The following is a 144,179-nucleotide window of genomic DNA, read 5'->3' on the forward strand; positions in this document are numbered from 1 at the left end:
TTAACATCTCCAATGGTGGAGAATCACTATAGAGTTCATCATTATACAAAAGATTAACTCCACTTGATCATAATTTCTTTGGAAAACTAGAATCACTCCTGGAAAACTTGGTATCATCTTAAAAAGTGCTGTGGTCTTAGAAAGCACCAAGAAACAAGGCACTCAGTTCAACAGAAACCCCCATGAACAAATTTCAGATACTAGCAATTTAATATACATACTAGAAGATTCCATTGACTTTGAAATCTTCTGTTCTTTGCCAGAATGTTTAAACAATGTTACCCTCAGCAAGAGACAGAGTCACGGGTCCCATTTTTAGGAACTGGCAATGTCGGATACAGAATGGGCCTCTGGATGTGCAACTCTTAGTTTCTTTCTGAAATTTCAGTAGTAAGTCTTAAAAATAGATTTTATTTTACATCTCAAAAGTGAGAAACTCACAGATAGTTGAAGAGATAATAAAAATAAACAGGATCACATAAGAGAGCTTGGCATAAATCCTGCATAAACACCTACAAAAAAAATAATAAAACTTCAATGATTGGAATTGAAGCAAAACTAAAATCATTGGAATTTTCATCACTTAACAATTTGAGGGGGAGGATGTTTAGGTTTCTATTGTTTTGTTTTGTTTTCAAATCATCAGTGCAATTTTGGCTTAGCATAAATACATGTCCCACTAAACGGACTCCCCCCCCCCAACCCACCATGCTTACCCAAAATAGAAGTGAGCGTCCTTCTCACTGCAGAAAACTCCAGGAAATCCTGAGATCTTGGTGGAGCGTGTCCTCGTCAGACCATTTAAAGCATGTTGCAATCATGCATAATGAAAGAGAATTCTTCAACTGCCTATTGGTTTGAGAAGGTGACCTGCCAGTCCCTGGATATTTGGGTGGGAGACATTAATCAAACATTCCTTTGTCAGTGTTCGTTAAATATAGTTAAATGATCCTATCTGCCTGGGCTGTTTAGACCTGTCAGAAGTAATCTGCCCCTTCTTGAGGATTGCCAAACAGGTTTTCATCCCAAGTGACTCCGTCATTTACTCCTGTTTAAATACAAATCTTACTTACTCAGTAAGTCTAGGCTCACCCTTAAAAACGCCATATGTGCTGAACACACGATGCTGTACCAAGTGGCTGTGGTATCTTCTCATTTCTCTGACTACTACAAAGGATGCGGCCAAATTTTCCTCCAGGGAGTTGGGGAGAATAGAAAGTAAATTGAGGGCAAACCACAGAGACAGCAAATGGGGATTCTCAAGCCCAGACTTGGAAGGATGGACATGAATGACTTTATCCTTATTGACCCAGAACCCAGATCAGGAAAGCAAGCATTATCCAAGCCATGCACAAAGAATAGGTCAAAAAAGCATAGCTATACATTTTCTGGTTTCTACCATATGATGAAGATTTGCAATATGGAAGACAAAAATGAAACTCCTTTTCACAGGGCCAAGTATTTTCAACCTCAGAACAAAGAAGTGAGAGCTGTTCTCCTCAGTGCCACTGGGGGCGCTGATTTGCTTATTTAAGCCACCAAATTGGTTTGGTTGTGTCTTTGGTGCTGGAACGTTGGTAGTGGAGCAACACCGTGGTTCGAGACAACACCAATGTTTGAGCAGGAGGAATTGCCAATTTGCTTCTCAGAACTGGCTCTTGGATGGGAGAACCTTAGACCTTTTCACCCCATAATTTCTCTTTTAGGAATCTCTGCTAATGGACCGTTTGACAATACAGAGGAAGCCTTAATGTAAGAAAATGTTTGTCTTGCTTTTGTTTATAATCAAAAGAAAAATGAGATATAAAAGGACACACCTACCTAGCCAGCAAAAACTGGTTTAAATTAATGACTACTACACAGAAGAGGAATATTCTGTAGCCATCAACACTTGGGCATAAGAACTTTCAAAAACAAATTGGTTTTCATCTGTTCACAATATTTAACCTGTTCCAATATTTCTACAAAGATCATCATTTGTTCTGGTTATCAGGCACAGACAAAACACTAAAGATAACCCCGAGAGTACAGATGCATTACACAATAGACAATACTGAATAGGGCTTCTCTTTTTAAAATAGTTACATGAAAAGATTCATTATTTATTCTTAGACAACAAATGCTTAATCACTCAATTATCTTTTATATTTGGTTCTGTTTAAGAACCACCAACTGGTATTCTTCTGTCTGCTCTCTCTTAGGAAAAACTGACTGCTCATTTATATACCCACCTGGAAAAAATAACTTACAGGTAGTGCTTTCTCATAACTATTTGATAAACAAGTCCTTTATTTCCTGGCATACCCTGGAAGGGGCCTTCTTATTTTTTTGATAGTTATACAACAGGAAAACTTGCATTTATATACCCAAAAAAGTAGATGGAGTTGAGAATCATCCTTCAGATAAGTGTGCTCTTCTTTTAACTTTGTAGGTTTTCATGTCTTTATTAGATTCTTAGCTTGTCTTTGACTTGCTTATGTTGCCTAGCATGAGATTTAGAGTCGATACGTGAAAATGAATCCTGCTGAACAAGTAAATAAAGCCTCCTTATCAGGGAGTTTTCATGTTTTTAAAAATTTTTCTTTGCCTCAAAAAGCATTTTAAGTTTTATGATGAACCTCCAATATTCTCGGTAAGTCAAAGAAGAAGTTGTAGGTGGAGTAGTGCACACCTGTAATCCCGGCATTTGGGGAGGCTGAGGCAGGAGGATCCCAAGTTCAAAGCCAGCTTCAGCAATTTAGTGAGGGCCTACACAACTTAACTAGACCCTGTCTCAAAATTAAAAAAAATAATAATAAAAGGGGCTAAGGATGTGGCTCATGGTTAAGTGCACCAGGTTGAATTCCTGGTTTTAAAAAAAAAAAAAAAAGACAAAGTCTGATTGAAGTAGAGGTGGGGAAGGAACAAAGCTGAAGATGATCATTAATTTTTCAGCAAACTAGGATACTCTTGGAAGTGAAAGGAAACACTATTAGCAATTGCTTTGGGACAACTTATTTTACATTTCTGCTTTCAGAAGATCACATGCCCAGATTGTCCCAGGGAAATGACTGGGAATGGGCTACATAAAATGAAAACATACTATAACTGAAGTCCCCAAACAAACAACAAATGGGAGAAAAACTGTATTTGCAAAACACAAGCAGAGGGCTAACTTGGTCAAATTAGAAAGTGCTCAAACAGAACAATGAGGCAGAGAGGGATCTCCCCCAAGTCAGCAAAAGACAGCAGCGGAGGTAGTTCATGGGCTTGCAGGAGGTGGGGGTGGATGGGCCTCGGAATACAAATTACAACGGCAGATAAAAATACAAAAAGAAGCTCAGTCTTACTCATCATTAAAGACATGTAAATCAAAACAAGAAACCATTTTCATCTAGTAGCTGGGCAAATGTTTAAGTGTGATGATACCTGATATTAGTTAATCTGCAGGAAGACAATCATTTTTAACACTGAGGATACTGCATACCACCAGGTTCAAACTTTTAAAAAGGCCATTAGGCAAAAGCTACTAAAATAAAAACACATATTATCTCTGACCTAGTAATTACATAGCTAAAAATTGATTTGTTGGCTACATTGTAAAAACAATATAATAGAAACCATGGTCAATCACAAAAAAAGAACCCTGGAAATGACCTAAATGTCCACCAATTAGGGAAGGATTTCACTATTTTATGGACTAGAGAATATTCATAGGGTAGAATGTTGTACAGTTAACAAAAGAAAAATTGAGGAAGTTTTGTGCTTTCTGATCTGGAGAAAAAAAAATCTCAGATGTCAATAAGAAGAAACAAAAGCAGAGTCAGAACATTGTGTACGTTGTGGTTTTTATTCTGCACATTGCTAAGAAGCAACTTATAAGTATTATGTATGGGCTTTTTAAGATCCCAGCAGAGAGCATTACCAGGGGCTGTCTTTGTTAGAGGGATTCAGTGAAGGAGGAGGATACAGGGAGCCTTTATTCCACTTTGTACCTTTCCGCCTTGTTTGAATTTTCTAAATATGTTCACGTGCTCTCATCATAAATTTTTAAAATGTCAACAGAGGTTATCTCTGTGGTGGGATTATTGTAATAAATATTATAAAAGGTGGAGACAGTTATGTGTGGGGAAAACAAAATGAGAAGCCCAAGTCAAGAGACATTCCGAACTTTGAAATGGATGACTAGGAAAGAGTTTGGAAGAAATCGCTTGCTTTGCAAAGTGTTTTGTATTGAAGCCACCCATTCACACAAAAGTTTATCATAATATTAAAGTTGCAAGCATACCATTGCTTTCTAGAAAGAAAATGAGAAAAATAAGTATAAGGGGCATGGGAACAGAAAACATATCCGTGACAGATGTCAGCATGCTCAAAAGATTCCTCAGAACAGTCATCCCACCTCATCTTCATTCCTGGCCCTGGGTAACCAGGAGGGACACTGCTTCCATGGAGCCCTTCCCCAATATCATTCCCTTAAAATATAAAAGCCATGTGTTGATCTACCATACCCTTCTGAAAGGGTGGTAGTACTATGGTTGAACTTAGAGCTGGGAAGTAGAAGCCTCCTCCAACTGCACAGGGAGGGTCTTCTAGAAACCTCCTGGGAGGGCTATTCCCTCACAGAAGTCACCAGTGCAGAACACCAGCTTACTAGGCCTGTTCTGTCCTCAGGTCAAATCAAAAGCAGAAGTAAAGAAGAGTGAACGCAAGCCCTATCGCTTGATGCTGGGTTGGGAGTGGGAAGGAGACATCACAAGCACTAAAGGATGTAACTGAAGAACGGCTCCATTCATTCAAACATTCAGTTCTCCTTTCCCTGCCCCAGTAGATACATGGCTAATAAGGTTTTTGCATCCTTCAATATCCATTTTTCTAACCTACGATTTTTATCAGAAGCAAAATACCTGTATTTGTGATAATTTTCTCCATGTCTCCTTCTCAATCCAATATTTTTTTTTAACAAATAAAAAATATTTCTCAGCAGTCCAATGATGGACATTGGTATGCCATTAAGTGATTATCAATCATAATGGTCATTAGGCATCTTCTGTTTCTCAGGGTGGATGCATTAACACCAACCCACAGATCAGGCAACTCCAAACCCCTGACAGATGAGAAAACCGGGGCTCAGAATAGCTGAACCTTGTGCATAAGATCACACTGCGAATAAGTGCCTATGTGCCTAGTTCAGTGCCCTACAGATAACATAGAACATCTTTAAAGTTAAACTGAGTAAAGTCAAATTTGTCACTAGCTTGCCTTTCCCTAACATTAAACATACACAAAAGACAAAATGAAGCAAATATGAAAATCTAAAAAAACAGCTACAGGTTTATCCACCTTCTGCACTGATGGGGATGGTATGAATTTGTGCTGTCCAGGAGGTGGTCGTAAGCCATAGGTAGTTACTCAGCATTTAGTGTGAGGCTAGGGATACTAAAGAACTGAACTTTTTTTTTTTTTTTTAATGTGGTGCTGGGGATCCAACCCAATGCCTCACCCATGCTAGGCAAGTGCTCTGCCACTGAGCCACAACCTCAGCCCAGAACTGAACTTTTTATATGACATTATTTTACTTCATCTCCAGACACAGGGCTACCATATTGAATAGTGCAGTTCTAGCCAGCGTCATTCAAGAAGCAATTATTTTTAGTAAAATGCTATCAAAAAGAGAGGAAGTAGAGAGAGAAGTAACGATATAAAAATCACAAACCATTTAGAGCTGGAAAAAACCTTTCTGAGACCATCTCATTCGACCCACTCATTTTACTCATTTTACACAGATGAGTAAACTGAGACCCAGAAAGACGAAGCAATTCACTAAGCTCACACAGGCTAGCAGAGGGCCAGATGTGCATCCCATCTTCAAATAAATGTTCAGCTGTGGTGCTTAGCCATGGTGCTAAAACCATTGTACAGGACTGACTTAAACTAAAGAAAACAATATTCAGATTTCCCCCTTTACTCTTTAAATCTGTTTGAAATAAGGAACAAGAGACAGGAGCAGAATAGCTCTCCATGCCCCTAAACCAGTCTCTCAATATCACTAAAAAATAATTTAAGGTAAAAATCCCCACAAGGCAAAGAGGTATCCATGAGTATAAAACTCACCTACTAGTTAATTCCACAGTCTCCTATTAGGGAAACGCCAAGCACCTTAGAATTGTGTTTTGATGTCCCAATTCTATTATTAAAAAAAAAAAAATCGGACTTCATATTATAATATTCCCTGATCCATGCCCTCTTTCCCAGTTCCCACCCACAATCCGGTAGAGTCCTGTAAACCTCCCTCACGGAGAAGTTCTTCTATTTAATTAGGTTAATAGGTTACAGATAGGTTAATTGGGTTAAATCCTGGGCAGAGTGAAAGTGCTTTCTAATTGCTGCTGCCATCCCATTACCTGGAGCGGTGATGAATCTCCAGTACACACTCGTCTGTGGAACACTCAACAGAGGCCTATTTACACCCAGTACGTGGTGGGGACTCACACAGGCAGTATCACTTGCCTAAACTCTTTGGCAAAGGCATTTTGAAAAGAGTACTTTCTGCCTTATAAATGATTTCTTCCAGGTTTCCAGTGAAACAAGTCATTTAATTTTTTTTTTTTTTTTTGACAAATGAAAGGGGGGAAAAATGCCTTTTCAAATCCAGGGCACTTGAAAGTTTCATTTTCCTGTTTTAATTTGCTTCTGCGTTTCAAGGGAATAATAATAGTTTTTTAATGCCAAAGGTGGCTTTCATCACTCAAAACCCTCTAATTTCCTCCCATATTGCAAGTAATGTGTTAATAGTTCCAAAATGAAATATTACCTAAAACACAACTTGGTAATTTTCCTCACAGTTCAAAGTTATTTGAAAAAGAAGCATCACCTTTTACAAATATTTACTTTGCAACAACGGAAGACACTGCAAATTATCTGCAACAGCTTCTATTCTTTTTTTTGTGCCGTCTTTGAGCCTTCTGCAGGGTGGGGGTGGGGTGGGTACGAAATAAATGGGGAAAAAGAGAAGAAAAACCACCCTTTACCTTCTATGTTCTAACACCAGGCTGCACCTAAGGATCTGAATTCCACCTTTAAAATTAAAATAATGTTCATATGTATATATATAATACATAGAGAGAAAGAAAAGCTTGGTATTCATGGTCTCATTATAGAATACACACACCAAAGAAAGGATGTGCATAGAGGCCATAGAGAATTTAAAAGATTTATTTATGATGTATTACTGTAATTTTTAATTTAGACATGCAAATTTTTTAATTTGCACCGACTGCTTTGCCTTAATGGTTTTGATTAATACTTGGAGGTAGTGTTTGTGAAAGAGATTTATACTGTGATTCATCTGCAAAATAATCAAATCATTACCAGCTAATGACAAAGCTGTGAAAAATGATATAGATATTGTGTAACTTCCAGCTATGGCTGAGCACGTGGAGGTACCCAATCCTTCCAGCAAATGTGGACTTGTGTTAATAACTGCTGGGAAGTTCGCTCTAGGTCCACTCTAATTTGGCAACAAAAAACATTGATCTTAATAAAGCTGTCTGATAAAAGGAGCAGTGATTAACATCCTGAACCCTCCATTCTGCTACTCATGCCAAGGTCCCTCTTCTTCTTTTTTTTTTTTTCCAGGAATGAAATTCCACTGTACTTCCTGCTTATCGCTCCATCTCACCTCAGCCCTCTGTGGCTCACCAGATAAGGCTGCAGACAGCCCCAAGGAGGGGATGGGGAGCAGGGAGCACCCCAGGGAGCAGGGCTGGTGGCTGCAGGTGGCAGTTGCTGGGGAAGAAAAGCCCAGAGGCGGGACCTCTTCCAGAACCAACGCCCATCCCTTCTAATACTGGAGACGCCTCCTCTTCTTGTGGGTCCTGAAAGACTGCCTGACTCTTGTTCTCCTGCCTAATCCTGACCACATCAGCCAAGGTGGGGTGAAAGCTCCTGAGCAGGTCCACAGTCAGCAAAATGAACCCTCAAATGGTATCAGGAAGCAGTAGAGGGCAGGAAGCTGAAACCCACAGATAATCCCCAAATCTCACTACAGCCAATCCTTGTGACAAGTTCCTCCACCAAAGTCTCTTGCCTAAGCGGCTAACTTGGGCAAATGGGGAGACTTGAATTTTAATTTCTGCCTCCCTCACCACCACCAATGAATAAAATTAACATTTCTTGAGATTCCTTTTTTAAATTGGCAATTAACTGCTATATATATTTATCCTGTACAACGTGTTGTTTTGAACTGTGTACACGTGGTGGAGTGGTTCAGTTGAGCTAAACACCTTGAGGTCATTCGGCATGTCAGTCATTAAGACACTCCCTCTGTACCTACTCTTTCATTAATCCTCATCACATTAGGAAGTAGACATTGTTGTTATTTTTATTCCCATTATACAGAGAACTCTTCCAATGTTAATAAAAGAAAATTAGTTGGTAGTGGAGACCTTACTTTGCTTCTGACCCACTCAAGCGTGATACCCGCTGTTTCTCAAACCATGTCATTATCTGCCTGAAGTTTCTATTGAAGAATGAAAATACCCCAAATGAGGGCAGTCAGAAAAGAGATGGAATGAGGTTGAGAGAGAAGTTTAAAAAAAAAAAAAAGAAAAGAAAAAAAGCATGCATTCTCACACTTACTATTGATGCAATAATATTTTAACTTATTATTAAAGAAATTCAGCTACTTTAAAAAAAAAAAGTTCACTCCTCACCAAGGAAAAGCCTAGTGACTTGATCATCATTAATATTTCATTGAAGAACAATCCATATTTCCTATGATGGTGACATGGACATTCCACTTCATCAGGAAGCCATTTTACAAAATCAGAAAAGGCAAGGCACCATTCTGGAAAGCACGATTCGAGACTACTTATCATTATTATTTATTACTTATTGGGTGCCAACTGGGTTCCTACTGCAGAAAGGAAGTTATAAAAGCGTCATGCAGAGGCAGACGGTCCCTGTTCACTGGGTTCACAATCCAATTCTGATTTCATGACTACAATGGGCCTTGCGTCTTTAATTACTGGCAACCGAGACTGCTGCGGAACCACACAAGGAAGATCAGAACTTTCTATCACTTTTCTAGACATAAAGATAAATGGGAAGGGAAGCAATACGTGTAATTAATTTCAACTAGAGCTGGAGGAGGAAAACTTTCAGCTGTGGTACCACGCACAGCATTTATCAGGACAGCCTCTGTCTGTCAGAGCCCTGGTGGCACTGGTTTACAGACCTGAACTGGGATGTCCCAAAGATCCAGGAGGGGGAAGTAAAGGGAACATGGATTTCACAGCATTATTTCAGCGCCCGATGCCAGAAATAAGCATGAGAGTTAATTGTGCGTGCGGTCCAGGAAAAGCAAGAGGAGTTAGACCAAGAAGTTCAAAGTTGAGTTAAAATGCCATTCAGAGTGAGCCCACGTCAGAAGCCTTTGGCCAGATAAGCAATGTGTGCAACCCGAGCACAAGATGTAATGCAAGCAATGACGCTAAAGTGATGAAAGAAAGGGAAATAGACTCTCAGAGGTAAACTTGCAGTCAAGTCGTCCGGACTTAGCTAAATAATTCTCCCTAATGCTTAGGCAAATAATGCTGTTAGATTCTTGGGAATCAGACCATTTCTCCACCCCTCAGCTTCTGAGCTCTTCTAAAGGCTGGACTGAGCTAGCTATACAGACCATTAAACCCAAATATATTCTTCATGATGATTTCAGAAAAGGGAGGGATCTTCTGCCTGTCGATAATGTGAGGAAAGAGACAGAACCAGACTCGATTTGCCAAACCCAGAGGGCAACTCCACATATTTTTGAGGAAGACCAGAGACCAGTGCATTATCTTATTTAGGTTATACTAGCTGTGCTTCTGCTGCCAACTGACCACAAATACTTTGGAATCAGTCCCTAGGTCCCTCAGCCTTATTCCTCCAGTGCTATCAACAGTTACAGCCTTGGTCATTGCCAAGAATATTAGCTGTCTTTCACGTTGTCTGTTTTCAGCTTCTGCCAACTCTTATGCAAGAGCCTGTGAATCCTTGCATTCATCTAAAGTCCTGCTGTCCAGCAAGATTTTCCATGATGAATGTGCTATGTCTACACCATCCTATATGGTAGCTACATAGAGTTCATGCTGCTGAGGATAAGAATTTTTAATTCAATTTTTTTTGTTCTTCAAATGTATTTTTCATTTTAAAATTTTTTTGTTTTAGTTACACATGATAGTAGAATGCATTTATGCCCTTTGATATATCATACATAGATGGGATATAATTTCTCATATTTCTGAGTGTGCATGTTGCAGAATCATATTGATCATTTGGTCACATATATACATATAGTAATAATGTGTATTTCATCCTACTATTTTTCCTATCCCCATATACTCTACCCTACCCTCCCATCACTTCCCTGTACCTAATCTTAGGTAACACTATTCTTCCCTAGTGCCCCACCCCAGCCTTATTGTGAATTAGCATCCACATATTAGAGAAAATATTCAGTCTTTGGTTTTGAGGGATTGGCTTATTTCGCTCAGCATGATATTCTCCATCTCTAACTATTAACTGGCAAATGTCATAATTTCACTCTTCTTTAAAGCTGAGTAATATTCCATTGAGTATATATACCACATTTTCTTTATCCATTCATCTACTGAGGGACACCTAGGTTGGTTACCTATAGTATAGCTATTGTGAATTTTTTTTTCAGATGGGAGTCTTGTTATGTTGTCCAGGCTGGACTGGAACTCATGGGCTCAATTAATTCTCCTGCCTCAGTCTTCCAAGTAGTTGGGACCAAAGGCGTATTCCACCACAATTTCAGCAGGTTTAAATTTTTATAACTACATGTGGGAGTTGACTGTCCAACTGGAAGATGCTCTAAAGAGAACAATGCAGATTTTACTGAAGCTTAAATAGAGCATAAATGGAGGGAAGAGTTTACGCTGTACATACTGGACCTCTCATTCCCAGACTCTCTTGCAGCTAGATGCAATTTTGGCCAATAAGAGGAGAGCTGAGGGTCACTGAGCAAGGTGACCCTTCTTATATGGAATCCGGTTGCTTATTTGCCCGCTTTGCTTTCCTTCTGTCTGGGTGTACGATGACCAACTGCCCATGGAATAATCAACTTGAGAGCAAATGCCATGCATTAAGCTGCCAGGGCAGGGAGTTGGAAAGGGGCTGGGACTTCAAAACCTCCCTGAACCATTGCACTAATCGTAGGATGCTAACCTGTGGGGAGCTGCATCATGGGAATAAATAAAATCTTGATTCATTTGAACTGCTTTGCCTGTTTTTCTGTGCTTGTAAATAAATGCATGATTCCTAGTGGATATTACAAGGTCTCGGGGTGAAGGTTTGCCACATGATTCCATGCTATGTACAGAAGTGGTGTAAAGTCAGATTATAAAAGCTATGTCTAGCCACTGCACCTGTCAATCCCAGGGCATATTGTGAAGCAGTGGACTGGATTTTACCAAATTGCCCACCCTTCACTCAGCCTCCCTTTCCTGTGTTCCTTTCTCTCCTGTGTTCCTCTCCTTGTCTAATTCTTATATCTTCTATTTTTCTTCTTGGCAGTGCCCCTGCTATCATTCATTCATTATGGTGGTGCTACCTCTCTAAAATTGGGATGTAGAGGGAGAGGAAGGTAGGCTTTGACACAGACTAAAAGCATTTTAATTACAGGAGGGAAGGGAGAAGAAGGTATTTTGATATTAGAAGGGCTTCCTTTCTATTTAAAAGTATTTCCAGTTAGCAATTTTCTTCAATGTGCCTAGAAAAATCTTCTTGTTTAAAAGAAGCTTGAGATCCAGCAATGACAGAGGCTGGCCTTGCCTCTGAGATGGTTTACTCTTCTTTTTCCCCAAGAATGATTCTTAATTGGGCACCTAGCATGTGCACGTCAGCCCCTACTTGGATGTCGTTTCCTTTAATCCTCAGAATGTCTCCAGGAAGTGAAGCTCTGGAAGAACCTGGAGATGAGGGCTACCTTCCCAGGGTTTGTCAAATCTGCACAATCTACCTATTAATAGTCCTTCACTAAAGTTGTTGAAAATTCTTCCTGTGTGTGTCTGTCAATTGCATCTATTATTCCCATTTTGTAGATGAGGAAAACGAGGCTCAGAAAGCAGAAGTATATTGTCTGTAGTGAGTGACAGAGCCAGGCTTTGAACTTGGAAATTGTGGCTGCAAGTCTGAAGCTGTCTCTATGGAAAGAATAAGAGGCTTGGCATATTATCTCCCATGTGACCCTACCTGGTGCCAGCTGCTGAGGATGCAAGGACCAGCTTTCCTCTTCGAAGGAGTGCTGTTGGAGGGCAAGGGGAGCACCTGGAGCCTTGGGAGAGACTCTGAATGACAAGAGAAGTCAAAAAGACACTTCACCCCTATATCCTTCAGAATGTTCAGGTGTTGATACACTTCCTAACCTCACCGGGAAGTCGTGAGAATTAACTCTTATTTAAAAGAAGTTTGTGATCCAGCGATGACAGATACTCCCAGTATGTTTTTATGGTCACTCTCCTTACTCCTCCCTGAGTCCTGACTCATGAAAAATGGATGGGGCAATGAGCAAGGCGGAGCCAAAGATGACAACAGGCAGCTGACAGCAAGCTGAAAACGGAGGAGAAACAGAAAGTGTGGGTGGGTGACTCCCAAATCCATAGACCACAACCAGAAACCTGAGAGAGAGTCCCTCAGCCCCACCACTCCACCCCAGCCCAGTGAAGAAAATCCAGTATTAACTTGGCAAGTGTTTTTCAGGTTTGGTAAAGTCCTGCCATCTGCTTTTCTCTGCACTCTGACCCTTGGTAGTTCTTCCCCATGAAAATGAAAAAGGACAGACCATTCGGTCCTTGGCCATCTGGTCATTTGGGCTCAGATGTGTCTGTCCCCAAGGCTAAAATGCTTATTTTCAAAAAGTTGCAGCCTTCTCTCCAGGTCCCACTCCTTTTCTGTGTACCATGGAATAGGACTGTCTTTTTTTCTAATTCAAAAGAAAGAGGGTAGAAATACGAGGGTAAAAACCTTTCTCATGGTTCGCTCAACATGGCAGCATCCCCAAACCACCACGTCTAATGAAGGAATCTGAGAATGGAACTCCAAGGAGAGACTCTCTGGGGCAAAGGGAACCTCTGAAGGTTTTACAAATCCTCACCCTGTGTGCTTTTCCGTAGCGCTTCAGCAAATTTGCTGATTCACCTTCTAGCATTTATGTGAATTGCATTTCTATCCCCAGCAGAGAATTGTTCCCCCAAAGCCATAGGCAAGGCAACAAATATCTCCCCTCTCAGACATTACGGAGATGTGAACAGGGTGGAAGAAACAAAGAACCTCTTTCTCCCTACGACATGGCAAATGTCATTCCCGGGGCCTAAAGTGGATTGTATTCATTTTTATTGTGATCTTTCAATTCATCTGAAGAACATAAATATACAATCATTCAATAAATGTTTACTGAAGATCATCTCTATGCTGGCATAGAGGAGGTACCCAATAAATACACGTGGATTATGAGTCGAGGGACCAGGAAGACATATATTGTTCTGAGGATCAAGGTACTTATGGGTAGTTCGTGAAGAAGGAAAAAAAAAAAACAATTAGAGGCTAAAGCTTTATGAATGATCAGGAACCTGAAAGCAGAGACCTGATTCTCATTTGGGTAAGAAGGGGCACCCCAGGCCTGACTAGGGAACACTACATATTGTTGCTCAATCTGTGCACTGCAAAAAGGAACTAGCTAAATAGGCATAAGTACCAAGATCCTACTTACTCTGCTAGTCAAACTGAGAGCCCATGGGCTACATCTGCCCAGATTTGATGCCTATTCCTAACTCATACAATCTCATGGTGTATGTTGGTTTTCCTAACTAAAAGGAAAATGTCCCTGTTCCCCTTCCCTCTTTGTTTACAAAGTGATGATCATGTGAGGCCCAGAAGAAAAGAGAATCGCTGCAGTACAGCTCTCAATTGGTGGATTAAATGAAATGTTGTATCATTGATTTCTGAGCATTAAACTATCCAGAGATGTTGCCGGTGTCTATTTAATAGAACTGCCAAGAAACATTTAATTTTTTCATATAAAACACACCCAGAAAATTGAACAAATTTCATCAAAATGTTTAAGTGCCAGAAATGATTCCAATCTAATAAAGCATTAAGGCCTAGCGTTGTCTGTATTGCACATGTGGCCGACCTCCATAAACGACACGGTTGGAACCTGGTTTTTAATTCTTTTGCACAAAATCACCAATTTAGGTCCTGCTGGGAAACCTTTTGGAAGGGTCTCTTTGTAAATAAAGCAACCAATTTCTTAAAATAAAGTTGGGCATGAGCAGTTCCTTCGGGGTCTGGGAAGAATCTTTGCTGATCAAATGCTGAGGCGGGCCTGCAACTATCAGCTGTTGTAACAGAATCTGTTGGTATCTGCCGGCGCTCTGAGTGACAGCAGTGTGTAATCACAGAGACACACAGATACACATCAGACGGCGAGAACACAGAAATAAGCAGCGGAATGGGAGTATTTTGGAACCTAAATGGACCTTGGCACAAAACACTTTGGAACTGCCATTTTGCAGAGCCTGATCATTTTTGCACATCGCACTTGGAATCTAGAGTGGGGAGGGGAAGTAAGAAGGGAGGAGAGGGCTGATTTTTATGAACTACATCCTACACTCTGGGTGCAATAGGGTTCGGTTGTCCTGAGATCTAATACTGAGACTCACAATATGATGCTGATTGCATTATCCCCATGGACAGATGGGGAAACCAAATCTTCAGAGGTGAAAGAACCTGCCAAAGGCTGGACTGCTAAATAAATGAAGAAGTCAGAGCTCAAATCAAGATCTCCCAAGGTCCTTCCTCTCTCACTTCCTCTATTTCCACCTCAGGTGGACATCAGGGGGAAAATCCTTTCTTGCATCCCGATATTAGACAAGCTCTTCATGGGGTGGTTGCTAAATACTGAAGTGGAGCTGACTTTCAGCGAGTGCCCTTCACCTTGTCTGTCTCACTGTAAAGAGGAAAAGTCATCGTATTTAAAAAGTAGACTCCATTGAAGAGCTAGGCTAGCTTCCACTGGGCAAGGGTCAGACTGCTCACTCTCCTAATCAAGTTTGGTGGACAGTGAGGAAAGAAAGGAGTTCAAGGGTAGGTCCAGCTTCCTGGTATCTGTCCTGGCAGTTCTCTCAGGAGCATTTTCTCTACGTTCACACAAGATGAGAGGTGGAGAGAAGATTCTAGCATGCACAACACCTGGAGGCCCTAAAAGGGTCAATCAGGAATGAAAGCAGGTTGTCCCCTCTGAGCAAGAGAGAAGACTTACAAGAAAGCCAGTGATGTTCTCCGAGGGGAGTAAACCCACTGTATGTAAACCTGAAAGATCAGTTAGAGTTCCCAGAATTCACCCCCAGAGTGTGCCCCAGCAGTCACCAAGTGAGGGGACTGTGAGAAAGAGTGTGAATGGACTCAAAACAAAACAAGACTCACCTGATTACCAGTTTCATTATGAACCTGGGGGTTTTTAGAACTGATGACGTCACATTGCTTTGAAACGTTGGGAAGGGTGGGGGCTGGCTTCTTGCTCCATATTCAGGTGCACTTGGTGGGTGCTGCAGGCCTCCCCATTGACATCACTCAAAACCTTGTCCTCACTTGAGGCACCATTAGGTTTCCAGCCCATACATCTGCCCATCTCCCCCTTTGAGATGGTTAAAAACCAAGGGTGGTGTCTCAGTCTTTTTCTATGATGAATGACACAATAACACAGACCCAGCATGTTAAAAAGTAAAGAGGTTTAGTTTGGTTCACAGTATTGGCCCAGTGTCAAGAAGCCACATCTGGTGATGACCTTCTGGCTGTCCAAATCTCAGGATAACACAGGTCATTACATGGACAAAAATAAATAAATAAGAGAGAGAGAGAGAGAGAGAGAGAGAGAGAGAGAGAGAGAGAGAGAGAGAGAGACACCCAGCCACATTGGCTTTTACTAGCAGACCTATTTTTAATATTCTTAAGGCAACCCAGTAACACATAAATTCATTAATCCCATGAGTGGATTAATCCATCCATAAAGGAAGAGACCTGATCACCTCTTAAACATCCTACCTGGTCGTACCTCTTACCGTCTCCTAGTGGACATTAAATTTCAACATGAATTTTAAAGGAGGCAAATCATAGGCAGCAGGTATATTTTTCTTCTTTCAAGGGAGCTTCAGCTATCATTTGATGGCATGATCATTGTCAGTGGCTAGCCTGGCTGTCAGTGGTTATTAGAAAGCTCTGAGATTTAGGCCAACCTCCATCTCCAACGTGAAGTTTGAATTTGGGGGGCATAAGAGCTTTGCCCCTCAAAATGCGGTGCACAGATGAGAACAATTGACCTCCCCTGGAAGCCTGTAAAAAAAAAAAAATGTAGAATCCCAAGCCAGACCCAGTGGTTCATAATCTGCAGTTTTTACAAGGTTCTCACTTGATTCGAATGCACAGTCAAGTCTGAAAAGTGCTGAGATAGGCCAGTGCTTCTCAGAGTGTGTTTTCAGGACCAGCAACAACAGCATGACCAGCAAGTTTGTTCACAAATACAGAACCTCAGATGGGCTGAATCGAGAATTTTCATCTTAAATGAATCCCCAGGTGAGCTGCACCCACATTAAAGTTGGGGAAAGCACTGTCTTAGGTTGGGGCCGACCTGGCTTGCAGTCTTGGCCACCATCACTTAATAGGTGTATAATCTTAGACAAAAGTACACAACCTCAAGGAGTTTCAGTTTCTTTAATAGTAAAATAGGCTAATAGAACCTTCTCTCAGGAAATTCAGAGAGATTAAATTAGGTCATGTAGGTAAAGCTCTTAGCACAAGGCTAATGCATATTAAGCACTTCGTAAATAGTTGTTTTTAGCTTTTGTTGTTTGTTCCCTTTCCTCTTGTCTGTCATTCTATACCCTAGAGATATTTCCGTGAGGCCTTCCTGGGTCCTTTCCAGCTTTAACATGCTCTGATTTGAGAATTAGTTCATATTTTCTTATTACCAAACCCTGTAATTGCAATAGAAACAAAACCGGATTAAGGAGTATTTTCTCATCTATGTCCAACTTTGTCTTCTTGCAGAATTTGGCTTTGTCTTCAACAGCAGCAGCAGCAGGAGGACAGAGACCAGTGCACATCTGGGAAGCACTGGCCATCTTAAAAATCACAGCAAGGGAAACAAAGTCGTCATGGCCCCTGACCTTGTGGAGCATGCTTGTCTGATCAGGGAGACAGGCAAATAAATATACAATTGCAATTTCCATAAATGTGGTGAAATATTATGAATGAGGGTCCTATAAGTAAGACAATAAGAATAACACAATTTAGATGATAGAGGTAGGGTGGAGAGGGTGGAACGGGAGAGATGACTTCTTCGAGAGAATTATAGGTAAGCTGAGACTTGAAAAGGAAGAGCGAGAATTAATCAGGGGATAGAGAGTCCCGGGCAGAAACAACTACATACAGCAATTGATCTGAGGCAGAAGGTACTTTTAAAAGTCAAAGAGCCAACGAAAAGGCTAGTGTGACTGTAGCCAGTCAGTGAGGAACTGGGGTGGATGGAACCCAGTCTAGGCTTTTCACAACCAGCTGTTCTATAATTTAGGGATGACAAGGCAGGACACCCTAGCAGGAAACCCCTTAACATAGGTGGCTGATATGGTTTCATTGTGATTAGTCCCTTCCAAAACCCTTGTTGAAATTGATTCCCCATTTTGACATGAGAGATGAGATCAGGGTGGGACCTTTAAGAAGTAATTGGGATTCTGCCCTGGTGAACAGATTAATCCCCTTAGGCAGTTAATGGATTAATGGGTGAAAGGGCTATCTCAAGGGATAGGTTGGCTATTAGAGCCAGTTGGCAAATCTGTTGTAACTCCCTGCCTCTTGCCATGTGATGCCCTATGCTGCCTCAGGACTCTGGAGCAAGAAGGCCCTCACCAGATGCCAGCCATGAACCTCAGATCTCAACCATGGGCCAAATAAACCTCTTTTCTTTATAACTTGCTCAGGCTGTGGTGGTGTGTGATCGGCAACAGAAAACGGACTAAAACACCTGCTAAAGCAAATTTCACTACTAGATTCAGGCATGAGCTCATAGCACTTAGGAAGAGCTCAATAATATATGGGAAAAACACAAATGAATAAATGAAGAAGACCTTCAATTCAGAGGGACTGATGGTGCCACAGATAGGAAAGCTATCACCTAGGAAAAGTGCCTTAAGAAAGAACACAGGGCATTGCTCCTCCAAATGGCCCTGCTCTTTCCTGCATTTAAATTTCTTCTTGCTCGGCTGGATTTTTCAACTGCATACAAATTTGTCACCGTATCTGGCATCTTTGAAAATAACCTCCCATGCCTCCCACTGCCTGTTTCTCTGGTGTCCTTTACAGCAAAACATTTAGTTGTCAGTTCTTGTTTTCTCCACTTCTCCTCTTCCCACTTTCTCTCTTAGAAAAACGAAACATGGAAGCAAGACAAGACCCGATATACTAATATACAAAAGAGCCCATGCCCTGTATGGGTATGTCATACAGCTTGATGATGAAAGGGGACACTCCATGGCATCCCACTCAACTCCATTAAGTATCAGAGCCCTACCAATTCCACTGAATTGACCTGTATATTATTCTCCATCGCACCCCTGCCTCTACCCACAGAAGCAAAACAACCCTGAAGTTTGTGTTAATCATCCTTTTTATTTTATAATATAGTTTTGTCACAAATACTTACATCCACAGTGTATTTTTCATTTTATCTGACTTTTGTTACATTATCAAAATGGAAAATCAATCACACAAAATCAATTCTAACTGGGATCACCAATAGCAAAATATAAAAATGTTTGAAAGATAATAAAGAACATGATCTTCATGTCTTCCAGTCGGGAATGAAGGTTTGAAACAAGACCCAAGAAGCACTAGTATTTCTGGACATGGTAGTGCATGCCTGTAAGCCCAGTGGCTCGGGATTTTGAGGCAAGTTCAAAGCCAGCCTCAGCAATGTAACAAGACCCTAAACAACTTAGTGAGATTCTTTCTCAAAATAAGAAAAAATAAATAGAAAGGGCTGGGGATGTGGCTCAGTGGTTGAGCAATACTGGATTTAATCCCTAGTATTAAAAAAAAAAGCATCAGCATTTTAAAACGAATATAAAAACTCCTTCCCTCCACATGTATCAATAGCCCTTCTCCCTTTCCCTCCCAGATGTCACACCACCAAACCATTGAACCATTACAAACTGATCTTTTTGAGTTCATGGTAGCCCTAACACTAGGGGATTCCTTTGAAACACAACTCTCCTCCAGGGATTGATAACATATTCAGTCTCCCCTGTATGTTTAGTTCCCTGAGAAGCAGACTCTAAGACAATGTGTAGTAGCATACAGGATTTTCATAAGGAGAGCTTTTTGGATCAACAACCTCAAGGGAAGGAAAAGGAGCTGGATTGGACACGGAGTAGTTGGGCCATGGTACATTCTCAATGGAGGTCACAGCCAGTGCCACTAGGCGATCTGAGGCTGGGATGGCTCTTTAGGATGACTCCAAGCTGAACCATGAAGTACTTTATCCCCCATCCACCAGGCATTGGATGTAGTCGATCTTGGGCTAAAAGCTCTCTTTAGTCAAGGAATTTCACTTATGGGGCTGACAATTGTGGGATGTCTGCCAGCAGAACTTCAGCTGCTGGAGACATCCATTCTCATTCCTGAAGGGAAATCTTGGCGGTACAACCCAGCATCCATCAAAGACCTTCACTTCTTAGACCGAGTATGTTAAATGACTTCTTGAGCCCAGAGATCTAGTGGCAAGAGAACACTGGGGATGAGCTGGCTGATGAGGGAACACTAAAGTTAAAGAACAGTTCTGAAAGCAACTTGGTACAGAGAGAGTTGGGAAAAAGAACATTTTGGGGGTTGTTAGTATGAAATCAGTACCACACAGAACTACCACCTTCCTCTCCAGCTTCAAAATGTTTTTCAGGATCCACCTTGATCCTTACTTCTAATTAGTGCAGTAGCTACCAAACTAGCAGACCAACTGTGTTCTTAGAGAACCAGCCCTGCAGGAAAATCCATGGACACACACCCTAGGCACACACACCCTATATTCACACACCCACTAAAAAATTCGACTTTGATGCACTTACTCAGAATTGGGCAATCGGAAAATCTAGAAAGAGGCGATTTCCATTTCAACATTCATAAAATGTTGAATCATTGTGAAAAAATAAAGTTTTATAGTTTAAATTACCAGGTGGGAAAGTGGCACTGAGCCAAGGAGAGTAATCTAATCTTTCTAGTACTCTGACTCCTCCATCTCTTAATCAGAGCCATACTTAAAGGAAACCCTGAGCTGCAGGAAACAGGTAGGTAGAGCAGTTCAATAAGGTAGAAGTAGGATATCATAGAACTCAGAGCCACCTGAATGAACAGTAGAGCAATAATCAACCTCCCCAGAGTTTGCGATTTTTAGGAAGGTGAAAATATTTTCAGCAATATTTTAAAAATTCACCAAAAAGATATAGAGAGAGGTAAAACCATCAAGAAATAGCCAGTCCTAGCCAGGTGTGGTGGTGGTGCACTCCTGGAATCCCAGCAGCTCAGGAGGCTGAGATAAAAGGATCAGGAGTTCAAAGCCAGTCTCAGCAATGGCAAGGTGCTAAGCAACTTAGGGAGATCCTGTGTCTAAATAAAATATAAAATAGGACTGGGGATGTGGTTCAGTGGTTGAGTGACCCTGAGTTCAACCCCCAGTACCAAAAAAAAAAAGAAAGAAAGAACCAGTCTTCCTTCTTCCTTCTGTGCTGACTGAGTGTTGCTTCACTCTAGTTGATCAGGGGGAAACAATTACAAGTGACCATAAACATGAAGAGCATAAAATGTCTCATCTGGATTATTCTCCAGAATGACAGTGGTTGGGCATTTCTTCATGATATTTACAGGTTTCTTTCTTAAACCTGGAGGAAGATCTTGCAAATGTATTTAGGAAATCCGGCATCTCTCCCTTACGTAGTCACAGCACACACTAGCTTATTAAGACTTCTGAGAAGTCCTGTGGAAAATAAACCTTTTCAATTTTGTTGAACTGTGGAGTCCTCCAGAGTCAAGCCCCAAAAATATTTTCCCTCAGAACAACCTGCAAAACTGGTGTATGAGGAACACAGTTTGGAAAAATGCTGATCCAAATCTGTCTCTTCTATTTGTGGATGAGCATCCTGAGGATCAGGGGCCCTCCTGAGGTTACCATACTTGTTAGAGTCAGAGTCAAGAACACTGATTCCAAGGACTTCCAATGAAAGCTCTCTGTCCAATCCTCTAATCTAGTGGAGAAAAAAGCATTAGATTTACTATTTTGTAATCTAGCTGTTGAGTGAGGATTGATCTAACAGATAGCTGCTGCTGGATTAATCTTATATGGAACATTTTTACCTTTTTTTTTTCTTATTCATAGGGTTACTATGGGTTTTCTTATTTATTGAGTATTTCCAATTCTGGTTTGGGAGGGGGAGGTAGAGACAAAGAGGCTAAATGTATTAATGATAAGGCAAAAGGATATCTATCTGGGCCACTGAGGTGTGTGTGTGCCCTGTAAGGGACTTTAAGTTTTCCTTAGGAGGCTACATGACTTGGGGATGAAGAAGTTGGGACCTAAGACAAAGGAAGGAAGGAGAAAATGGAAACAAATAGTGAGACTTCAGTGAAGTGGCTGCTAAACAGACTCCAGAGAGAACCAACCCATTCCCTGTAACGGGCTCCAGGAAAGGAATACCGCTTCCTCGTTTAACGTGACCTCTCACCCTCAGTTGCAGTACCCCTCTCTGGTGTCCTTTCTCCGCCCTTCCCAATTCGCAAGGTCCTTCAGTCAAGGGTGATGAACTGCACAGATAAGCCCCAACCCTGGAATATGCTACAGACCCAGGCCTGCACCCACATTTGGGCATAGTACACCAAGAAGCATGAAGCTCCAGGGAGAAGGGACAGTTGGGAAGTCAGATGTCTCTAAGGGGTCACCTGGAGTAAGAGCTGGAAGCAAGAGGTCACAGGAGACTGCGACATCTCTGGGCATCTGCTTCCCTTCCAAGAATTCTCAGATACATTGGAAGACTGAACTTCTTTATTCAAACAAAGACAGAACTTCAAATTAATTTAGTTGGATATTTTAGGTAAAAACTGCACCTGAAAGCTAAAAGAGACATTTCAGGTACCCCGAGAGATGGACACAGGTAGAAATCACTCATCATGGCCCCTCCTCTCTTCCAGTTGGGTTGATCACTGTTGGCCTCCTATCACCTGCTACCCACAAAGCTCCTGGGTTCTTCTCTGTGCTTTGTTGTGTCCAGTGTGGACCCAGCCCACCCCACCTGGTCCGCTAAAGCAGCAAACCACAAGGTTGGTACTCAACAAATGCTAAGCCAGTCTCCTCCAGGATTAAATAACAAGACCAGTGGAAACAGGCCAAGAGAGGACAAAGAAAATGTATGCATTCCACCTTCAAGACTGAAATACTAAGGAGATTTCAAAATTAAAATATTAGGGAGTCAGTAACAGTCTTCCATGGTCCTGACACCCCATAATATTGGCAGAACAGTTCTAATATGTTTTAATTCCATGTGGTCCTAAAATACATTAAATCACTTTATCTTTCTCTGCTTTTCAGGGCTTTTTCTCTAATGACAACTCATAATGACCTGTTAAATTGGATGTTTTCTGGTGATGACTCACATTTGAAATCCTTCTTTTCACTGACAAGGTGGCCTTGGCTCACCTTGAGTAGAGCCCACTTCCTCCTCCCTGTCAGCATTCAGTATCTTTAAATGCAACCTCTTCAGCAGCCCAATCTTCAGATAAGGAGAAACACGAGAATTTGTTTTTTAATGGACCCCTCTTGTTTTATCAAGTGGTACATTGCCCTTCCCACAAGTAGCTTACCTTAGAGGAAGGAGCCAGTCTGTTGGAACCAAGGGTGGATGAGGTTTCAGAGTTGTGTGGTATGCACTCTACAGGTTTCAGAAGTCCTCCTGCTTGGGGTCACTCTGATGGTTATTCCAACAAGTCCTTTTCTAAGCAGCAAGACTTCTGCGAGACATTTGCCAAAGCCACTGCTCCTCCTGAAAGTGAGTCCAAGTGATACTTTCAAATATCAGTGCCCCGTGCATCCAACAGAGAGGAACATCTGCAAAGCTTTGTCCCCTGTACTCTTCCATAAACAGAACTGCCATAGAGGACCTGTCACAGAGTTAGCCAGAAACCCAGGTGCTTCTATCAGTATTATCTGTTTTAAGGGCTAATGGTTGTCCCCTACAAGAGAGGAAGGGGACTTTCTCAGATACTGACATTGCCATACTCAATCATCCTCTGGAAGAAATTCTACTTCTTTTAGAAAGAATTCTGAAACATCTCTCAGGATGTACATTTTAAGTGGGAAAGGTTAAAGCGGTTAAACAGATTATATTAAACTATGTATATAAACACTCTCAAGATTCTGAAACTAGTAAGCTGAAATGATTTAATTATCTTGTATTGTAAGTAAATGTGGGTGTGTGATTTATTTGATTGTTACTAAGGAAGGGATGCAAGAAGTTTCCAGCAGCATGGCTGAACAGTGTGTGTGTGTGTCTGTCAAGAAGTTTCATCATTTAGCCATGTTGAGTGACACCATCTTTTCTTCTCCCCAGCTAGAAAAGTAATGACAATATACAAAGCTAGAGGTCTGAAAGATAATCAGAGATTAAATGTTGAGAACAATGCAGAGGAAATGTAGAGCCTTCAGAAACCATTTTCCAACTTCCTGTAGTTGCAAAAAAGACTCTTTCACTTAAGAAGTGGGGAGAAATTTGCATTGGAAAATAATGGAAGCTCTAAAGACTAGCGCTTGGTCAACTTCTGTGGGAATTTTCTTTTCTTGTCTTAATTAACATTTTTTAGATGACTAAATCATGGCCAAAAAAAAAAAAAGGAGAAGGATTAGATAGTAAATATTTTAGACTTTGATGACCATGTGCCCTCTGTGGCAAGTGCTCAACCTCTACCAACTAGAATGGGGAAAAACTCACAGACAATAAAAAAAATGAATGTTCCACTAAAACTTTATTTACAAAGGCAGGCAAGAAATTGAATTTGTCCTACAGGCAACAGTTTGCTGACCTCTGTTCTAACTACAATTTTTATGAAGGGGGGGACCTGAAATCCCATGTACATTGTACATTGAAGGCACTTATTAAGTATGTGTGAATGACAAAAAAAATTTGAATATGACCTATCATTATGAGTACTATCATTATGAGATCTTGACTAACAATGTTTTATAGCCTCAGAATATTTGAAATATAAAATGGGAAAGTAATGTTTATCCTGCTTCTTTTCTGGGATATCTTATGAAAACATAAACCAACAGTTAAATCATCATCATTTACTGAGTTCTTGAAAAGTTCCATACAAAGCTAAGTGCTAAAGCTAACTGCCTTATCTACCCTTATCTAACCTTCATAATCCTATATGATCTCAATTTTGTCATATGAGGAAACCAAGCACCCAGTTTAAATAGCTTAGATCTCATAATCAATGACAGAAACAAGACTCAAAACTCCAGAACCTGCCCAGTTAAGTCTTTACACATTGCCTTGTTTTCCCTAAACCTTGGAAATTGAAATGAGTTATTACCATATTATTGCTTGCATTGTTAAAATAAGTCATGGAAAAGCTTGCTATGGATTACCAATTTGCACTTATCTGTGGAATCCTCTTGACCTCCTATGATTGTTCAGCCTCCATCATTGGGGAAAAGAAGGGCATGGTTGGTAATTCCCATGCCGCCCTTTGGGTAATAAGTAAAAGCTAATGAACTAATAATACAAAGTGTGGGGTGTCTCTTGTTAAAATACTAGATATATCATAGAACTAAGGAAGGAATGAGTAAGGCCTTGAGATGAAAGAAGACCCTTGCAAGAGAACCTTGATAATGGAACAATACCTCCCAAACACCTTTCCTCTCAGTATCTCAGCTCCTGTTTCAAATTTCCTGGAAAGAGAGTCTCTTTTACCCAGTAGTATCAGCCATTTCTGTCCTTATACTAGTCAGCTATGGTCAAGGAACAAAACTAGAGAAGATGTCGTACCATAGATGGATTGGAACCATCAAGCAGGAAGCATCAAAGGAGGACCTACAAGATCTACCATAGATGGGATGCCTGATTCCACCTGACACACATTGCCCTTCTGTGACATTTTGGCCCTAAAAACAAAAGAATCAGACATCAAGCATTTTTTTTTCTAATCCTCTATCATGGGCCCCCAACACAAAAACAAAGGCATTGTTAAGAGTTCCCAATGCATCTACCCTCCCAGAATCCATCTTCTACCCCTTTTGCCTGTCTTTTGCCACCCATTTGTCTCTTGTCCCTTATCTATAATCTTTGAGTCACATGATCTGTTGATGCCTATAATCTTTCACAGCCTTGCCTACCTCATCTATGATTGCACATAAACATGTTAATAGCCAAAGAATCCATCTTGTTGGTTGGTAGCTTCGCCATAGAGGAGCATTCGTCCTCATGATCCCAATTTTCTATGTAGCTCTGTGTTTTACAGTTGCTGTAGCTAAAAATATAGCCTTAGTGTCATGACTATATTTTTTAAAAATACCAAATGGAATCATTATTCTTATTAGTTTTGTTTGATTTTTTTTTTGTCTTACTTTATTCTTGATCTTATTTCCGCAATAATTTTTAGGGCCTGGGCACTAGTTTCTGGTCAGCATAGTAAGGAAGTGACCTTAAACGGATCCTCGTCGTTCTTGGGTGAAGTGTGGTTGCCATTTCTATCCCACTGGGAGTTAGAGCCTTTGGGAAAGTATTTGCATTAACATGAACCCGGAAGGTTGGAAACCTGTTTTAAGTGTCGTCATTCTTAATTTGAATTGTGTTTTGCCCCTCAGCCTTCCCCTCCTCAGTCTAGAACAACCGGTTCCTTTCTGCAAGCCAACATTATACCAGGAAACAGGGCCTGTGCTCCAGAGAGAGCACAGAGCTTTCTGCCACTGAGTATCTGGAAGGCATTTGAGAGGGTCTGGGGACATTTCAATCCATGGTGTTCTGTACAGTTCAGCTGTTGGTATTTTATTTTTTCCTTCAGACCTTCAAATTATTGTGCCAAGAATGAAAATATTCCTAGCTAATAATAATCACTTCAGTTTATGATCCTCAACTAATTTCCAGACACTTGGCTAAGTACTTTATAAGCATTTTTTTCATTTGATGTTTTACTAAAAGTCTATATCCATGTCGTAGATGAGGACACCAAGATTTACAGAGAGCTTAAGCAAATAACTTTGCCACATAGCTGATAAGAGGGAGCCCTGGGACTTGAACCCGGCTGGTCTGCCCCCAGTACCTGAGCTCTAAGTCCCTTGCAGGTTATTTAGTTTGTTTGTTTGTTTTGTTGTTGTTGCTTTACTTTTTCTGATTTTACAAGTTGATTTGATCATTCCTATTACAAAATAGTGGGGGTTTTAAAACAGAGATGATAGTTCACTGTTTTTTTTAGCATGAGATTATTAGGTTTGGTTCAATAGCCATCTACATCCAGCCAAAAAAAAAGATCAGTTCTCTAATTTCCTCATGGAAATCAACAGATAAATAGAATTCATTCTTTCACTCAATTCATGTTTTTCACTTCTTGTTATGTGCCTGGCACTGAACTAGAATTCAGGACAATCTGGGATTGAATGGTCCCATTTTTCCTGGAGTTAGGAGAGCAAGACACTACAAGACAGAGATGAGAGTAGAAAAGAGAAAGAGAGCAAGAGAGAAAAAAAAATTGGAAAAATAAAAACAAGTGAGCACTACTGTACAATAGGTAAAAATTAATCAAAATTTATTCAGCAGAAAAATTTTCAAGACTGATTTTAGTCTCTAAATTTGAGCCCATCAATATAAGAGATTCCTTACATGCCTATGATTTAGGTCTTTCCGAGACAGTGATATCTGCAGAGAAATGCGGAATTCTTTTCCATAAAATATTGTGGCTATATTCTAATTCATTCATTACTCTTAGCTGATTAAAAACTGCTTCATTGCTATATCCTTGAAAATCATGGTAGATAAAAGAATGGAACTGATTCATAAACAAAGCAAGTATAAAGAAAAGGAATTTTGTCTTCCTTTCTGGGCTTATATGTGGGAAATTACAGTAGTATTAATCTAAGAAAACAAATCATCTCCTTATTCTCAGAAACCTAGATTAATTTCATACTAATAGAAGGTCAAATTTCATTACAGCAAATACCACAGTAAAAATCTTCAGAATGACACTAAGACTTTGAATGTTTTTTCATTTTTCAACAATAATGATACAATGAAATTCTGCTAACAGAATCTAGAAGTCAGTCCTCTGTATTTTAACTAAGGAACAAAGGAACAAAGTGCTTAAGTACGAGAATAAGAAGACCTTACTTTTCCCCTTAGATTTCTTATTGGGCAAGATAATGATACAAAATGATACAGATTAAATCAAACTGAATTAAGCTTTCTCTCAACGATAATTTTTGGTAAAATGTTTTTTGGTTTTTTTTTTTTTTAGGTTCTGAATGTTTCCTTCCCCTCTTGTTGGCTTAATTTTCGTGTTGTTTTCTTTAAATTTATGTTCCCTATGCACATTCCACTTATGCCAGGTTTGGGAGGGGAAAGCTCTGATAATTCTGCAAGATGGTAGATTGCCATGTTTGGGTTGATTAGGACAAGGTTCCAATAAAGCATCCAAATGCGCTGGTCGCCTCTCAGTTAAACCTTCAAATCCTTAGAGGTGTTTCTCATCACTAAAACAACAGACCATAAAGTTTGCTTTATGCAAGTAGATTTATTTCTTTATTTGAACTCATACACAACCATAAAGGTTTATCTTCTGATCAGAGAAAGAAAATAAACAAAGCAACAAAGGTCTTCACAAAAGAGAATATATGAGCCAAATTAACAAGGTCTTTGTTCTTTCCAGGTTAACAAGAAATAGGAAGAAAGAAAGAAAAAAAAAAGTGGGAGTCGGACAGAATGCAGGCTCCATGCTTTTTATGTTAACTTTGATTCGTGATAAGCAAACTTCAATGTGTGTTTAAAATCTCGAGGATTTATATTATTAACCAAACAAGAATTTTTACAATCAGGGAACATTTGTCTGGTTTCCCCTCGCCTCCTCCCTCCCCACCCATCCCCCCAACCAGCACACACAATTTTTGTAGAATATTTTGTTGGCTATAATTAAACTATGTGTGTTAATTAGGATTAGATTTTAAATGCACTGCTTGGGAAGTTGAAAAATACAGGATCTGAATGAGCCCAAATTGAGATGACACTTGAATTTTCGCAGATGTTTCCATAATCCTAATTTCAAATTGATTGTACTTCCTGAACAGTGAGAAGCCATTTTCAGTTATTTATTCAGACGTGTGCACTACTTTTCCCTCTGCCAGTGGGTAGAAAATATCTAGCACTTTCGTTAACTCCTTCAAATAGACCCGTTTTCAGAGGCAGGTTTTAATGGGAGGGGAACCAAATAAGTCCCACCTGCTCCCAGGGTCACCCCAGAGCCCATGTGCAGGGCCAAGCAGAAATCTGGACTCCAGCAATTTCTCTCTTGCCTACCCCTCATGATGAGTTCAGCTGGCTTTTGACAACCATTGCTCAACAGGCCAGGGAAAAAGCAGAGAGAGGAGAAAAGAACTTCCCAAATTATTGGCCAGCAAAAGCCCATATAATATGTGACACTTGATTCAGCCGCAGAGATATGCAGTATACTATGCTACATAAGCCCAGGGTTTGGACCCAGAAGCACAGCCACCTGTAAAACACATTCCCAAATAAATGGCCTGTAAAAAAGATAAGCCCCCGCCAAATGGAAGTGCATGAGTACAGAACGGCATTTCAGCTCAAACTGCAAGTCCACCACCAGACTTGGAATGTGTCTGAAAAGAAAGTGGGATCTTTTACTTGCAGTTATCTGGGTTTCGCTCTACATTTTATTTTACACTCAACACAGAATCCAGAGAGTCTTCAGAAATCCTGTCTTGGAAGCAACCCCACTCCCCTGACAAGTCTTCTATTTGATTGTAATTCCTTGCAGCTTTCCTGCTAGGGAGGGGGGCTCTGTTGAATTAGCAGCATCGTGCCTTCTTCCACCTGTAACGATTTCCCACTCAACTGTAAGACAATGGCCATGATTGATCTAATGAGGGACTGGAAAAGCCAGCTGATTGCTATAAATAGTTGAAAGCAAAAACTTGTGCTTGGCTTCCCAAAGAATTTCTCATCAACTCTGGTACCCTAACCTAAATAGGTAAGCAACGCGTGGCAAATTAGGTGAGACGTTTAAGCAGTTTTTCCTGGTGGCAGTTTGTATAGAGGGCAATGCAGAATTCAAGCAGACAGGGATGACTGACGGGAATATTCATGTTTAAAGTAACAATCATGTGTGATTCTATATGTCCCAAGAAGACAGAATTCTTTTTTCCATTTTTCACAGAAAGCAGTTGAATAAAATATAAGTGTATGTAAGGCTAGAAAGCTAGATTTTTTTATATATATATATTGCTGTTTAGGTTTTTTTTTTTTTTTTAAATAATATTTGAAGTCCGGCAGAAATTGCTTCTGTGCCTTCATTTGTTAAAGAAAATAGCAAGCTGCAGAGGTACATAACAGTAATTCACATAATATCCCTGAAAATCAGATTATTTGTTTTCCTCATTGCATTTTTTTTTGCACTGCTTAACTCTGGCTGCACATTAGCATCACCTGATGCCCATACCATAGCCCTGATAATTAATTACATCAAAATAGCTCAGCTTGGAATCCAGGAATCACTATTTTTCAGCTCCCCTAGTGATTCCGATGAGCATCTGGGTTAAGACTAGGTATTGTACTAAGTAGTCCACAATAGGGTGGATAAACTGTTTTCTTCTGTCCTATATGCAAAAGAAAATCAGGCAAGCAACATGGTCCTTGACTCTCCATCTCTGCCCTAGCAGTGATCCCAGGACTAACATGGCATCACAAGCATGCCTAAACTTGTTCCCCACCACTGACAAGACTTATTTCCCCTGGGGATCACAGAAACCCCTTAGATACCACGGCACAGGCTGTTTAAGCCACTTGCCCAAGGCTACCAGCTGGCAAGTGGCAAGGTTAGATTTTAAAGCAAACCAGCATTGGCTCCAGAGTCCCTGCTCTTTACCATTACAAGGCAAAGCCTGCATGTTGTAGGCCTATGAACCAAACCCAGCCAAGGACCTATTTTGTTCGATTCACATAAAAGTATCAAAATGTTAAATCTGTGTGCCTATAGGCTGCATATCGAATCTCCAGTTCACCTTAATCCCAACCACTCTGTACCGTCTTCACATTGAGCACATTTCAATCATTTACGTCAATAGCTTGTCTTCTGCAGGCGCTTGGATTTGCATCTCTGTGCTAAGGTGGGAGGCATCCATAAAGTTATGGTGGAGTCACAAAGGTATGAATGCTGTCACATAGTTCCAACCCTTGCGTATAGACAAAAAGTAAAATTGCCCTTGCCTACTCATCTGATGGAAGCAATTCTCATACAAAGGGAGAGAGGATCCAAAGGTAGGAGAGACATTTAATCATTTATCAAGATGTGAGTCCCTGAACACAATTTATAATAAGCATGTTTATTAAAACTGATGTCCCTCCCTAATTTTATTCATTTAGTTTTTATTCATTCATTCATTTAGCTCGTATCTGCCAAATAGAAGACAAGTTTTAAATGAGACTCCAAAAGGACATTACCCTGCATGTTCCATTAAATGGCAGACATTGTTAGACATTTTTCAGATACTTTTTCACCTAACATTTTTAATACATTCAACAATCTACTTAATGCTACTAGTATGTATGTTTTGCTAAACTATAAATCTGAGATAATAAGGAGCTACCCTATTCTCGTTTGTTCACTTAATAACTATGACTGAGCAACTGCCATTTGCCAATGGCTGTTCTAGATATTGATGACCTAGGAGTTTGAACAAGCCTGAAAAGTTGTCCAACCTCCATCAGCAATGTTCTCTCATGACATATTAGCTTGTAGGAGCTGATTATTAAAATTTTAAGAATTTTGCAAGCCTGTTGTTAAATCACTGGTAACTTGAAATTAGTCAGCAGAAAGTCCAGATCAGTTATTAGGGTTTAAAATGTGATGTCCCCCAAATGCTCACATGTGAGAAAATGCAAGTAGGTTCAGAGAAGAAATGATTGGGTTACAAGAGCCTTAACCCAATTAGTGAATTAATCCTCTGATTGGGTTTAACTGAGTGGTAACTGAAGTGGGAGGGGGTGGCTAGAGGAGATGGGAATTGGGGCATGGCTTTGGGTTATATATTTGTATCTGGCAAGTGGAGACCTCTCTCTCTCTCTCTCTCTGCTTCCCGGTCATGGCGTGAGCTGCTTCCCTCTACCACACTCTTCCACCATGATGTTCAGCCTCACTTGATCTCCAAGAAACAGAACCAGCCTTCTATGGACTAAGACCTCTGAAACCATGAGCCCCCAAATAAACTTTTCCTCCTCTACAGTTGTTCTGGTCAGGTCTTTTAGTCACAGCAGTGAAAAAGCTGACTAAAACATCAGAGCTTCTGGTTTGGGGGGGTTTTGTTTGAGAACCAGTTTCCAGAACATCACTATTTATATGTGATGGCCACTTCTCTATAAAGCTACTTAGGAATTCAAGTTCAAACCTGTCTGCCTCTAAAACCAGAGCCATTCCTTCTCTAGCTGAATAAAACAGCCCCCAACCTCAAAGAGCATAAAACATATACAGAAAGAAACACATGGATCCTTAGAACATGGATTCTGATATAGGTGACCTGATTGAATTTCAACTCACCTGGAGAATGTAACTTTAATGTCCCTTTGCCTCAGTTTTCTCCTCTTTAAAGTGGAAGGATAATAACACTTCAGTGGATAGTTGTGAAGATTTAATAAATCAATAAAGGTAGAGGGATGAAGCACTGCCCCATCTGATACTTAGAACTGTATAAATGCTAGTTGTCATTGTTATTGAAAGAAACAAAGCAAGTTGAGCATCTGTCTATGTACAAATGTGTGTACCAAAGAGAGGAACAGAGAAGATTTTTGAGAGCATACACCAGACAATTATTTCTCTCTTTCTTTTCCATTTTGCTCAATTGAATAAAAGCTCTTCTAATTGTTCAATAGTTCTATAAACCAACTGAGCTGATTGTGACAATTTCCATCACAGTAGAAGAGAGAAAACTGTTTTAGCAAGCGGGAGATTCATTTGAATCTGAAAGAGGAATATCTAGTCTATGTCTCTATATCCCATCACAGGCTCACCAAGATTCCCCCAGGTTCAAAGGAACATAGGAGCTGTGCCCCCCACCATGCCCACTGGCCTGCTGGACCAGTCAGGGCATAGTTGGGCCATTTTTTTTGTTTTGTTTTTCTATCGTTCTTTGAAAACAAGTAGTTTGAGTGTTTAAAAAGTTTTAAATATGTGATCAATATAGTTTGTCATTATTTCTTTTTCTTCTTTTCAATGTTTTCTGTCTGTTTTTCTTTCCTTCCTTTTTCAGAGTGATTGTGCTGATTGGTTATGCCAGCACCTTCCCCCCCCCCAACAGGAGTCACGTCATTGCATTCCCCCTGACATAGGTAAGCGTTACTATTCACAGCTACTCATCTGTTGGGAACGATTCTCATATTAGGGGAGTTAAAAAGAATCAAAGGATACAAGGAGAAAGGAGAGACATTTAGTCATCTACCAAGATGTGAGTCCCTGAACACGATTTATAATAATGCATTTTATGTTTCAGTGAAAATTCAACATGAACTTTTTACTTTAGAAGTCACATATAGACAGTAGAATGTATTGAACCTAACTTTTCTATGTTCATGCAGGAATGCCTGATCAGTGTACCTCCACATCATGTAAAATTACAAGAATGGGAAGTTATATTACATGCATGTGTGATGTCAAAATACATTGTACTGTCATGTATAACTAAAAAGAGCAATTTTTTAAAAAAATAATCACATATGAGCATTGTAGTTGATAAGAATAAGGAAGATTTAAGCAGTCTTTTCTAGAAGTAGCCCTGCAATTTGTAAACTGAAGATTGGAAGTCATTTGGTTTTTAAGAAAGTCACTCTAAGATCCACAAAGATCAGCAAAAAAATGGCAACTTGGACTTTCCCGGAATTTAAATCTATAAGGGGTGAGTGTGTCAGATTTAGTGTTTCTTATTTCATTAGTTGTCAGATTAAGCAGTCATTAGTTCAGTCAAATTACTTAATATTATTACTTCATATAAAATGCTCCATAACTTCTGTATACATCAAAGTGTATAATTTATACCAAAATCATTACTTGCCAATATTTGGGGACCTTGGTAGGAAATCAAAATGCCATCTAGTCTAGCCTGCTAGGATGAAATGTCTTTTCTTCTTTCCCTGAGAACTGCCTTCCCTCAGTCTTTGTCATATACTTTGTCAAAATTTTAGACTAAATAGATGTAAAGTATAAATGGCAGAATAAATTACTCTGAATGCTGCCAGATCCCACTGTCCAACGACACTGAAACTTCCTGCCCAGACTCTCAATGTCATGGTTCAACTCAGTGTCCAAAAGAAAGGAGAAACATCCCCAAAACAAAAAACAAAATGGATTCAAACTCTAAAACTGGAGAAAGATTATAGAATGAAGTTTTGTTTCGTTTTGTTTCCATGCTGGGAATCAAAATCAGGGTTCCACGCAGGGTAGACAAGCACTTTACCATTCAGCTACACCACCAACCCCAAGTAGATTCTTGAAATGATGATGACTTCATGTTAACTTCCAAAAGAGCTAGGAGTTAGAAAAAGTTCTCCCTGCCCCTGCCCAGGGTCTCTCATATTTTCTTTTGTTATAAATTTTGAGGAGTATTGACATTTGACATTTCAGGATTTATTTTACTTATTATTTTTTTTTAACTTTAGGAATAGCCTCATGGCTAACAGAATTGGGTGTGGTCCATGCTCTTCCAGAAATATCAACTAAATTTAAGTCAGTGAACATTTATGGAATGCCTAAGCTCCATGGGATGTTTTAGGGTCTTAGGTCATGCCCTCCAGAATTATATTCTGACCAAGATAACTCCATGTACTAGAAATTGAGAAAGCATCATATATAGGAATCAGACACTAAAAAGTGTTGAAAATAACCTAATTGGCAACTTTGAAGAATGGCTACATTTGAAGAATGGCTACATATGAAGCATATATATATATATATATATATATATATATATATACATATATATATATATATACTTTAAACTTTAAATTCATTTCTCTGGTGATCGTTGATTATAACAATTTGGAAAATTCAGAAAAGCCCTCCAAAGACAAGAAGCATTCCCTAGATATCATCACTGTTCATCCACCTGAAAGACAAATGAAAATGAATAAGAGTAAGAACTGTGTTTAGGGTAGAGCTAATGAATTTTGGCGCCTGATCAAACGTGGTAAAACCTACCCGTAATTTTCAAGACTAAGCAACTTGGTGCACAGCAATACAATAAACTAGACAAGGAACATGACAATGAGCAGTTGACTTAGAGGATAAATTCAGACGTCAATTTAACTATTTGAGCTGGAGGTAATAACAGTAGAGCCACAAGGAAATTCTCTATGCCGATGGTTGAGCTGAGCTGTTACCACTGATAATAGTCCCAAGGTATCCATCTTTAAGTTGGCCATTTAAATTTATTTTTTATTGTGTTGAAATGCACACAATATACAATTAGCCATCTTAAACATTTTAAGTGTAGAGTTCAATGGTATTAAATCATGTATAACTTGCAGCCATCTCCAACCTCCATCTCCATAATTCTTTCCATGTTATAAAATTGGAACTCTCTATCCATTTAACTCTGACTCCCCATCTCCCTCTCCCTCCCTTTCCCGGCAATCACCCTTCTAAGGTCTGTCTCTGTGATTATGACTACAAAAGTGGAACCATGACACTACTTGTCTTTTTGTGACTTGTTTATTTCTCTTAACATAATGTCCTTGAGCTTTATCCACATTGTATTATGTCAGAATTTTCTTCCTTTACAAGGCTGAATAATATTTCATTGTATCTGTTTTCCACTGTGGGTCACCCATCTCTAATGAACACTTAGTTCCTTCCATATTTTTAGCAATTATGTATACATATATTCATTGAGTCCCTGCTTTCATTTCTTTGAGGGAATGTATCCACAAGTGAAATTTTCAGATCATATAATAACTATATCTTTATTGTTTTAGTTCAATCAAATTACTTAATATTATGACTTCATATAAAATACTCCATAACTCCAAGCAGTTTCCACAAAGGTTGTACCATTTGACAGTCCCATCAATATTGTACAAGAGTTCTGATTTCTTCATATCCTCACTAACCCTCATTATTTTGGGGGATTTGTTGTTGTTGTTGTTTGTTTGTTTATAAGTTAGCCTTCCTACAGGTTGTGAGGTAGTGTCTCATAGTTTTGATTTGCATTTCCATAATGACTAATGATGTATCCTTTCTTGTATTTATTAGCTATTTGTATATCTTCTTCAGAGAAATACCTTTTTAAGTCTGTTTCTTTTGAATCAGGTTGTTTGGATTTTTTTGTTGACGAGATTCAGGAGTTCCCTGTATATTCTGAAAATCAGTCCCTTATCAGATATATGATTTGCAAATATTTCTACTGTTCCATGAGGAGGCTTTTTAGTTTGTTGATTTGTCTTTGATGCACAATCTTTTTAATTTCACTTTATTTTTAAAAGATCATTTTATTTAGTTATTTTTACTAATTATTTATTTACTTATTTATTTTGATACCAGGGATTGAACCCAGGGGTGCTTAACCACTGAGCCACGTTCTCATTCCCAGTCCCTTTTTATTTATTTATTTATTAAAAATTTTTGCTAAGTTGCTGAGGCCTCTCTAGGTTGCTGAGGCTGGCCTCAAACTTGAGATCCTTCTGCCTTAGCTTCCCAAGCCACTGGGATTACAGGCATATACCACGATGCCTGTCAAAAGATTATTTTAAACTCTGCATCACAAAATCAGAATTGTGGTGAGAATTAAAGAGACTGAGCATATTTCCATCCTTAACATTAATTCACATAATATTTAATATGGAGAAGTATCAAAAAGATATGCATCAAATTCGGGAGATGATTCCACATTCACAAATGACTTGCATCAATGTTCACTGATAATTCTCAATCTCAAGCACCTGTGAAAGTAAAAATTTATGGGAACTCCAGAGGTATGGGCTTTGTTTTGTTCCAAAAATGGGATAACAATATCACTATGAATTAAATGGTTAATAACAGTAAAGAAAAGAAGAAGAAGAAGAAGAAGAAGAAGAAGAAGAAGCAGAAGCAGCAGCAGCAGAAGCAGCAGCAGCATAGGTAAAACTGAGAACAAGAAGCCTAGAGTCTTCACCACCTCCATCTTACTCGATGGCCACTGTAGCTGCCAGTCCAAACATGAGTGATAAGTAAGTCGCTTTATCTCTTTAACAGACTCTTAAGGGTCTTCCAGCAGACTCATTCAAATCCTGAGCAAAATAATAATAATAATAACAATAACAACAACAACAACAATAATGAAAACCATTGGTCATGTACCCAGTTTTCCTCTTCTCTTAGCCCTTGCTAGCAGATTTCCTATTGTGTTCAGGTAGACCATGACCTCAGACCTGAACAATTATCTCTGACTGGTCTTAGCCAACAGTGATACTTCTTTTGCTCCTTCCTAGTCATTGATATAGGAACGTAGATACAGTTATGGGTCCTAGAAAAATTTTGCCTCCTTAATGAAAGAAAGATTAGAAAGCCCTTTGTCCCCCACTTTCCTTCCATTCCCCTACCACATAATCTTTTGCTCTTCGGCAGCCATATCCAACCATACGAGACAACATTAAAAAAAAAAATGTTCAGGAGAGCAATACCACAAAAAGCAGAAAGTTGGGGATCTTTTATGACATCTCTGGAAGGCTATACACACCCTGGAATTCCCATCTCCAAACTATCAATTGTATGTAACCATTAATTGACTGTAAGTTACATTAACTGAAAGAGAAAAGCCATCCTAATACAGCTTGTAAAGTGCTTAGCAAACAACAGGCACTCAATACATGTTAATTAAAATAAAAGTCAAGGGAAGTCCAAAGATCACTAGGCTCAGAATTGCTCAGCATTTTGAACCTAGATTAGGTCTACCTAAAGCAGTTGCCAGGGGTGAGCATCCAGATCCAAAGTTCTGCTTGTCACTTATCACTGGCTTTACCCGGTATCCATGTCTGGGGGTCGATGTGGTTCCTCACATGTTGGATGCATGCCTTGAGACTATTCAGTTTGCTGAGTCCCTGCCAGGTGCTGTCCCCTCCCCCATACAGGGTCGGACATTCTCCATCAGACCCATTTTCTTTTCACTCCTGGGGCATTGCTGTGATCCACTGATCACCCTCTCTTCTTTTCCTACTTCTTTCTACACCCTTGAAAAAAAAGCCAGGTTAGAATGAAAGAACAATAGTCTGGCAGAGTAAGAGAAATGGAAAGGGAACAGAGAGGCTAGAATAATCCATCAGCTGGCTAATCCATCTCTGAATAATTCATAAACTGGCTAATCCAACCCTGTCGTCCTGTCTATACATCTAGGAAAACAGAAAGGACCTTCAGGCCACTAGCCTTTGAGCTTCTTCCAATGGGCTCTAATCTCTCAGGGCAAAGCCAAGAATTGTTCCTGCCACCATCACATCCACAGGGCTTGCCAGGGACGGCCGTTCCGTCACATGCTCTTCTCTGTGGTTTCTCTAGCACCACTGTAAAATACTTCAGGCAGAGAAAACACAACATCAAAGAATTCAAAGGAAATGAGGTCATCAGAATCAAGCCTCCAGTGTTCCCAGGAAGATAATCTTCATGGCTAGGCACAGGAAAATACCACGTTTAATATCTGATTCTAGATCTCCCTTCCTTCCCAAGAACAAGAGTAGATATTTCTCAGTTCCCTTTCCTGCACTCACAAAATAAATGCTTCCCAGGTCTTTCCGGAGAAAAGTAAGCCTGCACCTCTTCATTAACCTGGCTTGGATAAATGGGTGAATCCCGTGAGAGCTGTTATCAGTGTACTGTCTTTGATTCTTTGTAGTACCAGAGATCAAACCTGGGGGTGCTTTGCCACTGAGCCACATCCCTAGCCCTTTTTTTTATTTTTTTATTTTGAGATAAGGTCTCACTAAGCTGCTGAGGCTGGCCTCGAAGTTGCCATCCTCCCTACATCAGCCTCCTGATTTGCTGGGGTTGCAGGCATGTACCACCATACCCAGCAGGAAGTCTACATTTTAGCGGGGAAGTGGTGTAATTCACAGAAAATCCCCCAGCCATTGATAATGGGATATCAATATATTAGAGAGATTTTTTTAAAGTGCCAATATCCACATCTCTGCTTTGGTAAGGAAAAAAATAATTTATTGGGTTATAATAATCCAGACAGATCTATTCCACCTTTAGCAAGAGGAAAAACTACAAAGGAATGAAAGGAGATAAATGCCTTTAGCTTTGATAACAATACTCTCATTCTCCCACATCTTCACTCTTCTGCTGAGTGTGCACTCTCTAATGGGCACTATGCTAGTCGCAAGGACTCGTGGAAGAATCGGGCAAAGCCACTGATGGGGGTTCCCATGCTTGGGTAGACTCAGTCCTCTAGAAGTCTTGAATTAATCCTATTGGGTCCTCGCCTTGGCCTTCATATAAGCCACATAGAATTTCAGACTGTTGCAGTCAGAAGAAACTTTAAAGGGCTGTCAGTGGAGAAGAGGAGACAAATAACAAAAGGTTTAAAGGACCCACCAATTGGTTAATTCTTCCCTGAATAATTAAGAAACTGGCGACTTCAACGTGGCACCTCCAAACTAGCACTTGGTATGTAACACAGGTGCTCAATGACACGGGTAAATGGATAAAGGAATCCTTCTCCACACACAAATATATAAAAAGGCAAATCTGGCTCTGAGAGGTGACAGGGGTAAGGAAGTCTCCCAAGCTCTAGTACATTGCCTCGCCATGCAGCATGCCACACAAACGAAAATAAAACCTGTTATTATTGATCTAGACCTTCCTTTGTCATTCACCCTTGGAGGTTCTTGTCACCAGGCTTTGACCTGCTTCATAAATTTTAATAGATCATTTTTAAAGTAAATATTCTATTGACATATATCAATACAGGCAGAAAAGTGTACGAACTGTAAGGGTATTTTTACCATGTCATCGTTCTTGGTTAACCACTATCTGGATTAAGAAATAGAGATTACTAGCACCCAGAGGGCTTCCTGTGCCTCTGCCCTTGCCCCTTCCTTCAAAACACACACACACACAGGGTAACTGCTATTCTGACTTTAATCACTTCTGTACAGATTTGGAGGTCTATTTTTAAATTTTACTTAAGTCATTAGTTCTAACATTTTTGTGCATGGTTTCTCTCATTCAGCTTTTGATTGTGAGACTCTTGTGGTTGCATGTATTAATTACATATATGCTTGATCATGTGTACACTCATACTTGCACAGGCATACAACACATAATTCATAATTCATTCATTCATCCATTCTTACCGCTGAGGGACATTTGAGTTGCTCCCAGTTGGGAATATGACAACTGACTGCTATGGACATTCCAGGTTGATTTTTGGGGGTGGGGGTTTGGGGTTTTTGGTACAGATATATGCCCATTTTCTCCTGTTACATTTAACAAAAGGTGGAGTTTATGGGCATAGGTGTGTTAGATATTATTAAAAATTTTCAGTTGTCCAACGTGGTTTCACTAATTGACGTTTCCATTAGCAGTGTACGAGTCCCAACTTGTCCTTGCCAACCTTTACCCATTCTGGTGACTATGTGGTATCTCACGATGGTCTTATTAATTTGCTTTGTAAGATGAGTAATTATGATGAGCACCTTTGCACTTTTTCATATGAACATTGGGCCTTTAGATAAAGGTTCTTCAAATCTGTCTCTTTAAAATTGGGTTATCTTTCTTTTTTATCGATGTATAGAATTTGTTTTTATATTTGGAATGTGAAACTTCTGTCATATTTTTTCACTGAAAATTTGTATTACCTTTTGACTTTCTTTATGGGGTCTTTTAATTAGAAAATCTTTTATTTTAATGAAGCTCAATCTTACAGTCTTTTCCTTTATGGTTGGTCCTCTTTGTATCCTGTTTAAGAAACATTTCCCTACTGGCAGGTTGGTGAGGATACTGCATTTCATTATCTTCTGGAACTGTGCTGTCCAACCCTATGTGGCTATATACATTCAGATTAATGAAAATTAAATAAAATTATAAAATAGTTACATGAGCTGTATTTCAAGCAATCAACAACAGTATGTAGCTCATAGAGAGCAAATAGCAACATTTCCATTATTGTGGAAGATTTCTGATGGACAATGCTGGTTCTAGAAGCTTTGTTGCTAAGTTTCAGATTGTTGCCCACAATCCACCCAGGACTAATTTTTTTTTTTTTTTAATAATGTGAAGCAAGGGAAATCTTTTCTTAAGTACATGGATGGAATGTTTGACAATCAGAACATGTGCATAAGATTTTGTTATGAGCAAAATAAATAATAATAATAAACTTTGTATTACAACACTGAGATTTTGGTATTTGTTCATTTTGTTGCTTATTTAAATGAACAATCCTTTTAGACAAGTCTGACAAGTTGCTTAGGACATCACTAAGTTGCTGAGGTTGACTTTGAACTTGCAATCCTCCTGCCTTAGCCTCCCAAGCCACTGGAAGTACAGGCATGCAGATATGTGCCTGACTTAAATGAATGTCTTTAAAGTGACTAGTCTCTACCTGTTCTGTCCTTTCTTAACCATCAGTTTCATTGCATACTTTCTTTTGTGCTCATCCCTCTCCTACTTTTCCTTCCCTTTCAAGAGCGCAATTTTTGTATTATAGGCAAGGGCAAGCCTACCAACAGGGTGCAAAGCCAGAGGTGAGGAAGCACCTGAATTCAGAGCCAGCCAGTGATGAGGCCACACGGTTCAGCCTTCCTTTGCATTGGTTGATCCTACTGAGCATGACTGAAAGATCGAGGCCCTAAGCACAAAAATCAGAACAGAGGAATTCGATGGCTTCATCTGGCTGACTTTGTTAACATTATTACATAAATTTCCAAATGATTCCTCTTTTGAACTAGAGTTCTACAATCCGGTAACATCATTGCTTGTGTCCTTCATTCATTCCCTAATATTGTTACCATGGGTCAGATAACACTTGAAAAATAAAATGAACAAGGTGGGCATGGTCCCTGCTTCATGGACCTTGTCCTAAGTGACAGAGCTAGAAAGAGGCAAAGCCAGCATTCCGACCCATCCCAGACCCCATACCTGAGAATCCAGTTGCCCTCCCTGAAAGAAGCAGACATTCTAGTTGCCCATGACATTTATGGGAGTAATGGCTACATTTTCCTCTCTCCCTAAAAAGACTCATGATGGTGAGAGAAAATGATCAAATGAACTCAATTATGTTATTAGCGATTTTGAGAGAGGTGTTGCTTTTTCATTAAAACACAATTATAAAAACTGCACAAAAATTAAAAATCAAATTCAATTTTGGGGGGCTGAAAGCACAAAGCTTTTCTAAGGGAAAGACCATCCTTTCCCTTTTATAAACACCTTAACCAAGGTGTGGAGAGATTCAGTGATAGGTGTATAATTTTGCTGATCCTCTGGAAGCATTTAAAATGTGGAAAAAAACAGAGAAAGTTGGCTGAGACTAGATCCTCTGCCTTAGCTTCAGCAGCTTCAATGTGGTCATTTCAAGACAGATTTCCAAAGCTAATTGTGTTTTCCTGTAAAATGAAGCATTAATTGTCAGTGTAGAATATTAAAATGGAATATATAATACAGTACTCAGATGGTTTGTTGTGGATTTTTTTTTCCCCCAAATAAGGGTACTGCACATGATGTGCCTGTAATGGTATTAATTATTTATCACTCTATGTGGAGAAAATATCAATTATAATAAAGTGTAAAAGGGCTATTAGCTTTTCTGAACAATAAATAAAGTGGAAGTTGTGAGATCAATATGATGAATATATTAAGTTAAAATTCTCTTTTTGCCATAACAGTTGATAGGATTTTATGGACCAATCTCATGAAAGTGTTATAGACATTTAAAAAAGAAATATATTAAATAAAAATAAAATCTATTAAAGAAGGTAATTTTAAATATTTAATGATATAATTAAGTCTTATTAATGTAACAGTCTTTATTTTTCAGATTAAAAATTCACAGGACTGTCATCTCTTTCATCTTAATCAGACTCTGTGTTTGTTGTAATTATTTGTTATGTATTTTCATTAACATTTGATGAATATTAACTGTTTGAAATAAAACAGTATTTTTTTTTCTTTGGCTATGATGACTAACAGGGGCTATTTCTTAGATATCAGGAGAGCCGGGAATGGAATGGAGAGATGTTACCTGTAACTGCTCCACCAAGGGTACAGAGCAATATGAAGTTCTTATGGTCAACTTCCTGGTTTCAACTCTGTCATGCCTGAGAAAGCCCACCATCATAGGAACATCTGAGAAGCAACAAGGTTTAGAGTGATGTATAACAGGATTCAAATCCACCTTCTGATATTTTTTTTCCTTTAGTTTGGGGCAAGTTTTTAGACCTCTTGAGCCTTAGTTTCTTTATCTATAAAGTGGAATCAACATATTCCTTGCAGGGTAGCTATGGGTATGAGAAACAGAAAGTATTTACTATCTGGCACAGAGTAGACCTCAATAAGGAAGAAATAATAATTTGTAGCATCCCTTCAAGTAATTGAAATGATGGGAAAGAAAGTGAGAGACTGTTTTCTGATTCTGTTTAGCTACGGAAATAATGAAGTAATATTTATATCTGACGACATAATTTTTTTCCCCAAAGAGCATGCATTAAATGTAAGAGAGAATTCTTATGCTTCCAAAGGCATCATTAGAAAATTAAGACTGGAAGAACATGTTTTCAAATCATATCGCTGATAAAGTATTTGTATTCATAATATGTAAAGAACTCTTGCAATTCAATAAAACAAAATCCAGATTTAAAATGGGCAAATATTTGGAAAGTTTCAAGTAAGAAAATACACAAATAGTCAATATGCATTTGAAAGTATGCATATTATTAGGCCTTGGGTAAGTGCTAATTAAAAGCATAAGGAGTTTTTTACAACCCTTCCACTCAGCTACTAAACTGATTATAATCAAAAAGAAAGACAATACCAGGAGTCGGTAAGTATGTAGAAAAAATGGAAACTTCATATTGATGGAAGGAGTGGAATGTAAAATGGGACAGCCACTTTGGAAAACAATTTCTCGGTTTCTTTTTTTTTGTAATATTTATTTTTTAGTTTTTGGTGGACACAACATCTTTATTTTATTTTTATGTGGTGCTGAGGATTGAACCCAGCACCCCGAGCATGCTAAGCGAGTGCGCTACTGCTTGAGCCACATCCCCAGTCCCCAATTTCTTGGTTTCTTAAAAAATTAAACACATTCTTACCAAATGACCCAGCAATTCCACTCTTAGGAATCTACACAGGAGAATTCCTGTTACCTGTTATTCTACCTTTCATGTTTTTTTCACATCTGTTCACTTCTTTAGAAAGAAAGAGATTAAAGGAAAATGGGTTGATGTTCATGCTAATCATAAAAAAAGCAGACTTAAAAGTTAAGACTCAGTTTCACTTATCTGCTAAGTATTTATATTATATAATAAATGTATTTAGTGATTAAATGATGTAATTTCCCTCTTTTGCATCCAGGAGGCACAAGCAACGTCCCATACCCAAGAAAGTAATAGGAAGCTTACTTGACATATTTACAGAACACCATGATACCATCCAGAAATGAATGAGGCATGGCCCACACCCTCAGAGACAACCTAAAACTACAAGCCCTCCCTCTACCTAGCTGCATGTTTCTCTTTTGGCAAACTTCACATTTAATAATAATGATCTTGGTGTCTTCTACTTTCATAAGTGTTTAACTTTTATAATTTCTTAGCATCAAAAATTGTATAAACAATGTAGTATAATTGCTTGAGTTTCAGATTACACATTATGGAAAAACTGCCAGAAACTTCAGTGTTCAACCAAGTGGTCTTATTGGAAATTCTATGGGTTCTGTCAATGAGTTACTGTCTGCATTGTATATGAATGCAGTCTTCTTTGGAGAGGGAGAAGAAAAAGAAAGGTATAGTCTTAACAGCAACATCCTTGCATAGTACCTTTCTAAGAAACTTCACAATGTAACAAATGTACAGCACAGCCCCAAACAAAAGTTTGCTTCAAGGGACTTATAAGAGAATGAGAGAATGAGAGAATGAGTGAGCACCTAATAGTTCTGGTATCATTAATAATGGTGAATTGAGACAGTGCAGAAGGGGATAAATAATATTAAGTCCAAAAAAAAAAATAGAATGGTTAAGACTGCCTGCCTCCTTTTTGAATGTTGCAGTGGTATAATTCTCTATGTGTGAGCATGATTCTACGAATAGCCTCAGTATGGCGAGAAATATCCACCCCCCTTAAAGCTTCAAAAGACCTCATGAGAGGGAAGAATTAAAACGGGGTGAGGGAGAAAGAAGAACAATCGACTATGAAGGGAGGAGGCAAACCAACTACAATATTGTTTACACAAAACACAGTGGCATTGGATCATTTTTTAAAGACTCGGTTTTGTCTCCTTTTTAATTATGAAGGATAAAATAAAATTGAGTGACTGAGAGGAATAAATAGATAATGAAGTATCAAGGGTTTTTATATAGAAGCTCCTTATTAAAATGACTGTCTCCTTCAACTGTTTAATCTAATTTCTGCAAGGCAGGTTTCCACTTGTTCTGCTCATATAAACGCACAGGTATTAGAGGTATTATTAAGACACCGTGTAGTTCACACCCAGAGCTTGAATAACTACTTTAACCCCTTAAGTGCTCAGTGAAGTTACTCTCCACTAGTGGTCTTTTACCCTCTTTCTCTTTCCATTCCGTCTCCTCCATGCGAATTTAATATATCCGATAGATCTCTGGAATGTGATTTTAAACACCGTGCATCCAACTTATATGCAATATCTTGTACATGGTACATCGTTTCAATCAATAACAGATTTCCATTTATCACCACTAACCATGTATTTTTCTAGGTATTAGAGGATACAGGAGAGTGAACTCACAGTCAGTTTTCAGAAAGCCCAGAGCCTTAGATCCATGATGAGAAATCTTACCTCACCCAATTCCTTAGGGGGTCAAGTGACCATAGTTTACTGTCTATGAGAGTGAAAGAAGGTACCACAAATATCGCAAAGACAACAGGTATAAACTGAGAGTGTCTTGGGCACCCCCCCCCAAAAAAAATGAGTACATGGGTCATTAGAAAATGTAGAAAGTTAGAGGACATTGCTGATACTTGAGACCTTCCCATTTCCAGTCTCAGTGCCCTCATTATATATGATTGGTGAAGCATCAAATATTCAGGTGGAGTCTCCAATTCCACCATATAGATTGCAAGTGTGGTTATGTGTTTTATAGAGAACCATTGTGTGAGGCACCAGGTATGCAAGTCTAGTCCCTCTTTTTCTGCTAGCCCTCTTCCAGGTATGTCTAACCTTGATATTTTCTTCAAGTCCTAAAGTTCACACTCTGTCTTACACAAGCATCTACCTATTGGCTAGAATTAGCCTCTTCCTACATGATGCTGGATCTGTACCTCCATTTGATGGTTTCATCCATTTCCATCTTTGTGTACAGTTATTTACAAAAGGAGATATCACTCTCCCTAATCCTCTGGTTCTGTGATACAGTGGCCAGCCTCCAAGATGGCTCCAGTGATTCTCACTGGTATTCACACTTTTTGTGTAGTTCTCTCTTCCACCAGTTCCATTGGACACACACCAAATAAGGCTGAAGTGAATAGTCAATGAGGTATGCAAAAATGACAGTGTGACTTCTGAGGCTAAGTCATTAGAGGCATCCAGGCTTTCTTCCTGTTCCCTGTTGGATCATTGGCTCTGGGAGAAGTCTATTGCCATGTTATTGGCTGGTTATTGGTAGGAGACCATTAAGAATTCCTACACAAAAGCCATGTGGAACCGAAGTGAGGTCTCCTACCAATAACCAGCAGGAACTTATTAAGGGTACCAGTGAGCCATCTTCAAAGTGGATCTTCTAACCTCAGTTGAGCTTTTAGATGACTGCAACCACAGCAGACATTCTAATTAGAAGAACATAAGACCCTGAATCAGAAATACCACCAGCAAAGCTGTCCTGAATTTTTGACCCACAGACAATGAGATAATAAATATGTTTTTAAGCCACACATTGGTTTTGTGGAATAAGATAATTAATACAATGAATGGGAAAAGTTTAGACATTTTTCTAAGTACTTAGCATGGTATCCAGCACAGAATAAGCACTGATATGAGTAGAAGAGAATTAGGCTATAGGGCTGAGCATTGAGTTTATATAAGATGATGCCTCTTAGGAGAACAAGTACATTTCTGACCTGGAAAATCCTGAGTGAGCCTTCAAGAACAATCCATTCATGTACGAGTAGGTAACAGTAATTAACAGTAGCTGAATTTTTTTTAACAGTTGCTATATAAAGCATTGTGCTATAAAAGTATCAATCTCATTTCATCTGCACAAAATCTCTATGAGTTAGAAACCATTGTCCTCATTTGACAGATAAGGAAATTGGGGTATAACATTAGGCACCTTGTACATGACCACCCAGCCTTGCAAATAGCGGAACTGAGAACTGAGCTTGAACTTGATTCAAAGGATCATGGTTTCAATCGTTGCATCATCTTGCCTATCAGAAACAAACAAGTAAAAAATATGCCAGATCTCTGGAGTGTCAAAGTAACAATCTCAAAATAGTGTTTCTTTGTCTTTATTGGGAGTTGTCAATAAATGAAGCTCAAGATAAGTTGTTTTCAATGTGTGGACTCCAGAATACCAGCATTGGCATCATCATCTTGTGAGAAATGCAAGTTCTCAAGCCTACCTGGGCCTACTGAATCAGGAATGCTGGGGTGGAGCCCAGAAACCTGTGTTTAACAAGGCTTCCAGGCCATTCAGACTCAGACTAACATTTGAGAATTACTGCTCCAGATTCCTGTGTTTCCAGGGCTGCCTCACTAGTAATAGAAAGGGGAAAGACATGCAGGTGCTGACCTGGCTCTTTTTATTCTGACTTTGGCCTTTTCCCAACTAGGTACCAGCTCATTTAACCCTTAACAAGCTGAGTAGTTGCTCAACATGAGGCAACTCCAGCAAATTGGGGAGACACTACTGAGAAAGATACGCAAATAAGAGGTTGTGTAGTCTGTGATGGCACTTTCGATAGTCCCTATGAAATTAGTAAGGCTTTTGGGTGAGTAGGGGGCCTTCTCCAGGTCTGAGGATTCCCAGTGAGAGATAGGACATTTTCTACCTTGGAAAACTCAAATCTTCTTTTTCTTCTTCTTCTTCTTCTTTTTTAAATTTGTTCTGATACATGACAGTGGAATGCATTTTGACACATTGTACACAAATAAACAACTACTCATTCCTCTGACTGTACATGGTGCAGTAGTGGTATATAGGGAAATAATGCCAATCTCATTCCACCATCCTTCCCACCCTCACACCTCTCCTCTCCTCTCACTCCCCTCTGCCCAAAGTTCCCTCATTCTTCCCTGCTTGCCGTCCCACACACACACACTATAGATCAGCATCCACTAAATCAAAGAAAATATTTGGCCTTTGGTTTTTTGAGTTTGGCTTATTTTTCTTAGCATGATATTCTCCAGCTCCATTCATTTACTTGCAAATGCCATAATTTCATTCTTCTTTAAGGTAGAGTAATATCCCATTGTGTATATATACCACATTTTCTTTATCTATTCATCTGTTGAAGGGCATAAAGGTTGGTTCCATAGCTTAGCTATTGTTGAGTTGAGCTGCTATAAACATCCATGTGGCTGTGTTAACTGTAGTATGATGATTTTAAGTTTTTTGGATATAAACCAAGAAATGGGATGACTGGGTCTAATGGTGGTTCCATTCCAAATTTTCTTAGGAATCTCCATACTGCTTTCCATAGTGATTGCAACAATTTGAAGTCCCACCGGAAATGTACAAGTGTACCATTTCCCCCACATCTCGCTAACATTTATTATTGCTTATATTCTTGATAATTGCCATTCTGACTGGAGTAAGATGAAATCGTAGAGAACTTTTAATTTGGATTTCTCTATTGCTAGAAATGAGAAACATTTTTTTCATATGTTTGTTGATTGTTTGTATTTCTTCTTCTGTGAAGTGTCTGCTTAGTTCCTTAGCCCATTTGTTGATTGGGTGATGATGATGATGATGATGATGTGTGCGTTAAGTTTTTTTGACTGAAAGCTCAAATCTTAATAAGGCTAGTAGAGTTCCTGGAAGTCTATTCATGAATGATTGTTCTGAAGAAGATTCCATTTATAGATATGACATACATGTGTGCAGGCAGGCACACACACACAGAGAGACACGTATGCACATGCTTATACCTAAAACCAACACAATTAGCATTTTTAATAAACCTCTAACTCAATGGTGATATGGATCTTTTTATTTAAACAAAAATAGTAATATAATAATAAATATACTTAATGGATTGTCACCTGGAACTCCTGGTTTGAATTATGTGTATGACACGGAAAATGATGGCTTTTGATTAGTTAATAAAACCATGATTAAATTTAGATAAGCTTTGTATCTCTTCCCACACTTTCACTTACCTGTGGTTTTATGTTTTTCTTCTCCAGTTTAAAAAAAAAATAACAAACTCTCCTGCTTCATTCTTTATGTCTTGACTTTTTGCTTTTTTTTTAACATTTAAAAGGAAAAACAAAAAACACTTTCATGTGCAGTTTAAAAGTTGGAAACATAATGATACAAATTCTAGGAAATACAAGGTTTCGCCTACACTGCTTACACTTTATTCTTTTGTTGCTATTTAAATACTTAAAAGTACAGTATAAGACTAAAATAGTTCAAACATTTTGACAATGTTTTGGTAACAAACACCTTCTCAAGACTTTACTGACAAACCTCAGCAAAAAACCCAGAGTCATTTGTGTGGCTTTTATTTATATTAAGATCAGAGAAGGCCAAACAAGTCACTCTGGAAATTTGGTGAAAATTCATTGAGAAATGCAATCTCACCTAGGAGGGAGAGTGAGGTTCCTTCCACGGTGCCTCTGGAGACTCATGTGGACAGGAGATTCGGGAGTATACTCTAATGGGGGTGCTTCTAAACATTGAAAGTAGATAAGAATGGCTGGGCATCTTATCAATGTGCAAATCCTGGTTCAGTGTAGCTGGAGCAGGGCCTGAGACTTCATGTTGTTTACCACCTCCCAGATAATGTTGATGTTTCTAGTCCTTGGACACATTCAGAGTAGCAGGACTCTATTCCAGCTCTTCCTTAGCACTTCTGTCCCAGGACAAACTTGACAATGAGAATGACCCCCTGCTTCAATTACTCCCTCATTCTTACAAGCCAAGGTCAGAAGATTATTCCATTGTATTCACCATGAATATTAAAAAAGTCAATATAATGTCTATTTTTTCTAAGGAAAGACCCACAGGCAGTGTCCCAGAGCTTATTTTTTCTGTGTAACCTTGGATTACACAGATTCTTAACTGTTTGAGCTTCCCCCATTTGACTGATCCTGCATGAACTCCTACCAGGTGCCAGGCCCTAGATATGATGAAAAATGGTGGACTCACAACGTGGAGAAGACACAGATGACTTCAGAGCATGGCTATCAGATGTGATAGGGGCTATAACAGGGATATGATAGCAGGAGTCACAGGAGGCAGGAGGGAGGTGAACAGAAGAGCATAAGCCACACCTTGTGACTGGCTCGGACCAATAGGATATGAAGGAAATGTGGAAATTCTACAGCCACGACCCTAAAAACCTTGCAGTCTCCATTCTCACCTTCTTAGAAGTTAGTTTCCATGTATCAAGCTTGAGCTAGATGTCTGAATAACGAGAGACATCCCAGCTTTCTGGCCATCTTTACCAACACCCCAGCAATGTGAGTGAAGCCCTGTCGGCACCCCAGCTCCTACTGGCCCACCAGATGACTACAACCACCTGAGCTGCCCAAGCGAGACTGGCAGAAGAAACACCCAGCCAAACCACAGAAGCCTGAGAGACAAGGAACCCTTGCTATTTATTTTTAATATTTTTTAGTTGTCAATACACCTTTATTTTATTTATTTATATGTGGTGCTGAGAATTGAACCCAGGGCCTCACATGTGCTAGGCCAGCGCTCTACCACTGAGCCACAACCCCAGCAACCTCCCTTGCTATTTTGAGCCACTGGGTGATGGAGGGATCTGTTCCACAATAACAGATAACCAACACTAGGGGAGAAGAGAAGAAGAGGGGCCTATGAAAAAATTCAGGTAATTCAATACTTTTGTACATGATGGTGTGCAGGATCAAGTGTGTGAAAGACCTTATAGGAAGTTTGACTTTATTCTCATAATTCTAAATCATAGAAAGTTTCAAGTAGAAGAGGATGACAGCCTCAGATTTCTCACTTGTATAAGGGAATATTAGTGCTAGCTACTTACTCCGTACAGGAGTTTATAATCTAGTGAGAATTAAATTAGACAGAATAGACACAAATAACCGTTAAAAAAGGAACCATGACTTCCAGAGCTGGTAAAAAAAACATCCCTTTCATCTCTCTCTTTTTAAAATTTGTTTTAATTAGTTATACATGACAGTAGAATGCATTTATGCACTTTGCTATATCATACATAGATGAGATATAATTTCTCATTTTTTGGAATGTACATGTTGTAGAATCATATTGGCTCATTCATCTCTTTTTCCACTATTCTGTGCCCATTGCTAATGCTAGCTCCCACATCAGGCTACCAGACTTCCCTGGAGTGAGGGACATCTCTAGCAAGGAAGATCTGAAGATCCTTGTGATCACAAGAAAAATATTGAAGGCTGGGCGTGGTGGTGTACATCACAGCTCAGGAGGCTGAGGCAGGAGGATCGCAAGTTCAAAGCCAGACTCAGAGAAAGCAAGATGCTTGGCAATTCAGTGAGACCCTGTCTCTAAATAAATACAAAATAGGGCTGGGAATGTGGCTCAGTGGTCAAGTGCCCCTGAGTTCAATCCCCAGTACTCTCCCCGTCAAAAAATGAAAAATATTAAAGTGCCCAGGCAGTGGATCTTGAAGATCCTATCTCACAAGATTAATTTTTCTAGGAGTTTGTAAGCTGAAGGTTCCTTTAAACCTTGACCATTGGTGATAAATCCCAGGTTTACCTATTAATATATTTATATTTGAGAGCAGTGACTCACTCCTGGGAGCATTTAACTACCTCTTTGGAAAAGAATTTGTTCCCAGTTGGTTCTTCATTTACTAATGTCTGAGGAGGTGTTGTAAAATCCAAGACAGCTTGGGCAGCAGAGCTCTAGGAAGTGTGGAAATTGCCTTTTTTAAGAATCTTAGCATGGATACAAAATTATTTTTAGAATACTTTCCGGAGTTAGAGAAGGTATGGAGATAAGTGGAACCAAAAAAGCTAGATTTCTTTATCTGTGCACCACATGGTCCCACCCTTGATTTATTAGGGCTTAAGTCAGCTCCTATCGAAAGATGCAATGTTAAGACATATACTTGGCTTTTGATGATCACTACAATCCCATCATGGTCTATCTGAGGAATCTGACTTACTCTGGAGACATTCTTCTCCTGGGCACTGATACCTCCAAGATTTGCAGCTTTATCTCCCCAACATAGGTACTCACCTGGAAGATCCTCTTGCCTCAGCCTCCGGAGCTACTGGGATTACAGGCATGTGCCACTGAGCCCGGCTAGAGTCAAGGTCATTCTAAGAATTAAGGCTAGGTCCAATTAAATCTCAGGCTGGGATTAAAGACATCATAGGACACAACCAGGAAGACAGTGTATCATATGTCTAGGCCATTGCACTGTACAACATAGAAGGGTAGTGAAACTTCTGGTCCAGTTCTGATAGATGCCACCTCTCTTCTTTCAGGTCTCCACCATTAAGTGGGAATCAATTAATTATTCTCTTACTCTACAAATACTTAATTTATACCTACCATAATTCCTAAAGATGTCACTGTATCAGAAGTCCAATAGTTAGTACCAATAAAGACTGAGGGTGAACTTCTGTTCAACATAGTCCTCGAAACACTGGCCAGAGCAATTAGACAGAGGAAAGAAATTAAAGGCATAAAAATAGGAAAAGAAGAACTTAAATTATCACTATTTGCAGACGATATGATCCTATACCTAGCAGACCCAAAAGGGTCTACAAAGAAGCTATTAGAGCTAATAAATGAATTCAGCAAAGTGGCAGGATATAAGATCAACACGCATAAATCAAAGGCATTCCTGTATATCAGTGACAAATCCTCTGAAACGGAAATGAGGACAACTACTCCATTCACAATATCCCCCCAAAAAATAAAATACTTGGGAATCAACCTAACAAAAGAGGTGAAAGATTTATATAATGAAAATTATAGAACCCTAAAGAAAGATATAGAAGAAGACCTTAGAAGATGGAAAAATATACCCTGCTCATGGATAGGTAGAACTAACATCATCAAAATGGCGATATTACCAAAAGTTCTCTATAAGTTCAATGCAATGCCAATCAAAATCCCAATGGAATTTCTTGTAGAAATAGATAAAAGAATCATGATATTCATATGGAATAATAAAAGACCCAGAATAGCAAAAACAATGCTAAGCAGGAAGTGTGAATCAGGCGGTATAGCGATACCAGACTTCAAACTATACTACAGAGCAATAGTAACAAAAACAGCATGGTACTGGTACCAAAACAGGTGGGTGGACCAATGGTACAGAATAGAGGACACAGAAACCAATCCACAAAACTACAACTATCTTATATTTGATAAAGGGGCTAAAAGCATGCAATGGAGGAAGGATAGCATCTTCAACAAATGGTGCTGGGAAAACTGGAAATCCATTTGCATCAAAATGAATCTGAACCCCTATCTCTCGCCATGCACAAAAGTTAACTCAAAATGGATTAAGGAGCTTGATATAAAATCAGAGACACGGCATCTGATAGAAGACAAAGTTGGTTATGATCTACATACTGTGGGATCGGGCCCCAAATTCCTCAATAGGACACCCATAGCGCAAGAGTTAACAACTAGAATCAACAAATGGGACTTACTCAAACTAAAAAGTTTTTTCTCAGCAAAAGAAACAATAAGAGAGATAAACAGGGAGCCTACATCCTGGGAACAAATCTTTAATCCACACACTTCAGATAGAGCCCTAATAACCAGAATATACAAAGAACTCAAAAAATTAGACAATAAGATAACAAATAACCCAATCAATAAATGGGCCAAGGACCTGAACAGACAGTTCTCAGAGGAGGACATACAATCTATCAATAAATATATGAAAAAATGCTCACCATCGCTAGCAGTTAGAGAAATGCAAATCAAAACTACCCTAAGATACCACCTCACTCCAGTAAGATTGGCAGCCATTAGGAAGTCAAACAACAATAAGTGCTGGAGAGGATGCGGGGAAAAGGGCACTCTTGTTCATTGCTGGTGGGACTGCAAATTGGTACAGCCAATTTGGAAAGCAGTATGGAGATTTCTTGGAAAGCTGGGAATGGAACCACCATTTGACCCAGCTATTCCCCTTCTCGGTCTATTCCCTAAAGACCTAATAAGAGCATGTTACAGAGACACTGCTACAACGATGTTCATAGCAGCACAATTCACTATAGCAAGATTATGGAATCAGCCTAGATGCCCTTCAATAGATGAATGGATAAAAAAAATGTGGCATTTATACACAATGGAGTATTACTCTGCATTAAGGAACGACAAAATCATAGAATTTGGAGGGAAATGGATGGCATTAGAGCAGATTATGCTAAGTGAAGCTAGTCAATCGTTAAAAAACAAATACCAAATGACCCCTTTGATATAAGGGGAGTAAACAAGGACAGGGTAAGGACGAAGAGCTTGAGAAGAAGATTTACATTAAACAGGGATGAGAAAAGGGGAGGGGAGGGGAGGGGAGGGGAGGGGGGATAGTAGAGAATAGGACAGACAGCAGAATACATCAGACACTAGAAAGGCAATATGTCAATCAATGGAAGTGTAACTGATGTGAAACAGCAATCTGTATACGGGGTAAAGTTGGGAGTTCATAACCCACTTGAATCAAACTGTGAAAGATGATGTATTAAGAACTGTGTAATGTTTTGAACGACCAACAATAAAAAAAATAAAAATTTAAAAAAAAAAAAGACTGAGGGTGAGGCAGAGAAATGAATTAATAACGACAATAAGGATACACAGCTCTCAAACGTTTATTTCCCATATACACAACTATGCAAAGTTGGAGCTGAGTTGGTTCCAAGCTCCTTCCAGGTTGGGGCTCTGTTTCTTTAATATAAGGTCCTTCAGAAGGAGAAAGAGGAAGTGAACAAAGCTCCCCCATTCTTACCCTCATCATTGACCCACATTTCCATTTCCATTCTATTCTTAAGAATTAGTCACATTTTCACATCTAAATGAGAGAGAGGCTGGGAAGCAGATCCTGGCCACCAGAAACAATGCCATCCTCCAGATGAGAGGCAAAAATGGTTTTGAGCCTCTCTGCATCTCTGCCATCATGAAAAGTCACTGACTACTGATAAAGGTAACAAAGCGGAACAATCGTTTCTCCCACTCTCTGAGAGTCATAGGACCGTGCTGTGGTAAAAACCAATCAGATGACCCCAACTGAGTGTTTATATCTTGAACTGGCAGACCATGGCAGTGACAGCAACACACAGAACGTCAATGACAGCCAGGTCCATTGCTGTTGGTGTCAAAAGCAAGTGCCGTGGCACCCCATGCTCAGTTGTGCTTTTACAACGTTAGGTCATGGGATATATTTGTTCCTCTGAATGCATGGGTGCCTTTAGAATCTACCTGTTTTGAAAAGATTAATTATCCAGCTTTCCCAGAAATCCTTGGAGCCACCAAGTTTTCCATCAATAAATTCCTTTTCTACTTACATCACTTAAGAGTCATCAGTTTCTGTTGCTTGCAGCCAAAAATCCCGACTGGTATAATAATGAAAAATGCTAGTCCTAGTGGTAGTAGAGTAGGGAGATGATATTTTAAAATAATGATATGGGTTTTATTAGGCATCTCTTACGATGGTAGTGTCTGAAAAATCCAATTACAAAAAGCTCCAAAAACATTTCAAATTGGCAACATTATCAGAGCAAGCGCCAGGTCTTCCAAGGTGACTTTATTGAGGGAAATAATGTTACTTGGATAGATATGTAAAAGGAGGCACCTTGTGATAAAAATTCTTAAATTCTATGTGGTACATGATGATGGGGGATTTAGCATGTATACAAATGAAGCATCTTGGGTTAAAGGTTCAAGAAAGCTAAGCAATGTAGCCAGTAAACACTGTGTGTACAGATCGCTTAATCAGGTCTGCCTATTATTGCCCTTCCCTTTACTATATGTCTGGAATTTTGTAATTTAGAAATTCATCTGAGGCACAGGTGTTTTAATACCTTTCCTTTCCCTGTGAACTTGGACAAGTCATATATCCTTTAGCTCGTGATGCATTCTTATGACAATGAGGCAAAGTGTCTCTTCCATAGAACTTCTTTTTTTTTCTTTGCTATTTTTTCTAAGCCTACCATTAACAGTGAGATGGTTCAAACATGTTTTTAAAATACCTCTCTTCCCTTTCCCACTGTGACCTTGGGCAAGTCATTTATCCTTTCTGATTTCAGACAGAAAAAGTTGGTGGGGAGAGGAAAGAGTAAGATGTAAGTAATTATCAAGGTTTAGCTTTTGTTTTGTTTGATGTTGATGCAAGTACTATTTATATATCTGAAATAATTAACTAACTATAGAAGTAATTCAAACCGTGCTGTACAAGAACCAATTATAAGAATGCATCACGAGCTAAAGATTATGACTTGTCCAATTACATTACACCTGAGCCCTCAGATTCTAAAAATCAAAAAAAAATAAATAACAAACAATGAAAAATATTGTCAAGTAACCAAGTTAAATTGGTGACCTGTATTCTTGAAAATATTGCAGAATCACTTGCTTATAAAAGGAACCCAATAAAGTTTCCACTTTTCCTGTTCATAGTGATGTATAATAAAGAATCCAATTCCTACTCCAAATCTGAAGGGATCAACTGAGTGACTTCAAATTTGCCTACTCAGTTCAGAAATGCATCATTCATTGCAAAACAAACATTATTTAGAGGCTTCAATTTACTATTTGAAATAGAAACAGAATGGATGATGTTAATTGAAGTATCTGAGTTGTCATTTTATGAATATTTTACTTCCATTATAAATTACTCACTTGTTCACATTTGTCAGCTTTCTTGCCCCCTCTCCCGCCCTTCCATGCCCTAAAACCTCTCTGCTCTGGTAAATAATTAAAGGGTATCAGAAAAAAAAAAGTCAAAGAGAACTTGACATTAGGATATCTCCTGATGGATAGTGTTCAAGTTAGCCACCAATAACAAGTGTCTCTTAATTAGCCACAGCTAAAGGAATCATGGACTAGGCCCTATCAGTGAAGATTCAATCTCAGTCACCTCTCCACTTGTAACGTCACCTTACTGACAGTATATGATGACATCTCATAACTCTCAAGTAGCATAGGAGGATCCTGCAATAATTTGAACATGTTTCCTCTAAAGTTCAAAAGGTGCCAATGTGATGGTATTGAGAGGCGGGACCCTCAAGAGGCAATTAGACCACTAGGGCTTCTCACCTGTGCGTGGAATCAGGTCCCTTATAAAGGTGTGTGATGGAGGGAGTTGGCACTTTCTTGCCCTTGCACCTGCAGCAGATATGGCAATAAGAAAGCCCTTACCAGAGGCTGGCAACTTGATTTCAGACTTCCTAGCTATTAAAGATGTAAGAAATAAATTTCTGTTCTTTGTAAGTTACCCCATCTCAGGTATTCTGTTACAGGAGTACGAAACAAAGTCAGACCCAGTAAGCTTCAGTCAAAAGGCCACTTTCTTACCAGTGGCTCAGGAGGGTGAGGCAGGAGGATTATGAGTCAGTTCAAAGCCAATCTCAGCAACTTAGGGAGGCCCTAAGCAACTCAGTGAGACCCTGCCTCAAAATATTTAAAAGGACTGGGCATGAGGCTTAGTAGATAAGCGCCCCTGAGTTCAATCCCCTGTACCAATAAATAAATAAATGACTAAATAAATAAGTCTCAAAAGGGACCCCAAAAGGCTACCATTAATGAAAAGGTGAAGATATTAATCCTACCAACCCCAACTTGCCAGTATAGCCCTCTTGACCATCCAGGCCAAAACAAATAAGCAAAACACTAAATAAAGAATATTCCTAAAAAAGGAAAAAAACCAGAATATTCCTAGTATCCACAAAGATACCAAAGGGGAAAATTTAGCCCAATAGGAAAGAATGTTGAGTGAGAAATGAACTCTGATTGACAGTACTCAAAGGGAGGCTGTATTATGTTCACAACTCTGTTTTGCTATTAATCAAAACAAATGGATTAGAGAGAACACTGGGTCAATTCTACCAAATGGATGAGTTGAGTTATTTTGTTAAAAGATATTCTTCAAGAAAATAGCCACTGGCTTGTTTGCAGTGCTATTAAAAAAGTAACATAAGCAATAGTACATATATCTGATAGAATAAGCCTGTCATTTAGTTCACCAAATCATTTAATAGCAACATGTTCCCAGTGACTTGGAAGGCTGAGGCAGGAGGATCGTGAGTTCAAACCCAGCCTCAGCAACTCAGTGAGGGCTTAAGCAACTCAGCAAGACCTTGTCTCTGATAAATATAAAAAAGGGATGGGGATATGGTTTGGTGGTCAAGCACTGCTGGGTTCAATCCCTAGTACCAACAAAAAAAAGCAACATTTTTTTTGTGTGTGAAATGTTAAAAAAAGAGTACAATTAAAATTCATGTAGATGAGAACATCTTTCATCTATCAATAACCAGTATTTTTTAAAAAAACAGTATTCCTGTCCTATCTCAGTTTAAACTATTTATTGAAAATGCAGCAAGTACTTTATGAACCAATTATGGCTGCAAATTAAGAAGTCTTTTTTCCCCTCCATTCCAAACATATAAACTCAGTAAAAATTCAGAGAAATCTTAGTTCATGGATACCTTGGTGTAATCCAAAATTCAGTGCATATTCTACCACCAACTATTCTTATATCAAGTTTTAATATTTTATTGCAAACAGAAGCTATACATTTTTCGGAATTTAGGCACTGTTACTTCTAATGGCAATTTTAGTTTTCTCCTTAAAGATGTTTTTCTTTCTGTCCATACTTAAAGCTCTACTTCTTTATTCTCTTGTGGAATTCAGTGACATAGGAAAGAATCCATTCAGTCTGGAAAGACATTTGGGTAACAAAAGGAACCTGCATCTCCACCAAGACCCCAGTGCCAAATCTCCAGCACTCACACCTACATCTAGTGGACTCAGCTGGGACTTCTTATCTGTGTTCATCATGTCCTAGGAGTTGGACTGTGGATAAGAGTTTCACATGGCCCTGTGCTTTGCAGTTATGTTCAAAGGCTGGATCGAACACAGAAGCAAACAGCAGCAATGTTCTTTTCCCCTGTGCTTGGTCCAATTAGACAGTATTGCTCCAAACACTTAATGCTCATAAAAAATAAGAAACATATTAGATACGAAGGTAATTATTGCCCTGTGGCCTAGAAATTGGATAGGTTCACATATGTTTCCAATAGAATCTTTAATTAAGGTGCCTTTCCTATCAATGTGCTTCAGCAATTATCTGTATTGATGATGGGCTGTTATTTTCCTGGCAAGGTAATAAGGAACCTCACAGGGGTGTCTTAATAGGTCACTTCTAGAATATTTTCTGCCTTTTGAATATTTTTTTTTCTCTGACTCATTTACCTAAATGTCCTAGTATTCATCAACTCCTTTCTCAACTAAGAATGAATGGAGTCCATACTTAAGTAATACTTAAGGATTAATTTAGTTGGGCTAGAGACTTCTTCTTAAGAATTCAAGGGAATCATCCATTCTTTCATCAGTTCATGCACTTGACAAAGGCTATTAAGGGTCTCGTGAGCATCAGTCATGGTGTCCTGATGGAGGTGATAAGGAGAAAGATGGATTATGTTAGAACTCACAGTTGGGGTGATGAGTATGAGCTTGCTTGCATGGAACACAGGCTGAGACCAAAAAAAAAAAAGTCACAGTGAGAATAGAAATTCATCTTTAATGGACCCCCTAGTCAGTGCTGAAAATAAGAGGGCTATTTTGGCGTTTGGCATGTCCTGTCTATTTTTGTTAAAGAGTCACTCTAGGAAGACGTGCTCAAAGCTCCACATTAAAGGAATGCCTTGCACACACCCAGTGTTAAAGGGCATCACTCCTCATGTCTTGACCCATTGCCCACCTGACCGCCCCTATTATTCTCAGACCCCCTACCTCTTGACTTTGCTCTCCTTCCCCACCTGTGCTAGCCTCTACCTTCCAATCTCTCCTGACATTATCTCATCTCTGACATTATCTTCCCTCCCATCTTCTTTCTTCTCTGCTCAGCCCATTCCCAGCTGGCCCAAAGGAAATCCCCTCTTCCCATTCACTGTCCTATGGAACCCGTCCCACTCCTATTCATCCCTGCTGTTTGATCTTTTTCTGCATCTAATGATGGCTGCTTCTCTTAGCACTGCTCAAGGCCTTCAGTCTCCTGTTGCTGTCTCTGCACATTTTTCTTTCCCCAGATGCTCTCGGGTAATAATCTCAGTTGTACGCAATGGTCAGTAGATCTATTATTTGAAAAGCCTTCTGATCTTCACCTTGATTTAGAAAGGTCCATTTTGCACCACTCTCTCTCAGCCCTCCCATGGTCAGTCCACCATTAAGACCTAAGCATAAACGTGCAGCTGGAGGAAAATTAGAAGGTGTAAAAAGGCTTAGGTAGATAAAAAGGGAAAATGAAAGAGAATCTCATTCCTCAAAGACATCTGGAGTTATGTAGAGAAGCAAGAAAGTAGAAGAAGAATGGGTTGGGAGAACTTCTACCTGGAAGGAGAGTGGATGGGTGAGAAAGGTGGGGTATGATAAATAAAGCTGAGGAAAACACAGACATCAGGGGGTCTTCATCCTAATTCACAGGTGGGATTCTGGGATGAGAGTTTCCAGTTTAGGGAGGGACAGAGTTCAGTTTCCCTGAGTCAGACTTGATTCTCACATGGGAGTCTGAGGGCATGTGAGTGTCAGTTAGGGTCTAGCTAAGTTACTGTGGCAGGAGAACAGAGGTTGGAGCACCCAGATGAGGACCAGAGAGCAGATATTTTGAACCTGAAGTAAAGAAGGTCTCACTGTTCCTCAGGGATAACCATATCCCAGGGAGCATCCTGATGGTATAAAATTAGCAAGAGGGAACCAGTGTGCTCTGACCAGACCAGGAAAGAACAGCTCAGAGACCCCAAGTCCTTCAGCAGAATAGGCCCGCAGTGAAGGGATCAATCACTCCTCAGAGGTCACCTTTGCAGAAAAAGCACGAGATTACTAAACAAAAACCTTTTTTCCTCATTCCCATGGAAAAACAGTATTCCTTCTCCCATACCAAAAGGTTCTATTGTAGTGAAATGGTTTGGGGTCCAAGGGAGTAGAGTGTTTAAAAAAAAGAAAATCTCTGCAATATCATTTTACTGAACAAGAATGGTTCAAATTAGAGATCAATTAAAGATAACCCCAAATAAGTGATTCTTGATAGATGGGGGCTCATGAGGAATATCTAATAATAAAAATGTGTAAAATTGCATTTTCTCTGCACACTCAAAATGAAAATCAATGTCAATATTCTTATAATTTCTTTGCCCCCACCTTTTTTTTGATCTCTAGCAAGTGTGAAAATAATTCTTTATTGCCTTGAAAATGGATAAGACAAAGTCAGAATGTCCCACACCCAGTTCCTTCAGAATAGACAAAGGGGGGAATCTCTTAATTTCTACCACATTTATCTGTTATTGTCCCCCCCATGTTTTTGGTACTAGGGATTAAACCCAGGGGTGCTTTGCCACTAAGCTACACCCCCAGTCCTTATTTTGAAATAGGTTCTTATTTAAGTTTCCCAGGCTGACCTCAAATTTGAGATCCTCCTGCCTCAGCCTCCCTAGTCTCTGGTATTACAGATATGCACTACCGTCCCTGGCACATTACTTGTTTTTTTTTTATTAATTTTTAAAATGTATGTCCATGTGTTGAAGGTTATGCCTGGTTGCGAATCTACTAAATAAGTTTGTAAATAGTATCTCTTGCCCCCATTCACACCAGTGCCTGTGAGATTGTAGGATCTTTTTTTTTCCCTGACATTTGAAAATATTAGAACAGTTCCGGGACCGAAGAAAACATTTTCCCTGTAATCTCTGAAAAGTTTAGTTGCCAAGGAGACAGAGGCCTTAGCGACCAGGTAAGAAGGCCTCTGCAGTATATTCATATGATTATTCAAATAATGGAGCAGGAAAACACAGGAGGTTTGGAGAGAAGAAATGCTGGGGCTTCCAGCTCCCTAAACCTGAAGTTTCTTTTATCATATAATCAGAGGAAACTCAAGCTTGCCCTTCTGAATATGGTACTTTTTGTTTTGTTTTGTTTTTCAAGATTGCAATTTAGTCTCCATGCCTCCTTGGTTTATTATCAGATTGAAATGCAAACATCATCTTCATAACAGCTGCATTTTAGAAGAGAACGGGCCCAAGAAGTAAGTTCTATATGGCAACAAGAAAAGTGACAACCATGCAACAAGGCACCCTACTTTCAAGGAAACTTGGTGAAAAGCTTAGTGAAAGAGTGAAGAGGACACAATTCTGGGGTGGAAAGAAAAAAGAGGTCGGTGACTGGGTAAAATGAATACACAAGAACATTGGGGTTTTTTCAAAGCATATTGAACAGATCTTGCTTGTCCATACTGGGGGACACTTTGTTGGTCCACTTTCTTTCCCTTATACAGTGAGGGAGTAGATAGCCGTATGTGAAAGCTCATGAAATCTACCCAGAATGCACCACAGACTTTTCTTTGCTCACTTCACTGCTTTCTTGGGCTAACACATGGTAAGAGAGAAAATTTGGTGTCCTCTGACAATTTGTTTCCTATATCAGCCATGAACCAGATTCTACCATTTCACCCTGAACGTTGACCTTAGCAAATAAAATTTTAAGGGTGACAGCAACTGCTCACCTTGTCTGTCCTGCCTCGAGTGGTCTCACCCAAGAGAGAAAATGCCTTGAACTCAAGGAAACCAAAATGCTTAACTCACCAAAAAGATTCGGCTGCCCAGCTGTAAGCCTATCTCACCAGAGGCCAGAAATAATTGTTTTCATAAAATAAGACTTTTTGTCCATTTATTTCCTTTTGACTCTAATTTTCTTAGATGATTAGCAAAAACTCACTCTAATAATGAGGAAATCATAAGAAGATTTGAGGCCATACAACTATACTTACCAGAAGAAGAGAAAGTATACAATCTGAACAAAATGTATTGAGGACTAACTTCAATCTCCTTTTTAAGACAAAAATTCCACCATAATCCACAAGACGCATGTCATTATTTTTAAAATTCAAACCATTAAGCAGTAGATTCCGGGGCTGATATAATATAGATTTCTTTGTGGGGTGGGGAGTACCAGGGATTGAACTCAGGGGCACTCAACCACTGAGCCATATCCCCAGCCCTATTTTATATTTTATTTAGAAACAGGATCTCTCTGAGTTGCCTCACCATTGCTGAGGCTGACTTTGAACTCCTATCCTCCTGTCTAAGCCTCCAGAGCCCCTGGGATTACAGGCATGCGCCACCACACCTGGCTATAATATGGATTTTGTCTGTCTTGCTGTCTCCACTCAAGTAGGGTTCCAAGGAACATGATTTTTGAGGTTCCAACATAATACAGTTGGTTTTCCTGAAAAATCTGTGCTCACAAGAGCATTATGAGTACTATAAGCCCAGGAAACCCTAACATTTGTTTTTTCCTAGTAAGAATGGAAAAAGCAGAAACAGGAAGTAAGATCATAAATATAGGAGACACTTAATACATAATTAATTAAATAATTGATAAATGTATATAGAGACAATGCAATTTTTATGGACATGTAATTCTTAGCCATTATAAGCAAGATTGTTTTGAAAACTTTAAAACGTAGCTTTTGTTTATTCTACTTTCTATCATTAGCCTGAAAGCATATCAACATGCTTTTTCTGTTAAGCAAATAATCCATGATTTTTTTCAGAGGCTGTGAAGACACACTTGTATTCCAACTTCATAGTCATAAGTCGCAGGAAGAAGGAAAAATAGCCCTTGAAAGGTCTCAAATCATGGCAACATTTTACATCTATGTGAGTAATATTTTCCCAGTAGAATAATTCCAGAAGGTTGCAATTCAAGCAAGAACTTTGGGTTAAATGGCTGCCTGAAATAATTTTAATATTGTGACTTCTGACCTGACCTTCCCATCCTACTGAAAGCTTTCTGGTCATGAATGTTTGGACATTCATTGCCCACGACGCTGGCCCAGTACGAGCGCTCTCCGAATAAGTCAGGATTCCTTTCCACACAACCTTCCATTCCCCTCATATAAAGCAGAATTTTCAATTAAACTCCTATTTAATTTTTCTCTTCCCTTTAGAATACTAAAAGGGATATTGTTTTCTGATTCTTCTTAATTGTTCTCCTTTTTCTGATCCAAATCAATTGAAACATCATAACAGCTTCAAAATTAATTACACGATTTCCCCTCTGCTTGGATAGATATGTACACATCTCAGAATGTGCGGGCTGTGTTCACGCTGCTAATTACTCACGAAACCCTTGGATGATTGTGATTGCACTGGTCCAAGGAAAACAGCTCACCTTTATGTGGGAGGTACTTTTTAAAATAAATAAATAAATAAATAAATAAATAAATAAATAAAAGGCCAGGAAGAAAAGGCATTGACAATTTTGGTTTTCTGTGACTGCAGAATCTGCTCAGTATTTTTTTTTTTTTACTTATTGACTTGATATATCTTCCTTTGGGGAAGGAGTACCAGAGATTGAACTCAGGGGCACTCAACCACTGAGCCACATCCCCAGCCCCATTTTGTATTTTATTTAGAGACAGGGTCTCACTGAGTTGCTTAGCACCTCGTTTTTGCTGAGGCTGGCTTTGAACTTGGGATCCTCCTGCCTCAGCCTCCAGAGCCGTTGGTATTGCAGGCATTCGCCACTGTACTTCCACAAGAGTGATTTTTGTCTGGGAAGAGAGTCGAACAGATTCTATCCCATCAGTGAGATTAAACCTGCCAATAACCCTAAAAATCTATAACAAGTTGAAGTTAGAGTCACTCAAAGTTGCTTAAAAACCCTCCTTCCTTGTTTTTACCTTTTCCTTCAAATGAAGTACAGAATGAATTTACAAGAAAAAACATTCCAGGAGCATTTGGATCAATTGGAAATTTTTGTCAATTTAAGAGTGAGAGGCAACTTGATTATCCTGTTACCAAAGAAGTAAACTTAAGGTGATGTTAGGGGCAAAAAGGTCATTTAAATTTTTTTGTTTCTTCTTTTTAGTTATACATGACAGTAGAATGTATTTTGGTATATTACATACACATGGAGTATTACTTCCCATTTTTCTGATTGTACATGATGTGGAGTTACACTGGTCGTGTATCGTATATGAACATAGGAAAGTGATGTCCCATTCATTCTACTATCATTCCCATTCCCATCTCCTCTCCCTTCCCTTCATTCCCCTTTGTCTAATCCAGTGAACTAATCCAGTCTTCCCTATCCACCAAAGTCATTCTTTTTTATTGTCCTTAAAGTATTGCAGGGTTGCCTCAGAGGGCTGCACATGTTGGACACTGTACAACTCCAGTAGGAACCATTGGCTGAGGTACACCTGTAAAAGCCACCCTATGAGGTTGTGCCACGTGGTGCCCAGGTATTGGTTCAAATGGGAAATTGTTTTGCATGGTTTTAAAACTCCCTTCTTACATGAGGACATCATTATTTCAGGAAAAGGCACAAGATAGTCTGTCCTCTCAAAAGGGGAAACAATTTATTCTTTGTACTCCCCACAGTAACCCGTTCTAGGTGCTCTGTTAAGTATTTGATGAGAGATTGAGAGAGAGAGAAAAAAAACCTACCACATCTTTGATTTTTCTCCTTTTTTTCTTTTTGTGCTACTTCTGAACCATCTTTCTAATGGAACAGCTGAACATTTCATGTAAAGGATAAAATAGCAAAATTAAAAGGTGGTTTTGTCAGGTACAGTGTAGTATAGCCCCTTTTCTGTTTTGAAACCAGTTATCCTTCTCAAGTTCAAGTTGCTGTTTGGACAGAGTGGGGAAAGGGTCCTTGGCAAAACTGGAGCACAGGGTGTTGATCATTTGCGTACTAATTACAAAGTCCTTCAAGCCCCAAATCACTCCCAGGCCAACTAGGACAACTGTAGTCTTTAAAATCTCATAATGCACTATCACCTATTATTAAACCAGAAGCTCTAGAAAGTTCCTCTCTCCTATCAGCCCACAAATGTCTACTCCCCCCCCCCCCGCTAAAAAGGGGCATCATAATGTAATCCAGAATCCAAATCAATTTTTAAATGTAAATGTGCTTGAATAAAACAACATGGACTTATAACTGTACCTTCAATAGTTGATATCATATTATCCACTAAAAATTTTGCATGAAAGATAAGAGGGAAAGAAGATAAATAAACTATTTCCTGACATACAGGGATGGATAAAGACAAGGAAAGAGAATGTTCAGGTGAAAAAAACAAGACTGAGACCTTAAAAATAGCTTCTCTTCGCAGACTTTCTCTTTTGCCCAGATTCAGTCTTTGTATTTCAGAAACGGCTCAAACCTGAAATAAGACCGTACACACCCTGAGAAAAAAATAAAATAAACAAGTTTAATTAGAAATGAACCATTGGTATTCTATTTCTGCCAAGTGTTTGGGTGGTTTCCCATAGTACACAGCTGTATCATTGCTATGAAATTGCTAAGTGTGGAAGGAACCCACCATTATCCATCCCACAATAATACACTTCTCTACAATTCTCAAAAAAAAAAAAAATATCGGCACAAATATCCTTTGGGCATGATGACCTTCTAATTCATCAACAGACCTATAAACACATTCTTCAGTAGTCTAAATAAACATTTGTGCACACTCCTGAAACTTAGCAATCAGGCAAGGGAATGAATTAATTTAAACAAGTCCAATAGATGCACATCATTCTTAATTGTCAATTAACAATATGGTTCATAAGTCTGGGATAGCCAATCTGTGTGTAACCACGGATGGCTGAGTTATAAAAGTTTGTTGTTGTTTTTTGTCTTAAACTTGTGTCTTGAACAATAATTAAGGGAAGTCAACAAAACAAATAGGAATTTAAAACTTTTACCTATTCAAAGGACTTGGCAGTTTTACATCTATATGTTTAAAGTGACTACATTGGGATTCATGCTACAAATAACAAGGGTTCAACACCTACCAGAACCTATGGGCCATGCAATCTTTAAGAGACTAGGATCTGAGTAGGTATTTCGATGACAGAATTCTCTGTTTCTTCTCAAAGTTGATTTGCGAACAAGCAATCTGCACACTACCTAGCAGCGTGGTAGAAATTCAGATTCCTGGGGTCACAGCACACTGATTGAGAAGTCTAGATTTTATCAGGAGGATTGGAGAAGAACAGAAACAAAAGTCTTGAACTTCATGTGGAAGAGGGGGTAGAAACAAACTGTTGTCAAGAATAAAAGATGCAAAAACCTAGAGGAAAAATCTTTAAATCTCCAGTCTCTCACATTACCACGCATGAGTTTTGGGATAGGGTCTTACTGGGTTTTGTTTTGCTTGTTTATTTTAATTTAGACAATTTGACAAGCCCCTGTTATACTTTGGATTCTAAGAGGTGAACAATGAAGGCCATAGAAGAGATCTGAAAACAGGCCTTAGTGTGGTCAACTTTACAGAAATTCTATCACAGGACACTGGGAAGAAAGCCTTTAAGATGAGACTTTTTTAAAAAAAGTACTACAATGCAAGTTACAAGAATTTTGAATAGAATCTTTATGATACATAATAGGTGCTCTAACCAGCAATAGCATTATACTTCCAGAAAGAATAGAGATTTTTAAAATGGGGTTTTGTCTATTGGGGACCACTATGTTCCAAGTTGCTAAGTATCTTCGATTATTTTTTAAACTTCCGTTTATTTGTAAGAAGTTGCCACATATAAATTTCTTGCCTGTTTGAATGCCGTTGTGTTGCTTGTTGCATTTCTTTAGCCGAATGGGAAGATTAAGGCTGCCTGTGGGTCCCTGGTATGCCTGCTCCCTCAGCTTTATTGCGGATCACCACAGCTGCATCCTCCAGGTTTATAAAATTTCTTATCTGTAACCCTCTCCACTTCTAGTGCTGATCGTGTGCATTAAAATAAAATAGCGAATGTGCGGAGTGAAGTGCACACTCCAAAATGACACTTGTACTTTCAAGAGTGTATAATATTTGCATCAGGTCATCAAACACATTCCCCACTGCAGTAGAGTGCTTTTGTTCTCTGTGCGCTTCTGTTTCATCTCTCACAAGAAAATATGCTTATCTCTCCTTAAGCCGTCCTTACATAATCTCCAACTTGCATCTGTTATTACACATAGGGGGAAATAGCATCATTCTCTGGGAGCACAGAGAAGTCCTAAGCAAAAATATATTACGAATGCATTTGTCTAGAGTACTATTCCCTTTAAACAGGTTGGGTGGAAGCCTTCCTTGACCTTCATTGTTGATCAGTCCAAAGCCAGGACACCTTCAAGAATCTGGATGCTCAAAACAGCAAATTAAATGGCATGCTCGGAGTCTAGCTGGATACCTTCCACCACGCTACTTTAAAGAGTATATTAAAGAGAGGGTGAAGGCAGGTGGTGCATTTGTAACTAGCAGCTGAACATTTGCTTGGCTTCAAGCCAAATGAAATAACATAATCCTAACTGACTGGTACACTTCTTCCCTGATCCTTTTAAATACCTCCTTTTTATCAAATTCTTTATGACATTTAAATATTCTTGGAATTCATCAATATTATAAAACAATGAGATGGTTATAAATGAAGGCAGCTAATGGTAATAATCATGATAAAATGGCTACCTTTTACGGAGTCTTTCGAATCTCTTTGCACTCCACGTGATCAAATCCCACTAAAACCGTGTAAGCAATAGAGCATCGCTCCCACTTTCAAGATGGAGTTATTAAGGTGGAGAGAAATTAAATAAGCTTCCCAAGGTTCCAGAGATAACGGTGGGAAGACAAGATTCAAGCTCACATTGCTTGTTTTGCTCCAAAACTCACATTCTCTTTCTGTCCCCAGCGCTCACATCATCTGAATTCCCTCCCTTCCACCCCATCTCTTGGTGGAATGCTACCTGACACGTTTCAGGTTTGCTTGCTGGTTCCAGCGAGAACGCCACTTGATCAGTGACTCTTTCCAACTCTCTGCCGTTCACAGAATGGCTCCCCTGCGGCTGGTGCTCAATCAATGTTAAATAATAACAGTTCAAACCCGTAATGACAAAGCAGGAAGCGCCTCCCTCTTTATACTTTTTAATGACTTCATAGGGTTCTTTTTTGTTAATTGTTTAATCACAAATTTCAGTTATTGCTATTTACATGCTCTTTTTCAACTTTTGAATGCCTGTCTCATTTCTATTTTGCCAAGCTTTCGGAAACACCAAATTAGAAACAAGCCTATTGTCTTCCCCACAATTTCTGTACTGTGAAGAATGAAAAAATAACACCCATGAGCGTCTGCATGCCTAACAGGAGAGAAGAAAGGCAGGAAGAGGAGCCCTTGTAAGTCCTCTCAAGAAGACTACCCCAGAGGGAGCGTTTCAGAGGCCCAAGTCACTGTCTCCAGCCTGAAGAACACAGCCTGAGCTTCCTTCTCTCTCTCTCTCTGACAGAGCACCCAAAGAAGCATAGCTTGGAACAGGTGGAAAATCCAGTGGAAGTAAAGGGAGTATTGAATAAGTGGGAAACATATAAGCTTTTGTGCTGAGATGAATGATTGCCTTGTTCTTTAAAGGAAAAATAGATTTATCACTCAGTCTCCATCATCAAAGAAGAGACTTTTAGAAATTATATAGATAATTTCTAAAAGTCTATATATATAAAGCATGACCCTGCCCAGAGAATTAAAGAGAAGAATCAGTGCATTAAACCTGCAATGGTCACTAGGTTATAATAAATCCCTGTACAAAGGATCCCCACTAAGTGTTAGTCAGTGCCATGCCATCATTTGAAAAGGATGTTGAGCTTCAAGAAGTTAAATTCTGAGGGAGAGAGAGAGAAAGAGCTGGGAAGTGGTGTTAGTCAAATTATATTGTTATACTGCATGCGTGTACAAACAGGTAACAACAAATTCTATCAATTATGTTCAACTATCATGCACCAGTGAAAAAAAACATAGAAGAAAAAATGGAAAAGGACATTCAGTTCTGTAGCCATCATCCAAACAAAGAAATGCATGTCCTAAATAAATCTTTTCTTTATTTTGTGAAATTCTAATGCCAGTATGACAAATCATTCTGCCCCACTTATGATTAACTATACAAAATTTTGTACTATTGCACATCAACCCTGAAAATAAACAACAGCATATATGCCAAGAGTGTGAAAAAAAAAAAATCTTTCCAGGTGAAGTGGTGCACACCTGTAATCCCAGCAGGTTGGGAGGCTGAGGCAGGAGGATCGCTATTTCAAAGGCAGCCTCAGCAATTTAGCAAGGCCCTAAGCAACTTAGCAAGAACTTGTCTTAAAATTAAAAAGGCTAGGGATGTGGCTCTGTGGTTAAGCACCGCTGGGTTCAATCCCTCGTACCAAAAAATAAAAATAAGAATGTAAAAAATACCTTAACAGAAAGTTTGGGAACTACAACAGAAAGATTGGAACACATATTGGTGGAGGTAACTCCACTTGTTTCTGAGAGATGCCTTTATGTTCTTAAATCTAGCAACATCCAAGAAGTAAAGAGAAGAATAGACATAAATCAGAAGTTCCAGGCTGGAGGATTTTGTTTGGCTTACACAGTGTTTCTTAAAATTTGTGAGTTTTTTCCCTCCCCCTGCTTTAAAATTTGGAGAATTCTAAATAAAACCCACATTCTCAGGTTTTCTTTAAATATCCAAAGATTTGGAAAAGTGAGCACATAATTGTGCAGGGCAGTTGCAGCAGCGCTGAGCAAGGTTCACTTCTTTCTGCTCCTTTCATAGACAGGTTCATCAGATTGCTGAAGACACCCCTGCTTGGTTTACCTCCAAGACAGGCAGGGGCGCTTTCACAGTTAAAGCACTCATCATCCTCCCAAACATCAGGAGAGATGCAAGAAATTTTCTAACCTGAAGATTTTAGAATATTTATTTCTATGTATGAAAACTATGTTCTGAGTTAAATGATCAGGCTTTGACCTCACTTCTAACCTAAATTAGCTGAGCACCCTGTGGCAAGTTACTCTAACTTACTGGACCTGGATTTCTTAAAAGTATCATATTAAGTTACCTATAGGGATCTTTCTTGTCCTGGAAAGCCGTGCCTCTTACATGGAAACAATGAAAGCCAGGGAATCAACCTGACCCTTGAGCTTCCTGTTGGTACAAGATTGAGAGTGGTGGTAGAGGGACCATTGTAGCCCCTTGCACATGGAGAGAGAGAGGTGAATTTAATTTTCTCTGATTAGGACAATTCTAAGAAAATGGAGTAGAGATATTTAATTCAATCTTATCCAAATGAGAAATTAATATGAAAATCATTATAATTGTGCATCACAAAGATCAGCCTGCTATGGGTTGAATCGGGCTCCCATCAAATATATATAAAATATATTTTACATGATATAAAATATATATATACATATACATATACATATACATATATATGTATATATATATATATATATATATCATATGATGAATCCTAACCCTTCATATCTCTAAATGTGACCTTATTCAGAAGTTGAATATTTACAGAGGTAATCAAGTAAAATGAGGTCATTAGGGTAGGGCCTAATCCAATATGGCTGATATCCTTTAGAAAGGAGGAATTTGAACACAAACACAGAAACACGGATATGTAACAAACACAGGTGGAAAGCTGGCTACAGCCAAGGAATAACCAAGGGTATCAGAAACCAGAAAAGAGGCACAGAACAAAGACTATCAGTTGGCCTCTTATGACCCTTTGATCTTGAACTTCCAGCCTCCAGAGCTGTGAGATGATAATAAACCACCAAGTTTGTGGTTTTCTGTTTTTGACAGCCTTAGCAAACTAATGCACCACCTCACATCCCTTTTGCTCCAGCTACCCAGAGGTACAGAATTGTTCCTAGGGAGAAAAATGTCCCAAGGCAGTAAGGAAATACCCTTCTTTTGTTCTCTGGAGGGATGTGATACAGATCATCTTGGCTCCTTCCATTGAGAATCTCCAGGTTATCAACAAGGATCAGTATTCCCTAGTTCTTTTTTTTTTTTTTCTGAGACAGAGAGAGAGAATTTTTTAATATTTATTTTTTAGTTTTCGGTGGACACAACATCTTTATTTTTTTATTTTTATGTGGTGCTGAAGATCGAACCCAGTGCCCCGCACATGAGCGCATTACCACTTGAACCACATCCACAGCCCTTTCCTAGTTCTTGATGATGTTTCAGAACCTTGAAACTATTTTCTTTTTTTTTTAATTGGTTGTTCAAAACATTACAAAGCTCATGACATATCATCTTCCATACATTTGATTCAAGTGGGTTATGAACTCCCATTTTTTACCCCAAATACAAGTTGCAGAATCACATGGGTTACACATCCACATTTTTACATAATACCATATTAATGACTATTGTATTCTGCTGCCTTTCCTATCCCCTACTATCCCCCCTCCCCTTCCCTCTCATCTTCCCTCTCTACCCCATCTGCTGTTGTTTAATTCTCTCCCTTTTTTTTCCCTTTCCCCTCACAAACTCTTATATGTAATTTTGTGTAACAATGAGGGTCTCCTTCCATTTCCATACAGTTTCCCTTCTCTCTCCCTTTCTCTCCCCCGACTCATCTCTGTTTAATGTTAATCTTTTCCTCATGCTCTTCTTCCCTGTTCTGATCTTAGTTGCTCTCTTTATATCAATTGAAACTATTTTCTAGCTGAGTGCAGGACCAGGTATACAGTCTGCAGGACCCAGTGCAAAATGAAAATGCAAGGCCCGTTCTTCAAAAAATTATTGAGGGCTGGGGATAGAGTTCAGTTGGTAGAGTAGAGTGCTTGCCTCCCATGTACAAGGCCCTGGGTTCAAACCCCAGCACCACAAAAAAATACACACACACACACACACACACACATACACACACACACACATTGAGACTTCCAAGTTGCCAGTAGCATAGTATCAAATCAAGCATGGAGCCTGCACAGGTTGCCTCTCCATGAAGCTGGCCCTGACTGCTGCCACCAGATGTCTGGGAAGGCACTAAATGCCTTCGTTCCCCTTCCGTACTGAGTCATTCTGGAATGTATCTTGCCTCTTTGTGGAACATTTTTGACTTGCTCATGGTTAGTCAAGTTCATGTTTTCTAGCAGCTTTTCACCATGATTTTTCATACATGCATTTCTTTGCCAGATGTGTTGAATCCATCCAATGCCTCAGCTATCACACAGGCTGTTGAAAGAGTCTGAAGTCACGCATAGTTTAGAAGCCGAAATAGCCCCAGTCTAAGGAAGCATGCAGTGCTGATCATAATCACAGAAGACACCATTCTGAATGACATAACCCAGAATGTTGAAATCCCAGGACTCAAAATCTCTCAAGTCTGAAATCTCAAAAATTGCAATTGCAAAAGATTTCAGTGTTGAAATCCTGGAAGCTGAAAATTAAAAAAAAAAAATGCAATTCCCATTGGAGTAGAATAAAGCAAGGCGATGGGGGTAGAAAGTAGAATTCCCAGGAAGGGCTGCATGATACAGGAATGATTAAATCTTTAGTTTAAAAATGTGTCTGCATTGGCCTTTTTTTTGTTCAGCTGATGAAATTCCAGTAGCTTTCAATGAATTAAAGTCATATTTACCCAAAGAAGCCAACAAGTTACTAACTGGTTTCGAAATAATAATGTGTATGATGTGGTAGGAAGGCACTTACACAAGTGTCGCTGTCGTATTCCAGCATTGTTTCCACCAAGTGTGTACTGAGCATGAGGAATGGATTCCCATGTACCCAAAACAACATAAAACATGGCACCAAAGATGGGACATTTTAAGAAGAAATGCCCATTCTATGTGGAATCATAGAATCCCAAAAAGATCAGGGCCATGTAAAAAATGTGAACATAGTCTGTAAGGAGATCCATGTCCTAAAAGAGAAAAAAAAAAAAAAAGCAGCTATTCATCCCTATTCAAGACTTTAAAGTATAATAAACCATCATGGAAGTAGGTCCGCTCTTATGGATTTCCATACAACTGCCCATGTTCTTTCCTTGCAATGTACTTTTTTCACCTGTCAAAATTTCTTTTTAGTGTTTTTCTATTTTTTTTCTTTTTTTCTATTTGTAATTTTCTTCCACTACTTTAAATTGTTAGTATTATTATTTACAATGGCATACAGTCTATCTTTGCATCATCTCCAATACTGGCGTTATAAGTTGTATAAAGACTTTTCAAGAATTCAAATTCATTTTATGTATTTTTTGCAAAGTAGGCTCCATAAAAGTGCATTATCACAACATTTTTTTTTGCATGTGTGTGTTGGGGTTAGCATTGTGCATGCATGTAAAAACATTGAAACCTCCTCAGTAAGTAAAGATATGTCCTTTTACTACATCTGCATTTGTGAAAGATAAAATTTCTCCAGATCTCAGCTCTTCAGACAACTCTAAATACAATGGTGTCCCTTTGTGGTTTTTGATCAATTTCATCAAAAGACTTAGACTGTCCATCATAGTATTTCAGATGACCACAGTTATAAATCGAGGTACACACAATTTACCATAGTGATATGTATTTATATGTTCTGCTTCTTGATTTATTTCTTTTTGAATACATTTCATCTGCTCATAACTGCTATACCAGTGTGACTGTCATTAGTACACCTGAGTGTTTATGCTTGCAAAAATATGCATGTTATTATTGCCTGTGTTATTGTTATGAAATGGTCTAGGAAATGTTCTGTTGTATATTTATATGTTTCTGAAATGAATTACCTTTAAAAATATAAATAAATACTTTTTAAAGAATTTTTTCCAGAATTATATTTTGAAGACTACCATCTTTCTGGATTTTAGATTTTAAGAATTTGATCTTTGGGAATTGCAACATTTGGAAATGTGTCTTTGAGAATTATGGCCAAAACCCAGAAGTGTGGAGTGAGCGAGATAAAGAGGATATAAGCATTGGACTCAAGATGCTCCTAGGTAGGAGGTAATATTGAAGGAGATCATAAAAGGATGGATCGAATGTTGTCAGGCCTTTATGAAGACAAACCAGGTAGAAGAAATACTATATGCAAAAGCATAGAAATGAGAAACAAGGGGACGCATTTTAGGAGCATGGGTACTTTAGTGTAGGTGGAAACAGATGGATCCATTTGGGAGAAAGCCTGGAAAAATGGATTAGTTGTAGATTAGAAGGACTTTTCCTGTCTAGGAGGCTAATGGTGCTTATTTATGGTGAAAAGCCAAAAAGAAGCAGGAAAGACAAGATTAACTTTAATTTCCCTTCAAATTAATTTTATATCTGACAATAGATGGCACCATCCTTGCAGATGTATGTAAAACTCTCTTACCAAATACTATTTAGCACTCATAATTATTTCATTTCCCTAGGGAGAAAAAAAAAAACCTACAGAAAATCCCACTTTCTTTTGGTGCTGATAACCTGGTACCTACCTTTACATGGGGACACATCACACTGGATTGCAATTCTTTGTTTTCAATCTGTCTTCCCTAGCAGAGTGTGAGTTCTCAAAGACAGAGACTGTGTCTTATGATTCTTTCTACCTCTGCATCTGGCATAATGCCTAGTTCATGGTGAGTGTTTAGTAAATATTTGTTGAATGACTAAATAGAGATTGTTGCTATATGGGAATGCCTTCATTTAAATACTCCCCTCCTATCTGCTCCTAAAATGAAGGGTTTTCCATGAGAAATTGGAACATAAAAGGCTTCTGCAGAGGTTTGGTGGTTGACAATAGCTAATTGTCCTACTTTCAGGTGTGGTCGGTTTCCCCTACCCATGATGCTTTGCCTCCCAGTCTGGTTTCATCATCCTTCAATGTCCTTGGCCTTATGGTACCTGGTTGCACCGTTACATGGCAACCGTTATTTGCTCAAGTTTGGTGACAGCATCTTTTCTAGCAGATTCACCCCTACTGAGATGAAGATGAGGGACCCCAGGTTATGTTTAGCTAAATCAACACCAATGACAGTGTTGGTATTAAAGCTTCTTCCTGTGCAAAAAAGCTCCCCGAAGTTCAGTGCAAGAGTTCAGTTTTGGAAAGCAGTGATCCTGAAAGGCACCGGACAGCAGAGGTGATCTGATCTTTCCCCCAGCACCTCAGGAGTGTCTCTGCTGGTCAGCTCTGAAAAGTACTTTTAACATTTCCTGTCTCGTTTGCAGTAGTTTTATTTATTCTTTTTTTTTTTTTCCTGAAAACGCATTTGATGGTGTTTTCACCTCAGGGCTCACTTTAGAGTATGGAAGTAGGAAGAAAATTCCACAGCTAAATTGCTTTGTTGTTTGGTTTCTGAAAAGAAGGCACTCTGACATAAAGAGCACTAACTTTTGTTTTAATAAAACTGCCTGCAACAGGGGCCGGTAGGTGGGGAGGTTGTCGGTGGCATCATGATGTGATATACTATGTGAAACACTTTCCGTGACATCCAGGGACCCAGTGGTGCTCCTTCAGCTACATCCTGGGTGTCACCGCACTTACCAGGAACAATTTTAAATCACTTTGATTTCAAAGCAATTGGAATCAGGGTGAACAACAGAACACGGTTCTATAATTTTAAAAAATGTATGATGTTGTAACCCTAGAGTTTGGCAATAGCTGGAGGAAAAGACGCATCTTTGTAAAGCTGGTGAGGCAGGCTGAATAGGAGGGAAGGACGGGGTCTTGGGCTCACTGGGTCTGGATCTAAGCAAAGTGCTTGCTTTCCAGGGTTCTCTTTCCCTGTTAAAAAACAAAAGGCAATAAAAATGACAAACTTTCAGTCATGTCAAGCAAAATAACACTTAATAAATTAATAGATTGTACAGCATGAATTAGTTATTCACATTATTATTGGCATAGGTTTGAAGCCAAACACCTAAAATGTTTTGAATTGTATTTTGCTTAACCGTGACCAGTCATAGATCCTTGGGTATAATTTCTCTTGTCTCAGTTTCCACACCCATAACATTGGAGAGGATGTCCTTGTAGGACAGACGCAAGTATGAAATGAGAGGCTGTCTAAGCAAACTATACGGTAGAATACGGAAACCACCACTCTTACTATTACCACTGACATTAAGATTATTCAAAAAGCAAGATCAGTGTTTTTCAGAGTAAAAAAGAAAAGCTCCTTGTAGCCATTTTCCCTAGTCTATCGATTAGAAGTGAGTCTCTACTTTCAGCGCTCACCCAAGGGGAGAAGAAATGAGCTCCAGCTCCAGGGGGGAGATGCATCAAAGGCTCCACCATTGAAGCAGTTAATAAATACTAGGGAGAGAGAACTTTGTGGTGATGAAAAGCTTTCCATAAACTTTCACCCACAAGATTGCAAATTGGTGCAACTACTATGGGAAGCAGTACGGAGATTTCTAAGAAAACTTGGAATGGAACCGCCATTTGACCCAGTCATCCCACTCTTAGGTTTATAACCAAAGAACTGAAAATCAGCATACTACAGTGACACAGCCACATCAACGTTAATAGCAGCTTAATTCACAAGAGCTAAACTATGGAACCAACCTAGATGCCCTTCAACAGATGAATGGAGAAAGAAACGATGGCCTTTACACACAATGAAATACTATTCAGCCTTAAAGAAGAATGAAATTATAGCATTTGCCAGTAAATGGGTAGAACTGGAGAATAGTATGCTCATCAAAATAAGTCAGTCCCAAAGAACCAAAGGCCAATATACAGTTGATGATTCACAATAGTGAGGGTGGGGCTAAGCAAAAATAGAGTTACTTTGGATTAGGTGGAGGGGAGTGAAAGAAGGGGAGAGGGCATGGGGGTAGGAATGATAACAGAATGAACCAGACATTATTACCCTACATGCATATATGATTACATGACCTGTGTAACTCTACACTGTGCACAATCAGAAAAATGAGAAGTTATATTCCATTTATGTATAATGTGTCAAAATGCATTCTACTGTCATGTAAAAATAGTTAGAACAAATAAAAATATACATACATTTTTAAAAAAACTATCTCCCACAAATGTTTTAGCATTTATTAGTGTGTTCTATTGGTAATTTTCTATTTCCCTTACTCCTTCTCTACTTGTTAAGTGCACTTTCTCTAATGAAGAAGTGTCCTGTTTTATTTGTTTAGGTGCATAAGTATAAACTTACGGATATTTATCTTGTTCTTTGGGCTATCATCCAATACTGTTACTATTATTTTTGTTAACTCAAATTGTTCTGGCTTCAGCTACCGGAAGCTCATTGAGTTTGCTGACTGATATTCTTTAGACTTGTCTTTTTCCTTTTTATTTAGGGGGATGGTACTGGAAATTTAGCCCAGGGGCACTTTACCACAATGGTACATCCCCAGCCCTTTTTTTTTTTTTTTTTCGATACAGGGTCTCACTAAGTTGCTGAGGCTGGCATGGACTGAGACCTTGGAAACTGTGACCACCCCCCCCAAAAAAACACTTTTCCCCTAAGTTGTTCTTGTCAGATATTTTGGTCACAGTGACATAAAGGAGACTAACAGTCAACGACCTATGATGAGTTACATGCCAAGTCATATAACTTGATACATCATGGGACAGGTGAGTGCTTAAATTGTAAGAAACTCCCAAACTGTTGTGCAAAGTGGCAACACTATGCAATGTGTTATATTCTGCTTGCACTAGAATCCTGGTTGCTCTACCTCATTTTCAGCAATAGAGATGGCCAGTTTTATACCGTTTGTTTTGCTTCAGCTGTCCTCATGTAGTAGTATCTCATGGCAGTCTTAATTTGCATTTCCCTAAAAACAGATGATGCTGAGCATCTACTATTATATCTTTATTTGCCCTTTATCCTTTTCGACAAAGTGTCAGTGAGACCTTTGCCATTTTAAAGTGGGTTCTGATTTTATATATATATATATATATATATATATATATATATATATATATATATATATATATATATGTCCTAGATCCAAGTAGCTTATTAAATAAGTCTTGGGTCTCTTTCTTTTTATTCTCTGAACCATGTTTTCTACAGAGTAAGAGTTTATTACAATTTCCATAAGATTCAATTTATTTACTTTTTTCTTTTATAAATTGTGCTTTTGGTTTCATAGCTAAAACATTCTTTGACAGACCCAAGATTCTATTAGTTGTCTTCTAGACGCTTTACATTTTTATATTTTACATTTAAGGCAATGGTTTAATTTAATTTAATTTACACGCACACACACACACACAATGTTTGAATGTTTATGTTCAGCTTCTTTTTGTACTATTTTTACATATGGAAATCAAGCTTTTCCTTATCATTTGCTGAAAAGACCATCTTTTCTGCATTGAGTTACCCTTGGAGACTTGTCACAAAGCATGTGAACTGTATTAATGTAGGTCTCTCTGTGGCCTTCATATATTTCCTGGTCCCCATCCTTTCCTTTCATCAGTACCATGCTGTTCCTGTCATACCTGAGTCTGGTTCTGTCATCTGCTTTGTCCCCTCCACGTGTATTTTGCCTTTGAAGATGTCAGATGATTTTCTGTTGAAAGCTGCTCTTCTAGTGTGAAATGGTCAATACTGAGGTAGATTGTGTTTATCCTTAGAGTATACCTTCCCTTTGGTTGAACAGTAGGGTTGGAGGCTTATGTAACCGTTCTAGGAGTTGACTGGTTGCCAAATTTATTATTGCTATAGTTAACTCCACTGTAAGCTTCAAATTCTGCTGGTAATACCTCCTGTTTAGGCTGGGGCTGGCTCACAGGAGGTCCATTCCTCAATGTCCACCTCCCTCTTGGATGTGGACCTTCCCTTGTGTTGCTCTACAAACAGAATCTCTCACAGCTCTCCCATCTTAGGTTTATCCTAATACTATAACCACTGGACATTTGTTGGTCTGGTGTTTTGAGGGGTGAAGCAGAGAGGACATTCTCTGACACTTATTAATCTTTGATTCTGGGCAGGCCCAAGGTCCTGGGTCTCACAGGGATGTGGAGGATGGTGCCTATGCAAACAGCCCTGCCCTCACCCAGATGTATGCAGGGGCTGTCAGGCATGCCTGCCCCTCCCCAGAGGCAGTGGCTTGTTTTTGGTTTTTGTTTTTCCTGTTTTCTTCCTCCACAGCTGCAATGGGTTTCCATCAGGGCACTAAGACCACGCTTTCTTTTGTTGTTGTTGTTGTTGCTTTATCACAGATTAAAGTTTTTGTTCATTCAAGAAGAAGGTTCCAGGAGTCTTGTGTAGTGGCTGCTGATCCCTGTTCCTAGAAAACACCAGGAAGGAAGCTTTGAGCAATAAAGCAATGCGAGCTCCGGGAAGGTTTAAAACAAAGGATCAATGACAAGATCAAGTTCACATTTTAAAAACACGTGGCATCTGGCTCGAAGCAGGGCAGGATCTGAGAATGCCAGTTATAAAGCTCTTATTGCAGGGTAAAAGGACAATTTGTCATCTTAACAGCCAGTATCAGAATTCCTCTCATGGAGGAAACGGTCTCCATTTAGGAAAATCCCTTGATAGGCCATTTAGGTGTGAAACGATAGACCGCCCAAACAAGAGGAGAGAAGAACAAGGGCTCAGCTGAATTTCTAAGCAATGTAAAATGAAATGATTTTGAGCCTGTTTTGCTGAAATTGATGAGTGGTGGACAGAGGGGCAGCAAAGCAGATTGACATCAGTGATTCAGCCAGGGCCCCTGGTAAGGATATTTGATCAGAGAAATACCCCAGGCCAGGGGGCATCTTGAAGTTCATTTAAGTACCAGGACGTCTAAAATTTTAATACAGAGTGATTGGGCTTTTGTGATGTCAATGTCCTCTACGCCCCTGAATTTTTAACAAAGTCAGCCCCACGGGACAGAAGAAGTCCAAGAAATTGCTATTTGAATGGGACATGGGGAGTCCTGGGATGAAGAGTAGAGATTGAGTCTGGTCCTAGCAATGGGGCAGGAGGGAGGACCAGAGAAGCCATCCGTATGAACAGACTCTGGTTAGTAAGAACTGCACATCAGACACAGAAGCACAAGTAAAGCCCCCCAGAAGAGAGCTCTGGGCTTTACACAAGTCAGAGACTCTGGTGTTTGATACAGAGTGAACTCAGCTACCCCTTCAGTTCATAGTCTTTTTAAAAAGAGTAGGTTTTCCAGTAACCAGGAATAGGTAGGTAATCCCCATGAATGGAGTGCAAAAAAATGGGATCTCTCTTCCTCATAAGATCTAATTTTAAATATCATGTATTTTTAATAGGAATATATGTACTTCAATAAAACCATGGCACTCTGAGTACATCCAAATAGGTGGTTTGGGTCTCCAATTTAGCAAAACAAAGTAACAGTGTTGGGTTAATTTATTCACACCACTTGGGATTATTTTAAAATGTGGTATCTCTGAAAAAGAGAAAATATAGTTGGGGTTACTGTTGGAGATAGTTGCTCTGGGAGAAGATAATATACCATTTATGAATTGTTATGTTTAGAAGGAAATAAGTATACTCCAGAAGGAAAATTGAACATTTTCCCGACGACCTGGATGAAAATAGAGAGAGATGGAGTCTGTCCTCCAGGTGGCTTGGGATTATGGTGATGCATTGAGCCACTACCCCCAAAATGTGTCCTGCAAAGCCACTTAAGTCCAACTGCATATAACATATCGCTTGCAAACAGCAAATTGAGCATAAAATGCCAATTATTTTACACCTGAGACACAAAAGCAAGACATATTACAAACAAGTGTATTTTGGGAGATTCTTTCAAAACAGTTAATCACTAACTTTGGCTCATAGTCTGTTGTATGAACTTCAGTACCAAACAAGAGGCAGTTGGAGTTACTGTCAACAACAGAAGCACTACAGAAGAAAGTCAAAATTTTTAAAGAAAACCTCCTGTACATTTATATTGTAGGAATGCTTCTTATAAACAAGGGAGAAAATGTCACTAAAAACTCAAGGTATTATTCTTGGAAATATTCACGTTCTCATTGTCTTGTTTTACTTTTTTGGCTCCAAAATATCTCATGCCCTTTACTAAAACGAGCATTAAAAAAAAAAAAATTATACTCCTCCGAATTCCCTTGAATTTGGTCCATAAGAGGGATATAACACCAGTGTCAATCCAAGTACATTTGAGAGTGAGAATTTTTAAAATTAATCCTGATAGACTTAATGCTCTTGAGTGTCTGTCTTGATCTGGTTCCCAGAAGCAGGCCCTGACATACGGATGTGAGTGCAAGAAGTGTGTTTTGGAACATGATCCCAGGAAACTCTGGTGAGGGAATGGGGACGTGAGACAAGGAGGAAATGAAGCCACTAATGCCAGCATTACTGAGCAGACACTCACTGCGGACAACTGGGATGCAAGGATCCTGGGAAAATGGGAGATAGAGTTATCCCAGCTAAGGGGTCAAGAACAGCAGCTCCCATGTGTCTGTTCCATCCCCAGCATAGCACTGCCTCTGGGGCTTGAACTTTCCAGTTGGCCCCTTGGTTGGACCAGCATCTTCCCGGGATGGGGAAACACCTTCAGAAGAGGGCTGAGAGCACATGCAAAAGCAGCTCTCGGAGCTTGGAGAGGAGAATGTATGCAAAAGGATGTGTGTGGGGCCCTTTCACGCTGACATGCAACTATCCAACAAAACACAGAACTGTGGGATGAAAGACATCCAACTAGTTAGGGGTCAAATCTTTTCTACAAGTGGTTCTGATGCCTTCTACCTGTGGCAGGCCTCTGTGCTTCTACAATGAGCACCTTAAATTCTTTTAGGAAGGGAGAATAAGAAGAATTAGAACTGTGCTGTCAGGCAGGGGATGTAGATCAGGGGTAGAATGTCTGCCTAGCATGTGTGAAGTCCTGGGTTCCATCCCCAGTACAGCAAAAGAAGAAAGGGAGGGGGGAGGGAGGAAGGAAAGAAAGGAGGAAGAAAGGAAGGAAGGAAGGAAGGAAGGAAGGAAGGAAGGAAGGAAGGAAGGAAGGAAGGAAGGAAGGAAGGAAGGAAGGGAGGGAGAAAAAGACAGAAAAAGAAAGAAAACACAAAGAAAGTGTTGTTCTTTTCTGAGCTCATATAAATTTCATACAACTGTGCCTAAGGAAATTGGGAAAGAAGAGATTGGAAAAATAGAGATTCTAGTACAGAGGGCATCAGAAACCAGAAGTGAGAAAACAGTCAGTTATGTGATGTCCACTCCCAGCCCTGCCCCAAAGACTCATGCCTGGCCTCTATGTCTCATGGAAAGAAACCAATGAATTCTGGGAGAAAACAAAGATAAGAAACTTTATTTGGCTCTTATATATAAGAAACTGTGACACTCTAACAAAAGGAGTCTTGGCTTCTCCATACAAAGCACATGTCATCCCCAAACGGTGAGGACCACAGGGAATCTAGCACCATTTTGACAGCCCGAGGAGGATCTGAAGATCTGAAGGCAGCCTAGGAGGCAGCACTCCCTACCTGGGCCTCGGTATCTCCGCAGGCATTCCAGCCTCTGTGACCAGAATTAGGCACCTTCCCAAATGGCTTCCCAGGCAACCTGTCGCTGGGGAGGGTTGAGTTTCAAATATGAAAGAAATGTTAATGGGCACCAAAGACACTGTCCAGGATTCTTGGACCTAAAGAGGAGTGGAGGTTAGAGTTGGAGCTGGGAGAGAAGCAGGCAGGGCATCAGTGATGGAGAGAAGAATGAGATGAGGTCAGATACTGGTTGAGGAATGTGCTGGTACATCAACGCTGGAAGGAAGTTTGTGGAGAAAGAAATCAAAGATCCATGGCATGAAGGAGACACCAATAGAGGCTCGAAGATGGATAAGGAGCAAATATTTATTCCTTCAATAGATGCTGATTGAGCATCCAGTATAACTCAGGTATTAGTCTATATAGCAGACAGAAAGGTCTTAACACTCATATTTAACACTGTTACATATATTTGGTGAAATGCGTGCGTAACATTAGACAGTTTGTCTATTTTTATACATATTTTTATTCCAAAATTCAGACCTCAGTATCCATGAAGAATTGGTTCTATGACATTCCTGCCCCTCAGTTACTAAAATCTGAGGATGCTCATTTTCCTTACATAAAATGGCATAGTATTTTCATAGAGCTACAAGCATCCTACTGTAGACTTTAAATCAAGTCAAAAATTTTTATAATACCTAATACAGTGCAAGCGCTCTGCAAACAGTTGCAATACTGGTTAATTTAGGGAAGAACTACAAGAAGATGAGGTCTATATATGTTCAGTGCATATGGAATTTTGTAAAATGTTTTTGATTCACAGTTGGTTGAATACGTGGATGCAGAGCCAGCAGATCTGGAGGGTCAACAGTAATAATTCTCCCTTCAATTGAAAATTATTCTCTTCGGATTAGGAAATTTTACAAATAGAATATCCCCAGGATGAAACAATGGGTCAAACTTTGGCGTGCACAGTTCACACTGAATAGACTTGAGTTATTTGTGGTAATTTGTGCCTTTACCAACAGCATGCGATACAACCCTGGCAAGGGAGATTTATAGGGAAGTGAATGAAGGAATCTCAGGAATAAAAAGTTTCCTCCTTGATAAAAAGAGGCATTAAGAGGAATTTCGTCTTTTCTGCCTCTTCACATGGTTGGCGAGGTAGTGAATGGGACCTAGCACTATGGCAGCCGTCTTGGAGAAACTGAGTGTGGCAGGAAGGACAGACGCTAAGAGCCTGGCACATTAGTGTCCCCTCTGGCCATGCAATTCATAAGACTTGGAACTGCCTGCTTTCTATGCTCCTGCGTTGTGAGTATATAAGCCCTCCTTGTTTGATCTTTTTTTTTTAATATAGTATATTTGGTGACTTGCAGCTAAAAGCATACTATCTGGTGGGCTCAGTACATTTATGAGAGGATCAACCAATCCCACCTCTGAAAACTTGGTACCAAATGTTCAAAACTGCCTGGATTGTGTCACTAAAAAGGAAAGTGCTATTTCTTGACCTGGAATGAATCTATTTATTTAAAGCAATCCCAAAGACGGTTTTCCTTTGGTTTATTCTCATTTCTCCTGAAATAAGAGCCTTGTCTATTTTGCCATACAGCTATGGGGAAATCATTGTAATTATTACCACTTGACTATTGGATATACCAAAATATCAGTTGATAGGTTTTAATAGAACAAAAGAATACAAATCATTCAAGCCCCAATATTGTCGAGAACCACATTCAGGACTCCTGGTGGGGAATTTTCCCTTTGTGATAATTTGCTTTGTGTCAAGTCACTTTATCATGAAGTTTTAAGGCGCAGAGGATGCCAGACCTTTTACAGGGATCTGCCCCACCTCACCTCCTTCTCTGCTCCCATCCTGTTGGCAACTTGCTCACCTGCCAAAGTGATTTTATGTAGGAGGCAACTTGAGCTATTATGCTCTGACCTTCCTTCTCTTTTTATTACCATGAACCAAGCCAGATAAGTGCTTAACACTACCTTTGAAAAGTGATATAAAAAAAAAGGGAAAGAAAAAGAAGAAGAAGAAGAAGAAGTAAGGAAAAAAAAGTTTTCCTCACTGTCAGGCTTCGTTGTTACATTGTGAAGACCTTTCAAGACTTTCCCATGTAAGTTATGTCAGGAGGAATCTCCAAATATATCATATGATGTGAATTGTGGATGACAAATGGCCTGGGTTTCCCATCATTCCAATGTTGTCAATTTGGCCTTCCTCCTCACTGACTCAGGACAGACAGTGGGACTCCAGTCTCAGGCCTGCATTAAGTATCATATCCAGTAAATGAATTTATTTCTTTTACTATTATCATTGAATCAGGGAGACTTGGGGGGAACACTGGCTTGGAAGAACATTCCTGGTAGCTGCAGATAGTGCTATTTCCTTCCTGTAGTCCCAATAAAAATGGGGGGGGGGGAGAAAAGAGAAAAAAAAGATGATAAGAAGAGGACCGAACATAAGGGGTACAATATCACCTCAGTTTTATAATTCCCCTGCAGGTTTTCACACAAATCCACCGCATGATAAAAATCCAGCACTTGCTCATCAGCGTGGGACAGTGTGGAGCCAATGAGTCCTCCACCTCCACCTGCTCACCCTTCTCGGAACCACAAAGTTCACAGATGATACGATGGGCGGTATCTCTGGGGCTGGGTGCCAAACCCCTTGATCCAATCAATTCCCTGCCTAAAAGCCTCCTTCCTCAGATGTGGCAATTACACCTCCTCACCTTCCTCCTCCAAAGAGCTTTGTTAACTTTTCTGATTTGTTTTCCCCTGCTTAAACAATCCAAAATCTGCTACTGTGTAGTACCTCGCAGAAGAACAGATGCAGTTGGGTGCACCTGGGGACAGCTGCGGTCTGGACTCCCGGCCCCCATCAATTATCACCCCCCTTACACTCACCCTCCCCTCCGTCACGTTACCACCTGTGCTTTGTGTGTTCCCAAGATTCCTTGGGAAAAAAAAATGCGATGAGTGGCATGCAAGAGTCTCTCTGACTCCCACATCGGGTAGTCTCTCCTTGCAGCCCTCCCTCCCAACAAGCTAATTGTCAATGCAGATACAAAGAAATGCCTCCAGAAAGCAAGCACAGGCTTCAAGCCCAACCCAGACAAAGGTGTAGAGGCTGCCAGAACTCCAACACTATCTGATTTCTGATTTCCGTTTCAGGCATGACTTTGAAAAATCCTGCAGGCTCACAAATTCCCCTTGTCTTCAAGGGCAGAACGGGGCCCAAGCAGGAGACAACCAGTGTGAGGCTGAGGGCTGCCCAGCAGGGAAAGGTTGTTCCATATATTACAATTATTAAAACACCTGTGCTGAATAACCTGCTCCACTCTGAAGTGTTCCCGAATCTCTGAGATGACTCATTTCTTAACTAGGCTGGCTTTATTGATTGCATTTCAGTCAGCGCTGGAAAATGAAGGTAAAGCCGGGTTCCAAACCTCTTGAAGTTATTGCTCACCTGCACGGCAAGGCATGATACATCCGCTTTGAAACTTCTTGCTCTATTATTCTCCTGCAAAATTCTAGTGAAAAGCAACCCACATTTGTGTGGCAGAAGAAGGTATTACAAGCAGCCTGAAGAAGACAAGATGAGAGGCGAAAAGGTACCCTTTACTTGGATTATGAGTTGAATGGAAGGAGTCTTTCATATTAACATGAGATGCTTTGATGAAAGATAATACAGGGAGGAACCAGGCAGGAATGAGGGAAACACAGCTCTCAATGAACAAAATCCCTCCTGCTTCTCAAGATGTACTGAGTGCCCATGTCATATGCTTAGTCTATTTTAAAGCAGCTGGTCACTTACATCAAAAATCACACAGATGGATGAAAAGTTCTCACAGGATTAGGAAATGTCTTTAAAATATCCATGGCCACATGGGTTCTATGGCCATTGGCAAAGCTAGGACTTAAGCCTCTTTGCCTGCAAGCACACAGACTCCTACCATTCCAGTAGACTTTTGGCACTAGCAGTGTTTTTGCTTTCTTCAAGTGTGATTTATTCTTTGCAAGAGTTTCTGTCTGAAAAAGCAGGGCTCAATTCAGGAATAGGAAGTAGTGTAGGGACTGATGGTTGGAAGACATATACAGATTCTAGGGATATTCAATTTTTGTTTAATCTCTGTAGTACAACGTGAAAACCCTGGATTCCTCCTCATGTGAGGGTTCTGTTGGGTCTCTGGTATGATTTTGAAAATAGCTATGGTTGCACCCACACTTGAACTTAAACATCTCTAGACTTAGGATCAAATGAGACAAAGACAGATCAAGTCCCTATATACAACACTTCACTCATTGCCATACCTTGGTTGTACAAGTGGATGCTATCAATGCTTTGAAATTCTTCCTTCTAGCAACCTCTAACATGTTATGAGGGCTTTCTGTGTTCTAAGAGCCATGCTAAAGAATTTATAGAAAACATTTCATTTATTTCTCTCAGCCAGCTGGTGCAGAAGGCATTCTTAATTCTTGGTTTCCCTACTCTACAAATGAAGAAGATAAAATATGGGGGATTTAAATATTTGCCTCCAAAGCCACAGAGCTAATAAATACTGGAACCAACAGTGGACCCACACACCCAATGCCTGTACTCTACTACCAAAGAGAAAGCTAAACAGTTACTACACAAATGAAAACTGTTTAACCTCATGAATAATATTAGAAATGTAAAAGACAACAGCAATGAAATGCCCTCATCTTTCTCAATGAAACTATTTACAATGATAACATCTGGCTAGTGGAATTGTGTTACAAGTGTTTTTAATTTATTTTTATATTTTCTGGATTAATAATGTATTATTTGTGGAACCAACATAGTTTTTTTTTTGTTTTTGTTTTCGTCTTTTGTCTTAAGAAGAAAATCTCTGTGTTTATTATCCAAATGTCAACAGAGTTTTTAAAAAGCTATTCATAATCGTGAAAATAAAATTAAATTGATTTTATAGATCAGCACATCTCAACTAGATTGCATAGGCAGATACAGATTTGGGATCAGTTATGAAAAATTAACATTTTCTCATTACAAGTAATACAAAACTAAAATTAGAAAATGCTTTGTGAATTCAAAATTACCCCTTCAATAACACCTCTCTTACTCCCTCAAGTTTCAATATGCTCTTAGAAGTAGAGGCCATGGGCCCACAACCTGAGGAAGCATCTATCACCCACAGCTGATGTTATCTAAGGAGCAGCCCAGGACTCTCACAGCACCGTCCGCAGCTGAAAGCAAATTGTAATAGCATAGCTCCATCCTACAAGCTGATAGGGTAAGGGAGATATGTAATTATAATATTTGGCCTTAGTAAGAACAAGGGTCAAAGTCTGGCTAATGTGTGCATGTGCATTCTCCTTCAACAAATGGTTTCTACAGAAAATAAAATTGAAGAGTAAAAGCTACAGACAAGTCAGGCTACTTCCAAACTAAGGGTTTAAATCCGACCCTGCCCCCAAATCCTTATACTTACATGCTGAACTGCCTAGATTCAGCTACAGTACTTCACAAATTAAAGGGCTCTGATGATAACTCCTTCTCTTTGTCTGCCCCTTCCTTCATCCACTCTTACACTCTTAATTCGGCTTTTCAGAGATTAGACCACAGGGATCCTAAATCCAAGCATGCAGGTCCAAGCTTTCTGGGTGTCAACCAGTACATCTCTGTTTCATGAACTCACAGTCTAACTCCTGCCAGTCTTTAAAAAAAAAAAAAAAAAAAAAAAAAAAGTTGTAGTTTGGCTAAAGGAGCTCAAAAGAAATTATTTAGCTAAGTTTTGTGCCAATGTGGCAAAAAACTGAAGCATATGCTCTGCAAGAGTCAGGTCACTGGCATGCTTCTGGACTGCAGAAGCAAGTATTGCGTAGCATTAAACCATCCTTTCCTCTCTTCATCCAACAATTGTGTTAACTGATAGTGAGAGGCATGATTTTGACAAGACCAAAGGCGCCAAAAACATGAAAGTGACCAAGGAATGATAGTTTCCACCACTTACAACAGGATTAAGCATCCATCAGATAAGGAAAATATTACAATTCAGTTGGAAAAAAATGGGTTCTAATTTATATATAAAATATTTAGAATATATGTCCATAACTGAGACAAATGTAATCTATTTCTATGCCATTTTATCGGTTTTATCCCACAGAAATATCACAAGTTTCTGTTTTTAAACACTGTATGTTGATATAAATATTTACATTTGTTTGGGTATAAATAACTATTTGTATGTGTGTATGTTTAAGTATATATAAGGGTACATATCATAATGTGCTATAATTCACACCAAAGTTAGCCTGAAGTGATTTTGCATACCAATCCATATTTTATCACTTCAATAGAAATATTTAGGGAACACCTTGGTATGTGCAAGGTCTTGTGCTCCATGCTAGCAAAAGACATAGGATGAACAATAAAGTCAATATGCATGTTCTCGACTTGCCTACAATTTATGAGGTGGTTAGAAAGATGAGTAAACAAACAACTTCTAGGTAAACTTAGCCAAATGACTAAGTGATAGGGAGGTTAAAAAAAAAGCATGTATAGATGATGCACAGATTGAAACATACTGTGTATAGATATCGATTATATATAGACACAGATCTAAAGACAAATATAAATCAGGGGTTGTCAAGCTTTTTCTCTACAGAGTCAGATAGTAAATAAATTAGTCTCCATGGCCCATGCTAGGCCCTGGCACTGTAGCCCAGCATCCTTACACAATAAGTCAACGGGTATCCTCGCTTCCCAATAAACTTTATGGACATCAGAATTTGAATTTCATAGAATTTTCACATGTCACAGAGTGTTCTTCTGACTGTATTTTTTTTCCCCAACCATTTAAAAATGTAGTAATCATCTGTAGCTCACAAGCAGTGCATAAACAGGAGGTAGGCTAGACTCAGACTGAAGGCCTTAGTTTGCTGATTCTTGAGAGAGATATAGACAGAGAGAAAGAGATAGAGATCGAAACCAATTGGGGTGTGAAAAGTAAGAACTCAGGAAAAAAGCTTCATGGCTTTTTATATGCCTCATGAAGGGAAATACTTTGGGGGGAAAAATGATAGTATGGCGGGAAAGTAATGAATGGGAAAGGAAGATGTCATTTGAGAATGTCAGGCCAAGGAGTCTGAGGAGGCCCTGAAGAATCCTGAGCATATTTTTAAATAAGGGAAAAAAAGATCCCAAAGTTACCCCCACGATAGGAGATGGAAGAACTTAGTAAAGAAAGGAATGGAATTGTTACACTCATCCTGCTGAGTTTTGATAAAGACTGGATCTTCCAAAGCAACCATGGGACAGAGAATGGGAAGAGAAGTCCAGGGACAGTGTTACCTCCTGCAAACCTGGTGAGAATGGATGTGGCGCATGAGCAAAGGGAAGGAAGCCAAGCCACCCAGTGTTTCCCAGTCTGGAGGAGATAAAAAAAAAAAAAAAAAGGAGTCACAATGAACAAATAAAGGCAAAGGAGATTGAAGGAACCATTTTGGAGGGGTTTCAGGAAATAAGATGAAAATTTCAGGGCATGTCAAGGCAGGAAGTGCAAGTGTCCAAAAGTGGTGAAGTTCCATTGCCTGGAAAATAATTTTTCATGTACAGCCTGTTTTCTCTAAGCTGCAGGCCATTGCTGTAAGATCATGAATACTTTGCAATGATTTCAAATCATCATAGTGTATTACCTCCTAGCAAACTTTGGAGGGGATGCTATCAAAAGTTGGGCCTACCTATGGGTTGTCATTAATTTTACATTCTGGGCGGAGAATAAGCAGATAGTTGCCTGTACCAGCTACAGTACTTCACAATTCCAGAGTTTCATGTCCCAGGGTAGCTAAAACATCTGAATATCCAAATGCTGGACTTTGTTCTCACCTTACTTCTCTGAACATTGTTCTTGTTAACTGCAAGCTTGGATCCGGAAAGGGAGTTTGGATTTCAGTTGCATGTACAGAAATACTGTATAAAAGAAGATTCTATAATGATGAAATTATTCTCTATCTGAGCTGTTCGATATAGTAGCTATTAGCCCATGTGGCTAGTAAGTACTAGGAATGTGGTTGGTATGACTAAGGAACCGAATTTTACATGTATTTGATTTTAATCAACTTAAACTCAAATAACTATATGTGGCTAGTGGTTACCCTTTGGGGTCGTGCAAATCTAGCTGATAACTGTCGCTGAAAGAGTGCATAAAATAATCCAGTAGCTAATACGAAAAGCACATACAAAACCCCCCAAAGGGATGGAATTTAAGAGTAGGAGGAGACAGAGGAATCATAAAGAAAATTACAAAAGGAGGTGGGCAGAACACTACCAAAAATATCTTAAGAAGACCTAAGGAGGAAAAAAGTTTTAGGAAGAGTGGCCCAGCCCTGTCAGCAGAGATGTCATTGACAAGGAAATGCAAAGATGCTGAGAACATTTCCACAGACTGTGGCCATTTGTGATCACTGGTGATCTCTGACACCTACTGGAGTGCCCTGTGGGGAGAATCAAATTTCAATGGGTTTAGGAGTGAACATGTAACTAAAGTTAATAACAATAGAACTGCAACTACACCATCATGCCCAAGAACTAGTTCAGAAAGGAAATAAATTTAAAAAGACACCCTTTTCAAAATTACGTGGAGCATAACTCAGAGTTACTGGAAAGAGCAGTCTGGAAGGACATGAAATGACTGTATGTCCTGAATTCTAGGATGCCTTCAATTATAAGGTACATTGCTGATTTAATAACAGCTTCCTTAGGAGGGGAAGGAGGAAACTACCACTTAACACGCACATACCAACTCTAATAGCCAGACTTTCTAGACTCAACAGACTGCATTATATACAAAGGAAAAGCATTTTCCTTTAAAAAAAAAAATGTATGGCTTTTCCTATTGGAGGAGGAGACTTTCACTATGTGGATAGATTCCAATCAATATTATCACAGATTTTCATAGAATTCTGGCTAGACATTCTTGTGCAAATGGGAAATAGAGTAAAAGACACAGGAAGTTTGCCAAGAGAAGGAAGAATTTCCAAAGAACAAAGAACAAGGGACGAGAAGAGGGGCAGGTTGAGTTGGATTTTAAAAAAGAGTGGAGACATCATATGATCCTATCATCCTCGGGCTCAATTAAAGAGAATCAAAATCATAGGAATCAAAAGCCACTATAAGCACGCACGTGTGCTTCTGAAAGGACACATGTGCACTGTGGCTTAAATGTGTCCCCGCAAAAACATCTGTTGGAAACTTCATCCCCAATGCAACCACGTTGAGGGTGAGACCTTTAAGAACTAATTAGGTCATGAGAGTTCTGCCCCCCCCGAATATATTAATGCCTTTATCTCAGAGAGCAGGGGTTTTTAATTTCAAGAATGGGTTTGTTATAAAAGTGTGACCCCCTTTCTCTCTCTTGCTCTCACTCTTGCACCTCCGCCTTCTGCCTTCGCACCAGCACAGCACAGCAAGAAGGACCCCACCAGATGCAGCTCTTTCATCTTGGACTTCCCAGCCTCCAAAGTGGAAGAAATAGATCTTGTCCTTCACAAGTTTCCCAGTCTCAGGTATGTTTCAACAGCATCAAACAGACTAAGACACAGGCTCCGGTTACCTCCGCTTTCAGGTAAAGCTGCACTTGAGCTCTGGTGCCAAAGGATTTCCACCAAAGTTGCTACCAGCATCCTTAGAGCTGGCACAGAGACAGAGGAGACATGAGCCACTTCACCTCTCCTCTCCTCTCCCACCCCATCACCACGCCCACCACTCCTGTGTCTGCAGCTTAGAGGCTACCAGGAGTGCTTTCTCTTCACTTTCATCTGTACAATGCACATCAGCATTGCAGCCAGCTCACACCTTCAGCTCTATATAGAAGTTGAGAAACATTTACTTTTATTAAAAATCATAGGCTAGCAAAGGCATTTTTCCATATTTTTATCGGTACATTATAGTTGTATATAACGGTGGGATTTGCTGTTAGCATATCTCTACATGCACACAATATAACAATATAATTGGGCCAATATCACTGCCCAGAAGCGCAAAGACATTTTTTTAAATACCCCTAATTAGATATTTGTTTTCAGACAGGTATTTGCTTAACCCTCCTACAAAAGACGATTATTTATTTCCTTTTTTGCCAATTCCTTGGGACAGAAACTGCCTTGTTTGTTTGCTGCAGGATTTTATCCAGATGATGCTTATCCTGAACAGAGACCCCTATTTTTGTGGCAAAATGCACCACCTTTGACGCCGGAGCCTTTGTTCAGATGTGTACTATATTTCAATAAAAATGTCTGGATCGCAAAGTTTCTTGCAGCAAATGTTTTAACATCTTCCTGTTTCTTTCTTCCATTTGTTCTATTCATTTCAAAAATAATAATCATTGTTCTTTGCCCCTTTGTCCAGTTTGTTACCCTGTCTTGTATTTTTGTTTTTTAATTAGGGAAGTTCAGTGCAACATGTTATGCCTCTGATTTTAAATGTCGACAGTAAAGCTCTCCAAACTCACGATTTCCATGGCAAATGTAACTCAGTCTCATTGCCGAGTCACAGAGGCACGAGCATTAACATTTTATGCTATATGACAAAATACTGCACTTTTGGAAAGGGCCAGAATTAATGTTACTATGACAACTCCAAATTTCTGACTTTTATGCATGTAAAATTTCAAGGATATGGTTGCATTATAACATGAGGTTGTTTGTAAAATCTCACTTGAGCACTAAGATATTTATTACAAGTTCTCACTGAGACCAACAGAAAGGGTCACCCCCCCTCCCCATACCAATGCCCATCAGTGAAATAGATGGTAGTGTATACGTGGTTGCAAAATGTTATGAAATCGATTAAAATCTTATTTCTTTTCATAGCTGCTATACTTACAAACACATATATACAGTATGCAGCACTGGATATAAATACAAATAAAACATAAAGAGAAAACATATAAAACCTCATAAATATACAGTATCCTGCCTTATCAATATTCATTTATGCATATCTCTGCACTCACGCATTAATAAAAGCACATATATTGGATTTGAATGTGTGAGGGATGGGGAGGGAAGCTGTAATCAAGATCTTCAAGCTCTCCTCTTCATGGAGAAGTATTACATTATCTCTCTCAGCCTATTATGTTTTCTGAAATTTCCAAATGTATGTTTTGGCCTCTTCAACTTTAGTCTTTTGCATTTAAGTAATGAGAAAGTTAAGTGCAATAAATGGATCACTCAAGGGCATTACAAAGAATGTTTTGATCTATTTAGAGCCTTTAACTTCAGAGCAAAGGCCTGGTTTAGTGTGACCTTAGTGAATTCAAATTGTTTTGTTTCACTAACAAGTGAAGCATATATTTCAATAGAATTAATGTATGACTGGCTTCTCAAAAAGACTCCATTTCAGGGGGGCTAGAGGACCTGGTGTCTAAACTCCCTCAGACACACTTTTAAGAAAACATTTCCGTGCAGCATCAGTTGATAAAAACTAGAGAAATGTGTGGTCTTGCAGCTCTATTTGGGGGGGGGGCGCACATGGGGGTGTTAATAATCAGCAGTGCATGTATAGTTTTGTTGGGATTTTGGTTTTAGTTTGGTTTTGTTTTTTAAAACAAAGTGCTGGGACCTTTTCCCGAGTTTTCTAGACTTCTCCCTAACACATTCTTGCAGGGTTCCCCAGGGGATACTCAAGTACAGCGCTCTATGCTCTCTTCTTGCGTGGTCACTGTTACAATTTAGCCAAACCCTGCCATGAAATAAAATTATTTACTATTTTCTGAGATTTCATGTCTCTTAGGTATTTTCCTTTTTGGTGTTTTTTTGTTATTCCTTTGGCAAACGTGAGTAATGCACCAACATCCTTAAGAGCCGAGTGCTTTATGGAGCCAGGATGGATACGTCGCAAATTAATTCATTAGAGTCACCATACTATTATTGAGCTAATCATCTGTATAAACAAGCATCCTTAGTTTATATTGGCTTACACATGCCTGTGAGTGAATAATTATGAACCTGTTTCTTTTTTCCTTTCTAGAAAGAGTTTAGAAGATGTTGACATGGCCCTTTCCATGTGTTCTTACTGAAAGAGCTGGAGGAAGGTAACCAGGGCCAGTGGCAGTGTACGGCACAAACAGCCAGGGCTCCAACACAGAAGCAGTAATAAGCCTCAGAAATGGAGCCTTAGCCCAGTGCAGCGGCACACGCCTGTAATCCCAGCGGCTCGACCTCGGAGGCTGAGATAGGAATATCATGAGTTCAAAGCCAGTCTCAGCAAAAATGAGGCATTAAGCAACTCACTGAGACTCTGTCTCTAAAGAAAATACAAAATAGGGCTGGGGATGTGTCTCAGTGGTTGAGTGTCCCTGAGTTCAATCCCAGGTCCCCAGCAGCGCCCACCCCACCACCGCAGGAAAAAAAAAAAAAAAAACGAAAGAAAGAAATGGAGCCTTAGACTTCGTAATGGCTCACATTTATTGCATGCTTTCCAAGAACAAAGTACTATTCCTGATGCTTTACAGTTGCATGACTTTTAGTCCTCACAGTAATTCCATGAGGATAAATACTATTTTCCTCCATATGCAGACGAGGTAGTGATGGGAGGGCTAACTGGTTTGCTCACATCCCTACAAGAAAATAATGGATCAAGGATTTGAACCCAGGCAGTCTGGCTCCAGACCACACTGGATCACTCTGCTTGCCTTAACTTTATCAGCTCTGTATTTTCAGCACAGAGACTTGAAGTACTTCTTCTAGCTTTCTTCAGCTGAAAATGGATGGATCTTCCATACAAGTGAGAGCCTTCAAAGAAATTCCTCTCACTTCAGACAGTGGTGCCTCCTGCATGCCTCCTAACCAAAATTGCATCTGTGCCCTCCCATCTATGAGAGAAAAGAGCACCAAACTGTACTAGGCTTAAGTTTTAATGGTACAATTTTTTTCATTATAATTTTATAAGTCCTTTTTTCTTATTATTGAGGGACTAATCTCTTACTGAGAAAATCTTTAATATAACCAAATAATCATTCCTAAAAGTTACTCCTGGTAGTAATGTCACGGTAATTAGCATTTTAGCCTATTGCTTTCACATCTTTCCTATGAATATTTTCCACACATTTTGTATATTCATTGCTAATAATATTTAGTCCACAGTAAATAATCAGCAGTATGTCAAGGACTATGATGAGTATCTTTCTTATTCACTTCATGGCATGTGAGTCAGCTTTTTATCACTATGACAAAAACTCTTGCCACAAACATCTTAGAGGAGGAATGGTTTACTTTGGCTCACAGTTTCAAAGTTTTCTTTCCAAGGTCAGCTCACTCTTCTGCTCTGAGCCTGACGTGAGGCAGAACATCATGGTGGAAGTGGGTAATGGAAGAGAGCTACTCAGCTCATGACAGAGCTGGGAAGGCAGAGAGAGAGAGAGAGAGAGAGAGAAAGGAGCAAGGGGCAAGATATAGTCCCCAAGGACACACCCCCAGTGACCTACTTCCTCCAACCATGCCCAAACTGCCTACAGTTTCCACCACCTCCCAGAATCCATTCAAATTATTAATCCATCAAGTAGATTAAGCTGTTCATGAGGTCAGAGCCCTGATGATCTTATCATTTGCCAAATGTCCCACCTCTAGACATTACTGCACTGAGGATCAAGTCCTCATAAGCTTTTCCGGGGACAGTCCAGACTCACACCACAGTGGTCAGTTTCATACAATTTATGCTATTCACTTCCAGTTCCATGCTTGATGTTTCCTTATATATAAGATTGAATTTGTTCACAACTTGTGAATTTATTTCTTTCCATTTTTTTTATTATTATAGGTAATACTGAAATCAACATCTTTTGTGTTTCAGATTATTCCTCATACAGATTTCTAGACATGACATTACTAGGTCAATGGGCTGACCTATTTCAGGCTCATTTTTGGTAGTGATTGCCAAACTGCTTCCCAGAATCTATCATGCAATTCTTGCTGGGAGCCTGAAACACTTTGTGAGGCAACTGTTGTTTGGGAAGTTTTATTTAAGGAATGTGCTATCATCCATGCTATCAAATTAAAGCATTAGAAAGTTCCATGTTGGAAATTCATTAATGTGAACCTGTCAGAAGAGCTTTCCAAAGCCAAATTTCAAGAGTAGGGCCTCAGCTTTCACTAAGAACAATTAAGACCATGTCCATGTGGGGAAAAAAAAATGGTTGGAAACATTGTCAGTAGCATTAGTATCTTTTATTTTATTTTTGAGATGCCATTTTTTAATCAAGAATTAATTTTAATTTGTTATATATGACAACGGAATGCATTACAATTCATATTATACATATAAAGCACAATTTTTCATATCTCTGGTTGTACACAAAGTAGAGTCACATCCTTCATGCCTCCATACATGTACTTAGGGTAATGATGACCATCGCATTCCACTGTCTTTCCTACCTCTATGCCTCCTCCCTTCCCATCCCTCCCATTTTCCCCTTTGCCCTATCTAGAGAGTTCATTTAATCCTCCCATCCTCCCCCCCCAGCATATTATGAATTAGCATCCTTAAATCAGAGAAATCATTCTGCATTTGGATTTTTGGGATTCGCTAATTTCACTTAGCATTAGCATTAGTATCTTTTAAATAAAGGCAAACCATCTTTGTTCTAACTGGCATACACTCATCTTTTTCCATTAGAAAAAGGTATCATTCCACTATTGCTTTAACATCAGGAAAACCAGTACCAAAACATAAGTAAATATCCTAGAGTAGCCTACAAAAAGAAATACAGACTTTTCATTGGCAAAATACTCTGGCCACCATTTTTCCCCTGTCCAGTCTTCTCATCACATATATTAGTGCTGTAAATTCACTCTCTGTTAGAGACCATTTAAACCCCACCCTTTTTTGGTGGCTCTTCTCTTGTCTTCCACATTCTTTTTACATGCACAGTGCCCTTATCTAAAGACCCCATTTGAATCTTACATGCTGGCCTATTTTCTTTAGTGGCCTTGCTATGTCCAACTTGATGACTAGGTCATAAGCCCTCAAAGAGCCTCTCTCATGTTTGTAACCTATAGGAATACTTAGAGGAGAGGCTATGATACCTTAGGCTTATTTAGTGATCTGTATGGAGTCTATTGTGCATTGTCTGGGGAAATACAGTGAGGGAAGAAGACCCAATTACTATCCCCTTGTAACCCTTTGAGGACTTGAAATCCCTTTACATCATAATAACCTCTAATAAAGGCACAGTCACTGAAGCTAGCAAGTCAATAGAAACATAAGACTGCTAAACAGGTCCCACTTTCATTGTTAGAACTACAGCTTAGTACAAGATCTCAGCTAGAATTTACTGAGTGGTTAGCAAAAAAACAAATGTTGACTCAGTGCTCATTGTATGTACCTAACCTCTCTCTGAAAAAAAGAGGACCTATCTGAAAACCCCCCTTTGCAGTTTAGTTAAGGTTTAGAAAGTTATTTCTGTATCCATGCACCAGAAATCCTTCCACAGCAGCTTTACTTGTACTAGAATAAATATGTTTTGTAGAAACCTCTTTGGAGAGTGCTTGTGTTGTTTTTATGGAAGGATTTTTTCAATATGGAAGCTCAACAAACTAGCTTATGCCCTTTGTGTCCCCTAATCATTTTCTCTCCAATTTCCAGAAATCCTTGAATGGAAGTATTCACTTTGTCAACTTTCCTTTGATAAGTACCAATTTGACCTGTATGCCTTAGTCAAGAACAGAGTTGTAAAATGTGGTTAAACAAGTCACTTGAGCAAAAAAAAAAAAAATTTCAGGGTCAATGTGGTGCAAGTCGGTCTTGCAAAGAAACGGATTCACAGAGTGAAGTCACCAGGTAATGAGTAGGTTAGAGGCAATTGAATTTCCTCTTCTGGAGAAGTCTCAACACTCTTGTGAGGGCTAAGGAAGGAAAACAGACTTGTTGATCAGAGAGGCTCTTTAAGTCTCTCATGCCTCAAGTGTAGAAATGTCCAAAGCCAGCCATTGAAACAAGAGGAGGCAGCTTCAAAACAGGCAGTGATAGTTTCCTCTAATCTAATTTTCCATCAAAAACCTGCAACAAAGAAAATGCAGAAACCATCATTCAGATCCCAGAGACCGGGAAGTGGCTTAATGGAGCCATATATTCATCATATTGATTAGTCCATTGATTTTTTTCCCCATTTTTAAGCGCCCATTTCTTGGCCCTGTGCCAGAGATGCTTTAAAGAGCTTAAACAAAACTTACACCAAATCTTGCCAATGACCTCCATGGAACCTACATACTAACTTTCTCTGTTGTTGCAAGTGTAGCGACACAGGTATATGGTGACCAGAAGAAACTGCAGAGTTCTCGATCCAAAAAGTTATTAAACCTATCTAGTTAAACTCCAGCAGCTGGGAAGGGAAGTCAGAAAAGCCTAAGTGGTGAATCTGGATAGTTGAGCCAAATGGACACAAAGAAAGAAGCGTTGCTCTGGTGCCCCTGATAGAAACATGGATGAATTCTAATCTCAGAATCAGGAATGTTGATGGAGCATATTTGCTTTCCCAGACCAATCACAGAAATTCTGGCACCAACAATTTCTTACTCCATTAGTTTCCAAATTCCAGTGTTTAAGAATCATCATGAGCATTATTAAAAATGCAGATTGCTGGATCTACCTTCCGAGAGTCCACTTCAGTAGGGAGCAGAGTCTCGGACCTTGCACTGTAACTACCAGATTCCTAGTAAAAGAGGTCTTTGGATCAAAACTTGAAGAAACATGGCAAACAGGTTTCCAGGAAAGCTTTATCATCTAGTGACTGCTGTAGGTAAACTGGAGAGGTGCAGAATGGAACCTGTTAAATGTTTGGATGATTGCTGATTATCTCTTCATTGCTGCCCATCCATTCTTCTATCCACAGTAATCTAGAGGGCCTCTTCCCAACCGCGGAATAACAGAGACACGTAAAGACTAGTATTCCTTAGAAATCCCTGAGAGCAAGCAGTAGAAACTGAAGCTAACTCCAGCAACTCAATGCAAGATTTTTATGAAGGCCACATGGCATCCTATGGAGTTGCACAACCCTATAAAGACACTGAGAGTGAGAACTAGAAGTTCATCACCAGGAACACTGCTGCCTTTCTCATCATTGTCCTCGAGTGGAGCAGGAGTGCCTCCTTCCTCCCTCCCACCCAAAGACTGACTCCCTGTTTCTCAGTTTAAAAGGCAGAAAATGAATAGCCTGAGCTTCCCACACAAGAGTTCTGCACATGAAGACTAACTTGCAATTTGAACTTGGGTTGGGTGCTCCCTATGTACTAACAATATGGAACTAAGGATACAAGTCCTGCAAAAATCAGGGACTTCTATGAAAGTGAAGAGTAAATTTGAATGGAGGATAACTGTAAGGCAAACACTCTACCAACTGTGCTATATCCCCAGTCCGATAAAACTTGCTTTTTGGGTGCGTGGGGTGGTGCTGGGGATCGAACCCAGGGCCTTGTGCATGCAAGGTAAGCCCTCTACCAACTGAGCTATATCTGTAAAATTAAACTTTTAATAACCACATTCTTTTAAGCTTTCCTTCTTTCTGAACTTTTCTCATCCTGAACCAAGATATTGCACCAAAAAAAAAAAAAAATCATTCAAGAGGTAGCCTTAGAGCAAGGAACTAAGGTCCCTAGATTATTCTGCTTAGAAGGAAAATACAATGGATGGACAGAATTTGGTCTCAGCACAGGGTCAGCTCAAGAAGTAATGAATAAAAAGTTTCTTATTCTCTTTTTCTTCCTTTTCCAACTTTCTATACCTCATCTGTGTCTCTGTGCTTAACCCGTTCTCTTCAATCTACAGTAGACTACCTATTATTAGTCATTTGTACCCAGCGTATACATGTTAAATTGATCTGTCCCTTTTCTAGGGAAAAAGATAACCGCAAAAAAGCCTAAAGACACCCATTTGAATGTCAGAACACTATTTTCATTTATCCCAAAGCCATTTCCCTTTCCTGAGACACTGGGCATGTGAGTTGTCCTTTGTGCTAAGATTTTGGTGACTCTCCTATTGGGGCAGTAAAGCAAATCAAAATGGACAGAGTATGATCAGGAGTCCTGATCTCAAAGGCAGATATATTCTCAAATACATTTTTTGGCACTTTCTGACCTATTTGCCTGTATCAGGAGATTTTTCCGTTTTTAAATATTTAAAAGGGGTGAAAAAGTTCATTTCAGCTTCAGTGGCGGGCAAACCCCATGGCACCCTTCCACAGCCTGAACAGAATTTTCTTTCTGAAAGGATTCGTCTTCCAAAGGTTGAAGGTGGAGGTGTGGGGAGGGGGGAGTTTGATCACAACTTAGCAAACGGTGACATTCTTTACAAACTCTCTTGCTTCAGGGGCTTTTCACCTACCCAGGTGTTCTCTACGGTTGAGGGGTGTGTGTGTGTGTGTGTGTGTGTGTGTGTGTGTGTGTGTGGTTTTTTAATCAAGCCACAAACTTCTTTGCTTGAAATTTTATAAGCTCTTTCTGGATTTCATTTGTCCCTCTGACGAAAGAATTACCAATAAGCAACTTGTCTCTTGAAACTAAAGGTACTGACAAAGACTCCCATGGGAAATTTGAGGCCAGCTTCAAATGAGTCTCCCTTTGAGTCCAGAAGATACAACATGAAGCTCTCAGTGAAGGTGTTGGCTCCTCCTTCAAGCTCTATCAGGATGAGTTACTGCTTTGGAATCCAAGAGGACTGGAAACACCAATTAGCTCCCCACAACTTTCCTACCCTCTGGGAATTCACACTCAGAAGGGAGGTCACTCTACACTGAGCCCCCTGGTGGCATGTTCTGAGAACAACAGCCAGAGGCCAAAGCCATTTTCCGTCCTGGGAGACACAAATGTTTTTGGAACACCCTCCTGGTGGTGGTGATTCTGTGATATTCCTTAAGCGAACGTAGCAGCTGGATGGCAGAACTTGCTTCTGCTATTCTGTTTGTCTTCTGTGACTGAATTCTTCAGGGAGATGGTATTACTTAGCGATTAAGACAGAAAGCTTTGGAGAGCAACAGAAATGAGTCAAATCCTGACTCCTCCAGTTATTACACATACAACCTTGGACAAGTTATGCAGCCTTTTGAGCCTCTGAAGAATGAAGATGATAATGGCAACAACCTCATAGCTTTTTTATGAGAATTAAATGAGAAAATGTACGAGAGAGAGGAAATGGCATGGTTATCTGGCACACAAAAAAAATATCGTGCTTAACTGGATGATGAGTGGACATATTGCTATCAAACTTCTTGGGGGAATTCTCACAAGTTCTTCTTTGAAATTAGAGTCATGCTTTTCTTGTATGGTAAAAGAGATGAAGGCAGAGTTGTCTTTTGATAAGAGGGGCAACATCCTTTTTAAAATGCTGTTAGGTCAAGATCTAGCTTTATGATTGTTAAATTCAATTAGTCAAGTAGAAGCTATTTTTAGCTTCTTATCATTTATGAAAATGGTATCTATTTGGTATCAATGTACACTTTGAAAATATCCCTCCTATTCATCTTTTTTTGTGATATTTGACCAACTAATTATCTTTTAAAGCATCAGGAAATATTTGACAGAAAAACAGATCTGTTGACCAGCTCCAGACCTAATGCTGCATCAGATGGAGATTGTCAGTCATTCCCGATCACACAAAATGATTGCATCTAAAGCCCAGCTAACCCAAAACCAGTGAGTCGGAAGTTCTCTTTCCATTTCCTCTTTTTTTTTTAAATTTTAAGTATTGATCTGAATGCATTCGGAAGTTTTGTCCAGATCACAGACATCGAGCATGCTTCAGTGTGACTACACCCCAGGCCACACACACCCAAGAAAATCTGAAACCCCAGGAGTGGGGTTTGGAGACTGAGTGGCCTGGGGCAGCTGTGTCCAAGCTCACTTCTTAGAAATGACTGCTGCTTTTGAAACATTCTCTCATGAACTTCAATGTGTCACTTGCAGGTCTCTCACCCATCCTTCTTTCCCAAGGCTCTCCTGCCTGTCTCTAACTGCCTCCCCGTTGGATCTTTGCCTGTGCAAAGTGGACAATATGCTGAAGGAAAAAGTCATAGAAAAGTATTATCCAAACTCAATAGCCTTCAATTTTAAGTGATCTTCTCCCCCATCATACCCTAGTCAATATCTCGGTAAGAAAAGTTATATAAAATATAATTACATAGACACAAGGGGGAAGGAGAGGTAAAATTGCACATCATTATTAGAAGGTTCCAGATATTCAGGGAGATACTCAAAGTCTATTTCTCAGGCTGACTTGATGAAAGATCTGAGGAAGATGGATTCAGTTGAAGTGGCCAACCTCCCAGGCAAGAGGGTAAAGCTATTATTTTCCTAATCCATTTGGAATATAATTCAGATGATATCATATCCCAAGTCCCTTTTTTGAGACAGGGTCTCACTAAGTTGGTTATGGTCTCACTAAGTGGCTGAGGCTGGCTTTGAACTTGAAATCCTCCTGCCTCCACCTCCCAAGTCACTGAGATAATAGGCATGTGCCTCTGCACCTGGTAAGATTTTAAGTCTTAATGACAGAACATATATTCTTTGACCCTTTTTATTTCATGTTATTCAATGTAAGATAATAGGAATGGAGGAGAAGGAGAAGGTTAAGGTTTCCCACTTCTGCTAAAGTGCTCAATGGATTTTTTTCCCCCGCTTGTATTTAATTGTTAGAGGTGCTGAATGAATGGGAATTGTGCTTAGTGTAATGGGAATGGTGCATGTAGTACTTCACAGTTTCTAAAAATATCCCTTAAAAGTGGGTTATTTAGTTTGTTCTTCATAATAATCAAATGTGTTCCATAGGTCATTAGTAGAATTCTCACTTGACAAATGAGGTTCTGAGAGATTAAATGACTTGTTCAAGTACGCTCTGCGAGTAGATGTTCGTGCTAAGATTAAATGATGTTATAAGGGGGTTTCACTGTAATGTCAAGGAAAATTATGGAAATTCCTCCCCCGAAGATCTTTCAAAAACAAACTATATTCTCTTATAAATCAAGTGTTTTGATATGTGGCTCTGAGGTAAGGAGAGAGACTAGAAGTATCCTGCTTGCCCTGTAATTGGGACCATTTCTTTCTAAATGGAAGAGCATGATGATAATAATTAAGCTCTGGGCTTCCGTAGGTTCTTTCATCTGAGTTCTTCAGCCAGACAGAAAGGAACCACCCCTTCTGCATGCTGTGGCTCTTTCCAACCTGGTCCACATCCATTAACTATCTAAACTTGGTTTTTCCACAAAGACACTTCAAGAATTTTGAACCCTTGAGTGTGTGGTCAAATCTACTTTTCACAGTGTTGTAGATACATGAAGCTTTCTGAGCAAATAAAAGTTGCTGCCCTTCCACATAACAGTGAAGTTAAGAAACCATCTGAGTCTAGTCTGCACCATCTGCAAGTGGAGTGCAGAGTCTGAAGGCAAGGTACCCACAGAAATGCGAACATTCCCCTCCATCCCGCCTCCTCCCAGCCTTCCACCTGCAATAGACGGTATTCATATCTCCCAGAGGAAATATGCTATTACTGATAATATGATCACTGAAACACTGGGAGTGGTTAGATACAGAGCTCTGGCAGTGGGTTAATAAAAGGCCTAATGAAGAACAAAAAATTCTGCCAGTCACTGTAAAAAAATATTGCCCTCGGGAAATTATAAATCAGACACCATGGTGTGAAGTAAAATAAAAAGTGTATATATATATATATATATATATATATATGTGTGTATACACACACACATTCACACCTCATGGACTCTGATAAATGCAAGAGTGGGCAGACTGGTGACGAAACGTATATGTCACTGGGTGCCCTTGAAGTTTCAGTCCACCTCTGCATAATGCAGTTAAATGTCTCAGCAGTGCAAAGCCAAAACCACAGTTCCTCAGCCTGTCAGATCACACAGCAATGGGTGGCAGAAACAGGATGCCTGGGCTGCACATGAGTTGTAATTCCCAGAGCCTCGCTTGCCTTTTCCCTTTTTATTTTTATCCTTTTTTTATTTGTTTGTCCAATTGCACAATGTTAATCTCAATAGACTCTTAAATGCTGCTTCTGGAGAGAGATCTGTATTTAGGGTTTTCTTAATATATCCACATTGAGCTTGTCTGAAAGGAACCCAGTGGAAATTAGTTTTATGGGCAGCCTCAACAATTCTACCTGACCCATATAGGAAGCGTGATGAACAAAACTGGCCAAAGGTCCTAACTCATAGCCGCACCTTACCCTTTTAATTCCTTTTAACTAAATGGCCAATGGTCTAGGAAAGGAGTTGATCTCTCTAACACTTAACATGGTGGCTGCCCAGTGACTACTCAGTGAGGACTGGAGTTCATCTCTTTGACTTCACCTCCTCACTGGATCTCTATGACCTGCTTCTTGATCCCAATGTTCTCTGAAAGACCAGGTTTTCCTACGGGGGACACTTCTGCCAGTTTGCACATGGTTGATTGTGTACCAGATACTGACTGCACCCCTGAGATAGGCAGAGTTACAGGGGCTTCAGGGGAAGATGGCCATGCAGCTCAATGAGGTCACTGCCAAGGAGACCTCTCCATCCCCACTGGAGAAACCTGTTGCACATCCCACCTGCTTGAAGGAAGCAGGGAGAAGATATAATGTTTCAGGACATGTTTTAGGGTGTGGGGATGGATTGGGGTGTAAAAAAAAATAGCAATTCCAGGAAGTGGGTAACCACCTTTAGAGAAACTCCCAACTCCCTCACACACCTCCAGAAGAGCAATGAGACAACTCTATTGTAATAAGTATCAGGCCTTTATCCTAAAATTATCTCCCCTGAGGCTTACATTTTCCTGGAAATCTCTAAAACACTATCACAGCTACCATCACCCTGGTTTCTGAGGGTCTCTTGACTCCAGACTTGGAGACATATTTTTTATTTTATCAAGATGATCCAAGAACATATCAATCAACTCTATGAAGGAATTATAGATGGGAAGAACAGGGAAATAGGCAGTAGACAGTCAAGGGAATATGTAGTTTGGTAATCTGAATTATAGATTACAGCTTTGCAAAACTATTTGATGGGACTTCGATTCCTAACTGTCAGAGCAAAACTCTGATGGAGTGTTCATTGGTGCCCAAAGCAACAAAATGGAAAAGAACAAACTGAAAGTTGGGCATGGTGGCACACACCTGTCAACCCACTGGCTCCAGAGGCTGAGGCAGGAGGATCTTGAGTTCAAAGCCAGGCTCAGCAACAGTGAGGCACTAAGCAATTCAAAGAGTCTCTAAATAAACTACAAAATAGGGCTGGGGATGTGGCTCAGTGGTCCAGTGCCCCTGAGTTCAATCCAGGTACCCACCCCGCCCCCCAAAAAAACTGAAGTGACATTTTTATATATAAAATATATGTAGCAAGTTATATTTATTGTATTTATCCTCAGATTATGTCCATACTCTTATTATTATAAGTATTCCTCTCTTCTTAGAGTAGGTTGTGTTTGATTTTCAATATCCTTATTTGGTAAAATAAAAAACTATTCTGTGTTACTTCCCCACTTCTTAAATTTTTCTTATCTCAGAAATCCAAAAGTGTGAGAATCATAAGAAAGCGGTGAATCCTTGCCTTGTTCCTCTCTGCATCAACATGGAAGAGCTTCCTGCCTCCATCACCATGGATCCCATCGCCTGAAGCTCATCCAGGACTCTTAAAGTACAGACCCAAGACAACAAGATCTCTGGCAACATACACTCCCTTTCATTCCAACATCAAAGTAGCACACTCAATGGTTTCCTTTGAGGACTTCTTTATACCTAGCTTTCGGAGAGAATGAGTTTCTGGAAGATGCTGCTAGAATGACGTCTTCCACATGGAGATAAAAATGAGACCTGCAGCTCTCCGTGTCTTATACCACTGCACTCCTAGGCACATTTAAGACCCCCTTCTCTTCCATATATATCTAATAAGACCATTATATTTATTTGGTTGTGTGTATTATCAGATTGAGTTTTCCAACGTTACCAAATGCTGTGTGGCCAACATATGTAGAATAAAGTCCTTGAAATAATCTAATTATTTAAGTCATTTTAGCTCATAAATACAAACATTTAATTGATATTATACAATACAAAATCAATAAATCAAGCTGGGCTATATAATATTTAATAACTCAATAAGCTATTTGTATATAACTCCTAATCACATATAAAAGTGAGAATTTATGAAATGGCATATCATTCATCCTTAAGAATGAAATAAAGGATTTGTGTCAGTTTCTGCCTAAAGGAGACACCTAATTTGTAACAATGGAACCACAAACCATTCTCGAAGAATGAGCATTTGGGGAACCCTGAGTTACTGATGAATGAGGCTGACCTGTAGACCAGAATATTGGCTTGCTGGATTCTTTTATGAGTTTGTTTTCATTATTCATGAGCTTTTAGCTGTTAGTTTGCATGGTTCCACTGTGCTGAGGGAACTTTAAAAAGAGCCCTATAGTCTACATCTGAATTAGGAGTACTAGAACCTACGTCCACATTTGAATTAGCAGTTAAAGAAGGGAAGGAACAGAGCCCTTTGTGCTGGCCTATGGTAACTGGGAAGTCTCCAAAGAAAATATACCTCTTGGGAACACAAAGAAAAGTCTACAGGTCCATCACCTCTCTCCCATTTATAGATTCTTCACATTGGCTAAATTACAAGAATCAGGTTCTATTTTACTAAAGACGCCACCAGATGTTGTTGGGTGGTGGGTGAAAAGAAAGACATAAAATTACTCTTTGAAATCAGCCCCCTGAAGCTGGTGATCTGAACAAAAGCAGTTTTAGTGAAGTAGAAGAAGCAATGTGAGAATTTTGAAGTATGGATTCAGTGAGAATGTAGGAGTAGCATTTGCAGACCATTCTTGAAAAGCCAGGTTACCAAAAAGGTTGGGGTGGTGGACAGTAGGGAGAGGAGCTATGAAGTCAAGGGCGTGTAACACAGCATCTTGGTGTGGGAGGTAACACAGCATCTTTGTACTATGGAAACGATCATTTAGCAAAGTAAAGATTGATGAGGTAGGGGAAGGATGATGAGCAATGGAGGAAAGACTTTAACAAAGTGAAGAGGGAGGAGCTCTGGAGTGTGCGTAGAGATACAAACAGTTGAAAGGAAAAAGGACATGTACTTCATTTTAACAATTAGAAAGAAGTAGGTGCTATTTCGGTGGTTTGGATCACCAATTTTTTTAATCAGGAAGAAGAGGAAAATATGGTTTTTCTATGCTCATCATGATACTGGGTTATCAGCAGAAATGAGGGGGAAGGACGAGAGAATAGGAGAGATTAAAATTTGTGCTTCATTTTAAAACATGGATCATCATGGAACTGTGTTGAGGAGCCATTTGAGGAAGGATATTTTGATTCTTTTGATATTTTGATTCCTCAACTGTGTTGCCCTTCTTCCTGTGCAAATGTGAAAATAGCAAGAAAAGTCACACCAACATTGGAATTTTACAGAATTTATACAGCAGAGGGAGAGGTCAAGAGCATGGAGAATATTTGGAAGGGATAAACTACATAAATGGATCATAAAATCTATGCCTGAAAAGAAGGAAGTTGTAAGGAGAAATGGGCTGAGGTCTGTGAGTAGGCAACGGGACAACAGGATCAATGGACTGCACTCCACAGAGGGAGATACCAGACTGATGGGAAGTTGTGGCTAATGAGATGCTTTTGAGATACTGGGGTGGGTAGAGACAAAAAGGTCATTGAGAAGAGAAGACAAACCAAGAAGACAAGTTCCCAAAAATGATGACAGGAGTTTAGAAGGAAATGAAGATAGGGGGCCAAAATTCAATGATAGCAGAAAGATGTCTAGGAAGAAACCAGTCAATAGCGGTCACAGGAAGAAGATGATGATCTTTCTAGAAGGACTGAGATTAGAGAATCAAGAGGGGAAGAAGGAGGGACATCTTGGTCTAAAAGTAGCATGGCACAGAGGACAATGATGTCTTCTCTCGGTTCTTAAGGGCAGAATGTGCTAAAGAAGGAAAGGGGGAAATTTTTTTTCAAAAAGAGGGCTTCTCGGTGGTGAGATCTTCAGAGGACAGCCATGTTCCGGTCCAAGAGTTAAAGAGTAACATTTACTGGAAAGTATGAGGCTCTAGGTGATTTACCTCCCAAGACAGAGGTCAGGATTTGAAAATGAGGGGTAATGGGAGGCTGATTCCTAGAGCATTAAATAAATTCACCTTTGAACAGTTGTCCAGGATGAGGATTCCAGGAGAGGACAGGCAGAACGATGAGGCTCCATGGAATTATTCCTTAGTAACTTCTTTTTCTACAAGCACAGCCATAATTACGAGTATTATTGAGTATCCACAAGGTACCAGGCATGCCTTTTACATATGTTATGTCATAGAAACCTCACAAAAATCTATGAGGCAAGTTGCACCATTATCCATTTCACAAATGAAGAAAAAGTTTTCAAAAGACAGAATTTAACATCAGTTTTATGCTGCCCAGCACGTAGAATGTATCCCTCCATGAATTGATCACAATCTGAATTTTTGTACGTCAAGCCCTAGTTGTCATTCTTGAAAGGAGTTCATCATTTTCTGGAATAGTGTTGTGAATCCTTTATCAATGCAAAAATTACTTCTCCAATTGGGCACCTTCTTAGTTATCTGTTTGACTCATCCCAATTTCTGGAAGCATAATTATTAATTTTTCCTCAAAGGTGCATTTACTTAATGCTCTAGGTCAAAGTTGATCAAAGCATTTTACCCAGTAAGTTGTCTTTCTGCTTCAAAAGGTGGGGCACAATATGGACAGGGGCAAAAGCAAGAAGTACACCAAGGAGTTACGACGTTACTCACTAGAAAACATTGCAATTCCTTACTCATTAGCAGAGTTTTATTTTTCATGGGATGTATTTCAAATGAGGATGTGCTATAAGTAGAAAACAATACATACGGGTTCATTAGTCTTGCTCTTTTAAAGATAAATGCTGTATGTGGGATAAATGCTGTGAGCAAGAAATTATAAGCAGGTTCCCATATGCTAGATATCTATTTCCACAGCTCCTATCATCATGGTTTCTGGGCACTTTGACAGATAGATGAGGCTAATTCAGGCAACGCAGTACATTCAGAGGAGTAGGTGAAAATCCTCTTTCTCTTTAACTCCCTGCCTTGAAAAACAATAATCCATTGCTAAGTAAGAAGAATAAAATATTTTCTAGATTGGAAACCTAAGAGAAAAAGGACAGGTTTTAATATTTTGGTTACAGATAATGTAATGTTGAACACATTACCCTTTGATCAAGGTGTTGGGGAATCTATCCTAAGTAAATAATTCTCGATGGGGAAAATGTATGCTAATCATCACAGTATTAGAGAGAGGAAAAAATGTAAAAGCCAACAAGAAAGAAAAGTGTTCAAAAGTAGGAAGTAATTTTAAATAATTTATAGTATGGTATTTCTCTGAAAATATTATGCACTGTTAAAATCGAATTTGTAAAAATTATGGAATTATTTGGGAAATTTCTTATAATGTTAAACAAAGCAGATAGGCTACCATATTATATGGAGAGCGTGCTTCCAACTAAAGAAAAGAAAAATACAAAACAGAAAAGGTTGAATGCTGAGATAAGGAGTCATTGGTTTACTCATTTAACTTTTCTATATTTTTCAAATTTCCATCCTAGAATTAATGTCATTTTTTTAGACTTTTATTTTTAATTTATTTTTATGTGGTGATGCTGAGGATCGAACCCAGTGCCTCACACATGCTAGGCAAGCATATTGCCACTGAAGTACAGCCCCCAGCCCTTATTTTTAAATACAAATGAAATTTTTATGATCTGGAGGAAAGTCTACCCATTCTAGCAATAATCACATTTAAAAAAAAAAATCAGTCAATATGGTGTCCAATGGACATATCACCATTGGCTAGCCAGGGAGTCTGTTTCTTTTTTAAACAACTTACATCAAATTTTCCTGATTCCCCATACCTTAAATCACATTAAAGTGTGGACAGTTTGATGAATTCTGACAAGTATTACTCAACCAGGTAGGCACAGCAGGATCCACAAATAGAATGTGTCCGTCATTCTCAAAGTTTCCCCGAGCCTATCCCAGTCAAATCCTCCCACGCTTCTAGAACAGGCAACAACAGATCTGCTTCCTGTCACTTTAAATTAGTTTTTCCTGTTCTAGAATTAGATGGAAGTGGAATCATACCGTTGGTACTCTTTTGAATCTAGCTCCTTTCACACAGCGTGGTGTTTTGAGATTAATTAATTATCTACACATCAATACGAAATCCATCAGTCCTTCCTTCCTTTTTATTGTTATGCTTGTGTTCATCACAGATTTTTTTAAAACTTTTTTTTTAGTTGAACATGGACACCATACCTTTGTTTTACTAATTTATTTGTTTTGTGTAATACTGAGGATTGAACCCAGTGCCTCACATGTGTTAGGCAAGCACTCTACCATTGAGTCACAACACCAGCCCCTCATCACACCTTTTTATCCATTCACTTATTGATGGTCTTTTAAATCCTTTGCATTGGAAGGCATTATCAATAAAGATGGTGTGGAAATTTGTGCCCAAACCTCTCTGTAGACATGTGTTTTCATTTCTCTCGGGTAAACACCCACGAGAGGAATTCCTGTATTGTAAGGTAAGTGTATGTTTAACTTTATATTAAAAGAAAAAAAAACCTTCCACATAGTTTTCCAAAATGATTTTAACCATAAACCTTCTAGGAGAAAATATTTCCAGCCTTAGAATAGGCAAAAAATTCTTAGAAGGAATACAAAAAGCGCAAACCATAAAAGAAGATATTTTATATATAGGACTTCATCAAAGTTAAATTTTTCTGTTGTTGTAAAGACAGCACTAAGAAAATGAAAAGGCAAAAGACAGACTGGGGGAAAATATTTACAATATAGATGTATGAAAGAGGACTTGCATCTGAATATATAAATAACTTTCACAACTCAATGATAAGAATTCAAACACCCAATAAAAACATAGGCAAAAGATTTGAACAGACATTTCTTCAAAGAAGATAAACAGATGGCAAAAAAAAAGCACATGAATAAATGCTCAACATCATCAGTCATCAGGGAAATGCAAATTGAAACCACAACACGATGCCACCATACTTCTACTAAAACGTCTAAAATTACAAAGATTGACAATACCAAATGTTAGCGAGTATGTGGAGCAACTGGAACTCTCACACATTGTGTTACTTAGTGGGGTGATTCATCTCATGTTGGTATCTTAAACAAGAGGAGGATTATTCTTTTGGGTCAGGGCCTGACATTTAATTAATGTGCATACTTATTCCTTTGCTCATTATGTCCTCCGACTTTGCTAATTTCCATAGCTAGATTATTGTGTATAGCATAGCTAAATATTAAATATTCTGACATCAAGAAAGGCACAAGTAATTTTGGCTGGATAGGGTATTTGGGGGATACCACCTTTAAAATGCTGGCAGTTCTTACGTTCAATACCTCATTCCAACGTTGTTCTGTTTTAATTTTCATGAATCATTACAGAGACCATACTATATCTCCTTCTTAGCATGTAAATCTGGCAATGCTTTTGGCCAAAAGAAATAAAATTCAAACCAGACACAATCAACAAATTCACAATCGATTGTTCAATTTATACATAGATTCTGAAAGCTAAGTTTTCCATCGACTCAAGTCAAGCTTTAGGGACTCAATTAAGAACGTGAGCAGTGCTTAGTTATAGAGTTTGAACTGTGAGATTGGGAAAATTCAAATATGGTTTTATTTACTCTAGAACTTTAATTTCCTGCAGTCCTCTCACAATGTATAAAGATAACTCTATGGTCTCTTTGAAGGGAAAACAAAGAACTGATCATACTTCCCTGCAAACTATCTCTGCTCTATTTTTGCTATTGTGATTTTTCCCAACATAAATCAGATATTTTAGATGCACCTGAGAGGAAAACAATCTGATATACACTGTTTGTACACAGGGTATGAAAATTTCCACAAGAGTATTTGATTCATGAAGACATGAATTGGTGTGAATATACTTTGTATACAGCCAGAGATATGAAAAATTGTGCTCTATATGTGTAAGTAGAATTGTAATGCATCCCACTGTCATATATAGATAAAAAAATAATTTAAAAAAGTATTTGATTTAATTTTTCTTTGATTCTCAGAGTGTGCATTTTCTGGCTCTATTGCTTTACCAACCATTCTCATCACCCCATGGCAAAAATATGTTTTGATGATGTACCATTAGTGTCACATATGTTCTATGGTTTTGTTTTTTTTTTTTTAATTTTCTGTAGAATCTGCCCTTTATCAACTTATTTCCTCTTTTCAGTACTAAACCAGTGGGCTCTGCTTCATTGTTCACTTCCTTCTAAATTTTTTTAAAATGTAGACATGTCCAGATTAAATCAGATGACAGAATTTTTCATGGTACAGCCTGTACCTTCTTGGAGAAACATATTTGATTAATTAAGAAAAAATAATAATCACATTCTGCAGGGGGAAAAAAAAATACAAGATCAAAACTCCAGCTGAACTCTTTTAGCCATTATGAATGACCTCTAAACCACAAACAATGCTAAAGTTCTTGGGAAAACTTTGGTTAACCGGCACTCACAATGCATATTAACTCAGAAGCACAACCCCTGCCAAAAATGTAAACCAGTCACTGTTTGTAAACGTGAAGAGAAAATTAGCACATGAGCAAAAGGAAAAACACATCTTTGGTGTCAACCTTTCTGTGAACTTCTCTACAGCGATTAGAGTTGTGTTTCCTGGTTTTTGCAGAGGTGTGATGGACAGAAGGAAAGGTACACCTGGAGTGAATGGTGCAGCTGTTTCATTGCAGGTGGAGTCAAGTATGACTGTGCTTATTGTTTTTAAGTCCTGATTTACAGAGCCCCTTAAAGTCACTGCAGAAGGAGCAAGTCTTGGAAAGGCCCCCAACTCTGCCTACACATTAAACTCACTGGAGTGTTTTCAATAAAACTCAGATCCATGATTCCTTTTCAGACCCACTAAATAAGAACTTGTAGGCATGGGGCCTGGACTTCGATGTTTCCTGATAACACCTGGTATTTCTGGTATGCAATTAGGTATGAAAATCACTGTGTTAAAACAAACATTTGGGGCTGGGGTTGTAGCTCAGTGGTAGAGCACTTGCCTAACACATGTGAGGCACTCAGTTCGATCCTCAGCACCACATAAAAATAAATAAATAAAGGATTTGTGTCCATCTACAACTAAAAATATTCAAACAAACAAACAAACAAAAAAAAACCCCACATTTTCTGCTGTTTCCATCTCAGGCTTCCAAAATGATAGGGAAAGTAGAAACAGGATTGAAATGTCCCAGAGCCAATTCCAAATTATCAAAAAGTCGAAAAAAGTAAGCATGGTGGTGCATACCTATAATTTCGGCTAATCAGGAGGGTGAGAATAGAGGATGGCAAGTTTGAGGCCAGCCTGAGCAACTTAGTGAGACCCTGTCTCAAAATAAAATTCTAAAAGGGCTGAGGATGAATCTCAGTGATAGAGTGCTTACACGTTATGATCCCTGATATCACCAAAAGAAAAGAAAAGCCCAATCGAAGCTTTACCTGAAATGTACTATGTTCAGGTTTTTGTTGTTGTTGTTGTTGGTGGTGGTGGTGGTGGTGGTGGTGGTCTATAATTATATTGATTCAATATTGTGTCATAAAAAATAGATAGATTTCTTTGATAAACAGAAAATGAGGGAAAGAAGGGATGATTACATGAGAAAGAGAAAACATTTTTAGTAGACTAGTTCTTTTCAGCCATGAAACTTCATTCAGAAAAATCTAAAAATATTTTTGATAGATCTCTGTGGCTGTTGGTTTTGCAAATCCATTTTCTTCCTCCTCTTCTTCCTCTTCTTCTTCTTCTTCTTCTTCTTCTTCTTCTTCTTCTTCTTCTTCTTCTTCTTCTTCTTCTTCTTCATAATAATAATAATAATAATAATGTCCCTAATTTGTACTGGGAAAGAATTATCCTTCTGCGTCAGTCTGGGTTTAGTTGAGTTTACCACCTGGTTTGGGGATGAGCATTGGATCCAGATCAGAATGATACAAATACCACAACCCCTCAGCCAGAATAATTGATTCAGTTTCCTGAAAATGACCCAACTCAGGCCAAAAGTCAGACCTGAAACTTTTCTAGAGTTGTTAAGAAGGAAACCTGAAGTGGAGGAAGGCAGAGACTAGCACAGAAAGCAGATGGAAATGGTCTAGTGATCCTGGGCTTGTATGTTATACAACTGAGTAAGTTTAATTTTATTAATAGGCTCATTCATTCATTTTGCAAAAGCAAACTTGAATAGGCATTCTGATTTGGGCAGCCAAACAATTTCTAAAATGAATGCAAGATCCTATGTTAAAGAAGTTGGTTGTCAAAACCATGAAGATATTTAGCACATGAACAAAAAGAAAAAAAATCTTTGGTGGCAACCTTTCTGTGAACTTATCTACAGTGATTAGAATTGTGTTTTCTGGTTTTTGCAGAGGTGTGATTGGGGGAAGGCTGTTTGTGTTTTTTGTTTTGTTTTGTTTTCATTTGATTTGGTTTGGTTTGGTTTGGTTTGGTCTAGGCAAACAAAGCTTTTATTTCCCAGAGACAGAAATTTCTAGTCAATCATTCAATGCATCAATAAGTATTTATGAGCCCATCTGTGACCACTACTCTACTAGGTATGATAAGAAAGTGAAAATAAATGCAAGGTCTGGACCCTGCCTTCAATAAGCTTACTGTCTACAGAGACATAAAATAAATGGTAGAAAAATCTTTGCAAGGGGTCATATAAGCTTCGATGGGAGTGTCAATTAATGTTCTTCAAGTGCTTTATGTGAGTCAAACATCATATAGAGTGTTATAGAATGATACTAAGAAATAGTACAGCAACTGCCCTCAGAAAACACAGATGCTAGAGAGGATTTGAGTGCATGACAAAGCAACCTGCTATAATATAAAAACCATACCTAGTATTAAAGTCTTAATGAGTAACATGGTAATTTCTAATCTAATAGTTCAAAATCTCCTATGGTTTCCAAACCACCAACAATTTCAGTCTCAGAGGCTCATATTTACATCTAAACATGGGATCGGTAGCGTCTGGGGGGTCTTCTCTCAATCTTACCACAGACCCCATGACTTCTCTCTTGATATATGGCACTCTTTAAAAAAATAAAACAACCCTCCTTTGTTTTCCAATTCTCCATCATTCTGGGACTTTACCACTCTCCAATTCTTTGTCATCCTTTAACTCTCCATCATTCTCTCTGTGCCAACTCTCCAAACTATTTACAGCTCCGATTCCAAAGTTATCCAAATGTAGCATAACCTAGTTCTTATACTAAAGATAGAAAAGCAGGAGGTGGAGGAATGACCACAGCAGAGTGGAATTGGATCCACATCGACACAAATCTCTTTTCTTTTTTTCTTCTTGTTTTCATCTTCCCTTACACCTTCAAATCCAGACATTTTAAAAAAACAAGTTACTCCTGGGTGAAGAATTGCTTTTGTGCTCCCAAACAGTAATTTGTTAATCCAAATGACTCTCCAGGATATGGATAGCCATGTCTACAAGTACTGTATAGATGAGCCACAGATATGCTTATGTCTGTGTTTTATAAGTTGAGGTTTCAGAGCTTTAGAAGAAAGGGTGGATCAGGAATGGTTGGAAATGAAATTCACCAAATACAGGATCTTATTTTGCTTTATGTCCTTCTATCATTTCTCCAGAGGGCAGGAAAGGAGATAGATTTGATTGCTACTGCAAATAAACACCAGGAGAACACGGAGCATCTCAGTTGCAGAATCAGAGAAAATCCAAGAATTAAAGCTTCCCCAGTGTCTATTCTGCTACTTTTCTTCCTTTATGTTCCCTTTGAATTTATACTAACCTTATTACTGCCTGGCTAAGAGAGCATAAGGCACCAAAATGGAAATTGCATGATTTGGCTACTAATAACTCATATTTTTAAATAAAAAGTTGACATTTAATTGACTGATGAAATAATAATGTTAAAATATTAGGTGCATGTTCCCCACCCACACACCCTGAGTGGTCTCCCATGGTATCTTTGGCTTACTCTCTGCTCAGTCAACCAGACTGTTCCCATCTAATTGTTTCAGAGAAAGGCTGTGACAACAGAAAACAGAGGAGAAAAAGTAATCTCTTGTCTTTTGAATTAAAAAGCCTAAGCAATAAGGCAAAGTAGTAGACAGAAGTCATAAGTTGCAAAGGATTTAGGATAAGATACTATGGTGAAGCACAAAGCTTTCCCTAGATCTCATGGCCAGGTTAGAAAACAATGCTTCCTGGATGATGGACAGAATGCAAATTAGTGCAATCATTCTAGAAAGCATATGGAGATGCCTCGAAAATATCAGGAATGCAACAACTAAATGACCTAGCTATCCCACTCCTCAGTAGAGAGCCAAAAGAACTAATATCATCATACAATAGCGATGCAGGCACAAAAATATTAATAGCAGCACAATGCACAATGGTCAAGATGTGGAACCAACCTAGGTGCCCTTCGACAGATGAATGGATAAAGAAAATGTGGTATATATACACACACAATGGAGAATTACTCAGCCACAAATAAGAATCACACTGTGGCATTTGCCAGTAAATGGATGGAACTGGAGACTATCATGCTAAGTGAAATAAGCCAGACCCAGAAAGCCAAAGGTCAAATATTTTCTTTGCTATGAGAAAGCTAATCCAAAATAAGGGAAAAAAAATAGAAAGAAAGAAAGAGAGAGAGAGAGAGAGAGAGAAAGAAAAGAAAAGAAAAAAAGGGGGGAGTGTAATTCCATCAAAATGGAAGAAAGATCAGTGGAGTAGAGGAAGGGTATTGAGGAGGGAGGAAAGATGGGATGAGGGAAGACCAGTGGAATGAATCTGACCTAACTTTCTTATGTACATATGTGAATATACCAAGTGAATCTCACCATTATGCATATCTATAAGGCACTAATTTTTTTAAAAAAAAGTTTAAGTGATAGCAGAAAGATCAGCAGAGTAGAGGAAAGGGAACCAGGGAGAGAGTTTGGGAGAGAAAAGGGAAGTACTGGGGACTGAATTATAGAAAATCATATCCCATGCTTTTATAATTTTGTCAGAGTGAATCGTAATGTTATATATAACTAAAAAGAACCAATATAAAATCGTGAATAAAATAAAGAAGTAGGAGCAGAGGAAATGCAATGCAAACACTGACTTTGGTGTGTCCCTATGGGAAGGGCATAGTCAATGTTCCTAGACCAAATCCAAGGCAGGGGACCAAACCCCTGAGAAGTTTGTGGGACTCTAGGTTGAACCCCAAAAGACAAAACCAAAGAGGAAAAAGTGTCTGCTGAGTACATTCAGACAGATGGGTTCTTGGTATCCGAATTTAGTGTGGCCAAGGAAAAGGAAGATGACTTTGGTCTAGGGTGGCTCAGAGAGAGCCATCAGGAGAAGCTGGACAGGAAGTGACAATGCATACTGGGAGAAGGAGTTTCTTCATGGTGACTCAAGTGAACCAACAGCTTTAAAGCCCAAAGGAGACCATGAATGTCCCATCCATTATGAACAGAGATCATTGAGGATCAGACGAAGCAATGGATGTCTTCCAAGATGCCTGTATAGGAAATGACACTGAGGAGCAGGCTTTGCCTAGCCCCACATCTGCCCACGTAGAGTCACCCACAAGGCAAGGTCTGGTCCTTAAATAATGTTTAAAGGCAGATGGAATATCTGTTAAGCTCTATAAAGAACTGACATATTTGAGTAATCAAAACCTATTATCCAGCTGAATAATAATGTTCAAGTGACTGTTTCTCCTGCAAAAACTTCTCCTTCATATTGACGGTCACAAATTCCTCTTGAGTGATCTCTTTCTAAAATGAAGCTGATCAAAATTTTACAACTGACAAATGTGATCAGCCATCATCAGGTTACCTTAGATTAATAAAAGCTGAAATAGTCACACTTCACCCTCTTAAAAAACAGACATGGGACTGAAATATCTGCAAGCCAACGGGCACTCAGAAGGCCTCACTTGAGACAATGCTCAGCAATAGCACCATTTTTCCTATTCCCAGGGTGATGGGTGAGTGGCTTAAGACCAGAGCAGAATAAACCTCTGAGCTTTTAAGCTCTGAGTAAATTAAGAAGTATTTACAATGTCACTCATCTGATGCTTCCCCACTTGTGGACCATTTCACTGTATTCTAGTGTACTGCTTTTAAATGCCTTATGTTTCCAAAGTCTGTTTTCTGCCATCAACAAAAGTTGTTTGAGGACAGGGATGGTGTCAGGTCCAACGATACCTCTTATTAAACCTTTCTCCTGTACTCGACATCATCATCGCCATTTGCTCCCCTTAAAACTGTCTTTGCACTTTGCTCCTGGACTTAAAACATTTGATCATTCAATAAATAATCACTGGCCACCTGCTGTGTGGGAGGTGTGCTGGGCCCTCTGAAAACATTGAATCCACATTCCAGTGCAGGAAAAAAAAAAAAAGAAAAGAAACAGGGAACTTTTTAAATTGTGAATTAAATCGCTTCAGACAGATTGTGATGGGCACAAGGAAGAAAATAAAATAGAAAACTATCATCAGATAGTAGCAAAGTTTTACTTCAGGTTATCGAGAAAGACTTCTCTGAAAAGGCAACTTGTGATATGAGACTTGGGGGGAGTTGGAGTGAGTCAGGCTGGGGATGATTTGGGGGCCGAAAAAGGGAACTGCAAATACCCAGGCTCAGATATGAGAGCCATCATGCATCATGTCAAGAAGCCTAATGTGGTGTAAGCTAAGAGATGGGGGCGGGGAGTGACAGCAGGACCTGGAAACACAGGGAAGGGTCTTTTCTTGCTGGCCCTTATAAGCCATGTCACCGCTGTCTCCGATTCTTCTCTTTCTGACCATTCCTTCTCTGTCTCCTTGGTGAGCTCTTCCTGCTCTACCTGGCTCTCAAACACGGGTGCTCTCCTGATTTCAACCTTGCCTCAGTCCTTCCCTTTCTAGATATTTCCCAGATTATCAGCACTACCATTTGCTAAAAATTCCCAAATCACTACTTCCAGGTATTTGTGTATTGATTATGACTCTTAAGCCCCACTGATGGCCACAGAACCATTTGAGTGTCCACACAGGAGAGCTGTCTATGTTGCATGTCTGTTCACCCAGCCAGTTGAGTGGGAGTAGTAGAGAGTCAACGTAGGTAGTGAATCTGTCTAGAACCAACAACTCTAGAAGAGTTGTACATACACTCCAGTCAGTATGGCGGCCATCAAGAATACAAATGACGAAAAATGCTGAAGAGGATAGGGAGAAAAAGGAACATTTTTGTACTTGGTGGGATTGTAAATTAGTACAACTACTATGGAAATGAGTATGGAGACTCCTCAAAAAACTAGGCATTGGAACCAACATGTGACCCAGCTATACCACTCCTCAGTATTTATTCTGAAGAATTTATCCAGGCAGTATCTCATGAAAATCAAAAGAAGATCAGTTAGAAGAAAGGAATCAGGGAAGGGAAGAAAGAGAAAAGGGAAATACCAGGGAATAATATTGGCCAAATTATATTGTTATATTGTAACAACAAATCCCACTATTATGTATAATTATAATGCACTAATACTAGTATGAGGTAGGGGGAAGGAGTTGTAAATGCTACCTCAGAACATGGCTATGAGTAATATCAAGCTTAGTGAAACCAATCATGAAAAGAAATGTCCTAATATGTAACTGTTCATCTCTATGGCTCTTCTCCAATGGCAGGGTATGTATATGCTGTCCCTCATCTTTACTAACTTGCTTGAAGGCTAAGCTTCCTGTGAGAGAAGGAGCATCCATCCCTACAAGATGTCTAGTGGGATACTGTAGGCACTCATCCAGTAGTTAAGGTAATATGCCTTTATACTCTCAATCAAAGGGAAAGAGAAGTTTAGTCCGGATAGTTGAATAATTCCATATTGGAATATGTCTGTAATGTTGAATGTGATATTATAAACCATTTGGAAAGCCTGCTGCTCCCCTTATTGCATAGAAGTCAGTGGAGTGCAGGCAACACTATTTACTATAAGTCTTAGACCCTCGTTATTTCTAAACATTCCCTGTTCTTGGCATTCATACATCCATCTTCCTTGTGGTTTGATTGACTTTGATAGAGCTAGGAGATGGAAACTCAACAGATCCAAAACTGAACTCATCCTTCCCCTCCACAAACCTAACCCTACTCTTCCTGTATTCTGATTTATTTTAATGCCATAATTATACTTTCAGTCACCCACACCAGAACCCAATTTCTTACCTTCTTTATGTTCCCTACCCAGTCAACTAGCAGCTACTCTCCATCTTATATTTCTTAAATATTTGCTCCAAGTCCATTCCTTTCTCTACATTTTCATAAGTGGTGTTCAAGTTAGGTCCCGTCACCTTTCACTAGCCTTCTAACCCGGCTTCTTCCAGTTTGATTGTCCTCTGAATCCCATCTCTACAGTAATATCAAAGAAAACGAAAACCATTATCTGCCCCCACCACTCTCCTGTTGGAATCCTTTAGATGATGATTCTTCATTTCCAACAAAATATTCAGACTTTCCATCCTTGTAAAATAGTCTCTCAGTGACAGGTCTAACATAATTCCACCACAACTCTGCCTTACTCTTTATCCTCTATCAACAATAGATTCTTTGCATGTTTCTCTCATCCCAAAATGTTACCTCTTTGGAACTCCTTCATGCTTCTATCCCTTTTATACCACTATATCCAATCCAGCAGGAAATACTGTCAACTCTACCTTTGAAATTTATCCAGAATCTAACCACTTTTTACCACCTTTGCTATAATCGCCCTGTTCCAGAAATTTATTACCTCTCATCTGGCTTATTGAAGTAACCTCCTAATTTGGTTTGCTGCTGTTGACTTTGTTCCATACAGTCTATTTTCTTTCAAGAAGTCAGAGTAATTCAGTCACATCATGTTTTAATCCAGTGTTTCCCATTTTACTTAGGTTTGTAATCCAAATCCTTTACAGTGGTACATAACTTGATACCCTGAACTCTGATATTTCATCTCCCCTCTTTCTCCTTTGCTCCAGCCAAGATGGCCTCCCCACTCCTCCTCCTGGAACATGCCAAGCAAGTCCTCAGTCATAACTTCTTCATGTGCCGTTCTCTCTGCCTTGAGGATTCTTCCCCTCTGTGTGCACATAATTTATCCTCTAACTTCTATGACAACCCTATATAAACTACAACACCAACCTCCCCATCACTCTCTACCATCCATGCTCCGCTTTATTTTCTCCTTATTATCTTTATTTCTCTGTTACCAACACAATTCTGTGCTAACCCCTTTTGTCCCATCATTCCAGATGTAAAACACCTATAAAAACTTCAGTTAGCAACAAATAGACCACTTATGGTAACTTGGAAATAATAGGTATGTTTGTAGAATTGAAAACTTGGGATTTCATGGGTTAAGAAGGGTTTTTCCTTTTTCTAATTATCTATTTCTCTCAATAAAATACAGGCTCTCAGAGGACAGAAATTATATCTTAGTCATCTTTAGTCCTCCAGTTGTCCAATGGCACCTAGCACATAACAGTTGTTCAGTAAATATTCACTGAATGAATAATAAATCCCCACGCTCCTACATAGGCTGTTTTACTGTCTGGCATATTCTACTTTTTCTTTTTTATTGTGCTCAAACTTATTTTTCTCATCATTCCCTCCATAAAGCCTTTCCAGGAACTATGGTTTAGACTCACTGTTTCTTCTCTCAATATCAATAACACTGAGTGTGTCATCATCCAGCAATTATCTACCTATTAAAATGATGTGAATCTATGTGTGCCTCTTGCACTAGACTTCAACATCCACCATAAGAGGGAACATTTGACACATTCAATATGCATCTATTAAGTGTATGGTTCTGGGTACTGGGAAGACAACACTGAGGTATAGGCTTTAGTGATCATGATATTTAGTCACAGATCTAACTCTTGGATGTACTCCCACAGTTTAGCATTACTTGACCCACTGTAATGATTAATAGTTGTCTCTATTCAAACCTCGTATCTTATACCTTATGTGTGAAAAAAACGGTCCATACTACCTCTTATTCATCAGAATAAAGGATGTGAAATTTGGAGATTTTAACTTAGGCTTCCTATGTAGGCTCCCCAACTCTGCCCTGTTCATCAAAAGTTAAAGGCATTCATGCATTTCCACCACAAGAGGAACAACAGAGAATAAAGAAGTATATTAAGCCTCTAGTTCTCTTGTTAATTTTTTTTAGTTATAGATGGACACAATACTTTTATTTTTATTTATTTATTTTTATGTGGTGCTGAGGATCAAACCCAGTGCCTCACATGTGCTAGGCAAGTGCTCTACCACTGAACTAAACCCCCAGCCCAAGCCTCTAGTTCTTTTACTTTAAAAGCAACTTTATTGATATGCATACACTAAAATGTACCCATTTTAGCTACATATCCCAGTGGGTTTTGGCTAAATTATTAACCCATGCAACCACCATCACAATAAAAATATAAGACATTTCAATAACCCCAAAAATGTTCTTTTACATTCTTCCCCAACCAATCCCACCAGCCCACTATTTGTATGTAATGAATGATCTAAATTAGATTTCTCTTTTCTGGTTTTGTATAGGTGGAATCATTTGGTATATATCCTCTGGAGTTTGACTTCTTTTTGCATAGTCTAATGTTTATTAGTTTCATCTATACAGTTGCTAATCTCAGCATTCCATTCCTTTTCATTGCTGAATAGAAGTCCATTATCTGGATGTACCACAATTTGCTTATCCATTCATTAGCTTATGTATAGTTAGGTTATTTCAATTTGGGGTAATTAGGAGTAAAGCTACCAAGAATAGTTGTAGATGAGACTTTGGTAAATAACTGTTTTCATTTTTCTGGAACAACTACTTTGAAGTAGAAATGGTGGGTCACACGGTAATGCGTGTTTAACTTAATAAGATGCTGCCAAACTATTTCCAGATATGACTAAGTCGTTTTATATTCCCACTGGAAAAGCACGAGAATTCTAGTTGCTGGCCAGCTCTTGATATTATCATTCTTTACTTATGTTAATCTATTTCTTAAAGATTTAATGGCAGGGCTAGAACCCTGATAGCTAGCACCAGAGTTCAAGGACTATTTAAGCCTTGCAGAATAACAACTACTCAAATACTGCAAATATATTCTCTTAGCCAGCTTAATAAAGTCTAATAGTCAAATCTGGGGCAAAGAAAGTACCCAAGATTTCCTGAAACCTAAAAAGCTAAAGGGAGGAAATAAAAGCAAAAGAACTTCAGGATTCCTAAAGTAAGGCTGCAACAAGAAGTCATGGTGAGACCAAAAGCTCTAGTAGTGAACAGCAGCACCAAAATACAGGAAGGCAATAATATGCCTTGTGACTAGGAGGAGATGTGGATGACCAAAGATTATATAAAAGCAAAAGCTTTTCTACACTAAGTCCATATCCTCCAAGAACTGAGATGTAATCCTAAGGAGCAGGATAAAGTAAAAAGGCATTTTCCTTAAATTGATAAATGTTTAAATCCTAAATCCAAGAAGTTTCTACCCTCATAGCAACTGAGTTTGCTTGGGAAGAGCAGAATTCAGCTGTTGCCCAACAAGCAGTTTGTCAGCAAAGACAGAAAGACAGAAATCAACATTTTCTACTAAAAGTAGACGTCACTTCTAAAAAATAAAAATAAATAAACTTCACTTCTGCAGAGTTAGATTTTCTGTGTAGAAATTCACCTACACCATAACAACTAGTACCTATACCTATTTATACTGTTTCCATTAGGCCACCCCCATTGGGTTATCATTATCTATTTTGGTGGTGGTGATGGTGGTGTGACAAAAATATATCATAAAATAATTTGTTTCCATTAAGGCTTTAAAACAACAATTTGATGTTAGTTTTTTATTTTGTTTTGATTTGTACTCGAGATTGAACCAAGAGGTGCTCGACCACTGAGCCACATCCACATATTTTCTTTAGAGACATAAAATATATTTTATTTAGAGACAGGTTATCACTGAGTTTCTTAGGGTATCACTAAGTTGCTGAAGCTGGCTTTGAACTCATGATCCTCTTGCCTCAGCCTCTGAAGTCACTGGGATTAAAGGCGTGCACCACCACACCTGGCTTGATGTTAGTTTTTTTTTTTCTTTAGTTTAGAAAGCTATTGCACTTTAATGGAATTTTTTAAATGGAAATGTTAAGAACTATCACAAAAGTAATAAACACAAATCTGACATTTATGGTTAAAAAATATGTCTGTAAAGACTTTCAATTAACATTAAGTGCTTCCATGAATATATCTAAAAGGAAAGATGTTTATTTATACATATGTATGTCTATACTTCCTGGTAGTTACTTTCTTTTCTTTATTTTTTTTTTTCTTTTTTCTTTGGTACCAGGGATTAAACCCAAGGATGTTTAACTACTGAGCCACATCCCCAGCCCTTTTATTTTTTATTTTAAGACAGGGTTTCAAGTTGCTTAGGACCTCGCTAAGTTGCTGAGTCTGGCTTTGAACTCGAGATCATCCTGCCTCAGCCTCCCAAACCACTGGGATTACAGACATGCACCACCGCACCCAGCTAAAAGGCTTGTTTTCTAGGTGGCACGGGTTATACTTACCTTGGTAAACAGCTATATCCAATATGCTAACATCTCAGAATTCAGAAGCCAATCATTTATTGCTATATATCCTACTTGCCAGGCTTAGAAATCTTACTGCTTGAAGTTGGATCTTGTGACCATTTTTTGAGGAAGCTCCAATCTAGGTCTATAAGATTCTCTGTGAGATTATATGTAATTAGCACCCCCAATTTACTTTCTACCCACTCCCCCAACCCTTTCTGGTAAAAGCCAATACTATATCTTGCATATGTTAAATAAGCTTATGTAAACTTATTCCAAATGTAAAAATACTTCATATAGTTTTAATATTTTTTTCTTATTGGCTCAGGGATGATATATATTAATTGTCCATTCAGAGATCACTTCTAACCTCCACACACAGAGATAGTCCTCTTCACAATATGTTGTACTACTACTCCCTTATGCATATTGTTTCAAAAATGTTCCAATTGATGATTTATGTGTTTTCTAGACTTTTCCAATGTCCTATAATTTAAATTATTCAGAAATACAATGCTATCTCATTGTATAATAACATGATAATTTAATTAATCATTCCTGTGCTGTTAGGCAAATAGATGCCTTACAATTAAATAACATCACAAAAGCTTCACTAACTATTCAAGGAAGCCAGATGTATTTTTACCAGGGTTGAAGTTGGCCTGTTATTTCTGGCTGGGATACGTAATGTTAAATTTGTACTTGGATAATATAATACTCTGTGTTTTTTTTTATTTCCATTTGTGTTTACTAAGGTCACTTCAAATTTATTTCTACTGGAGGTGTGAATTTAGCAATGGAACTTTAAATGACTATAGTATAAATAAGTGGTATTTGAACAGAGAATAAATAGAAGAAAACCTCTGCCATAAACAAAAATAAACAAAAGCTATTTTTTTTTGTAAAAATGAACAGGGAGCTCATGGTATGTTAGAATTCAAATTAGCCATTAAAGATAACAATATAGTTCATTTTGAAATTAATTATATATCATCATGCATAAAAACTAAAAAATGTACAGCTATTATTCAAAATTTGTGAAATAAGCTAAACTTTATTCAAACAGAAGCATTTACTTTAGAGTTTTAATCACGGCAACTACTCTTACCACTTAATATTTATTAAGTCCCCCACTCACCCCAGGGAAAATGGCAATTTACCGATTTTCTTTGTATTTGATGAAAATGCCAATTAACAAGTCAAGAAATTTTTTACTTTAAAGAAAATTGTTAATCCACTATGAATAGGTAGAAGAATGTATTCTGGAAAGCCTTAAGTGGTTAAGATATCACTCCATAGGTCGCCCTCAATAGAAGGGAGACTAAACTAGGATATTGAAAACTAAGTATATGTGTGTTATTTATTACACAGCAGAAAGTCCCACCAATCATTGCTCAGAATATGCTTGTGGTTAAGATTGCCTCCTTAAAGTGAGATGTGGTCATGTGACTTGCATGAGCCCCATCTACTTCCCTGAATCCCTATTAGCCCTCCCACAGTTTTTGCTCTCAACAGTTTGATCCTTCACAAATTTTCTATGCATTTACAAGACATGCAAAAATGGGATCATACTGTAGATATTTTTTTGCTATTTGATTTTTCACTAACACTCCATTTCAGACTTTTCATATCAGCCTATGGAAATCTACTGTATGCTTTTCAGTAGTTACATATTTCATTATAAGCATGTCCAACAAATCACTCCGTTAATCCCCTATTTATGGACATTTAGGATTACCTAAGGGGGTCATATGTACAAATAGTGTTCCATTGAACATATCTGTATATAAATCTGGACACATTTGTTGAAGTTTATAACTAGATTAAAGGTCTCTAGGTCAAAGAGGATGTGTGTTTAAAATGTTTAAAATAATGTGTAAAAATAAAAATATAATACAGAACATATTCTTCTACCTACTCATAGTGGATTAACAATTTTCTTTAAAATAAAAAATTTCTTGGCTTGTTAATTGGCACAGTATATGAGAATGCCTGATCTCTTTATACCATTGTAGCTTTGCTCAAGTGATGACTAAAAAGTAATATTTCCTTCTTATTTTATTTTGCATATTATATATGTTTATTGGCCAAATAAATACGGTTACCTGTGCCTTGCCTGTCTCAGGCTCATTTTTTCTCCTGGGTACAAGATTTTACTCATTGAGTTCTTAATATATGAAGCAAATGAGCATCTAATCTATGTTAACACTTTTTTTTTAGACTTTTGACTCATTTTATGACATTTGTCATATCAAACTTCAAAGCTCTACGTATTTAAATTTTTCAACTTTTTTCCCTTGTATTTCTGGGTTTGATATATTACTTAGCAAATCACTTTAAATTTATACAAAACTCACCTACCTTTTCTATTCCTTAAGTGGCCACCTTTTCATTTAAGCCATTGATCTCTCTGAAATTACTGTTAATCATTAATCACTTGCTTCTCCCTTCTTTCAGATTCATGGTACTTGGGATAACCCAGCCTGTGATGGACTGAGGTCATGTAACCAGTTCCGTGGGGGGACCTGTGTGAGTGAAAGCAGCACAGGTCACTACAGATCCAACTATTTAACTGCTGATGTGAAATCTTGCTTTTTCCCTCCAATGCAACATCAGGCCATGTTTGAGATGTTAACCATTCCATCAGCCCGGGTCTCCGAGTTAATATACTCCACAGAGTTCTCCTGATAACTTTAAGGGACAAGTAAACTTCTGTGGTATGGAGCCATGGTTTGGTTGTTTTTTTAACTACAGCATAGGCAATTCTATCCCACCTTTTCCTTTGGGTTCCGTTTGTAGCAGATGGTGTCCATGCCTCTCCTATCGCCTCCCTGGTAGCACTTGTTTGCACTTGACCCAACTTCCACGTAGGGTGTCAGCAGTTCTTTGTTGAAGGTGTGCTCTTGCTGCCATAACTTGCTTTACCACCTGTTCAACAGGTTAGAAGCTTTTAGAATTAATGCCAGGAGGAAGAACTCTCAAGCAGCATCTGAGCATTGTATAAATACTGCAGACCCTGTCCCCTAGAGTGGGATAACTGTAAGATGAGTAGTTTCCATGGGCTTCCAGACCTTTCTCAGTGGGACTGTGCTCCAATTGCTCTCTGGAGTTGGAAGCTGACTTGACAGCATGTTCTCTGGAAGTAACCTGCCCTTCTTTCTCTCCAGTACTCACTCTCTTACCTTTTCCTTCTGACACACTGCTTGTGCTTAAAAGGTTCTCTCACTCTCTGCCTCTCAGGTATTCCACCCTAAGCTAAATTTAAACAGCAAAAGATTGAGAATAGAGAATGTCTGGTGGAGAAAGCAGCATGCAAACAGGTTTGAAGTGATACATTTGAAGAATGGTGAGTCGTTGGATCCGATGGGATTAATTTATATGTGAAAGGAAATAGTATGGAATATAACTGGGAAATAAATTGACAAGATCGTGGAGAATCCTGAAGGATAAAGTGAGCATTTAATTACCTGGATTCTTAGCCGACTGTAATACTGAGCCTTGCTTTTGTTCTTTCATATTCTCCCCCATATTCTTTTAATCTCCCCCACTATGGATTAAAAAGAAAAGGGAATGTAATCATGAAACTTGGAAAGGCAAAGAGAAGCAGTAGGCAATTTTCTTGATCATTCAATCACTTGATAATATCAAACTCTAGAAGAATCAGATTATAGCACTTCTGTATCTCTTAACCTACAACCTGTACCACCTGGTCTTTCTGCTATAAAGACTATAGAAGGCATTGTTTCCTCGAAGAGTGTTTTGGTCAGCTTATTTCATTGCTGTGACCAAAAGACCTGACAAGAACAATTAGAGGAGGAGAAGTTTATTTGAGGGCTCGTGGTTCCAGAGGTCTCCCATCCACAGACAGACCACTCCATTTCTTGGGGCCTGGGGTGAGGCAGAACATCAGGGCAGGAGAGTGGGGCAGAGGAAAACGACCCAGGACATGGCACCCGAAAGCAGAGAGAGAGCTCTGCTCAGCAGGGAAAAAAATATATAACCCCCATGACCCACCTCCTCCAACCACACCTTGACTTCCCACAGTTCCACCCAGTTAATCCTTATTGGGAGATTAATGTTCTGATTAGGTTAAAACTCTCATAACCCCATTGTTTCACCTCTAAACTTTCTTATTTTGTCTCACATGAGCTTTGGGGGTACGCTGCATACCTAAACAGAGTCACTAATAAAACTTCAGACTCCAAAAGAAAATCTGACTTAAGAACTTGAGAGACAGAGGGCTATTATCTACCCGTTAGGATTAGCAAACACAAATACAAGAAGGGAAAAAGCAGCTAAGGATTCCTTAGGTTGGTGTATCAAAACACTAGAGATCACAGGTTCTGAAATTGAGCATATGCTAATTATAGGAATACCGGATACAACTCAAAAGATCAAGATTCTAGTTTCTCTATGATCTTAACCAAGTCATGTCTCTTCCTTAGGATTCAATTTTTACATCTCTTAAAATAATGGATTGAAATCAGAAGAACATTTAGAAAATTTTTCTCCCTAAAATAGTCTCAGCTTGCAAATAATTATGCTTCATGTATGCTTTATCTGTAAGCAGAGCAAACACGTCAACACATTTCTGTACCTTTACATGGTTTCAAATTTTTGTGGCAGTGTATATGAACTTTCTCTACTCTCCAAATCAACTTCTTTCTCTCTGTTTACCTTTCTGTCCTTTACACACCTAGAAAAATGATATAAACATGTTTTCCCTAAACAGTTTAAATATTGTTCCTGACCTCAAGAAAACTGAAGGTAATTTTTTGTTTGTTTGCTAATGATTGGGTCTTGGGGTTTAATAAACCCCTTCAAGACTATTGGAAAAGAACAGGAGGAAAACAATTTTAAAGAGAGAGAAAAGACTCCAAAGACCTTCTGAAGAGTTGGGGAAAGAGGCTGCATAAATCATAGGATTGCCAGATGAAGCTCCAAGAGTTTATAAATTGCCAAAAATGCTGTGGGCCCCTTAGTCTAAGAAGACTGTTTAGCAAGATCAAGTTGGGGCTGTGGAGATAGCTGTGGTTGAGCTCTTTCCTATCATGTGCAAAACCTTAGGTTCAATCTCTAGTACAAAAAAAAGGGGGGGAGAGATAAAGAAAGTAAGGGAGAAAAAAGAAGAAGAATAGAAACCAGGCACAGCAATGCACACCTGTAATCCCAGAGATAGGAAGATCACAAGTTCAAGGTCAACTTCAGCAATTTGGTAAGGCCTTAAGCAACTTAGTGAAACCCTGCTCAAAATACAAAATAAAAAGGACTGGGGATACTCAGTCCTAAAGCACCCTGAGTTCAACCCCCAGTATACCCCAAAATATCTAGTCAATCTACATTATTTCTGTGCCCTGAAGTTGCAAGGGAAGGGAACATAGGTTCCTTGGGCATCATGGCCCGTATCCAGGTACCACACCATTTATTCTTCCTATCAGTGTAGAGACCATAACTACTCTGGCCAAACTCCTACACATAAGGTGTTGGCCATCTGATAGGAGGAGAAATTTGGCATAATGCTTTGTTCAGTGTTTAACTGATTACAACTTTGGTAATTGTTTTCACAACAACTCAGGATGTACAAGCTATAGGTGACAGGGAAGAAGGAAATGAATTACCTGTGTAATAAAGGAAATGAATTACCAGTGTAATAAACTGGGAAATAAATTGACAAGATCGTGCTTGTTAAAGTTAAAAATTAAAGGTAACAAGGCACAGTTGGTGCACACCTGTAATCTCAGCTACTCTGGAGGCTGAGGCAGGAAGATCACAGGTTTGAAGCTAACCTGGACAACTTAATGAGACCCTGCCTCAAAATAAAAAATAAAAAGGGCTGTGGATGGGGGCTGGGGATGTGGCTCAAGCGGTAGGGCGCTTGCTTGGCATGCGTATGGCCCGGGTTCGATCCTCAGCACCACATACAAACAAAGATGTTGTGTCTGCCGATAACTAAAAAATAAATATTAAAAATTAAAAAAAAAGGGGGGGCTGTGGATGGGCTGTGGAGGTAGCTCAGTGGTGGAGTATCTCTGGGTTCAATCCCCAGTGGTAGAGGAAAAAAAGAAAAAAGAAGAAACAATCTGGAAGTTTCTAAGTCTCAAAAGATAGAATTGACTTCCAAAAAAAAAAAAAATGCAAAAAGCCAATCAGTTATCCCATGTTTATTTACACTTACTATTGATATTTTCCTCTTCCTCTTCCTCATTCTCATTCTTCTCCTCCTCCTTCTTCTTCTATCTTTTTGAAATGTTTTTCTAACAGGGATCTCTCAGTTTTAAATTGAATGGTTTGATTTTTAATAAAAGGTATATTTGTTATAAGTTAAGAAAAACTAGAATGTGCACGACCAGGAAAGCACAGTTTAGTATTTCTAGATGTCCTATTAATTGAATGAAACACTTTTAAAATATTTTTATTGATGAGAAAGCTCAAGTAAGAAGAAATTTTGAGTGGAAGAAAATGTGGTTTTCAGATGATTGAATATTTATTTGCCCATGATGAATTCAAAGCCCATGAGAAGAGCATCTCAAGAATGTAGACGCCTAGACTGTGAAATTGATACCTTTCCATCTGAATTCATCTGTATCCTCAGATTTGAACAGGTGTCAGATGGGAAAGTTCAGACTTTACTGACCTAGGACAGCGGGAAACTGACAAGCTAAAGTTCCTGTACACTGTTCTCAGACTGCAAATCAAAAATAAAAACAGCATTTGCAATGATAGTTTTTGATGTTTTATCATTAGCCAATATTACCTTATACTAGAGAAAAGAAGACTTGAAGAACTCAAAAAATAAAATCACATTTGCAGTTTATAAGAGGTCACAGCTGTGGAAGGAATTTTTCCACTACTGGAAAGGCAAGGGGAAAAAAATTATTTGTTTTATTTTATTTTTTTTTTTTTTTGCTTTTTGCAGAATTTGCAAAAACGATAACTTTAAATCAGTCCTCCCGATCTACCACAGGCTCTGGGTAATTACCCCCAATAGGTTCCTTTAGTGAATCAGTTTCTATATTTTTTTTCTTCAAAAGCAGTTTCTTTTGATGTCTTTATGCAGGCTTCTCTGTTTGCTAAAATAACAGAAATCTTCTATTACAAAAACATCAACTGTGGGGTGTTTTGTTTCTCCAGGACTCAGCTCTTAAGCTTTCTGATATAGTGGCTAACATGGCAATCTGAGCTGTGAATTTCATGTAAATCCTTCTTTTTTTGTTAACTGATTAATGAGACTGAAATTGAGTGGGGCCTGCTATTGTATCTAATTGTCAATCATCTATGCTGCCTACCTGAAGTCTCTTTATGATTCATGGAAGATTCTTTAATTTTTTTTTTCTTCTGATCTTAAGGAATCAATCCAGTGTAAGGGTTCCAGTATTTTAGATGTAGCTCAGTGGTAGAGCACTTGCTTAGCATGCACAAGACCCTGGATTTGATCCCCAGTACCACAAAAAGGAAAAAAAAAATTAAAAGGAAGAAAAAAAATCCCACTTAATGCTAAAAAGAAAAAACTGCTCTGTCCAAGATAAACAGGAACCAATTTAGTATCCCACCTGAAAGAACCAAAACTTAGACAAAAATCTCAAAAGCAATGGTTTCCAAGACAATGGATCATCAGACAATGAAGGATACTGACCCCTGAGGTATAAGAAATAAATGAAATGAACCCTACGCCTCCTCTACCTCATCACCTTAGTGGAGGTTCCAGGTCACAGCACAAGGAGTGGGAACACAGGCAGAGTGCAGAGGACTCAGTGAGGTTAGAGAACAGCGACCAGAATGAGGAAACTGAAGCACCTGGAGGTCACAGTGCAGAGTACACACAGAGGAAAGAGTTGTAGAGAAAGAAAACTCCAGATCTCTGCAAACTGTCCCTGAGTACTCAGCTGAATACAAATCAGCACATTCATGTGAACAAACTATCTGAGGAAAGAAAAAAAAAGAAAAGTGTGAAATGTAACAGTGTCGAGTGAGCACCCAGGCATGGGAATTATGCTTGCACCCATAAAGCATGCGGGAAAACCTGGGATACACAAAGCCCTGAGTACTGAACTCAGGAGATGAGAATAATTAACCTGTGATTAACACTACCTTCAGTGGCCCAGCAATTCTTAAAAGCAAGACTAGAAAGAGTCAAACTATTTCCAACTGCCTCCCGGAATAAAGATCAGCAATATTTATAAGGCCACAAAATATTCAGCATCCCACAAGGTTTAATTTACAATATCTGGCATCCAATCAAAAATTTCTAGACAGAGAGAGAAACAGGAAAATATGATCCCTAATGAAGAGATAAATCAATCAATTGGATCTGATTAAGAACTAACCACAGATGTTGTGGTTAGCAGAGAAGGATATTAAAATGGTTATTATAGCTATATTCCATATGTTCAAAAACTTAGGCAAAAACAAGGAAGACGTTAAAAAGATCCAATACAAACTTGTGGTTATTAAGCCTAAAATGTGTCAAATGGAAAATAAACTTTCTAGGATTAACAGCAAAGTAGACATTGCAGAAGAAAAGATTAGTGAACTTGAAGGCATAGCAATAGGAACAATTGAAAATACAACAGAGATACAAGGTAAAACTTATAAAAACTTGTATCAGCAAGGTGTTGGACAGTTCAAGCAACCAAATATATAGGCAATCAGAGAGATGGTGAGATATATAGTTTAAGAAATTATGGATGAAATTTTCCTAAATGTGCCCCAAATTAAAAACACACTAAATTCAACAAAGCCTACAAAAAATAAACAAAGAATACCATAACAATGACTCCTTCGTAATCATATTTATCAAAACCAGTGATAAATACCAAAACATAAAAGCAGTAGGAGAAAAAGTGGATATGTAGCGAAGAAAAATACGTAAGGATAACAGTAGATTTCTGTTTTGAACAATACAAGAGGGAAAAACCAGTAGGGCAACATCTTTCATGTGTTGAGGAAAAAAAATCTGTCATTCTAGAATTCTGTATCCAGTGAAAAGATATTTCATAAATGAATGCAAATGAAGATTTTTTTTTCCTGACATAAAAAAGTTGAAAGAACCCCTCACTTTCTTTGAGAAAATTGATAAATTAACCAGACTGATCAAAGAACAAGAGAAGACACAAATGATCAGTAGCAGAAATGAGAAAAGTGACATCACTACAGAATTTACAAAAACCAAAATGGTACCAAGGGAATATTCATACACAACCTCATACCAATAATTGTACAATTCAGGTGCAGTGGATAAAGTTCGCTATCAAAGCTCACTCAAGAAGATACTAGACAACATAAAGAGCCCTCTACCTATTAAATAAATGGAATTAATAGTCACAAAACTTCCCACTAAGAAATGCTGAAACCCAGATATCCTGAGTAACTCTAGCAAACGTTTCATAAGAAATCATCGTAACTCTACGCAAACACTTCCAAATAACTGTAAGCAGGGACTTTTCTCCAAGATTGAAACCAAAATTACCTTATATCACAAACAGATAAAGATATTATTACAAGAAAACTACAAACCAACATATGTCAAGGGAAAGCTCTTACCAAAATTGGAGCAAATCAAATCCAATATTGTGTAAGAAGATAAAATTTTTGTGTCTAAGTGTGCAAAGTTGATTTAACCATAGAATATTTGTCAGTGTATTTCACTAGAATAACAAAGAAACAAACAAAAGAAATAAACTAAATGAACATCTCCGTAAGTACAGAAGTATCATTTGGAAAAATTTTTTTCTTTCTCCCAACTCCTGTTCCCTTTCCTTCCTTTATCATTTGGGAAAGTTCAATATTCATTCCTGATTTTAGAAAAATACTCTCAGAATATAAGGAACTGGAATAAAATGGAACTTTCTCAACCTGGCAGAAAGCATCTACAAAAAAATATAGCTAACTTTAAATAAAGCTTTAGCTAACATGGGAACGAAGCAGAATGTCCACTGTCATTGTGTCTCTTTAACATCAAATTGGATCAAATTGGAATCTTTAGTCAGTGCCATAAAGAATAAAAAAAAGAAAGAAAGAAATATAAAGGCATTAGGATTAGAAAGGAAGAAATAAAACCATCATGATTCAGAAATAATGTGATTTATTTGTGTAGAAAATCCACTTCAATTATGAAAGACATTCATGGAAATATTAAGTGAATTGGAGCAATGTTTCAGGATAAAAGATCATTATAAGAAAAGACTATTGTATTTTTCTCTATTAACAAAGAACTGTCAAATGTTAAAATTTTAAAGAATACCACCACTAAAAATGACATCAAAAATAATTAGAAATAAACCTTAAAAAGGTGTGAAATATTCAATTCAATGAAAAGTATGCAATATTACTGAGAATCATTAAAGAAGACCTGAGTAAATGGTGAAATGTTCCACATTCATTGGTCAGAAGACTCAATAAGTATAAAAACTCTGTTCTCCCCAAACCGATCCATAGATTTAAAACAATCCCAATTAAAATCCTAGCAGGCTCTTTTTGTGGAAATTAACTGACTGATGCTAAAATTGATATAAAAATTCAGAGGACCAAGAATAACCCAAACGACTTTGAAAAAAGATGAACAAATTTAGAGAACTAACATTTATTATGAAGCTACAATAATCGAGACAGTTTGGTAGTGGTGTAAAGATAGACAAATACACGAGTGGAACAGAAGAGAGTCCAGAAATAGACCCACACATACACAGGAAAATGATCTTGACAGAGTTTCAAAGGCAATTCAGTGGAGAAAGATGAGTCTCTTCAACAAATGGTGCTGGAATAATTGGATATATACATATGCAAGAAAAGAAAATAAACTTTGATCCATATCTCACACCATAAAATTAACTCAACATGAATCATTGACCTAAATGTAAAACTTTTCAGGAGAAAACTTTTGCAACTTTGATTAGGTAAAGATTTCTTAGATAAATCACAATCTGAAAAAAGAAAAAGTTGAAAAATTGGACATCATCAAAATTTTTAAAATTTGAAATACAGTCACCAGAATGAAAATACAAGCTCCAGATTGGGAATAAATATTTGCAAATCCCATATCTGTTTAAGGACTTGTGTCCAAAATACACATATATATTTAAAAACACTTAAAGCTCAATAATAAGAAAACAAGCTATGGGCAAAAGACTTGAACAGATACCTCACCAAAGATGGTGGGCAAAGAAACACATGAAAAGCCTTCAATTAAAACCACACTAAGACAGCATTACACTACTATTAGAATGATTTAGATTGAAAGTGGGGGGGAGCTGACCATTATCTGGTTGTAGCAAAGATTTCATAGAATTGGAACTCTACTGATGACATATAGTGGTTCCACAACTTTACAAAAGCATTTGATAGCTTCTTTAAAAGTGAAAAAGTTCAACATCCCTAGCAATTAGAGAAATGCAAATCAAAATCATATTGAGATTTCATCTCACACCGGTCAGAATGGTCACAAGAATACAAATAATAATAAATGCTGGAGAAGATGTGGGGGAAAAATGTATACTCGTACATTGTTGGTGGGCCTGCAAATCGGTAAAACCTTGGAAGACAATATGGAGATTCCTCAAAAGAATAGGAATGGAACCACTATGTGACCCAGCTATCCTACTCCTCAGTATTTTTTCCAAAACAATTAAAATCAGCATCCTAGAGTGATATAGGAACATCAATGTTTACAGTAGCACAACTCACAAGAGCCAAGTTGTGAAACCAGTCCAGATGCCCATCAATAAAGTAATGGAAAAAGAAAATGTGATATATATATATATATATATATATATATATACACACACACACATGGAGTTTTACTCAGCCAAAAAGAAGAATGAAATTATGGCATTTACTGGTTAATGGAATGAACTGGAGAACATTATGTTAAGCAAAATAAATCAGACCCAGAAAGTCGGGGGTCAAATGTTTTTGCTTATATGCAAAAGCTAGAGCAAATTAAGGGGAAAAAATGGGGGTGGAAGGAGTCACCTGAAAATAGAAGGAAAATCAGTGGAGTAGAGGAAGGGGTTTGAGGGGGAGGCAGAAGAGACAGGAAAAGGCAGGAACTGTGGAAAGAAATTGACCAAATTATGGTATGTACATGAACGAATATAGCACAGTGAATTTCACTTTTACATATATCCATAAAATACCAATTTAAAAAACAATAGACAGAAAGATAACCAGTAGAGTAGAGGAAAGGGTATAGGGGGAGGAGAGAGGGGAGGGAAAGAAAAAGCAGTTGGGACTAAAATGGAGAAAATTATGTTATATACACATACTCATGTATGATTATGTATGGGTTTAATGTCCAGTACCCAAAAAAAAATTTTTTTACATAAGGTGGACACAGTGGCATATATCGAGAGGCTAAGGCAGGAGGATTTCAAATTTGAGGCCAGCCTTGGCAACTTAGTGATATCCTGTTTCATAATAAAAAAATAAAAATGACTAGGATTTAGGATTTAGTTTGTAGGCAAAGCACCCCTGGTTCCAATCCCCAGTACCAAAAAAAAAAAAAAAAAAAGGATAACATAAGATTTGCCCTCTTAACAAATTTTTGAGCACACAATAACATTGTTAACTATAGTTATATAACTAATATGTGTTTGTGCCAACTCTTTGCTAACTCTTCATATGACAACAATTTTATAATATTGTCTATAAGAAAGTGAAAAGATCATTCAGCCTTCCCTCCATATGCATACATATAGCATTAATAATTACATATGCAGCACTATTTGTTATATTCTTGACAGTAGCACACTTTCTGTTTCACTTCACACTGGTAAGAATCAAATCATCTGCTGGCAATCTTACATTACTGATAATTGGAAGAATTTTAATGGGTTAGCTTCTGACTCTACCTTTCAGGTCGGGCTTCTCCTCACTATATACATACGTCCAGTGCCAGACAGTTTTCTATCCATTCATATCCTGATAAGATCTCTGACCAAGCAGGTCTTTGGCATGTATGATATACTATGTGCTAGTAGAAGGCAATCCTACACTGAGATGACCTGAAATAACATAACTAAATATGAAAGTGTCTGTGACCCACATACATGTACTCCATTTTAATTGTATATATTACCTATGTGATCCATAGCATACCTAGAGAACTCTAGCTCTGTATTCTTAGCACATATAGGGGGAAAGATAATGAGGAATTTCACAATAAAGGGAAACATATTTTGCCTAAGATATATTAATATATTTTAATATATTTCCTCAGATGAGAAATTAAAGAGTACATACATAATTTTAAGTTAACCATATGTAAAGAATCTGAAAACTTCATTTTTCAAAGACAACCCCCACCATTTGGTGTTTCTACTGGAATTAAAACTTCAGTCAACTAGAAATTATCAGATTAAAAAAAAAACATCTTTTTGTTTTTCTTACCTAAAATCATTAACCAAAACATTTTTTGTTTTCATTCTGGGTTGTTCAGAATCTTTGTAAATCTTAAGTGGGCAAGCCTTCTCACTTAGCAAGGAGAGTAGCCAGAGTGTAATTTAATTTGATTAATTAGGCTGCTAAATTGTTCCAGAACTGTGATTCTGGAAGTCACTTCTCATCATACCAGAGGTTTGGAAGATGTAAGGTTCTTAATGAAGGTTCTTCCCTGAGGAGTACCTGTGTCACTTAGAACACTTTATGTTGAAAGTGGCACAAAACCCACAAAGTAATTCAGACTCCAAAGGGTAGTTTGAGTAAATATGTTTGTAATTGAATCCAGAAGCAGCTCTTACTGCAGGTGAGGCTTGATCCAGGAGTTCAAACATTATCAGTAGAGGTCTAATTTCCCTCTGTCTCTGACCTTTGTCTTCTGCCCTAGTAGCTTCAAACTAAGGCTCCAAATAGTATTTATCTGGGGGGGTGGGGGGGGCGGGGGAGACCACACTGTCTCCTAAAGATTTAAAAAACAAAATGTTTCCACCTTTTCAGAACTCACATCCTTACATGACACAGTTTAATAAGGGAGTTTCTCAATCCCAGAGGATCAGTAAACATCTTCTATCTCAAGATCCCTGAGTGAATCACCTATTCAACTTCAAATCAGGCAATCTGGCAGAGGTGGTAGGGGAAAGCAACAGAACATAGTGATTGCCCTAAGTCAATCTGGGCTCACTCCTAAGACAGGCCTTGGAGTCAATTCCACACAAACTAAATGTCTGTGGTGTGCTATGGTATAGTGTGCACGGTAGGAAGGAGTAAATTTGCCAAAGGAAAATAATGGTAAGAAGAATGGAGACTAGATATGCAATCAACAGATGTCCACCACGACATTTATGAAAGGATTAGGCTTTAAGGTTAAAGGATCTGGAGCTTGCAACTGTTCTAGTCCATTCTACTATAACAGATAAATTTATATCTACTATACTTACCTTTATAAGACATGCCTTACAAAGAAAATTTATTTCTCAGACAGGCACAGTGGCATACACCTGTAATCCCAGCAGCTCAGGTGGCTGAGGCAGGAAGATTGTGAATTCAAGACCAGCCTCAGCAGCTTACTTAGGGAAGCTGTAAGCAACTCAGCAAGACGCCATCTTAAAATAAAATATAAAAAAGCGCTGGGGGTGTGGCTCAGTGGTTAAGCACATCTGGGTTCAATCCCTGGTACAAAAAAGAAAAAAGAAAAGAAAACTTATATCTCACAGTTCTGGAGGCTAAGAAGTCCAAGATCAAAGGAACAGCAAAGACCTCCTTGCAGTAGCATCCCATGGCAGAAGGGCAGGCAAGGGCAAGACACAGCAAGGGCCTGACTTGCCCTTTTTTTTTTTAACAAACCCAGTCCTGCCATAATGAACTCATACCCACAATAACACCATTAATCTGTTCATTAGGGTGGAGCCCTGGTGGCCTAATCGCCTCTGACAGTTCCACTTCTTAATACTATTACCGTGGTAATTAAATTTCAACATGGGTTTGGGAGGGGACATTTAAACCATAGCACAATCTCATCCTCTCAGTTATTCTTTATAGGACTTCTGGCTTGTTGGTTGCTTTAAGTCAATTATTTCCATAAATAGTGATAATAATACCAATATCCCAAAGTCATTATGAAAGATACACAAGATAATATACAGATGGTGAATGATGTGATGTCCCACACATAGTCAGTGCTCGATAATAATAATAACTGTGGGGCTGAGGTGGTGGCTCAGTGGTAGAGCACTTGCCTAGCATGTGTGAGACCCTGAGTTGGATCCTCAGCACCACGTACAAATAAATAAAGGTATGGCGTTCATTTATAAATAAGATAGATATATTTTTGAAAAATGATTATAATTGCCACCCTTGAACAAATTCTTCAGTCTTCCATATGTCTGCTAGTAAAATGGAAGGCAGGGGATTTCTCTTTCCCAGAGAACAAATCAGCACTCTAGCTAGAGGAAAGGCAACCTCAGGGGATAACTGACTTTGGGTTATTAATTTTAACCAATATGTAGAAAATCCTCTTGCAAGCCACCATCGATGGGTATGGGGAAATCAACCTGTATGGAAAAGATTTATTTCATTTCCTGGTTTCAGAGGTTTCAGTATGTGGATGGTTGGTGGTCTCTGTTGCTTTGGGGCCTGTGGCAAATCCGAACATTTTGGCAGGGAGCTCCTAGTGGAACAGAGTTTCAGGACAGCCAAGAAGCAAAAAGACAGAAGAGACCCAGGTCTCAAAACATCCTTGGAGGGCACTCCCCCAATGACCTAACTACCTCTGATCAGGCCCCACCCCCTAAAGTTTCTACCACCTTCCAACAGTGCCATCAGCTGGGGACTATACCTTCCACACATGGAGTTTCCGGGAGACGTTTAATATCCAAACCATGACATTACGTCAGGATGGACATATTACCAAAATCGCAAATCCAAATTAAAATTCTTTTTTTTCCCTCAGAGAAATAATGATATGAGTGGTGATCAAATTATTTCATAAATAAATATATAGTCCAGAGACTAGCCAAAAAGTAGCACCTTCACTGGTACATTTGGTGTGATTACAATGATATTTCATAATTCTGACCATGTCGGAGTTGCTATAGAGAAAAGACATTCATAAGTGATTCCATGATAAAATAGTGGCATCATAGGTTATTCTGCCTGCAGCACATACCACACAGATACATCATTGAGAACATGCGCATGTGTGTATATGTGTGTGTATGAAATCTAAACAGCTATCTTACACAGAAAATCCCCCAGGGCAGGGGCTGTGGGTGGACAGGAGACACCAGAACAACAAATTTTTCCGTGGATATGAAGAGGTGCACAAAACAAGCAGTCAAAGTCCATTCCCTCTGGGGGCTGGGGCTGTAGCTCAATGGCAGAGCACTTGCCTAGCATGAGAGGCATTGGGTTCAATCCTTAGCACCACATAAAAATAAACAAATAAAATAAAGACATGCTGTCCATCTACAACAACAACAATAAAAAAAAAAGTCCATTCCCTCCACCATCCACACAGTCTCTGGCTCTCTCCTAGAGTGTCGCATTAACAAATGCTAATTCTTCAGAAAATGCCCTTTTGCTTATACATGATGAAATCTGAGATCTGTTATGGGAAGAAAATGAAAGAGAAAAGTTTTTATTAAGAAGCAAACTATTGCAGCCAGTTGCAGTGGCCCACGTCTGTCATCCCACCAACTCTGGAGGCTGAGGCAGGAGAATCGCAAGTCCGAGACCAGGCTCAGCAACTTAGCAAGGCCCTCCAACCATCTTAGCAAGACCCTGTCTCAAATTACACAATCAAAAGTTCTCTGGATGTGGCTTGGTGGCAATATCACCTTGGATTCAGTCCTCAGTACCCAACCCCACAAAAAAAACACTAGAACAGAACAAACCAAGATGCCTCTCCTTCCTAGCATAAACAATGAATATAATAGTTTCTGGAAGGCCATCAAGTTTCTAAGCATCCTCAGCTACAATGAACCTTGCTGCTTTTTTTTTTTTTTTTTTTTCTTAATTTGCAGTTCCCCTCTTTGGAAGGAGGCAGGCGTGAAGCTGCTGCATTCAAGGTAACATCTCATACACTTGCACAGTTGGCAGACTGGGCTCCCATCTTTTCGTCCCTTTTTTCTTTCCTCTTTTCTTTTGCTTCTAATTTGAGTTTGTAGGATTTCACTCCAGTACACAACAGCCTTTTTGGCCAGGTAACATTTACTTCAATCCAACCTAAAACCCTTCTCATACAATAGCAAAGAGGTTTCTTCTGTATTCCACCACGTAGAGATCTGAGCACAGCTGGTCAATCTATTCTGTGTTAAAAGCTTCCATGAACTTGAGAGCCATTATTAAATTTTCTCTCAGTCTTCCCTTCTGGCCATAGAATACTTCCCACTGGTTTACTGCTTCATCTTTTTTAAATAAAATATTTAATAAACTTTTTTGTTAAACAAGATATTTTTATCCTCTCTGTTTTACCCTCTCTGTTTTACCCTCTTTGTTTTACCCTCTCTGTTTTACCCTATCCCTATTTCTTGTGTCCCCCTGAACTGAATGCTTCACTTCATTATGAAACTGACCAGTAAGACATATAAGAAGAGAAAAAACATAGCTGTGGACATGGGCTTTGGACAGACCACGATCTAAGTCTTTGCTCTATTGCTGATCTTTTTCAAACATTCTTACAAATGAGCGAACACTTCAATTCCATAGCATACAAATCAAGACGTTTCCTTTCGTGAGAACTAATTGACATACCACACCTCCGAAGAGAACCTTTTGAGGCACTTAGCAAAGATCCAATAACTTGATGTAGCAAACACTGCAGGGCTCCTGACAGTCATGCCCTTGAACTCCTTCCCTGTTTCATACATTCCTATTTTCATCCATGACTTTAGCTGCCAATGGCCCACCCATTTGTCTCTTCTTTAGGGGACTGTCCAAGGGATAAGTAGTACTTAGAAGTCAGTATGGCCTTGGGGTGGTCCTTAGCAGAGACTGATAATTCAAGAACAGGACAGCCTCAGTGCCTCTCAGGCACCTTGTGAAGGAAGCTCAGTTCACCAACTGGGATACCTTGGGAGAATCATGTTAGAGCTCCCACTGTGGGACTCTGCATGAAATCGCCTACTTCGCTTGACTCTCCACCTTTTTCTGTCCTGACGTCATCGCTCCCTTACGGGTTGCTTTTGAGAGTACTTCCTTAATAAATCACTTGTATACTAATCCTCATCTCAGAATCTGCTTCAGGGTTAAGTGTTAAGACAATTAAATTACCAGCATAATTATCACTTCCTCATAGTGCAGGTTGTTCAGATGCCTCCGTTTAAGGGAGATCATATTGATATTTGCTCAGGTGAACAAACGCTTTGAAAAATTCCCAGAAAGGCCATTTTCTTAACTCACAACATCACAGACACCATAGAGCATAGTGCAATATTTAGTAAATTGCCAAAA

This window comes from Ictidomys tridecemlineatus, chromosome 2, assembly GCF_052094955.1.
Source record: "Ictidomys tridecemlineatus isolate mIctTri1 chromosome 2, mIctTri1.hap1, whole genome shotgun sequence".
NCBI lineage: Eukaryota > Metazoa > Chordata > Mammalia > Rodentia > Sciuridae > Ictidomys > Ictidomys tridecemlineatus.